The 141,372-nt window shown below is 48.3% G+C and overlaps 2 protein-coding genes across 2 annotated transcripts; both read right to left on the bottom strand.

The window, feature by feature from the left end:
- Nucleotides 1-1,569: 1,569 nt before the first annotated feature.
- Nucleotides 1,570-2,541, bottom strand: LOC148982084 (uncharacterized). Its single transcript, XM_089128046.1, has 2 exons — nucleotides 2,400-2,541; nucleotides 1,570-2,222 (listed from the first exon to the last, which is right to left on the bottom strand). The coding sequence occupies exons 1-2, from the start codon at nucleotides 2,539-2,541 to the stop codon at nucleotides 1,597-1,599; spliced, it is 768 nt and encodes a 255-aa protein (XP_088984172.1). The 3' UTR covers nucleotides 1,570-1,596.
- Nucleotides 2,542-19,702: 17,161 nt separating this feature from the next.
- Nucleotides 19,703-84,411, bottom strand: LOC148982083 (uncharacterized). The gene is made up of 5 exons (XM_089128045.1): nucleotides 84,117-84,411; nucleotides 83,362-83,486; nucleotides 78,799-79,548; nucleotides 75,172-75,597; nucleotides 19,703-19,723 (listed from the first exon to the last, which is right to left on the bottom strand). The coding sequence occupies exons 1-5, from the start codon at nucleotides 84,199-84,201 to the stop codon at nucleotides 19,703-19,705; spliced, it is 1,407 nt and encodes a 468-aa protein (XP_088984171.1). The 5' UTR covers nucleotides 84,202-84,411.
- Between the last annotated feature and the right edge of the window lie 56,961 nt (nucleotides 84,412-141,372).

Raw genomic sequence — 141,372 nt, 5'->3', positions numbered from 1 at the left:
AGGCTTCACCGGAGGCTTCGGGGGTTCGCCTGCAGGGAACTGTTCAGAAGTCTCCAGCTCAGGCATTTCAGCGGAAGGATCCGGCTCTTCAAAGGAAGGCTTTGGCTCATGCACCGGCAGTTCAGCTAAAGGCTCCGGTTCAAGCAGTTCGTTGGAAGGCTCCGGGGTTTGTCTGTTGTGCTCAAACATGCAGACATACACAATAAAACAGCACCAAACGAGCAGTACACTCGAATGGTCATTCTCTCGACCTGCAATCTCACAATCAACTCTGCAGGAAGATGAGCTGAAAAAGTGAGTCAGGAGGGGCGGACAGCAAGGAACACAACACTACAAAGGAAAACCCTGTTGCTGCATCAAAATATCAGTTCCCACAACAAACGCTGTCAAAAGAGGGAGCGCTTTTTGAACCCGTTTTTAAAGTTCCAATTGGAGGTCTGGGTAACTCTAACCCTAAAGAAAATCACCAGCCTGTACAGGTAGCTTTCTAATATAGCCTAATCTTGAAGACCTTGATTAGCATGTTCAGGTGTGTTTGATTAGGGTTGGATGGCGTAATAATTACCGTAATTAGAACACAGACACATACACTAGATGTCACCTTGGGGATCTAAGGATGCGTCAAAACCACCGCTATCTTGGAACAGGGGTCTTGTCATAGGAAGTCGCTAGGTATCTCTGCCTTTACTTCACTTTTGTGCTGTGTATGATGTTAACACGAATTAAATCTGAACTAGGAAGAATGTTTTAAAAATATATGTATATATTTTTTTGCTTTTCTGGAATCAATGATAAATACATGTCTGACCGTTGGAACGAACCAAAAAAAAAAAAAAAAACCCTGAGAAAATCCCATTCATGATGATTTATGGGGATTTTATTTCCATTAGATCTTTGTCTACATTGACGCTGATGCATTAAAGTGGAGGGGCTCCCCTGTTCCAAGATGGTGGCTCTATTGATGCATTCGTTCTAATGAACTGCCGTAGCCAAGGTGACATCTAGTATGTATATCTATGTAATTAGGAGATGACTGAGCGCTTTTTTGGCAAAGCTATCGACATCAAATAAATCTGCAGTGTTCAGGTGGTAAAGCGATCATGTAGTACAAGTCGGAGTTCTACCACAAGTTACAAGTTGTAATTATGACTAAACTCCTACACCTAAACTCTCCAGGAAATGTATCTCTATTGGAGGCTGGCATACATCTGCATTGAACATCAAGAGACACAGCACAGACACAGGTGCATGTCTAGAATTTGGAGGCGTTGCTCTGGAGGGTGGGAGCTCATGCGTTCAAAGCTAAATTGCTATTGCTAGCCTCTCTAAAACCTTTTTGCATGTGTTTGGGTCCTAAGGAGGGGATCTTGTACATTCCTAAAGCACAAATTCCAATGAGCCATTATATGAGAGAACAGCCAAACTAATGCTGGCATACCAAAAACACCAACTTTGTTTTCCCCACTTAAAAAAGAAAAGAGAAAGTGGTCTTACAAGTGTGAGATTTATTTAGTGATAACAGATGGAACACCATTCATCCAATGGTTAAATCAGCACAGTTAACCACGCATAGCCACATTGCTTATGGTCAGGACATTAGCCATAAGGGTTTCGAAATTCAGCTGCAGGCTTCACTGGAGGCTTCACCGGAGGCTTCGAGGGTTCGGATGCAGGCTTCACCGGAGGCTTCGGGGGTTCGGATGCAGGCTTCATGGGTTCGGATGCAGGCTTCACCGGTTCGGATGCAGGCTTCACCGGAGGCTTCGGGGGTTCGGATGCAGGCTTCACCGGAGGCTTGGGGGGTTCGGGTGCAGGCTTCACTAGAGGCTTGGGGGGTTCGGGTGCAGGCTTCACCGGAGGCTTCGGTGGTTCGGATGCGGGCTTCACCGGAGGCTTCGGTGGTTCGGATGCGGGCTTCACAGGAGGCTTCGGGGGTTCGCCTGCAGGGAACTCTTCAGAAGGCTCCAGCAGTCCAGTGGAAGTCTCCAGATCAGGCATTTCAGCGGAAGGATCCGGCTCTTCAAAGGAAGGCTTTGTCTCATGCTCCGGCAGTTCAGCAGAAGGCTCCGGTTCAAGCAGTTCGTTGGAAGGCTCCGGGGTTTCGGCTCCAGGCTTCACCGGAGGCCTCGGGGGTTCGGCTCCAGGCTTCACCGGAGGCCTCGGGGGTTCGGCTCCAGGCTTCACCGGAGGCCTCGCAGGTTCGGCTCCAGGCTTCACCGGAGGTTTCGGGGGTTTGCCTGCGGGGAACTCGTCAGAAGGCTCCAGCAGTTCAGTGGAAGGCTCCAACTCAGACATTTCAGCGGAAGGCTCCGCTTCAGGCAGTTCGGTGGAAGGCTCCGGGGGTTCGGCTCCAGGCTTCACCGGAGGCCTCGCGGGTTCGGCTCCAGGCTTCACCGGAGGCCTCGCGGGTTCGGCTCCAGGCTTCACCGGAGGCCTCGCGGGTTCGGCTCCAGGCTTCACCGGAGGCTTGGGGGGTTCAGATGCAGGCTTCACCGGAGGCCCCGGGGGGTTGGCTCCAGGCTTCACTGGATGGATACACATAGTCAACTTTAGTCAGTCCATTTAACAGCATTCTTCACACTTCATAGTTGCAATTATTTGTGAAACTTGCTAGCAATTTCTGAGTGAACAGTTTCAGTGTTTCTGCAAGACGTATACCATCCATTATTAATTAATACTCACTGAAAACAGGCGGCACACACACAGGACCACAGGGAAATGGACAGCATTTGTGTCCTCCACAACAGTCTCTATCAGAAGTGCATCCTCGATGGGACGGCTCGACCGTCAACGTCGCCGGACACTGACCGGACACTACAGAAGAGGATTCAATTTATTTGCTTCAATTCAAAGTAGTTTTGAAACCAATTGAGATCATTTAGTGAAAATTGGTAGATTTCTAAGACAGAGAGTGCTGTTAAGGCCTACCCAAATGTACTGGTGTATATCTTCAAAAAATGATGCCATCCCCATGTCCACCCCAACTTCCTTTTAAGCATTTTATTAGGTTACTCAACAAAACACAAATACAGAAACGCACTACATATACACAACTCATACTTGTCGGTTAGAATTAGCTCCCCATGTTACGCTGTTAAAACTTTAGGCAAAAGTTTAAACTGCAGATTGATAACTTTCTGGTAACAATTTTTTAGACATAATAACACTAATGTACTTGTGTTGCATAAAAGTGCCTACCTTAGTGATTATATGGGTTTTACTTGTACAACGGAAAAATTCATAAACCTATGACTGTTTGCACATTTATACTTTGCTTATTATTAAAACTAAACCAACATACAAAGAAGAACTAGAGTAGAACTTTCACTTGACATCTGCACTGCATTTTTGTAAGCCTGATGGGTCTGCAGTCAAATTTGGTTAGGAAGTTTATTTATGCACTTCTTTAGGCTGTGTTGTAATGAGGCTAAAAGAACTTCTCACCTACGACTCCAGCGTCTGTTGTGCTCAAACATGCAGACATGCACAATAAAACAGCACCAAACGAGCAGTACACTCGAATGGTCATTCTCTCGACCTGCAATCTCACAATCAACTCTGCAGGAAGATGAGCTGAAAAAGTGAGTCAGGAGGGGCGGACAGCAAGGAACACAACACTACAAAGGAAAACCCTGTTGCTGCATCAAAATATCAGTTCCCACAACAAACGCTGTCAAAAGAGAGAGCGCTTTTTGAACCCGTTTTTAAAGTTCCAATTGGAGGTCTGGGTAACTCTAACCCTAAAGAAAATCACCAGCCTGTACAGGTAGCTTTCTAATATACCCTAATCTTGAAGACCTTGATTAGCATGTTCAGGTGTGTTTGATTAGGGTTGGATGGCGTAATAATTACCGTAATTAGAACACAGACACATACACTAGATGTCACCTTGGGGATCTAAGGATGCGTCAAAACCACCGCTATCTTGGAACAGGGGTCTTGTCATAGGAAGTCGCTAGGTATCTCTGCCATCTCTGCCTTTACTTCACTTTTGTGCTGTGTATGATGTTAACACCAATTAAATTTGAACTAGGAAGAATGTTTTAAAAATATATGTATATATTTTTTTGCTTTTCTGGAATCAATGATAAATACATGTCTGACCGTTGGAACGAACCAAAAAAAAAAAAAACCCTGAGAAAATCCCATTCATGATGATTTATGGGGATTTTATTTCCATTAGATCTTTGTCTACATTGACGCTGATGCATTAAAGTGGAGGGGCTCCCCTGTTCCAAGATGGTGGCTCTATTGATGCATTCGTTCTAATGAACTGCCGTAGCCAAGGTGACATCTAGTATGTATATCTATGTAATTAGGAGATGACTGAGCGCTTTTTTGGCAAAGCTATCGACATCAAATAAATCTGCAGTGTTCAGGTGGTAAAGCGATCATGTAGTACAAGTCAGAGTTCTACCACAAGTTACAAGTTGTAATTATGACTAAACTCCTACACCTAAACTCTCCAGGAAATGTATCTCTATTGGAGGCTGGCATACATCTGCATTGAACATCAAGAGACACAGCAAAGACACAGGTGCATGTCTAGAATTTGGAGGCGTTGCTCTGGAGGGTGGGAGCTCATGCGTTCAAAGCTAAATTGCTATTGCTAGCCTCTCTAAAACCTTTTTGCATGTGTTTGGGTCCTAAGGAGGGGATCTTGTACATTCCTAAAGCACAAATTCCAATGAGCCATTATATGAGAGAACAGCCAAACTAATGCTGGCATACCAAAAACACCAACTTTGTTTTCCCCACTTAAAAAAGAAAAGAGAAAGTGGTCTTACAAGTGTGAGATTTATTTAGTGATAACAGATGGAACACCATTCATCCAATGGTTAAATCAGCACAGTTAACCACGCATAGCCACATTGCTTATGGTCAGGACATTAGCCATAAGGGTTTCGAAATTCAGCTGCAGGCTTCACTGGAGGCTTCACCGGAGGCTTCGAGGGTTCGGATGCAGGCTTCACCGGAGGCTTCGGGGGTTCGGATGCAGGCTTCACGGGTTCGGATGCAGGCTTCACCGGTTCGGATGCAGGCTTCACCGGAGGCTTCGGGGGTTCGGATGCAGGCTTCACCGGAGGCTTGGGGGGTTCGGGTGCAGGCTTCACTAGAGGCTTGGGGGGTTCGGGTGCAGGCTTCACCGGAGGCTTCGGTGGTTCGGATGCGGGCTTCACAGGAGGCTTCAGTGGTTCGGATGCGGGCTTCACCGGAGGCTTCGGGGGTTCGCCTGCAGGGAACTCTTCAGAAGGCTCCAGCAGTCCAGTGGAAGTCTCCAGATCAGGCATTTCAGCGGAAGGATCCGGCTCTTCAAAGGAAGGCTTTGTCTCATGCTCCGGCAGTTCAGCAGAAGGCTCCGGTTCAAGCAGTTCGTTGGAAGGCTCCAGGGTTTCGGCTCCAGGCTTCACCGGAGGCCTCGGGGGTTCAGCTCCAGGCTTCACCGGAGGCCTCGGGGGTTCGGCTCCAGGCTTCACCGGAGGCCTCGGGGGTTCGGCTCCAGGCTTCACCGGAGGCCTCGGGGGTTCGGCTCCAGGCTTCACCGGAGGCCTCGGGGGTTCGGCTCCAGGCTTCACCGGAGGCCTCGGGGGTTCGGCTCCAGGCTTCACCGGAGGCCTCGGGGGTTCGGCTCCAGGCTTCACCGGAGGCCTCGGGGGTTCGGCGCCAGGCTTCACCGGAGGCTTCGGGGGTTCGGCTCCAGGCTTCACCGGAGGTTTCGGGGGTTTGCCTGCGGGGAACTCGTCAGAAGGCTCCAGCAGTTCAGTGGAAGGCTCCAACTCAGACATTTCAGCGGAAGGCTCCGGCTCAGGCAGTTCAGTGGAAGGCTCCGCTTCAGGCAGTTCGGTGGAAGGCTGCGGGGGTTCGGCTCCAGGCTTCACCGGAGGTTCAGCTCCAGGCTTCACCGGAGGCCTCGGAGGTTCGGCTCCAGGCTTCACCGGAGGCCTCGGAGGTTCGGCTCCAGGCTTCACCGGAGGCCTCGGAGGTTCGGCTCCAGGCTTCACCGGAGGCCTCGCGGGTTCGGCTCCAGGCTTCCCCGGAGGCCTCGCGGGTTCGGCTCCAGGCTTCACCGGAGGCCTCGCGGGTTCGGCTCCAGGCTTCACCGGAGGCCTCGCGGGTTCGGCTCCAGGCTTCACCGGAGGCCTCGCGGGTTCGGCTCCAGGCTTCACCGGAGGCCTCGCGGGTTCGGCTCCAGGCTTCACCGGAGGCTTGGGGGGTTCAGATGCAGGCTTCACCGGAGGCCCCGGGGGGTTGGCTCCAGGCTTCACTGGATGGATACACATAGTCAACTTTAGTCAGTCCATTTAACAGCATTCTTCACACTTCATAGTTGCAATTATTTGTGAAACTTGCTAGCAATTTCTGAGTGAACAGTTTCAGTGTTTCTGCAAGACGTATACCATCCATTATTAATTAATACTCACTGAAAACAGGCGGCACACACACAGGACCACAGGGAAATGGACAGCATTTGTGTCCTCCACAACAGTCTCTATCAGAAGTGCATCCTCGATGGGACGGCTCGACCGTCAACGTCGCCGGACACTGACCGGACACTACAGAAGAGGATTCAATTTATTTGCTTCAATTCAAAGTAGTTTTGAAACCAATTGAGATCATTTAGTGAAAATTGGTAGATTTCTAAGACAGAGAGTGCTGTTAAGGCCTACCCAAATGTACTGGTGTATATCTTCAAAAAATGATGCCATCCCCATGTCCACCCCAACTTCCTTTTAAGCATTTTATTAGGTTACTCAACAAAACACAAATACAGAAACGCACTACATATACACAACTCATACTTGTCGGTTAGAATTAGCTCCCCATGTTACGCTGTTAAACTTTAGGCAAAAGTTTAAACTGCAGATTGATAACTTTCTGGTAACAATTTTTTAGACATAATAACACTAATGTACTTGTGTTACATAAAAGTGCCTACCTTAGTGATTATATGGGTTTTACTTGTACAACGGAAAAATTCATAAACCTATGACTGTTTGCACATTTATACTTTGCTTATTATTAAAACTAAACCAACATACAAAGAAGAACTAGAGTAGAACTTTCACTTGACGTCTGCACTGCATTTTTGTAAGCCTGATGGGTCTGCAGTCAAATTTGGTTAGGAAGTTTATTTATGCACTTCTTTAGGCTGTGTTGTAATGAGGCTAAAAGAACTTCTCACCTACGACTCCAGCGTCTGTTGTGCTCAAACATGCAGACATGCACAATAAAACAGCACCAAACGAGCAGTACACTCGAATGGTCATTCTCTCGACCTGCAATCTCACAATCAACTCTGCAGGAAGATGAGCTGAAAAAGTGAGTCAGGAGGGGCGGACAGCAAGGAACACAACACTACAAAGGAAAACCCTGTTGCTGCATCAAAATATCAGTTCCCACAACAAACGCTGTCAAAAGAGGGAGCGCTTTTTGAACCCGTTTTTAAAGTTCCAATTGGAGGTCTGGGTAACTCTAACCCTAAAGAAAATCACCAGCCTGTACAGGTAGCTTTCTAATATACCCTAATCTTGAAGACCTTGATTAGCATGTTCAGGTGTGTTTGATTAGGGTTGGATGGCGTAATAATTACCGTAATTAGAACACAGACACATACACTAGATGTCACCTTGGGGATCTAAGGATGCGTCAAAACCACCGCTATCTTGGAACAGGGGTCTTGTCATAGGAAGTCGCTAGGTATCTCTGCCATCTCCGCCTTTACTTCACTTTTGTGCTGTGTATGATGTTAACACGAATTAAATCTGAACTAGGAAGAATGTTTTAAAAATATATGTATATATTTTTTTGCTTTTCTGGAATCAATGATAAATACATGTCTGACCGTTGGAACGAACCAAAAAAAAAAAAAAACCCTGAGAAAATCCCATTCATGATGATTTATGGGGATTTTATTTCCATTAGATCTTTGTCTACATTGACGCTGATGCATTAAAGTGGAGGGGCTCCCCTGTTCCAAGATGGTGGCTCTATTGATGCATTCGTTCTAATGAACTGCCGTAGCCAAGGTGACATCTAGTATGTATATCTATGTAATTAGGAGATGACTGAGCGCTTTTTTGGCAAAGCTATCGACATCAAATAAATCTGCAGTGTTCAGGTGGTAAAGCGATCATGTAGTACAAGTCGGAGTTCTACCACAAGTTACAAGTTGTAATTATGACTAAACTCCTACACCTAAACTCTCCAGGAAATGTATCTCTATTGGAGGCTGGCATACATCTGCATTGAACATCAAGAGACACAGCAAAGACACAGGTGCATGTCTAGAATTTGGAGGCGTTGCTCTGGAGGGTGGGAGCTCATGCGTTCAAAGCTAAATTGCTATTGCTAGCCTCTCTAAAACCTTTTTGCATGTGTTTGGGTCCTAAGGAGGGGATCTTGTACATTCCTAAAGCACAAATTCCAATGAGCCATTATATGAGAGAACAGCCAGACTAATGCTGGCATACCAAAAACACCAACTTTGTTTTCCCCACTTAAAAAAAAGAAAAGAGAAAGTGGTCTTACAAGTGTGAGATTTATTTAGTGATAACAGATGGAACACCATTCATCCAATGGTTAAATCAGCACAGTTAAGGCCCTTTCACACCGGACGCGTAACGAAAAAACGAAACGAAAAAGCGAATAGTTCGCATGCGATTAGTTCGCTTCAAAACTATTCACATCAGACGCGACGCGAATTTGCGACGTTTAGAGCTTCAACATTCCAAAACATTCGCGCCGACAGCTGAGAAACATGGACACTTCATCCTCATCATCATCCAGTGAAGACGAGCTTTTAATTTTATTTAAAAGACAGAAAAGAAGGTTTTGGGTACATCCAATATTAAAGAACAGAGAGTCGGAAGGGGAGTACGCTAACCTTGTACAGGAGCTTAAACTGTATCATGGCCGGTTCCGAACTTACTTTCGGATGTCTGTGGGACAATTTGAGGAACTTCTTCAGAGAGTGGCACCGCATCTGACGAGACAAACCACAAACTTCAGGGAACCAATCGACCCGGAGCAGCGTCTGGCAGTCTGCTTAAGGTGAGCTGTCCTCTTACAATCATCAGGGGCTGTTTACATGCTATCAAATAACGTAACAATCCATTAGTAATCAGATTGAAACCTCAATTGGACCGAAAAGCCTTCATGTAAACATATCGATCCGGTTGGGCTCGATCTGAACGAAATTTTGATCGGATTGTTTATTCACCAATCGAGAGAACATGTAAACACTTGATCAGATTGAAAACCGAAACTAAAAGGACTGCGCATGTGCAATGAAGTCGAGATAGCGTAATGACGTATGTCACGCAGAACAAGCTGTCAAGAAAATAAGTGTCCCAGGTAACATTTCAATGAGAATAGTTTAGTAATGATTCTTGTTACTCCATTAACAGACCACAAGTCAGTTTTTATAACATATTACAATTTTCTCTTTTTTGTATTTCTTTTTGGAAAATGAACAATTCTCACTTAAGACACAATTCAGTTAAATTAGAACTTATTTATTAAATTATTTCTGTACATTGGGATTTAGCAAAAAAGGAAGAAGCCTTTAGTAGATATTGGGAACTTATAAAATATGAAGTTGGTAAATATTTAAGGTCCTGGTGCTTTGCTTTCTAAAGTTAATAGAATTTCAGAGGAGCAAACTGTGTCTGAAATCACCTCTCTTTATGGTATCTCTGACAAGCTCTCACCTGAGGAGAGATTGTGGTTGACTAGTCTATAATATAAATTAGATGAGATCTATGAAAGAGATCTTACTCCATAGAAAGTGTAAATTCAATAAGTGCTATAGAAAACTATTTTTGTGATCTGATCATGATATTTAATATTAGAAGAGGTAGCTGATTCCATAAAACATCTCATATCACAAATGTACATTATTGTAATAAATTTATTCTGATTTATATTCCTCAGATTCCTTAGCACGGGGGATTCTTTCACCACCATAGCCGCCAGTTTCCGCCTTGGAATTTCCACTGTGTCCAATATTGTTAAGCACACATGTGATGTCCTCTGGGAGACCTTAAAAGACACCTACATGCCAGTCCCCAATGAGGAGCTCTGGAGAACAACTGCCCTTAGATTCTCTGAAAAATGGAACTTCCCCAACTGTATCGGTGCTTTGGATGGGAAGCACATAGTGATTCAGGCACCAGCTAATTCTGGCTCCCAGTTCTATAATTATAAGGGAACCTTTTCTGTGGTTTTGCTTGCCTTGGTTGATGCCGACTACCGCTTCCTAGTGGTGGATGTAGGGGCATCAGGCAGCAACAGCGATGGTGGAATATTCTCCAATTCACTATTGGGACAGGCCCTAAATACTGGGAGTTTAAATGTTCCTGAGCCTTCTCATCTGCCATCTGCACCAGAGCTGGGGGCGTTACCATTTGTAATTGTTGCAGATGAGGCGTTTCCTTTAAAAACGTTCCTTCTCCGTCCCTACCCTGGAAGACGCCTGCCAGATGACAAGCGTGTGTTCAACTACAGGCTCTCCAGGGCTCGACGTATAGTTGAGAATGCTTTTGGCATTCTCAGCCAGTGCTGGAGAGTCTACCAGCGCCGTCTGCAAGTGGCTCCAGAGACAGCCGACAGCATCATAAAGGCAACTTGCATCCTGCACAACTTCCTGCGAAGGGCCAATGGGAACCACGGTGCAGAGTCTGACAGTTCTGATGGCGCAGAGGGGAGTGAACTGGGTGACATTAGAGGTCTTCGAGGGAACAGGGCATCAGCTGAGGCACTGAGGGTGCGGGACACATTCAGACATTATTTTAGCTCCCCTGCGGGCCAAGTTCCATGGCAGCTTCCTCATGTGAACCGAGGTCTCTCTCAATGACCTGAATGATTTATTTCTGAACATGAGAGCAAACACAACATGATTAAATTTTATTGTTCAAAAAGGTAAATAATTTGAGTTTGCCTGTTAAAGGAACACTCCACTGTTTTTTCATATTAAACTATGTTATTTGCTTAACTAAGACGAGTTGATATTACATACCTCTGTCGTCTCAGTGTGTGCGCTCAATCGCTCTGGCGCACGGCAACACTTTGATAGTTCAGTTCATTTATTAGGATCCAAACAGATTTTAACCTCATCTCTGTTTCCTCATCTCTGGATCCTAATGAATGAACTGGACTATCAAAGTGTTGCCGCACGCCAGAGCGATTGAGCGCACACACTGAGACGACAGAGGTATGTATCAACTCGTCTTAGTTAAGGGAATAACAAAATTTAATATGAAAAAACAGTGGAGTGTTCCTTTAAATGTAAATGTATTTCATGAAAGTAAATCTTGTATTTTTTTATGTTTGTTAATAGTTTGTACTTGGATCATTTGAGACCTTTAAAGCCAATGAAAAAAAACAAATGTCTTGATTATTATTTATTTGTTGAGATGTAGCTATACAGTAACTAAACAAGAACGGGCAGAACTTAAAGGACACAAAATAATAATAACTGACAACACGATATTAAAAAATTAACTTATAGGGCAGTGTATGTTGACGTGGATGGAAGGCTAAACTCCACCCCATAAATCATTTCCTGAATTTTAATTTTTAGCCAGGACTGCCGCTCTGAAGGCAGCCTTCTCATGGCTGGTGCCAGGCTCATTAAAAAATGATAGGTCTCATCTTTCTCCTCTCGCTGCCTGACTTTCTGGTCCTCCCTGGCCTCTTTCCTCGCTAAATAATCCTCAAAAAAGTCCCTAGACCTCTTTTTCTGAGGAGGTGGACAGAAAGGCTCTCCCTCGCTCTCAGATGAGCCCTGACCTGGATCATCTAGCGCCTGCTGCTCCTCCTCAAGATTGCTGCAGACCCTGTTCAAAAGCATTCTGTAAACTTTCCTGTGCCACCCCATTATACAAACTCTGTATTATTTTTCATCTTCATCACTGTATTTCAGAGAACTTAAAAAAAATATGTAATCATAATAAAAAGCATATAAATCTGAATAACTGAACAGGCTACAGCTACCTTCTGAAAGAAGTAGAAGCCTCAAGGAAGCTCATGCACTCCATATACTTCCACCTCTTCCTCTGTTTTCCAGCCTGTCCACTTTTAGTTTCCTTTTCCTCTCTCCTTTTTCTCACATAGGTGTCCCTGAGGTTTTTCCACAGTTTTTTTGCGTCTTCAACTAAACAGTACGTTTGTTATGTCAATACACACATGTAAAATGTAAAATCGAATAGAAACTGTAGAAATCACACACTATAGTATACTAAAGGCAGCCCTAAATAGTCTCACTACATTTTATTACATTTTCAAAGTAAACGAGACGGTCTCTGTCTCTATCTTTGACGATAGTGTTAGCTTTCTATCCCAAATGTTAGTTTAGCCTGCTAACGTTAACCTACACAGCACAGGACTATTTACACCGACTAAAAACAATCACGCAACATACTCACAGTCGTGATAACCGAGTTGGTTGGCAATGCTACGCCACACATTGTCTTTCATTTCGTTGTCCTTGTAGTTTTTATCCGTTTTGTCAAACAAAACGGGGTTTGTTGACACACAGGCTATGAGAAGGTCCGTCATTGTTGCTGTGACGTCACCTGTTTCCCTGTATGTGATTGGCTGAAGCCTTTTCTGTCGCCGCAGCAGTAAAAAAAAAAATCGACCTTGAAGCGAAAAAAATAAAATTCGTTTTTTCGCCGCAGCAGATTCGCGTTCGGTGTGGAAGCACTCATTACACAAACAGCTGATCAAAAAATAAAACCATCGCGCGAATTATTCGCGCGTCAAAATCGCGTTCAGTGTGAAAGGGCCTTTAACCACGCATAGCCACATTGCTTATGGTCAGGACATTAGCCATAAGGGTTTCGAAATTCAGCTGCAGGCTTCACTGGAGGCTTCACCGGAGGCTTCGAGGGTTCGGATGCAGGCTTCACCGGAGGCTTCGGGGGTTCGGATGCAGGCTTCACGGGTTCGGATGCAGGCTTCACCGGTTCGGATGCAGGCTTCACCGGAGGCTTCGGGGGTTCGGATGCAGGCTTCACCGGAGGCTTGGGGGGTTCGGGTGCAGGCTTCACTAGAGGCTTGGGGGGTTCGGGTGCAGGCTTCACCGGAGGCTTCGGTGGTTCGGATGCGGGCTTCACAGGAGGCTTCAGTGGTTCGGATGCAGGCTTCACCGGAGGCTTCGGGGGTTCGCCTGCAGGGAACTCTTCAGAAGGCTCCAGCAGTCCAGTGGAAGTCTCCAGATCAGGCATTTCAGCGGAAGGATCCGGCTCTTCAAAGGAAGGCTTTGTCTCATGCTCCGGCAGTTCAGCAGAAGGCTCCGGTTCAAGCAGTTCGTTGGAAGGCTCCGGGGTTTCGGCTCCAGGCTTCACCGGAGGCCTCGGGGGTTCGGCTCCAGGCTTCACCGGAGGCCTCGGGGGTTCGGCTCCAGGCTTCACCGGAGGCCTCGGGGGTTCGGCGCCAGGCTTCACCGGAGGCCTCGGGGGTTCGGCGCCAGGCTTCACCGGAGGCCTCGGGGGTTCGGCGCCAGGCTTCACCGGAGGCCTCGGGGGTTCGGCGCCAGGCTTCACCTGAGGCTTCGGGGGTTCGGCTCCAGGCTTCACCGGAGGTTTCGGGGATTCGGCTCCAGGCTTCACCGGAGGTTTCGGGGGTTTGCCTGCGGGGAACTCGTCAGAAGGCTCCAGCAGTTCAGTGGAAGGCTCCAACTCAGACATTTCAGCGGAAGGCTCCGGCTCAGGCAGTTCAGTGGAAGGCTCCGCTTCAGGCAGTTCGGTGGAAGGCTGCGGGGGTTCGGCTCCAGGCTTCACCGGAGGTTCAGCTCCAGGCTTCACCGGAGGCCTCGGAGGTTCGGCTCCAGGCTTCACCGGAGGCCTCGGAGGTTCGGCTCCAGGCTTCACCGGAGGCCTCGCAGGTTCGGCTCCAGGCTTCCCCGGAGGCCTCGCGGGTTCGGCTCCAGGCTTCACCGGAGGCCTCGCGGGTTCGGCTCCAGGCTTCACCGGAGGCCTCGCGGGTTCGGCTCCAGGCTTCACCGGAGGCTTGGGGGGTTCAGATGCAGGCTTCACCGGAGGCCCCGGGGGGTTGGCTCCAGGCTTCACTGGATGGATACACATAGTCAACTTTAGTCAGTCCATTTAACAGCATTCTTCACACTTCATAGTTGCAATTATTTGTGAAACTTGCTAGCAATTTCTGAGTGAACAGTTTCAGTGTTTCTGCAAGACGTATACCATCCATTATTAATTAATACTCACTGAAAACAGGCGGCACACACACAGGACCACAGGGAAATGGACAGCATTTGTGTCCTCCACAACAGTCTCTATCAGAAGTGCATCCTCGATGGGACGGCTCGACCGTCAACGTCGCCGGACACTGACCGGACACTACAGAAGAGGATTCAATTTATTTGCTTCAATTCAAAGTAGTTTTGAAACCAATTGAGATCATTTAGTGAAAATTGGTAGATTTCTAAGACAGAGAGTGCTGTTAAGGCCTACCCAAATGTACTGGTGTATATCTTCAAAAAATGATGCCATCCCCATGTCCACCCCAACTTCCTTTTAAGCATTTTATTAGGTTACTCAACAAAACACAAATACAGAAACGCACTACATATACACAACTCATACTTGTCGGTTAGAATTAGCTCCCCATGTTACGCTGTTAAAACTTTAGGCAAAAGTTTAAACTGCAGATTGATAACTTTCTGGTAACAATTTTTTAGACATAATAACACTAATGTACTTGTGTTACATAAAAGTGCCTACCTTAGTGATTATATGGGTTTTACTTGTACAACGGAAAAATTCATAAACCTATGACTGTTTGCACATTTATACTTTGCTTATTATTAAAACTAAACCAACATACAAAGAAGAACTAGAGTAGAACTTTCACTTGACGTCTGCACTGCATTTTTGTAAGCCTGATGGGTCTGCAGTCAAATTTGGTTAGGAAGTTTATTTATGCACTTCTTTAGGCTGTGTTGTAATGAGGCTAAAAGAACTTCTCACCTACGACTCCAGCGTCTGTTGTGCTCAAACATGCAGACATGCACAATAAAACAGCACCAAACGAGCAGTACACTCGAATGGTCATTCTCTCGACCTGCAATCTCACAATCAACTCTGCAGGAAGATGAGCTGAAAAAGTGAGTCAGGAGGGGCGGACAGCAAGGAACACAACACTACAAAGGAAAACCCTGTTGCTGCATCAAAATATCAGTTCCCACAACAAACGCTGTCAAAAGAGGGAGCGCTTTTTGAACCCGTTTTTAAAGTTCCAATTGGAGGTCTGGGTAACTCTAACCCTAAAGAAAATCACCAGCCTGTACAGGTAGCTTTCTAATATACCCTAATCTTGAAGACCTTGATTAGCATGTTCAGGTGTGTTTGATTAGGGTTGGATGGCGTAATAATTACCGTAATTAGAACACAGACACATAGACTAGATGTCACCTTGGGGATCTAAGGATGCGTCAAAACCACCGCTATCTTGGAACAGGGGTCTTGTCATAGGAAGTCGCTAGGTATCTCTGCCATCTCCGCCTTTACTTCACTTTTGTGCTGTGTATGATGTTAACACGAATTAAATCTGAACTAGGAAGAATGTTTTAAAAATATATGTATATATTTTTTTGCTTTTCTGGAATCAATGATAAATACATGTCTGACCGTTGGAACGAACCAAAAAAAAAAAAAAACCCTGAGAAAATCCCATTCATGATGATTTATGGGGATTTTATTTCCATTAGATCTTTGTCTACATTGACGCTGATGCATTAAAGTGGAGGGGCTCCCCTGTTCCAAGATGGTGGCTCTATTGATGCATTCGTTCTAATGAACTGCCGTAGCCAAGGTGACATCTAGTATGTATATCTATGTAATTAGGAGATGACTGAGCGCTTTTTTGGCAAAGCTATCGACATCAAATAAATCTGCAGTGTTCAGGTGGTAAAGCGATCATGTAGTACAAGTCGGAGTTCTACCACAAGTTACAAGTTGTAATTATGACTAAACTCCTACACCTAAACTCTCCAGGAAATGTATCTCTATTGGAGGCTGGCATACATCTGCATTGAACATCAAGAGACACAGCAAAGACACAGGTGCATGTCTAGAATTTGGAGGCGTTGCTCTGGAGGGTGGGAGCTCATGCGTTCAAAGCTAAATTGCTATTGCTAGCCTCTCTAAAACCTTTTTGCATGTGTTTGGGTCCTAAGGAGGGGATCTTGTACATTCCTAAAGCACAAATTCCAATGAGCCATTATATGAGAGAACAGCCAGACTAATGCTGGCATACCAAAAACACCAACTTTGTTTTCCCCACTTAAAAAAGAAAAGAGAAAGTGGTCTTACAAGTGTGAGATTTATTTAGTGATAACAGATGGAACACCATTCATCCAATGGTTAAATCAGCACAGTTAACCACGCATAGCCACATTGCTTATGGTCAGGACATTAGCCATAAGGGTTTCGAAATTCAGCTGCAGGCTTCACTGGAGGCTTCACCGGAGGCTTCGAGGGTTCGGATGCAGGCTTCACCGGAGGCTTCGGGGGTTCGGATGCAGGCTTCACGGGTTCGGATGCAGGCTTCACCGGTTCGGATGCAGGCTTCACCGGAGGCTTCGGGGGTTCGGATGCAGGCTTCACCGGAGGCTTGGGGGGTTCGGGTGCAGGCTTCACTAGAGGCTTGGGGGGTTCGGGTGCAGGCTTCACCGGAGGCTTCGGTGGTTCGGATGCGGGCTTCACAGGAGGCTTCAGTGGTTCGGATGCAGGCTTCACCGGAGGCTTCGGGGGTTCGCCTGCAGGGAACTCTTCAGAAGGCTCCAGCAGTCCAGTGGAAGTCTCCAGATCAGGCATTTCAGCGGAAGGATCCGGCTCTTCAAAGGAAGGCTTTGTCTCATGCTCCGGCAGTTCAGCAGAAGGCTCCGGTTCAAGCAGTTCGTTGGAAGGCTCCGGGGTTTCGGCTCCAGGCTTCACCGGAGGCCTCGGGGGTTCGGCTCCAGGCTTCACCGGAGGCCTCGGGGGTTCGGCTCCAGGCTTCACCGGAGGCCTCGGGGGTTCGGCTCCAGGCTTCACCGGAGGCCTCGGGGGTTCGGCTCCAGGCTTCACCGGAGGCCTCGGGGGTTCGGCTCCAGGCTTCACCGGAGGCCTCGGGGGTTCGGCGCCAGGCTTCACCGGAGGCCTCGGGGGTTCGGCGCCAGGCTTCACCGGAGGCTTCGGGGGTTCGGCTCCAGGCTTCACCGGAGGTTTCGGGGGTTTGCCTGCGGGGAACTCGTCAGAAGGCTCCAGCAGTTCAGTGGAAGGCTCCAACTCAGACATTTCAGCGGAAGGCTCCGGCTCAGGCAGTTCAGTGGAAGGCTCCGCTTCAGGCAGTTCGGTGGAAGGCTGCGGGGGTTCGGCTCCAGGCTTCACCGGAGGTTCAGCTCCAGGCTTCACCGGAGGCCTCGGAGGTTCGGCTCCAGGCTTCACCGGAGGCCTCGGAGGTTCGGCTCCAGGCTTCACCGGAGGCCTCGGAGGTTCGGCTCCAGGCTTCCCCGGAGGCCTCGCGGGTTCGGCTCCAGGCTTCCCCGGAGGCCTCGCGGGTTCGGCTCCAGGCTTCACCGGAGGCCTCGCGGGTTCGGCTCCAGGCTTCACCGGAGGCCTCGCGGGTTCGGCTCCAGGCTTCACCGGAGGCCTCGCGGGTTCGGCTCCAGGCTTCACCGGAGGCTTGGGGGGTTCAGATGCAGGCTTCACCGGAGGCCCCGGGGGGTTGGCTCCAGGCTTCACTGGATGGATACACATAGTCAACTTTAGTCAGTCCATTTAACAGCATTCTTCACACTTCATAGTTGCAATTATTTGTGAAACTTGCTAGCAATTTCTGAGTGAACAGTTTCAGTGTTTCTGCAAGACGTATACCATCCATTATTAATTAATACTCACTGAAAACAGGCGGCACACACACAGGACCACAGGGAAATGGACAGCATTTGTGTCCTCCACAACAGTCTCTATCAGAAGTGCATCCTCGATGGGACGGCTCGACCGTCAACGTCGCCGGACACTGACCGGACACTACAGAAGAGGATTCAATTTATTTGCTTCAATTCAAAGTAGTTTTGAAACCAATTGAGATCATTTAGTGAAAATTGGTAGATTTCTAAGACAGAGAGTGCTGTTAAGGCCTACCCAAATGTACTGGTGTATATCTTCAAAAAATGATGCCATCCCCATGTCCACCCCAACTTCCTTTTAAGCATTTTATTAGGTTACTCAACAAAACACAAATACAGAAACGCACTACATATACACAACTCATACTTGTCGGTTAGAATTAGCTCCCCATGTTACGCTGTTAAAACTTTAGGCAAAAGTTTAAACTGCAGATTGATAACTTTCTGGTAACAATTTTTTAGACATAATAACACTAATGTACTTGTGTTACATAAAAGTGCCTACCTTAGTGATTATATGGGTTTTACTTGTACAACGGAAAAATTCATAAACCTATGACTGTTTGCACATTTATACTTTGCTTATTATTAAAACTAAACCAACATACAAAGAAGAACTAGAGTAGAACTTTCACTTGACGTCTGCACTGCATTTTTGTAAGCCTGATGGGTCTGCAGTCAAATTTGGTTAGGAAGTTTATTTATGCACTTCTTTAGGCTGTGTTGTAATGAGGCTAAAAGAACTTCTCACCTACGACTCCAGCGTCTGTTGTGCTCAAACATGCAGACATGCACAATAAAACAGCACCAAACGAGCAGTACACTCGAATGGTCATTCTCTCGACCTGCAATCTCACAATCAACTCTGCAGGAAGATGAGCTGAAAAAGTGAGTCAGGAGGGGCGGACAGCAAGGAACACAACACTACAAAGGAAAACCCTGTTGCTGCATCAAAATATCAGTTCCCACAACAAACGCTGTCAAAAGAGGGAGCGCTTTTTGAACCCGTTTTTAAAGTTCCAATTGGAGGTCTGGGTAACTCTAACCCTAAAGAAAATCACCAGCCTGTACAGGTAGCTTTCTAATATACCCTAATCTTGAAGACCTTGATTAGCATGTTCAGGTGTGTTTGATTAGGGTTGGATGGCGTAATAATTACCGTAATTAGAACACAGACACATACACTAGATGTCACCTTGGGGATCTAAGGATGCGTCAAAACCACCGCTATCTTGGAACAGGGGTCTTGTCATAGGAAGTCGCTAGGTATCTCTGCCATCTCCGCCTTTACTTCACTTTTGTGCTGTGTATGATGTTAACACGAATTAAATCTGAACTAGGAAGAATGTTTTAAAAATATATGTATATATTTTTTTGCTTTTCTGGAATCAATGATAAATACATGTCTGACCGTTGGAACGAACCAAAAAAAAAAAAAAACCCTGAGAAAATCCCATTCGTGATGATTTATGGGGATTTTATTTCCATTAGATCTTTGTCTACATTGACGCTGATGCATTAAAGTGGAGGGGCTCCCCTGTTCCAAGATGGTGGCTCTATTGATGCATTCGTTCTAATGAACTGCCGTAGCCAAGGTGACATCTAGTATGTATATCTATGTAATTAGGAGATGACTGAGCGCTTTTTTGGCAAAGCTATCGACATCAAATAAATCTGCAGTGTTCAGGTGGTAAAGCGATCATGTAGTACAAGTCGGAGTTCTACCACAAGTTACAAGTTGTAATTATGACTAAACTCCTACACCTAAACTCTCCAGGAAATGTATCTCTATTGGAGGCTGGCATACATCTGCATTGAACATCAAGAGACACAGCACAGACACAGGTGCATGTCTAGAATTTGGAGGCGTTGCTCTGGAGGGTGGGAGCTCATGCGTTCAAAGCTAAATTGCTATTGCTAGCCTCTCTAAAACCTTTTTGCATGTGTTTGGGTCCTAAGGAGGGGATCTTGTACATTCCTAAAGCACAAATTCCAATGAGCCATTATATGAGAGAACAGCCAAACTAATGCTGGCATACCAAAAACACCAACTTTGTTTTCCCCACTTAAAAAAGAAAAGAGAAAGTGGTCTTACAAGTGTGAGATTTATTTAGTGATAACAGATGGAACACCATTCATCCAATGGTTAAATCAGCACAGTTAACCACGCATAGCCACATTGCTTATGGTCAGGACATTAGCCATAAGGGTTTCGAAATTCAGCTGCAGGCTTCACTGGAGGCTTCACCGGAGGCTTCGAGGGTTCGGATGCAGGCTTCACCGGAGGCTTCGGGGGTTCGGATGCAGGCTTCACGGGTTCGGATGCAGGCTTCACCGGTTCGGATGCAGGCTTCACCGGTTCGGATGCAGGCTTCACCGGAGGCTTCGGGGGTTCGGATGCAGGCTTCACCGGAGGCTTGGGGGGTTCGGGTGCAGGCTTCACTAGAGGCTTGGGGGGTTCGGGTGCAGGCTTCACCGGAGGCTTCGGTGGTTCGGATGCGGGCTTCACAGGAGGCTTCAGTGGTTCGGATGCAGGCTTCACCGGAGGCTTCGGGGGTTCGCCTGCAGGGAACTCTTCAGAAGGCTCCAGCAGTCCAGTGGAAGTCTCCAGATCAGGCATTTCAGCGGAAGGATCCGGCTCTTCAAAGGAAGGCTTTGTCTCATGCTCCGGCAGTTCAGCAGAAGGCTCCGGTTCAAGCAGTTCGTTGGAAGGCTCCGGGGTTTCGGCTCCAGGCTTCACCGGAGGCCTCGGGGGTTCGGCTCCAGGCTTCACCGGAGGCCTCGGGGGTTCGGCTCCAGGCTTCACCGGAGGCCTCGGGGGTTCGGCTCCAGGCTTCACCGGAGGCCTCGGGGGTTCGGCTCCAGGCTTCACCGGAGGCCTCGGGGGTTCGGCTCCAGGCTTCACCGGAGGCCTCGGGGGTTCGGCTCCAGGCTTCACCGGAGGCCTCGGGGGTTCGGCGCCAGGCTTCACCGGAGGCCTCGGGGGTTCGGCGCCAGGCTTCACCGGAGGCTTCGGGGGTTCGGCTCCAGGCTTCACCGGAGGTTTCGGGGGTTTGCCTGCGGGGAACTCGTCAGAAGGCTCCAGCAGTTCAGTGGAAGGATCCAACTCAGACATTTCAGCGGAAGGCTCCGGCTGTTCAGTGGAAGGCTCCGCTTCAGGCAGTTCGGTGGAAGGCTGCGGGGGTTCGGCTCCAGGCTTCACCGGAGGTTCAGCTCCAGGCTTCACCGGAGGCCTCGGAGGTTCGGCTCCAGGCTTCACCGGAGGCCTCGGAGGTTCGGCTCCAGGCTTCACCGGAGGCCTCGCAGGTTCGGCTCCAGGCTTCCCCGGAGGCCTCGCGGGTTCGGCTCCAGGCTTCACCGGAGGCCTCGCGGGTTCGGCTCCAGGCTTCACCGGAGGCCTCGCGGGTTCGGCTCCAGGCTTCACCGGAGGCCTCGCGGGTTCGGCTCCAGGCTTCACCGGAGGCTTGGGGGGTTCAGATGCAGGCTTCACCGGAGGCCCCGGGGGGTTGGCTCCAGGCTTCACTGGATGGATACACATAGTCAACTTTAGTCAGTCCATTTAACAGCATTCTTCACACTTCATAGTTGCAATTATTTGTGAAACTTGCTAGCAATTTCTGAGTGAACAGTTTCAGTGTTTCTGCAAGACGTATACCATCCATTATTAATTAATACTCACTGAAAACAGGCGGCACACACACAGGACCACAGGGAAATGGACAGCATTTGTGTCCTCCACAACAGTCTCTATCAGAAGTGCATCCTCGATGGGACGGCTCGACCGTCAACGTCGCCGGACACTGACCGGACACTACAGAAGAGGATTCAATTTATTTGCTTCAATTCAAAGTAGTTTTGAAACCAATTGAGATCATTTAGTGAAAATTGGTAGATTTCTAAGACAGAGAGTGCTGTTAAGGCCTACCCAAATGTACTGGTGTATATCTTCAAAAAATGATGCCATCCCCATGTCCACCCCAACTTCCTTTTAAGCATTTTATTAGGTTACTCAACAAAACACAAATACAGAAACGCACTACATATACACAACTCATACTTGTCGGTTAGAATTAGCTCCCCATGTTACGCTGTTAAAACTTTAGGCAAAAGTTTAAACTGCAGATTGATAACTTTCTGGTAACAATTTTTTAGACATAATAACACTAATGTACTTGTGTTACATAAAAGTGCCTACCTTAGTGATTATATGGGTTTTACTTGTACAACGGAAAAATTCATAAACCTATGACTGTTTGCACATTTATACTTTGCTTATTATTAAAACTAAACCAACATACAAAGAAGAACTAGAGTAGAACTTTCACTTGACGTCTGCACTGCATTTTTTGTAAGCCTGATGGGTCTGCAGTCAAATTTGGTTAGGAGGTTTATTTATGCACTTCTTTAGGCTGTGTTGTAATGAGGCTAAAAGAACTTCTCACCTACGACTCCAGCGTCTGTTGTGCTCAAACATGCAGACATGCACAATAAAACAGCACCAAACGAGCAGTACACTCGAATGGTCATTCTCTCGACCTGCAATCTCACAATCAACTCTGCAGGAAGATGAGCTGAAAAAGTGAGTCAGGAGGGGCGGACAGCAAGGAACACAACACTACAAAGGAAAACCCTGTTGCTGCATCAAAATATCAGTTCCCACAACAAACGCTGTCAAAAGAGGGAGCGCTTTTTGAACCCGTTTTTAAAGTTCCAATTGGAGGTCTGGGTAACTCTAACCCTAAAGAAAATCACCAGCCTGTACAGGTAGCTTTCTAATATACCCTAATCTTGAAGACCTTGATTAGCATGTTCAGGTGTGTTTGATTAGGGTTGGATGGCGTAATAATTACCGTAATTAGAACACAGACACATACACTAGATGTCACCTTGGGGATCTAAGGATGCGTCAAAACCACCGCTATCTTGGAACAGGGGTCTTGTCATAGGAAGTCGCTAGGTATCTCTGCCATCTCCGCCTTTACTTCACTTTTGTGCTGTGTATGATGTTAACACGAATTAAATCTGAACTAGGAAGAATGTTTTAAAAATATATGTATATATTTTTTTGCTTTTCTGGAATCAATGATAAATACATGTCTGACCGTTGGAACGAACCAAAAAAAAAAAAAAACCCTGAGAAAATCCCATTCATGATGATTTATGGGGATTTTATTTCCATTAGATCTTTGTCTACATTGACGCTGATGCATTAAAGTGGAGGGGCTCCCCTGTTCCAAGATGGTGGCTCTATTGATGCATTCGTTCTAATGAACTGCCGTAGCCAAGGTGACATCTAGTATGTATATCTATGTAATTAGGAGATGACTGAGCGCTTTTTTGGCAAAGCTATCGACATCAAATAAATCTGCAGTGTTCAGGTGGTAAAGCGATCATGTAGTACAAGTCGGAGTTCTACCACAAGTTACAAGTTGTAATTATGACTAAACTCCTACACCTAAACTCTCCAGGAAATGTATCTCTATTGGAGGCTGGCATACATCTGCATTGAACATCAAGAGACACAGCAAAGACACAGGTGCATGTCTAGAATTTGGAGGCGTTGCTCTGGAGGGTGGGAGCTCATGCGTTCAAAGCTAAATTGCTATTGCTAGCCTCTCTAAAACCTTTTTGCATGTGTTTGGGTCCTAAGGAGGGGATCTTGTACATTCCTAAAGCACAAATTCCAATGAGCCATTATATGAGAGAACAGCCAAACTAATGCTGGCATACCAAAAACACCAACTTTGTTTTCCCCACTTAAAAAAGAAAAGAGAAAGTGGTCTTACAAGTGTGAGATTTATTTAGTGATAACAGATGGAACACCATTCATCCAATGGTTAAATCAGCACAGTTAACCACGCATAGCCACATTGCTTATGGTCAGGACATTAGCCATAAGGGTTTCGAAATTCAGCTGCAGGCTTCACTGGAGGCTTCACCGGAGGCTTCGAGGGTTCGGATGCAGGCTTCACCGGAGGCTTCGGGGGTTCGGATGCAGGCTTCACGGGTTCGGATGCAGGCTTCACCGGTTCGGATGCAGGCTTCACCGGAGGCTTCGGGGGTTCGGATGCAGGCTTCACCGGAGGCTTGGGGGGTTCGGGTGCAGGCTTCACTAGAGGCTTGGGGGGTTCGGGTGCAGGCTTCACCGGAGGCTTCGGTGGTTCGGATGCGGGCTTCACAGGAGGCTTCAGTGGTTCGGATGCAGGCTTCACCGGAGGCTTCGGGGGTTCGCCTGCAGGGAACTCTTCAGAAGGCTCCAGCAGTCCAGTGGAAGTCTCCAGATCAGGCATTTCAGCGGAAGGATCCGGCTCTTCAAAGGAAGGCTTCGTCTCATGCTCCGGCAGTTCAGCAGAAGGCTCCGGTTCAAGCAGTTCGTTGGAAGGCTCCGGGGTTTCGGCTCCAGGCTTCACCGGAGGCCTCGGGGGTTCGGCTCCAGGCTTCACCGGAGGCCTCGGGGGTTCGGCTCCAGGCTTCACCGGAGGCCTCGGGGGTTCGGCTCCAGGCTTCACCGGAGGCCTCGGGGGTTCGGCTCCAGGCTTCACCGGAGGCCTCGGGGGTTCGGCTCCAGGCTTCACCGGAGGCCTCGGGGGTTCGGCTCCAGGCTTCACCGGAGGCCTCGGGGGTTCGGCTCCAGGCTTCACCGGAGGCCTCGGGGGTTCGGCGCCAGGCTTCACCGGAGGCCTCGGGGGTTCGGCGCCAGGCTTCACCGGAGGCTTCGGGGGTTCGGCTCCAGGCTTCACCGGAGGTTTCGGGGGTTTGCCTGCGGGGAACTCGTCAGAAGGCTCCAGCAGTTCAGTGGAAGGCTCCAACTCAGACATTTCAGCGGAAGGCTCCGGCTCAGGCAGTTCAGTGGAAGGCTCCGCTTCAGGCAGTTCGGTGGAAGGCTCCGGGGGTTCGGCTCCAGGCTTCACCGGAGGCCTCGGAGGTTCAGCTCCAGGCTTCACCGGAGGCCTCGGAGGTTCGGCTCCAGGCTTCACCGGAGGCCTCGGAGGTTCGGCTCCAGGCTTCACTGGAGGCCTCGGAGGTTCGGCTCCAGGCTTCCCCGGAGGCCTCGCGGGTTCGGCTCCAGGCTTCACCGGAGGCCTCGCGGGTTCGGCTCCAGGCTTCACCGGAGGCCTCGCGGGTTCGGCTCCAGGCTTCACCGGAGGCTTGGGGGGTTCAGATGCAGGCTTCACCGGAGGCCCCGGGGGGTTGGCTCCAGGCTTCACTGGATGGATACACATAGTCAACTTTAGTCAGTCCATTTAACAGCATTCTTCACACTTCATAGTTGCAATTATTTGTGAAACTTGCTAGCAATTTCTGAGTGAACAGTTTCAGTGTTTCTGCAAGACGTATACCATCCATTATTAATTAATACTCACTGAAAACAGGCGGCACACACACAGGACCACAGGGAAATGGACAGCATTTGTGTCCTCCACAACAGTCTCTATCAGAAGTGCATCCTCGATGGGACGGCTCGACCGTCAACGTCGCCGGACACTGACCGGACACTACAGAAGAGGATTCAATTTATTTGCTTCAATTCAAAGTAGTTTTGAAACCAATTGAGATCATTTAGTGAAAATTGGTAGATTTCTAAGACAGAGAGTGCTGTTAAGGCCTACCCAAATGTACTGGTGTATATCTTCAAAAAATGATGCCATCCCCATGTCCACCCCAACTTCCTTTTAAGCATTTTATTAGGTTACTCAACAAAACACAAATACAGAAACGCACTACATATACACAACTCATACTTGTCGGTTAGAATTAGCTCCCCATGTTACGCTGTTAAAACTTTAGGCAAAAGTTTAAACTGCAGATTGATAACTTTCTGGTAACAATTTTTTAGACATAATAACACTAATGTACTTGTGTTACATAAAAGTGCCTACCTTAGTGATTATATGGGTTTTACTTGTACAACGGAAAAATTCATAAACCTATGACTGTTTGCACATTTATACTTTGCTTATTATTAAAACTAAACCAACATACAAAGAAGAACTAGAGTAGAACTTTCACTTGACGTCTGCACTGCATTTTTGTAAGCCTGATGGGTCTGCAGTCAAATTTGGTTAGGAGGTTTATTTATGCACTTCTTTAGGCTGTGTTGTAATGAGGCTAAAAGAACTTCTCACCTACGACTCCAGCGTCTGTTGTGCTCAAACATGCAGACATGCACAATAAAACAGCACCAAACGAGCAGTACACTCGAATGGTCATTCTCTCGACCTGCAATCTCACAATCAACTCTGCAGGAAGATGAGCTGAAAAAGTGAGTCAGGAGGGGCGGACAGCAAGGAACACAACACTACAAAGGAAAACCCTGTTGCTGCATCAAAATATCAGTTCCCACAACAAACGCTGTCAAAAGAGGGAGCGCTTTTTGAACCCGTTTTTAAAGTTCCAATTGGAGGTCTGGGTAACTCTAACCCTAAAGAAAATCACCAGCCTGTACAGGTAGCTTTCTAATATACCCTAATCTTGAAGACCTTGATTAGCATGTTCAGGTGTGTTTGATTAGGGTTGGATGGCGTAATAATTACCGTAATTAGAACACAGACACATACACTAGATGTCACCTTGGGGATCTAAGGATGCGTCAAAACCACCGCTATCTTGGAACAGGGGTCTTGTCATAGGAAGTCGCTAGGTATCTCTGCCATCTCCGCCTTTACTTCACTTTTGTGCTGTGTATGATGTTAACACGAATTAAATCTGAACTAGGAAGAATGTTTTAAAAATATATGTATATATTTTTTTGCTTTTCTGGAATCAATGATAAATACATGTCTGACCGTTGGAACGAACCAAAAAAAAAAAAAAACCCTGAGAAAATCCCATTCATGATGATTTATGGGGATTTTATTTCCATTAGATCTTTGTCTACATTGACGCTGATGCATTAAAGTGGAGGGGCTCCCCTGTTCCAAGATGGTGGCTCTATTGATGCATTCGTTCTAATGAACTGCCGTAGCCAAGGTGACATCTAGTATGTATATCTATGTAATTAGGAGATGACTGAGCGCTTTTTTGGCAAAGCTATCGACATCAAATAAATCTGCAGTGTTCAGGTGGTAAAGCGATCATGTAGTACAAGTCGGAGTTCTACCACAAGTTACAAGTTGTAATTATGACTAAACTCCTACACCTAAACTCTCCAGGAAATGTATCTCTATTGGAGGCTGGCATACATCTGCATTGAACATCAAGAGACACAGCAAAGACACAGGTGCATGTCTAGAATTTGGAGGCGTTGCTCTGGAGGGTGGGAGCTCATGCGTTCAAAGCTAAATTGCTATTGCTAGCCTCTCTAAAACCTTTTTGCATGTGCTTGGGTCCTAAGGAGGGGATCTTGTACATTCCTAAAGCACAAATTCCAATGAGCCATTATATGAGAGAACAGCCAAACTAATGCTGGCATACCAAAAACACCAACTTTGTTTTCCCCACTTAAAAAAGAAAAGAGAAAGTGGTCTTACAAGTGTGAGATTTATTTAGTGATAACAGATGGAACACCATTCATCCAATGGTTAAATCAGCACAGTTAACCACGCATAGCCACATTGCTTATGGTCAGGACATTAGCCATAAGGGTTTCGAAATTCAGCTGCAGGCTTCACTGGAGGCTTCACCGGAGGCTTCGAGGGTTCGGATGCAGGCTTCACCGGAGGCTTCGGGGGTTCGGATGCAGGCTTCACGGGTTCGGATGCAGGCTTCACCGGTTCGGATGCAGGCTTCACCGGAGGCTTCGGGGGTTCGGATGCAGGCTTCACCGGAGGCTTGGGGGGTTCGGGTGCAGGCTTCACTAGAGGCTTGGGGGGTTCGGGTGCAGGCTTCACCGGAGGCTTCGGTGGTTCGGATGCGGGCTTCACAGGAGGCTTCAGTGGTTCGGATGCAGGCTTCACCGGAGGCTTCGGGGGTTCGCCTGCAGGGAACTCTTCAGAAGGCTCCAGCAGTCCAGTGGAAGTCTCCAGATCAGGCATTTCAGCGGAAGGATCCGGCTCTTCAAAGGAAGGCTTTGTCTCATGCTCCGGCAGTTCGTTGGAAGGCTCCGGGGTTTCGGCTCCAGGCTTCACCGGAGGCCTCGGGGGTTCGGCTCCAGGCTTCACCGGAGGCCTCGGGGGTTCGGCTCCAGGCTTCACCGGAGGCCTCGGGGGTTCGGCTCCAGGCTTCACCGGAGGCCTCGGGGGTTCGGCTCCAGGCTTCACCGGAGGCCTCGGGGGTTCGGCTCCAGGCTTCACCGGAGGCCTCGGGGGTTCGGCTCCAGGCTTCACCGGAGGCCTCGGGGGTTCGGCTCCAGGCTTCACCGGAGGCCTCGGGGGTTCGGCGCCAGGCTTCACCGGAGGCCTCGGGGGTTCGGCGCCAGGCTTCACCGGAGGCTTCGGGGGTTCGGCTCCAGGCTTCACCGGAGGTTTCGGGGGTTTGCCTGCGGGGAACTCGTCAGAAGGCTCCAGCAGTTCAGTGGAAGGCTCCAACTCAGACATTTCAGCGGAAGGCTCCGGCTCAGGCAGTTCAGTGGAAGGCTCCGCTTCAGGCAGTTCGGTGGAAGGCTCCGGGGGTTCGGCTCCAGGCTTCACCGGAGGCCTCGGAGGTTCAGCTCCAGGCTTCACCGGAGGCCTCGGAGGTTCGGCTCCAGGCTTCACCGGAGGCCTCGGAGGTTCGGCTCCAGGCTTCACCGGAGGCCTCGGAGGTTCGGCTCCAGGCTTCCCCGGAGGCCTCGCGGGTTCGGCTCCAGGCTTCACCGGAGGCCTCGCGGGTTCGGCTCCAGGCTTCACCGGAGGCCTCGCGGGTTCGGCTCCAGGCTTCACCGGAGGCTTGGGGGGTTCAGATGCAGGCTTCACCGGAGGCCCCGGGGGGTTGGCTCCAGGCTTCACTGGATGGATACACATAGTCAACTTTAGTCAGTCCATTTAACAGCATTCTTCACACTTCATAGTTGCAATTATTTGTGAAACTTGCTAGCAATTTCTGAGTGAACAGTTTCAGTGTTTCTGCAAGACGTATACCATCCATTATTAATTAATACTCACTGAAAACAGGCGGCACACACACAGGACCACAGGGAAATGGACAGCATTTGTGTCCTCCACAACAGTCTCTATCAGAAGTGCATCCTCGATGGGACGGCTCGACCGTCAACGTCGCCGGACACTGACCGGACACTACAGAAGAGGATTCAATTTATTTGCTTCAATTCAAAGTAGTTTTGAAACCAATTGAGATCATTTAGTGAAAATTGGTAGATTTCTAAGACAGAGAGTGCTGTTAAGGCCTACCCAAATGTACTGGTGTATATCTTCAAAAAATGATGCCATCCCCATGTCCACCCCAACTTCCTTTTAAGCATTTTATTAGGTTACTCAACAAAACACAAATACAGAAACGCACTACATATACACAACTCATACTTGTCGGTTAGAATTAGCTCCCCATGTTACGCTGTTAAAACTTTAGGCAAAAGTTTAAACTGCAGATTGATAACTTTCTGGTAACAATTTTTTAGACATAATAACACTAATGTACTTGTGTTACATAAAAGTGCCTACCTTAGTGATTATATGGGTTTTACTTGTACAACGGAAAAATTCATAAACCTATGACTGTTTGCACATTTATACTTTGCTTATTATTAAAACTAAACCAACATACAAAGAAGAACTAGAGTAGAACTTTCACTTGACGTCTGCACTGCATTTTTGTAAGCCTGATGGGTCTGCAGTCAAATTTGGTTAGGAAGTTTATTTATGCACTTCTTTAGGCTGTGTTGTAATGAGGCTAAAAGAACTTCTCACCTACGACTCCAGCGTCTGTTGTGCTCAAACATGCAGACATGCACAATAAAACAGCACCAAACGAGCAGTACACTCGAATGGTCATTCTCTCGACCTGCAATCTCACAATCAACTCTGCAGGAAGATGAGCTGAAAAAGTGAGTCAGGAGGGGCGGACAGCAAGGAACACAACACTACAAAGGAAAACCCTGTTGCTGCATCAAAATATCAGTTCCCACAACAAACGCTGTCAAAAGAGGGAGCGCTTTTTGAACCCGTTTTTAAAGTTCCAATTGGAGGTCTGGGTAACTCTAACCCTAAAGAAAATCACCAGCCTGTACAGGTAGCTTTCTAATATACCCTAATCTTGAAGACCTTGATTAGCATGTTCAGGTGTGTTTGATTAGGGTTGGATGGCGTAATAATTACCGTAATTAGAACACAGACACATAGACTAGATGTCACCTTGGGGATCTAAGGATGCGTCAAAACCACCGCTATCTTGGAACAGGGGTCTTGTCATAGGAAGTCGCTAGGTATCTCTGCCATCTCCGCCTTTACTTCACTTTTGTGCTGTGTATGATGTTAACACGAATTAAATCTGAACTAGGAAGAATGTTTTAAAAATATATGTATATATTTTTTTGCTTTTCTGGAATCAATGATAAATACATGTCTGACCGTTGGAACGAACCAAAAAAAAAAAAAAACCCTGAGAAAATCCCATTCATGATGATTTATGGGGATTTTATTTCCATTAGATCTTTGTCTACATTGACGCTGATGCATTAAAGTGGAGGGGCTCCCCTGTTCCAAGATGGTGGCTCTATTGATGCATTCGTTCTAATGAACTGCCGTAGCCAAGGTGACATCTAGTATGTATATCTATGTAATTAGGAGATGACTGAGCGCTTTTTTGGCAAAGCTATCGACATCAAATAAATCTGCAGTGTTCAGGTGGTAAAGCGATCATGTAGTACAAGTCGGAGTTCTACCACAAGTTACAAGTTGTAATTATGACTAAACTCCTACACCTAAACTCTCCAGGAAATGTATCTCTATTGGAGGCTGGCATACATCTGCATTGAACATCAAGAGACACAGCAAAGACACAGGTGCATGTCTAGAATTTGGAGGCGTTGCTCTGGAGGGTGGGAGCTCATGCGTTCAAAGCTAAATTGCTATTGCTAGCCTCTCTAAAACCTTTTTGCATGTGTTTGGGTCCTAAGGAGGGGATCTTGTACATTCCTAAAGCACAAATTCCAATGAGCCATTATATGAGAGAACAGCCAAACTAATGCTGGCATACCAAAAACACCAACTTTGTTTTCCCCACTTAAAAAAGAAAAGAGAAAGTGGTCTTACAAGTGTGAGATTTATTTAGTGATAACAGATGGAACACCATTCATCCAATGGTTAAATCAGCACAGTTAACCACGCATAGCCACATTGCTTATGGTCAGGACATTAGCCATAAGGGTTTCGAAATTCAGCTGCAGGCTTCACTGGAGGCTTCACCGGAGGCTTCGAGGGTTCGGATGCAGGCTTCACCGGAGGCTTCGGGGGTTCGGATGCAGGCTTCACGGGTTCGGATGCAGGCTTCACCGGTTCGGATGCAGGCTTCACCGGAGGCTTCGGGGGTTCGGATGCAGGCTTCACCGGAGGCTTGGGGGGTTCGGGTGCAGGCTTCACTAGAGGCTTGGGGGGTTCGGGTGCAGGCTTCACCGGAGGCTTCGGTGGTTCGGATGCGGGCTTCACAGGAGGCTTCAGTGGTTCGGATGCAGGCTTCACCGGAGGCTTCGGGGGTTCGCCTGCAGGGAACTCTTCAGAAGGCTCCAGCAGTCCAGTGGAAGTCTCCAGATCAGGCATTTCAGCGGAAGGATCCGGCTCTTCAAAGGAAGGCTTTGTCTCATGCTCCGGCAGTTCAGCAGAAGGCTCCGGTTCAAGCAGTTCCTTGGAAGGCTCCGGGGTTTCGGCTCCAGGCTTCACCGGAGGCCTCGGGGGTTCGGCTCCAGGCTTCACCGGAGGCCTCGGGGGTTCGGCTCCAGGCTTCACCGGAGGCCTCGGGGGTTCGGCTCCAGGCTTCACCGGAGGCCTCGGGGGTTCGGCTCCAGGCTTCACCGGAGGCCTCGGGGGTTCGGCTCCAGGCTTCACCGGAGGCCTCGGGGGTTCGGCGCCAGGCTTAACCGGAGGCCTCGGGGGTTCGGCGCCAGGCTTCACCGGAGGCTTCGGGGGTTCGGCTCCAGGCTTCACCGGAGGTTTCGGGGGTTTGCCTGCGGGGAACTCGTCAGAAGGCTCCAGCAGTTCAGTGGAAGGCTCCAACTCAGACATTTCAGCGGAAGGCTCCGGCTCAGGCAGTTCAGTGGAAGGCTCCGCTTCAGGCAGTTCGGTGGAAGGCTGCGGGGGTTCGGCTCCAGGCTTCACCGGAGGTTCAGCTCCAGGCTTCACCGGAGGCCTCGGAGGTTCGGCTCCAGGCTTCACCGGAGGCCTCGGAGGTTCGGCTCCAGGCTTCACCGGAGGCCTCGGAGGTTCGGCTCCAGGCTTCCCCGGAGGCCTCGCGGGTTCGGCTCCAGGCTTCCCCGGAGGCCTCGCGGGTTCGGCTCCAGGCTTCACCGGAGGCCTCGCGGGTTCGGCTCCAGGCTTCACCGGAGGCCTCGCGGGTTCGGCTCCAGGCTTCACCGGAGGCTTGGGGGGTTCAGATGCAGGCTTCACCGGAGGCCCCGGGGGGTTGGCTCCAGGCTTCACTGGATGGATACACATAGTCAACTTTAGTCAGTCCATTTAACAGCATTCTTCACACTTCATAGTTGCAATTATTTGTGAAACTTGCTAGCAATTTCTGAGTGAACAGTTTCAGTGTTTCTGCAAGACGTATACCATCCATTATTAATTAATACTCACTGAAAACAGGCGGCACACACACAGGACCACAGGGAAATGGACAGCATTTGTGTCCTCCACAACAGTCTCTATCAGAAGTGCATCCTCGATGGGACGGCTCGACCGTCAACGTCGCCGGACACTGACCGGACACTACAGAAGAGGATTCAATTTATTTGCTTCAATTCAAAGTAGTTTTGAAACCAATTGAGATCATTTAGTGAAAATTGGTAGATTTCTAAGACAGAGAGTGCTGTTAAGGCCTACCCAAATGTACTGGTGTATATCTTCAAAAAATGATGCCATCCCCATGTCCACCCCAACTTCCTTTTAAGCATTTTATTAGGTTACTCAACAAAACACAAATACAGAAACGCACTACATATACACAACTCATACTTGTCGGTTAGAATTAGCTCCCCATGTTACGCTGTTAAAACTTTAGGCAAAAGTTTAAACTGCAGATTGATAACTTTCTGGTAACAATTTTTTAGACATAATAACACTAATGTACTTGTGTTACATAAAAGTGCCTACCTTAGTGATTATATGGGTTTTACTTGTACAACGGAAAAATTCATAAACCTATGACTGTTTGCACATTTATACTTTGCTTATTATTAAAACTAAACCAACATACAAAGAAGAACTAGAGTAGAACTTTCACTTGACGTCTGCACTGCATTTTTGTAAGCCTGATGGGTCTGCAGTCAAATTTGGTTAGGAGGTTTATTTATGCACTTCTTTAGGCTGTGTTGTAATGAGGCTAAAAGAACTTCTCACCTACGACTCCAGCGTCTGTTGTGCTCAAACATGCAGACATGCACAATAAAACAGCACCAAACGAGCAGTACACTCGAATGGTCATTCTCTCGACCTGCAATCTCACAATCAACTCTGCAGGAAGATGAGCTGAAAAAGTGAGTCAGGAGGGGCGGACAGCAAGGAACACAACACTACAAAGGAAAACCCTGTTGCTGCATCAAAATATCAGTTCCCACAACAAACGCTGTCAAAAGAGGGAGCGCTTTTTGAACCCGTTTTTAAAGTTCCAATTGGAGGTCTGGGTAACTCTAACCCTAAAGAAAATCACCAGCCTGTACAGGTAGCTTTCTAATATACCCTAATCTTGAAGACCTTGATTAGCATGTTCAGGTGTGTTTGATTAGGGTTGGATGGCGTAATAATTACCGTAATTAGAACACAGACACATACACTAGATGTCACCTTGGGGATCTAAGGATGCGTCAAAACCACCGCTATCTTGGAACAGGGGTCTTGTCATAGGAAGTCGCTAGGTATCTCTGCCATCTCCGCCTTTACTTCACTTTTGTGCTGTGTATGATGTTAACACGAATTAAATCTGAACTAGGAAGAATGTTTTAAAAATGTATGTATATATTTTTTTGCTTTTCTGGAATCAATGATAAATACATGTCTGACCGTTGGAACGAACCAAAAAAAAAAAAAAAAAACCCTGAGAAAATCCCATTCATGATGATTTATGGGGATTTTATTTCCATTAGATCTTTGTCTACATTGACGCTGATGCATTAAAGTGGAGGGGCTCCCCTGTTCCAAGATGGTGGCTCTATTGATGCATTCGTTCTAATGAACTGCCGTAGCCAAGGTGACATCTAGTATGTATATCTATGTAATTAGGAGATGACTGAGCACTTTTTTGGCAAAGCTATCGACATCAAATAAATCTGCAGTGTTCAGGTGGTAAAGCGATCATGTAGTACAAGTCGGAGTTCTACCACAAGTTACAAGTTGTAATTATGACTAAACTCCTACACCTAAACTCTCCAGGAAATGTATCTCTATTGGAGGCTGGCATACATCTGCATTGAACATCAAGAGACACAGCAAAGACACAGGTGCATGTCTAGAATTTGGAGGCGTTGCTCTGGAGGGTGGGAGCTCATGCGTTCAAAGCTAAATTGCTATTGCTAGCCTCTCTAAAACCTTTTTGCATGTGTTTGGGTCCTAAGGAGGGGATCTTGTACATTCCTAAAGCACAAATTCCAATGAGCCATTATATGAGAGAACAGCCAAACTAATGCTGGCATACCAAAAACACCAACTTTGTTTTCCCCACTTAAAAAAGAAAAGAGAAAGTGGTCTTACAAGTGTGAGATTTATTTAGTGATAACAGATGGAACACCATTCATCCAATGGTTAAATCAGCACAGTTAACCACGCATAGCCACATTGCTTATGGTCAGGACATTAGCCATAAGGGTTTCGAAATTCAGCTGCAGGCTTCACTGGAGGCTTCACCGGAGGCTTCGAGGGTTCGGATGCAGGCTTCACCGGAGGCTTCGGGGGTTCGGATGCAGGCTTCACGGGTTCGGATGCAGGCTTCACCGGTTCGGATGCAGGCTTCACCGGAGGCTTCGGGGGTTCGGATGCAGGCTTCACCGGAGGCTTGGGGGGTTCGGGTGCAGGCTTCAATAGAGGCTTGGGGGGTTCGGGTGCAGGCTTCACCGGAGGCTTCGGTGGTTCGGATGCGGGCTTCACAGGAGGCTTCAGTGGTTCGGATGCAGGCTTCACCGGAGGCTTCGGGGGTTCGCCTGCAGGGAACTCTTCAGAAGGCTCCAGCAGTCCAGTGGAAGTCTCCAGATCAGGCATTTCAGCGGAAGGATCCGGCTCTTCAAAGGAAGGCTTTGTCTCATGCTCCGGCAGTTCAGCAGAAGGCTCCGGTTCAAGCAGTTCGTTGGAAGGCTCCGGGGTTTCGGCTCCAGGCTTCACCGGAGGCCTCGGGGGTTCGGCTCCAGGCTTCACCGGAGGCCTCGGGGGTTCGGCTCCAGGCTTCACCGGAGGCCTCGGGGGTTCGGCTCCAGGCTTCACCGGAGGCCTCGGGGGTTCGGCTCCAGGCTTCACCGGAGGCCTCGGGGGTTCGGCTCCAGGCTTCACCGGAGGCCTCGGGGGTTCGGCTCCAGGCTTCACCGGAGGCCTCGGGGGTTCGGCTCCAGGCTTCACCGGAGGCCTCGGGGGTTCGGCGCCAGGCTTCACCGGAGGCCTCGGGGGTTCGGCGCCAGGCTTCACCGGAGGCTTCGGGGGTTCGGCTCCAGGCTTCACCGGAGGTTTCGGGGGTTTGCCTGCGGGGAACTCGTCAGAAGGCTCCAGCAGTTCAGTGGAAGGCTCCAACTCAGACATTTCAGCGGAAGGCTCCGGCTCAGGCAGTTCAGTGGAAGGCTCCGCTTCAGGCAGTTCGGTGGAAGGCTCCGGGGGTTCGGCTCCAGGCTTCACCGGAGGCCTCGGAGGTTCAGCTCCAGGCTTCACCGGAGGCCTCGGAGGTTCGGCTCCAGGCTTCACCGGAGGCCTCGGAGGTTCGGCTCCAGGCTTCACCGGAGGCCTCGCAGGTTCGGCTCCAGGCTTCCCCGGAGGCCTCGCGGGTTCGGCTCCAGGCTTCACCGGAGGCCTCGCGGGTTCCGCTCCAGGCTTCACCGGAGGCCTCGCGGGTTCGGCTCCAGGCTTCACCGGAGGCTTGGGGGGTTCAGATGCAGGCTTCACCGGAGGCCCCGGGGGGTTGGCTCCAGGCTTCACTGGATGGATACACATAGTCAACTTTAGTCAGTCCATTTAACAGCATTCTTCACACTTCATAGTTGCAATTATTTGTGAAACTTGCTAGCAATTTCTGAGTGAACAGTTTCAGTGTTTCTGCAAGACGTATACCATCCATTATTAATTAATACTCACTGAAAACAGGCGGCACACACACAGGACCACAGGGAAATGGACAGCATTTGTGTCCTCCACAACAGTCTCTATCAGAAGTGCATCCTCGATGGGACGGCTCGACCGTCAACGTCGCCGGACACTGACCGGACACTACAGAAGAGGATTCAATTTATTTGCTTCAATTCAAAGTAGTTTTGAAACCAATTGAGATCATTTAGTGAAAATTGGTAGATTTCTAAGACAGAGAGTGCTGTTAAGGCCTACCCAAATGTACTGGTGTATATCTTCAAAAAATGATGCCATCCCCATGTCCACCCCAACTTCCTTTTAAGCATTTTATTAGGTTACTCAACAAAACACAAATACAGAAACGCACTACATATACACAACTCATACTTGTCGGTTAGAATTAGCTCCCCATGTTACGCTGTTAAAACTTTAGGCAAAAGTTTAAACTGCAGATTGATAACTTTCTGGTAACAATTTTTTAGACATAATAACACTAATGTACTTGTGTTACATAAAAGTGCCTACCTTAGTGATTATATGGGTTTTACTTGTACAACGGAAAAATTCATAAACCTATGACTGTTTGCACATTTATACTTTGCTTATTATTAAAACTAAACCAACATACAAAGAAGAACTAGAGTAGAACTTTCACTTGACGTCTGCACTGCATTTTTGTAAGCCTGATGGGTCTGCAGTCAAATTTGGTTAGGAAGTTTATTTATGCACTTCTTTAGGCTGTGTTGTAATGAGGCTAAAAGAACTTCTCACCTACGACTCCAGCGTCTGTTGTGCTCAAACATGCAGACATGCACAATAAAACAGCACCAAACGAGCAGTACACTCGAATGGTCATTCTCTCGACCTGCAATCTCACAATCAACTCTGCAGGAAGATGAGCTGAAAAAGTGAGTCAGGAGGGGCGGACAGCAAGGAACACAACACTACAAAGGAAAACCCTGTTGCTGCATCAAAATATCAGTTCCCACAACAAACGCTGTCAAAAGAGGGAGCGCTTTTTGAACCCGTTTTTAAAGTTCCAATTGGAGGTCTGGGTAACTCTAACCCTAAAGAAAATCACCAGCCTGTACAGGTAGCTTTCTAATATACCCTAATCTTGAAGACCTTGATTAGCATGTTCAGGTGTGTTTGATTAGGGTTGGATGGCGTAATAATTACCGTAATTAGAACACAGACACATACACTAGATGTCACCTTGGGGATCTAAGGATGCGTCAAAACCACCGCTATCTTGGAACAGGGGTCTTGTCATAGGAAGTCGCTAGGTATCTCTGCCATCTCCGCCTTTACTTCACTTTTGTGCTGTGTATGATGTTAACACGAATTAAATCTGAACTAGGAAGAATGTTTTAAAAATATATGTATATATTTTTTTGCTTTTCTGGAATCAATGATAAATACATGTCTGACCGTTGGAACGAACCAAAAAAAAAAAAAAAACCCTGAGAAAATCCCATTCGTGATGATTTATGGGGATTTTATTTCCATTAGATCTTTGTCTACATTGACGCTGATGCATTAAAGTGGAGGGGGTCCCCTGTTCCAAGATGGTGGCTCTATTGATGCATTCGTTCTAATGAACTGCCGTAGCCAAGGTGACATCTAGTATGTATATCTATGTAATTAGGAGATGACTGAGTGCTTTTTTGGCAAAGCTATCGACATCAAATAAATCTGCAGTGTTCAGGTGGTAAAGCGATCATGTAGTACAAGTCGGAGTTCTACCACAAGTTACAAGTTGTAATTATGACTAAACTCCTACACCTAAACTCTCCAGGAAATGTATCTCTATTGGAGGCTGGCATACATCTGCATTGAACATCAAGAGACACAGCAAAGACACAGGTGCATGTCTAGAATTTGGAGGCGTTGCTCTGGAGGGTGGGAGCTCATGCGTTCAAAGCTAAATTGCTATTGCTAGCCTCTCTAAAACCTTTTTGCATGTGTTTGGGTCCTAAGGAGGGGATCTTGTACATTCCTAAAGCACAAATTCCAATGAGCCATTATATGAGAGAACAGCCAAACTAATGCTGGCATACCAAAAACACCAACTTTGTTTTCCCCACTTAAAAAAGAAAAGAGAAAGTGGTCTTACAAGTGTGAGATTTATTTAGTGATAACAGATGGAACACCATTCATCCAATGGTTAAATCAGCACAGTTAACCACGCATAGCCACATTGCTTATGGTCAGGACATTAGCCATAAGGGTTTCGAAATTCAGCTGCAGGCTTCACTGGAGGCTTCACCGGAGGCTTCGAGGGTTCGGATGCAGGCTTCACCGGAGGCTTCGGGGGTTCGGATGCAGGCTTCACGGGTTCGGATGCAGGCTTCACCGGTTCGGATGCAGGCTTCACCGGAGGCTTCGGGGGTTCGGATGCAGGCTTCACCGGAGGCTTGGGGGGTTCGGGTGCAGGCTTCACTAGAGGCTTGGGGGGTTCGGGTGCAGGCTTCACCGGAGGCTTCGGTGGTTCGGATGCGGGCTTCACAGGAGGCTTCAGTGGTTCGGATGCAGGCTTCACCGGAGGCTTCGGGGGTTCGCCTGCAGGGAACTCTTCAGAAGGCTCCAGCAGTCCAGTGGAAGTCTCCAGATCAGGCATTTCAGCGGAAGGATCCGGCTCTTCAAAGGAAGGCTTTGTCTCATGCTCCGGCAGTTCAGCAGAAGGCTCCGGTTCAAGCAGTTCGTTGGAAGGCTCCGGGGTTTCGGCTCCAGGCTTCACCGGAGGCCTCGGGGGTTCGGCTCCAGGCTTCACCGGAGGCCTCGGGGGTTCGGCTCCAGGCTTCACCGGAGGCCTCGGGGGTTCGGCTCCAGGCTTCACCGGAGGCCTCGGGGGTTCGGCTCCAGGCTTCACCGGAGGCCTCGGGGGTTCGGCTCCAGGCTTCACCGGAGGCCTCGGGGGTTCGGCTCCAGGCTTCACCGGAGGCCTCGGGGGTTCGGCTCCAGGCTTCACCGGAGGCCTCGGGGGTTCGGCGCCAGGCTTCACCGGAGGCCTCGGGGGTTCGGCGCCAGGCTTCACCGGAGGCTTCGGGGGTTCGGCTCCAGGCTTCACCGGAGGTTTCGGGGGTTTGCCTGCGGGGAACTCGTCAGAAGGCTCCAGCAGTTCAGTGGAAGGCTCCAACTCAGACATTTCAGCGGAAGGCTCCGGCTCAGGCAGTTCAGTGGAAGGCTCCGCTTCAGGCAGTTCGGTGGAAGGCTCCGGGGGTTCGGCTCCAGGCTTCACCGGAGGCCTCGGAGGTTCAGCTCCAGGCTTCACCGGAGGCCTCGGAGGTTCGGCTCCAGGCTTCACCGGAGGCCTCGGAGGTTCGGCTCCAGGCTTCACCGGAGGCCTCGGAGGTTCGGCTCCAGGCTTCCCCGGAGGCCTCGCGGGTTCGGCTCCAGGCTTCACCGGAGGCCTCGCGGGTTCGGCTCCAGGCTTCACCGGAGGCCTCGCGGGTTCGGCTCCAGGCTTCACCGGAGGCCTCGCGGGTTCGGCTCCAGGCTTCACCGGAGGCTTGGGGGGTTCAGATGCAGGCTTCACCGGAGGCCCCGGGGGGTTGGCTCCAGGCTTCACTGGATGGATACACATAGTCAACTTTAGTCAGTCCATTTAACAGCATTCTTCACACTTCATAGTTGCAATTATTTGTGAAACTTGCTAACAATTTCTGAGTGAACAGTTTCAGTGTTTCTGCAAGACGTATACCATCCATTATTAATTAATACTCACTGAAAACAGGCGGCACACACACAGGACCACAGGGAAATGGACAGCATTTGTGTCCTCCACAACAGTCTCTATCAGAAGTGCATCCTCGATGGGACGGCTCGACCGTCAACGTCGCCGGACACTGACCGGACACTACAGAAGAGGATTCAATTTATTTGCTTCAATTCAAAGTAGTTTTGAAACCAATTGAGATCATTTAGTGAAAATTGGTAGATTTCGAAGACAGAGAGTGCTGTTAAGGCCTACCCAAATGTACTGGTGTATATCTTCAAAAAATGATGCCATCCCCATGTCCACCCCAACTTCCTTTTAAGCATTTTATTAGGTTACTCAACAAAACACAAATACAGAAACGCACTACATATACACAACTCATACTTGTCGGTTAGAATTAGCTCCCCATGTTACGCTGTTAAAACTTTAGGCAAAAGTTTAAACTGCAGATTGATAACTTTCTGGTAACAATTTTTTAGACATAATAACACTAATGTACTTGTGTTACATAAAAGTGCCTACCTTAGTGATTATATGGGTTTTACTTGTACAACGGAAAAATTCATAAACCTATGACTGTTTGCACATTTATACTTTGCTTATTATTAAAACTAAACCAACATACAAAGAAGAACTAGAGTAGAACTTTCACTTGACGTCTGCACTGCATTTTTGTAAGCCTGATGGGTCTGCAGTCAAATTTGGTTAGGAAGTTTATTTATGCACTTCTTTAGGCTGTGTTGTAATGAGGCTAAAAGAACTTCTCACCTACGACTCCAGCGTCTGTTGTGCTCAAACATGCAGACATGCACAATAAAACAGCACCAAACGAGCAGTACACTCGAATGGTCATTCTCTCGACCTGCAATCTCACAATCAACTCTGCAGGAAGATGAGCTGAAAAAGTGAGTCAGGAGGGGCGGACAGCAAGGAACACAACACTACAAAGGAAAACCCTGTTGCTGCATCAAAATATCAGTTCCCACAACAAACGCTGTCAAAAGAGGGAGCGCTTTTTGAACCTGTTTTTAAAGTTCCAATTGGAGGTCTGGGTAACTCTAACCCTAAAGAAAATCACCAGCCTGTACAGGTAGCTTTCTAATATACCCTAATCTTGAAGACCTTGATTAGCATGTTCAGGTGTGTTTGATTAGGGTTGGATGGCGTAATAATTACCGTAATTAGAACACAGACACATACACTAGATGTCACCTTGGGGATCTAAGGATGCGTCAAAACCACCGCTATCTTGGAACAGGGGTCTTGTCATAGGAAGTCGCTAGGTATCTCTGCCATCTCCGCCTTTACTTCACTTTTGTGCTGTGTATGATGTTAACACGAATTAAATCTGAACTAGGAAGAATGTTTTAAAAATATATGTATATATTTTTTTGCTTTTCTGGAATCAATGATAAATACATGTCTGACCGTTGGAACGAACCAAAAAAAAAAAAAACCCTGAGAAAATCCCATTCGTGATGATTTATGGGGATTATATTTCCATTAGATCTTTGTCTACATTGACGCTGATGCATTAAAGTGGAGGGGCTCCCCTGTTCCAAGATGGTGGCTCTATTGATGCATTCGTTCTAATGAACTGCCGTAGCCAAGGTGACATCTAGTATGTATATCTATGTAATTAGGAGATGACTGAGCGCTTTTTTGGCAAAGCTATCGACATCAAATAAATCTGCAGTGTTCAGGTGGTAAAGCGATCATGTAGTACAAGTCGGAGTTCTACCACAAGTTACAAGTTGTAATTATGACTAAACTCCTACACCTAAACTCTCCAGGAAATGTATCTCTATTGGAGGCTGGCATACATCTGCATTGAACATCAAGAGACACAGCAAAGACACAGGTGCATGTCTAGAATTTGGAGGCGTTGCTCTGGAGGGTGGGAGCTCATGCGTTCAAAGCTAAATTGCTATTGCTAGCCTCTCTAAAACCTTTTTGCATGTGTTTGGGTCCTAAGGAGGGGATCTTGTACATTCCTAAAGCACAAATTCCAATGAGCCATTATATGAGAGAACAGCCAAACTAATGCTGGCATACCAAAAACACCAACTTTGTTTTCCCCACTTAAAAAAGAAAAGAGAAAGTGGTCTTACAAGTGTGAGATTTATTTAGTGATAACAGATGGAACACCATTCATCCAATGGTTAAATCAGCACAGTTAACCACGCATAGCCACATTGCTTATGGTCAGGACATTAGCCATAAGGGTTTCGAAATTCAGCTGCAGGCTTCACTGGAGGCTTCACCGGAGGCTTCGAGGGTTCGGATGCAGGCTTCACCAGAGGCTTCGGGGGTTCGGATGCAGGCTTCACGGGTTCGGATGCAGGCTTCACCGGTTCGGATGCAGGCTTCACCGGAAGCTTCGGGGGTTCGGATGCAGGCTTCACCGGAGGCTTGGGGGGTTCGGGTGCAGGCTTCACTAGAGGCTTGGGGGGTTCGGGTGCAGGCTTCACCGGAGGCTTCGGTGGTTCGGATGCGGGCTTCACAGGAGGCTTCAGTGGTTCGGATGCAGGCTTCACCGGAGGCTTCGGGGGTTCGCCTGCAGGGAACTCTTCAGAAGGCTCCAGCAGTCCAGTGGAAGTCTCCAGATCAGGCATTTCAGCGGAAGGATCCGGCTCTTCAAAGGAAGGCTTTGTCTCATGCTCCGGCAGTTCAGCAGAAGGCTCCGGTTCAAGCAGTTCGTTGGAAGGCTCCGGGGTTTCGGCTCCAGGCTTCACCGGAGGCCTCGGGGGTTCGGCTCCAGGCTTCACCGGAGGCCTCGGGGGTTCGGCTCCAGGCTTCACCGGAGGCCTCGGGGGTTCGGCTCCAGGCTTCACCGGAGGCCTCGGGGGTTCGGCTCCAGGCTTCACCGGAGGCCTCGGGGGTTCGGCTCCAGGCTTCACCGGAGGCCTCGGGGGTTCGGCTCCAGGCTTCACCGGAGGCCTCGGGGGTTCGGCTCCAGGCTTCACCGGAGGCCTCGGGGGTTCGGCTCCAGGCTTCACCGGAGGCCTCGGGGGTTCGGCGCCAGGCTTCACCGGAGGCCTCGGGGGTTCGGCGCCAGGCTTCACCGGAGGCTTCGGGGGTTCGGCTCCAGGCTTCACCGGAGGTTTCGGGGGTTTGCCTGCGGGGAACTCGTCAGAAGGCTCCAGCAGTTCAGTGGAAGGCTCCAACTCAGAAATTTCAGCGGAAGGCTCCGGCTCAGGCAGTTCAGTGGAAGGCTCCGCTTCAGGCAGTTCGGTGGGAGGCTGCAGGGGTTCGGCTCCAGGCTTCACCGGAGGTTCAGCTCCAGGCTTCACCGGAGGCCTCGGAGGTTCGGCTCCAGGCTTCACCGGAGGCCTCGGAGGTTCGGCTCCAGGCTTCACCGGAGGCCTCGCAGGTTCGGCTCCAGGCTTCCCCGGAGGCCTCGCGGGTTCGGCTCCAGGCTTCACCGGAGGCCTCGCGGGTTCCGCTCCAGGCTTCACCGGAGGCCTCGCGGGTTCCGCTCCAGGCTTCACCGGAGGCTTGGGGGGTTCAGATGCAGGCTTCACCGGAGGCCCCGGGGGGTTGGCTCCAGGCTTCACTGGATGGATACACATAGTCAACTTTAGTCAGTCCATTTAACAGCATTCTTCACACTTCATAGTTGCAATTATTTGTGAAACTTGCTAGCAATTTCTGAGTGAACAGTTTCAGTGTTTCTGCAAGACGTATACCATCCATTATTAATTAATACTCACTGAAAACAGGCGGCACACACACAGGACCACAGGGAAATGGACAGCATTTGTGTCCTCCACAACAGTCTCTATCAGAAGTGCATCCTCGATGGGACGGCTCGACCGTCAACGTCGCCGGACACTGACCAGACACTACAGAAGAGGATTCAATTTATTTGCTTCAATTCAAAGTAGTTTTGAAACCAATTGAGATCATTTAGTGAAAATTGGTAGATTTCTAAGACAGAGAGTGCTGTTAAGGCCTACCCAAATGTACTGGTGTATATCTTCAAAAAATGATGCCATCCCCATGTCCACCCCAACTTCCTTTTAAGCATTTTATTAGGTTACTCAACAAAACACAAATACAGAAACGCACTACATATACACAGCTCATACTTGTCGGTTAGAATTAGCTCCCCATGTTACGCTGTTAAAACTTTAGGCAAAAGTTTAAACTGCAGATTGATAACTTTCTGGTAACAATTTTTTAGACATAATAACACTAATGTACTTGTGTTACATAAAAGTGCCTACCTTAGTGATTATATGGGTTTTACTTGTACAACAGAAAAATTCATAAACCTATGACTGTTTGCACATTTATACTTTGCTTATTATTAAAACTAAACCAACATACAAAGAAGAACTAGAGTAGAACTTTCACTTGACGTCTGCACTGCATTTTTGTAAGCCTGATGGGTCTGCAGTCAAATTTGGTTAGGAAGTTTATTTATGCACTTCTTTAGGCTGTGTTGTAATGAGGCTAAAAGAACTTCTCACCTACGACTCCAGCGTCTGTTGTGCTCAAACATGCAGACATGCACAATAAAACAGCACCAAACGAGCAGTACACTCGAATGGTCATTCTCTCGACCTGCAATCTCACAATCAACTCTGCAGGAAGATGAGCTGAAAAAGTGAGTCAGGAGGGGCAGACAGCAAGGAACACAACACTACAAAGGAAAACCCTGTTGCTGCATCAAAATATCAGTTCCCACAACAAACGCTGTCAAAAGAGGGAGCGCTTTTTGAACCTGTTTTTAAAGTTCCAATTGGAGGTCTGGGTAACTCTAACCCTAAAGAAAATCACCAGCCTGTACAGGTAGCTTTCTAATATACCCTAATCTTGAAGACCTTGATTAGCATGTTCAGGTGTGTTTGATTAGGGTTGGATGGCGTAATAATTACCGTAATTAGAACACAGACACATACACTAGATGTCACCTTGGGGATCTAAGGATGCGTCAAAACCACCGCTATCTTGGAACAGGGGTCTTGTCATAGGAAGTCGCTAGGTATCTCTGCCATCTCCGCCTTTACTTCACTTTTGTGCTGTGTATGATGTTAACACGAATTAAATCTGAACTAGGAAGAATGTTTTAAAAATATATGTATATATTTTTTTGCTTTTCTGGAATCAATGATAAATACATGTCTGACCGTTGGAACGAACCAAAAAAAAAAAAAAACCCTGAGAAAATCCCATTCATGATGATTTATGGGGATTTTATTTCCATTAGATCTTTGTCTACATTGACGCTGATGCATTAAAGTGGAGGGGCTCCCCTGTTCCAAGATGGTGGCTCTATTGATGCATTCGTTCTAATGAACTGCCGTAGCCAAGGTGACATCTAGTATGTATATCTATGTAATTAGGAGATGACTGAGTGCTTTTTTGGCAAAGCTATCGACATCAAATAAATCTGCAGTGTTCAGGTGGTAAAGCGATCATGTAGTACAAGTCGGAGTTCTACCACAAGTTACAAGTTGTAATTATGACTAAACTCCTACACCTAAACTCTCCAGGAAATGTATCTCTATTGGAGGCTGGCATACATCTGCATTGAACATCAAGAGACACAGCAAAGACACAGGTGCATGTCTAGAATTTGGAGGCGTTGCTCTGGAGGGTGGGAGCTCATGCGTTCAAAGCTAAATTGCTATTGCTAGCCTCTCTAAAACCTTTTTGCATGTGTTTGGGTCCTAAGGAGGGGATCTTGTACATTCCTAAAGCACAAATTCCAATGAGCCATTATATGAGAGAACAGCCAAACTAATGCTGGCATACCAAAAACACCAACTTTGTTTTCCCCACTTAAAAAAGAAAAGAGAAAGTGGTCTTACAAGTGTGAGATTTATTTAGTGATAACAGATGGAACACCATTCATCCAATGGTTAAATCAGCACAGTTAACCACGCATAGCCACATTGCTTATGGTCAGGACATTAGCCATAAGGGTTTCGAAATTCAGCTGCAGGCTTCACTGGAGGCTTCACCGGAGGCTTCGAGGGTTCGGATGCAGGCTTCACCGGAGGCTTCGGGGGTTCGGATGCAGGCTTCACCGGTTCGGATGCAGGCTTCACCGGAGGCTTCGGGGGTTCGGATGCAGGTTTCACCGGAGGCTTGGGGGGTTCGGGTGCAGGCTTCACTAGAGGCTTGGGGGGTTCGGGTGCAGGCTTCACCGGAGGCTTCGGTGGTTCGGATGCGGGCTTCACAGGAGGCTTCAGTGGTTCGGATGCAGGCTTCACCGGAGGCTTCGGGGGTTCGCCTGCAGGGAACTCTTCAGAAGGCTCCAGCAGTCCAGTGGAAGTCTCCAGATCAGGCATTTCAGCGGAAGGATCCGGCTCTTCAAAGGAAGGCTTTGTCTCATGCTCCGGCAGTTCAGCAGAAGGCTCCGGTTCAAGCAGTTCGTTGGAAGGCTCCGGGGTTTCGGCTCCAGGCTTCACCGGAGGCCTCGGGGGTTCGGCTCCAGGCTTCACCGGAGGCCTCGGGGGTTCGGCTCCAGGCTTCACCGGAGGCCTCGGGGGTTCGGCTCCAGGCTTCACCGGAGGCCTCGGGGGTTCGGCTCCAGGCTTCACCGGAGGCCTCGGGGGTTCGGCTCCAGGCTTCACCGGAGGCCTCGGGGGTTCGGCGCCAGGCTTCACCGGAGGCCTCGGGGGTTCGGCGCCAGGCTTCACCGGAGGCTTCGGGGGTTCGGCTCCAGGCTTCACCGGAGGTTTCGGGGGTTTGCCTGCGGGGAACTCGTCAGAAGGCTCCAGCAGTTCAGTGGAAGGCTCCAACTCAGACATTTCAGCGGAAGGCTCCGGCTCAGGCAGTTCAGTGGAAGGCTCCGCTTCAGGCAGTTCGGTGGAAGGCTCCGGGGGTTCGGCTCCAGGCTTCACCGGAGGCCTCGGAGGTTCAGCTCCAGGCTTCACCGGAGGCCTCGGAGGTTCGGCTCCAGGCTTCACCGGAGGCCTCGGAGGTTCGGCTCCAGGCTTCACCGGAGGCCTCGCAGGTTCGGCTCCAGGCTTCCCCGGAGGCCTCGCGGGTTCGGCTCCAGGCTTCACCGGAGGCCTCGCGGGTTCCGCTCCAGGCTTCACCGGAGGCCTCGCGGGTTCGGCTCCAGGCTTCACCGGAGGCTTGGGGGGTTCAGATGCAGGCTTCACCGGAGGCCCCGGGGGGTTGGCTCCAGGCTTCACTGGATGGATACACATAGTCAACTTTAGTCAGTCCATTTAACAGCATTCTTCACACTTCATAGTTGCAATTATTTGTGAAACTTGCTAGCAATTTCTGAGTGAACAGTTTCAGTGTTTCTGCAAGACGTATACCATCCATTATTAATTAATACTCACTGAAAACAGGCGGCACACACACAGGACCACAGGGAAATGGACAGCATTTGTGTCCTCCACAACAGTCTCTATCAGAAGTGCATCCTCGATGGGACGGCTCGACCGTCAACGTCGCCGGACACTGACCGGACACTACAGAAGAGGATTCAATTTATTTGCTTCAATTCAAAGTAGTTTTGAAACCAATTGAGATCATTTAGTGAAAATTGGTAGATTTCTAAGACAGAGAGTGCTGTTAAGGCCTACCCAAATGTACTGGTGTATATCTTCAAAAAATGATGCCATCCCCATGTCCACCCCAACTTCCTTTTAAGCATTTTATTAGGTTACTCAACAAAACACAAATACAGAAACGCACTACATATACACAACTCATACTTGTCGGTTAGAATTAGCGCCCCATGTTACGCTGTTAAAACTTTAGGCAAAAGTTTAAACTGCAGATTGATAACTTTCTGGTAACAATTTTTTAGACATAATAACACTAATGTACTTGTGTTACATAAAAGTGCCTACCTTAGTGATTATATGGGTTTTACTTGTACAACGGAAAAATTCATAAACCTATGACTGTTTGCACATTTATACTTTGCTTATTATTAAAACTAAACCAACATACAAAGAAGAACTAGAGTAGAACTTTCACTTGACGTCTGCACTGCATTTTTGTAAGCCTGATGGGTCTGCAGTCAAATTTGGTTAGGAAGTTTATTTATGCACTTCTTTAGGCTGTGTTGTAATGAGGCTAAAAGAACTTCTCACCTACGACTCCAGCGTCTGTTGTGCTCAAACATGCAGACATGCACAATAAAACAGCACCAAACGAGCAGTACACTCGAATGGTCATTCTCTCGACCTGCAATCTCACAATCAACTCTGCAGGAAGATGAGCTGAAAAAGTGAGTCAGGAGGGGCGGACAGCAAGGAACACAACACTACAAAGGAAAACCCTGTTGCTGCATCAAAATATCAGTTCCCACAACAAACGCTGTCAAAAGAGGGAGCGCTTTTTGAACCCGTTTTTAAAGTTCCAATTGGAGGTCTGGGTAACTCTAACCCTAAAGAAAATCACCAGCCTGTACAGGTAGCTTTCTAATATACCCTAATCTTGAAGACCTTGATTAGCATGTTCAGGTGTGTTTGATTAGGGTTGGATGGCGTAATAATTACCGTAATTAGAACACAGACACATACACTAGATGTCACCTTGGGGATCTAAGGATGCGTCAAAACCACCGCTATCTTGGAACAGGGGTCTTGTCATAGGAAGTCGCTAGGTATCTCTGCCATCTCCGCCTTTACTTCACTTTTGTGCTGTGTATGATGTTAACACGAATTAAATCTGAACTAGGAAGAATGTTTTAAAAATATATGTATATATTTTTTTGCTTTTCTGGAATCAATGATAAATACATGTCTGACCGTTGGAACGAACCAAAAAAAAAAAAAAAACCCTGAGAAAATCCCATTCGTGATGATTTATGGGGATTTTATTTCCATTAGATCTTTGTCTACATTGACGCTGATGCATTAAAGTGGAGGGGCTCCCCTGTTCCAAGATGGTGGCTCTATTGATGCATTCGTTCTAATGAACTGCCGTAGCCAAGGTGACATCTAGTATGTATATCTATGTAATTAGGAGATGACTGAGTGCTTTTTTGGCAAAGCTATCGACATCAAATAAATCTGCAGTGTTCAGGTGGTAAAGCGATCATGTAGTACAAGTCGGAGTTCTACCACAAGTTACAAGTTGTAATTATGACTAAACTCCTACACCTAAACTCTCCAGGAAATGTATCTCTATTGGAGGCTGGCATACATCTGCATTGAACATCAAGAGACACAGCAAAGACACAGGTGCATGTCTAGAATTTGGAGGCGTTGCTCTGGAGGGTGGGAGCTCATGCGTTCAAAGCTAAATTGCTATTGCTAGCCTCTCTAAAACCTTTTTGCATGTGTTTGGGTCCTAAGGAGGGGATCTTGTACATTCCTAAAGCACAAATTCCAATGAGCCATTATATGAGAGAACAGCCAAACTAATGCTGGCATACCAAAAACACCAACTTTGTTTTCCCCACTTAAAAAAGAAAAGAGAAAGTGGTCTTACAAGTGTGAGATTTATTTAGTGATAACAGATGGAACACCATTCATCCAATGGTTAAATCAGCACAGTTAACCACGCATAGCCACATTGCTTATGGTCAGGACATTAGCCATAAGGGTTTCGAAATTCAGCTGCAGGCTTCACTGGAGGCTTCACCGGAGGCTTCGAGGGTTCGGATGCAGGCTTCACCGGAGGCTTCGGGGGTTCGGATGCAGGCTTCACGGGTTCGGATGCAGGCTTCACCGGTTCGGATGCAGGCTTCACCGGAGGCTTCGGGGGTTCGGATGCAGGCTTCACCGGAGGCTTGGGGGGTTCGGGTGCAGGCTTCACTAGAGGCTTGGGGGGTTCGGGTGCAGGCTTCACCGGAGGCTTCGGTGGTTCGGATGCGGGCTTCACAGGAGGCTTCAGTGGTTCGGATGCAGGCTTCACCGGAGGCTTCGGGGGTTCGCCTGCAGGGAACTCTTCAGAAGGCTCCAGCAGTCCAGTGGAAGTCTCCAGATCAGGCATTTCAGCGGAAGGATCCGGCTCTTCAAAGGAAGGCTTTGTCTCATGCTCCGGCAGTTCAGCAGAAGGCTCCGGTTCAAGCAGTTCGTTGGAAGGCTCCGGGGTTTCGGCTCCAGGCTTCACCGGAGGCCTCGGGGGTTCGGCTCCAGGCTTCACCGGAGGCCTCGGGGGTTCGGCTCCAGGCTTCACCGGAGGCCTCGGGGGTTCGGCTCCAGGCTTCACCGGAGGCCTCGGGGGTTCGGCTCCAGGCTTCACCGGAGGCCTCGGGGGTTCGGCTCCAGGCTTCACCGGAGGCCTCGGGGGTTCGGCGCCAGGCTTCACCGGAGGCCTCGGGGGTTCGGCGCCAGGCTTCACCGGAGGCTTCGGGGGTTCGGCTCCAGGCTTCACCGGAGGTTTCGGGGGTTTGCCTGCGGGGAACTCGTCAGAAGGCTCCAGCAGTTCAGTGGAAGGCTCCAACTCAGACATTTCAGCGGAAGGCTCCGGCTCAGGCAGTTCAGTGGAAGGCTCCGCTTCAGGCAGTTCGGTGGAAGGCTCCGGGGGTTCGGCTCCAGGCTTCACCGGAGGCCTCGGAGGTTCAGCTCCAGGCTTCACCGGAGGCCTCGGAGGTTCGGCTCCAGGCTTCACCGGAGGCCTCGGAGGTTCGGCTCCAGGCTTCACCGGAGGCCTCGGAGGTTCGGCTCCAGGCTTCCCCGGAGGCCTCGCGGGTTCGGCTCCAGGCTTCACCGGAGGCCTCGCGGGTTCGGCTCCAGGCTTCACCGGAGGCCTCGCGGGTTCGGCTCCAGGCTTCACCGGAGGCTTGGGGGGTTCAGATGCAGGCTTCACCGGAGGCCCCGGGGGGTTGGCTCCAGGCTTCACTGGATGGATACACATAGTCAACTTTAGTCAGTCCATTTAACAGCATTCTTCACACTTCATAGTTGCAATTATTTGTGAAACTTGCTAACAATTTCTGAGTGAACAGTTTCAGTGTTTCTGCAAGACGTATACCATCCATTATTAATTAATACTCACTGAAAACAGGCGGCACACACACAGGACCACAGGGAAATGGACAGCATTTGTGTCCTCCACAACAGTCTCTATCAGAAGTGCATCCTCGATGGGACGGCTCGACCGTCAACGTCGCCGGACACTGACCGGACACTACAGAAGAGGATTCAATTTATTTGCTTCAATTCAAAGTAGTTTTGAAACCAATTGAGATCATTTAGTGAAAATTGGTAGATTTCTAAGACAGAGAGTGCTGTTAAGGCCTACCCAAATGTACTGGTGTATATCTTCAAAAAATGATGCCATCCCCATGTCCACCCCAACTTCCTTTTAAGCATTTTATTAGGTTACTCAACAAAACACAAATACAGAAACGCACTACATATACACAACTCATACTTGTCGGTTAGAATTAGCTCCCCATGTTACGCTGTTAAAACTTTAGGCAAAAGTTTAAACTGCAGATTGATAACTTTCTGGTAACAATTTTTTAGACATAATAACACTAATGTACTTGTGTTACATAAAAGTGCCTACCTTAGTGATTATATGGGTTTTACTTGTACAACGGAAAAATTCATAAACCTATGACTGTTTGCACATTTATACTTTGCTTATTATTAAAACTAAACCAACATACAAAGAAGAACTAGAGTAGAACTTTCACTTGACGTCTGCACTGCATTTTTGTAAGCCTGATGGGTCTGCAGTCAAATTTGGTTAGGAAGTTTATTTATGCACTTCTTTAGGCTGTGTTGTAATGAGGCTAAAAGAACTTCTCACCTACGACTCCAGCGTCTGTTGTGCTCAAACATGCAGACATGCACAATAAAACAGCACCAAACGAGCAGTACACTCGAATGGTCATTCTCTCGACCTGCAATCTCACAATCAACTCTGCAGGAAGATGAGCTGAAAAAGTGAGTCAGGAGGGGCGGACAGCAAGGAACACAACACTACAAAGGAAAACCCTGTTGCTGCATCAAAATATCAGTTCCCACAACAAACGCTGTCAAAAGAGGGAGCGCTTTTTGAACCTGTTTTTAAAGTTCCAATTGGAGGTCTGGGTAACTCTAACCCTAAAGAAAATCACCAGCCTGTACAGGTAGCTTTCTAATATACCCTAATCTTGAAGACCTTGATTAGCATGTTCAGGTGTGTTTGATTAGGGTTGGATGGCGTAATAATTACCGTAATTAGAACACAGACACATACACTAGATGTCACCTTGGGGATCTAAGGATGCGTCAAAACCACCGCTATCTTGGAACAGGGGTCTTGTCATAGGAAGTCGCTAGGTATCTCTGCCATCTCCGCCTTTACTTCACTTTTGTGCTGTGTATGATGTTAACACGAATTAAATCTGAACTAGGAAGAATGTTTTAAAAATATATGTATATATTTTTTTGCTTTTCTGGAATCAATGATAAATACATGTCTGACCGTTGGAACGAACCAAAAAAAAAAAAAACCCTGAGAAAATCCCATTCGTGATGATTTATGGGGATTATATTTCCATTAGATCTTTGTCTACATTGACGCTGATGCATTAAAGTGGAGGGGCTCCCCTGTTCCAAGATGGTGGCTCTATTGATGCATTCGTTCTAATGAACTGCCGTAGCCAAGGTGACATCTAGTATGTATATCTATGTAATTAGGAGATGACTGAGCGCTTTTTTGGCAAAGCTATCGACATCAAATAAATCTGCAGTGTTCAGGTGGTAAAGCGATCATGTAGTACAAGTCGGAGTTCTACCACAAGTTACAAGTTGTAATTATGACTAAACTCCTACACCTAAACTCTCCAGGAAATGTATCTCTATTGGAGGCTGGCATACATCTGCATTGAACATCAAGAGACACAGCAAAGACACAGGTGCATGTCTAGAATTTGGAGGCGTTGCTCTGGAGGGTGGGAGCTCATGCGTTCAAAGCTAAATTGCTATTGCTAGCCTCTCTAAAACCTTTTTGCATGTGTTTGGGTCCTAAGGAGGGGATCTTGTACATTCCTAAAGCACAAATTCCAATGAGCCATTATATGAGAGAACAGCCAAACTAATGCTGGCATACCAAAAACACCAACTTTGTTTTCCCCACTTAAAAAAGAAAAGAGAAAGTGGTCTTACAAGTGTGAGATTTATTTAGTGATAACAGATGGAACACCATTCATCCAATGGTTAAATCAGCACAGTTAACCACGCATAGCCACATTGCTTATGGTCAGGACATTAGCCATAAGGGTTTCGAAATTCAGCTGCAGGCTTCACTGGAGGCTTCACCGGAGGCTTCGAGGGTTCGGATGCAGGCTTCACCGGAGGCTTCGGGGGTTCGGATGCAGGCTTCACGGGTTCGGATGCAGGCTTCACCGGTTCGGATGCAGGCTTCACCGGAAGCTTCGGGGGTTCGGATGCAGGCTTCACCGGAGGCTTGGGGGGTTCGGGTGCAGGCTTCACTAGAGGCTTGGGGGGTTCGGGTGCAGGCTTCACCGGAGGCTTCGGTGGTTCGGATGCGGGCTTCACAGGAGGCTTCAGTGGTTCGGATGCAGGCTTCACCGGAGGCTTCGGGGGTTCGCCTGCAGGGAACTCTTCAGAAGGCTCCAGCAGTCCAGTGGAAGTCTCCAGATCAGGCATTTCAGCGGAAGGATCCGGCTCTTCAAAGGAAGGCTTTGTCTCATGCTCCGGCAGTTCAGCAGAAGGCTCCGGTTCAAGCAGTTCGTTGGAAGGCTCCGGGGTTTCGGCTCCAGGCTTCACCGGAGGCCTCGGGGGTTCGGCTCCAGGCTTCACCGGAGGCCTCGGGGGTTCGGCTCCAGGCTTCACCGGAGGCCTCGGGGGTTCGGCTCCAGGCTTCACCGGAGGCCTCGGGGGTTCGGCTCCAGGCTTCACCGGAGGCCTCGGGGGTTCGGCTCCAGGCTTCACCGGAGGCCTCGGGGGTTCGGCTCCAGGCTTCACCGGAGGCCTCGGGGGTTCGGCGCCAGGCTTCACCGGAGGCCTCGGGGGTTCGGCGCCAGGCTTCACCGGAGGCTTCGGGGGTTCGGCTCCAGGCTTCACCGGAGGTTTCGGGGGTTTGCCTGCGGGGAACTCGTCAGAAGGCTCCAGCAGTTCAGTGGAAGGCTCCAACTCAGAAATTTCAGCGGAAGGCTCCGGCTCAGGCAGTTCAGTGGAAGGCTCCGCTTCAGGCAGTTCGGTGGGAGGCTGCAGGGGTTCGGCTCCAGGCTTCACCGGAGGTTCAGCTCCAGGCTTCACCGGAGGCCTCGGAGGTTCGGCTCCAGGCTTCACCGGAGGCCTCGGAGGTTCGGCTCCAGGCTTCACCGGAGGCCTCGCAGGTTCGGCTCCAGGCTTCCCCGGAGGCCTCGCGGGTTCGGCTCCAGGCTTCACCGGAGGCCTCGCGGGTTCCGCTCCAGGCTTCACCGGAGGCCTCGCGGGTTCGGCTCCAGGCTTCACCGGAGGCTTGGGGGGTTCAGATGCAGGCTTCACCGGAGGCCCCGGGGGGTTGGCTCCAGGCTTCACTGGATGGATACACATAGTCAACTTTAGTCAGTCCATTTAACAGCATTCTTCACACTTCATAGTTGCAATTATTTGTGAAACTTGCTAGCAATTTCTGAGTGAACAGTTTCAGTGTTTCTGCAAGACGTATACCATCCATTATTAATTAATACTCACTGAAAACAGGCGGCACACACACAGGACCACAGGGAAATGGACAGCATTTGTGTCCTCCACAACAGTCTCTATCAGAAGTGCATCCTCGATGGGACGGCTCGACCGTCAACGTCGCCGGACACTGACCAGACACTACAGAAGAGGATTCAATTTATTTGCTTCAATTCAAAGTAGTTTTGAAACCAATTGAGATCATTTAGTGAAAATTGGTAGATTTCTAAGACAGAGAGTGCTGTTAAGGCCTACCCAAATGTACTGGTGTATATCTTCAAAAAATGATGCCATCCCCATGTCCACCCCAACTTCCTTTTAAGCATTTTATTAGGTTACTCAACAAAACACAAATACAGAAACGCACTACATATACACAGCTCATACTTGTCGGTTAGAATTAGCTCCCCATGTTACGCTGTTAAAACTTTAGGCAAAAGTTTAAACTGCAGATTGATAACTTTCTGGTAACAATTTTTTAGACATAATAACACTAATGTACTTGTGTTACATAAAAGTGCCTACCTTAGTGATTATATGGGTTTTACTTGTACAACAGAAAAATTCATAAACCTATGACTGTTTGCACATTTATACTTTGCTTATTATTAAAACTAAACCAACATACAAAGAAGAACTAGAGTAGAACTTTCACTTGACGTCTGCACTGCATTTTTGTAAGCCTGATGGGTCTGCAGTCAAATTTGGTTAGGAAGTTTATTTATGCACTTCTTTAGGCTGTGTTGTAATGAGGCTAAAAGAACTTCTCACCTACGACTCCAGCGTCTGTTGTGCTCAAACATGCAGACATGCACAATAAAACAGCACCAAACGAGCAGTACACTCGAATGGTCATTCTCTCGACCTGCAATCTCACAATCAACTCTGCAGGAAGATGAGCTGAAAAAGTGAGTCAGGAGGGGCAGACAGCAAGGAACACAACACTACAAAGGAAAACCCTGTTGCTGCATCAAAATATCAGTTCCCACAACAAACGCTGTCAAAAGAGGGAGCGCTTTTTGAACCTGTTTTTAAAGTTCCAATTGGAGGTCTGGGTAACTCTAACCCTAAAGAAAATCACCAGCCTGTACAGGTAGCTTTCTAATATACCCTAATCTTGAAGACCTTGATTAGCATGTTCAGGTGTGTTTGATTAGGGTTGGATGGCGTAATAATTACCGTAATTAGAACACAGACACATACACTAGATGTCACCTTGGGGATCTAAGGATGCGTCAAAACCACCGCTATCTTGGAACAGGGGTCTTGTCATAGGAAGTCGCTAGGTATCTCTGCCATCTCCGCCTTTACTTCACTTTTGTGCTGTGTATGATGTTAACACGAATTAAATCTGAACTAGGAAGAATGTTTTAAAAATATATGTATATATTTTTTTGCTTTTCTGGAATCAATGATAAATACATGTCTGACCGTTGGAACGAACCAAAAAAAAAAAAAAACCCTGAGAAAATCCCATTCATGATGATTTATGGGGATTTTATTTCCATTAGATCTTTGTCTACATTGACGCTGATGCATTAAAGTGGAGGGGCTCCCCTGTTCCAAGATGGTGGCTCTATTGATGCATTCGTTCTAATGAACTGCCGTAGCCAAGGTGACATCTAGTATGTATATCTATGTAATTAGGAGATGACTGAGTGCTTTTTTGGCAAAGCTATCGACATCAAATAAATCTGCAGTGTTCAGGTGGTAAAGCGATCATGTAGTACAAGTCGGAGTTCTACCACAAGTTACAAGTTGTAATTATGACTAAACTCCTACACCTAAACTCTCCAGGAAATGTATCTCTATTGGAGGCTGGCATACATCTGCATTGAACATCAAGAGACACAGCAAAGACACAGGTGCATGTCTAGAATTTGGAGGCGTTGCTCTGGAGGGTGGGAGCTCATGCGTTCAAAGCTAAATTGCTATTGCTAGCCTCTCTAAAACCTTTTTGCATGTGTTTGGGTCCTAAGGAGGGGATCTTGTACATTCCTAAAGCACAAATTCCAATGAGCCATTATATGAGAGAACAGCCAAACTAATGCTGGCATACCAAAAACACCAACTTTGTTTTCCCCACTTAAAAAAGAAAAGAGAAAGTGGTCTTACAAGTGTGAGATTTATTTAGTGATAACAGATGGAACACCATTCATCCAATGGTTAAATCAGCACAGTTAACCACGCATAGCCACATTGCTTATGGTCAGGACATTAGCCATAAGGGTTTCGAAATTCAGCTGCAGGCTTCACTGGAGGCTTCACCGGAGGCTTCGAGGGTTCGGATGCAGGCTTCACCGGAGGCTTCGGGGGTTCGGATGCAGGCTTCACCGGTTCGGATGCAGGCTTCACCGGAGGCTTCGGGGGTTCGGATGCAGGCTTCACCGGAGGCTTGGGGGGTTCGGGTGCAGGCTTCACTAGAGGCTTGGGGGGTTCGGGTGCAGGCTTCACCGGAGGCTTCGGTGGTTCGGATGCGGGCTTCACAGGAGGCTTCAGTGGTTCGGATGCAGGCTTCACCGGAGGCTTCGGGGGTTCGCCTGCAGGGAACTCTTCAGAAGGCTCCAGCAGTCCAGTGGAAGTCTCCAGATCAGGCATTTCAGCGGAAGGATCCGGCTCTTCAAAGGAAGGCTTTGTCTCATGCTCCGGCAGTTCAGCAGAAGGCTCCGGTTCAAGCAGTTCGTTGGAAGGCTCCGGGGTTTCGGCTCCAGGCTTCACCGGAGGCCTCGGGGGTTCGGCTCCAGGCTTCACCGGAGGCCTCGGGGGTTCGGCTCCAGGCTTCACCGGAGGCCTCGGGGGTTCGGCTCCAGGCTTCACCGGAGGCCTCGGGGGTTCGGCTCCAGGCTTCACCGGAGGCCTCGGGGGTTCGGCGCCAGGCTTCACCGGAGGCCTCGGGGGTTCGGCGCCAGGCTTCACCGGAGGCTTCGGGGGTTCGGCTCCAGGCTTCACCGGAGGTTTCGGGGGTTTGCCTGCGGGGAACTCGTCAGAAGGCTCCAGCAGTTCAGTGGAAGGCTCCAACTCAGACATTTCAGCGGAAGGCTCCGGCTCAGGCAGTTCAGTGGAAGGCTCCGCTTCAGGCAGTTCGGTGGAAGGCTCCGGGGGTTCGGCTCCAGGCTTCACCGGAGGCCTCGGAGGTTCAGCTCCAGGCTTCACCGGAGGCCTCGGAGGTTCGGCTCCAGGCTTCACCGGAGGCCTCGGAGGTTCGGCTCCAGGCTTCACCGGAGGCCTCGCAGGTTCGGCTCCAGGCTTCCCCGGAGGCCTCGCGGGTTCGGCTCCAGGCTTCACCGGAGGCCTCGCGGGTTCCGCTCCAGGCTTCACCGGAGGCCTCGCGGGTTCGGCTCCAGGCTTCACCGGAGGCTTGGGGGGTTCAGATGCAGGCTTCACCGGAGGCCCCGGGGGGTTGGCTCCAGGCTTCACTGGATGGATACACATAGTCAACTTTAGTCAGTCCATTTAACAGCATTCTTCACACTTCATAGTTGCAATTATTTGTGAAACTTGCTAGCAATTTCTGAGTGAACAGTTTCAGTGTTTCTGCAAGACGTATACCATCCATTATTAATTAATACTCACTGAAAACAGGCGGCACACACACAGGACCACAGGGAAATGGACAGCATTTGTGTCCTCCACAACAGTCTCTATCAGAAGTGCATCCTCGATGGGACGGCTCGACCGTCAACGTCGCCGGACACTGACCGGACACTACAGAAGAGGATTCAATTTATTTGCTTCAATTCAAAGTAGTTTTGAAACCAATTGAGATCATTTAGTGAAAATTGGTAGATTTCTAAGACAGAGAGTGCTGTTAAGGCCTACCCAAATGTACTGGTGTATATCTTCAAAAAATGATGCCATCCCCATGTCCACCCCAACTTCCTTTTAAGCATTTTATTAGGTTACTCAACAAAACACAAATACAGAAACGCACTACATATACACAACTCATACTTGTCGGTTAGAATTAGCTCCCCATGTTACGCTGTTAAAACTTTAGGCAAAAGTTTAAACTGCAGATTGATAACTTTCTGGTAACAATTTTTTAGACATAATAACACTAATGTACTTGTGTTACATAAAAGTGCCTACCTTAGTGATTATATGGGTTTTACTTGTACAACGGAAAAATTCATAAACCTATGACTGTTTGCACATTTATACTTTGCTTATTATTAAAACTAAACCAACATACAAAGAAGAACTAGAGTAGAACTTTCACTTGACGTCTGCACTGCATTTTTGTAAGCCTGATGGGTCTGCAGTCAAATTTGGTTAGGAAGTTTATTTATGCACTTCTTTAGGCTGTGTTGTAATGAGGCTAAAAGAACTTCTCACCTACGACTCCAGCGTCTGTTGTGCTCAAACATGCAGACATGCACAATAAAACAGCACCAAACGAGCAGTACACTCGAATGGTCATTCTCTCGACCTGCAATCTCACAATCAACTCTGCAGGAAGATGAGCTGAAAAAGTGAGTCAGGAGGGGCGGACAGCAAGGAACACAACACTACAAAGGAAAACCCTGTTGCTGCATCAAAATATCAGTTCCCACAACAAACGCTGTCAAAAGAGGGAGCGCTTTTTGAACCTGTTTTTAAAGTTCCAATTGGAGGTCTGGGTAACTCTAACCCTAAAGAAAATCACCAGCCTGTACAGGTAGCTTTCTAATATACCCTAATCTTGAAGACCTTGATTAGCATGTTCAGGTGTGTTTGATTAGGGTTGGATGGCGTAATAATTACCGTAATTAGAACACAGACACATACACTAGATGTCACCTTGGGGATCTAAGGATGCGTCAAAACCACCGCTATCTTGGAACAGGGGTCTTGTCATAGGAAGTCGCTAGGTATCTCTGCCATCTCCGCCTTTACTTCACTTTTGTGCTGTGTATGATGTTAACACGAATTAAATCTGAACTAGGAAGAATGTTTTAAAAATATATGTATATATTTTTTTGCTTTTCTGGAATCAATGATAAATACATGTCTGACCGTTGGAACGAACCAAAAAAAAAAAAAAACCCTGAGAAAATCCCATTCATGATGATTTATGGGGATTTTATTTCCATTAGATCTTTGTCTACATTGACGCTGATGCATTAAAGTGGAGGGGCTCCCCTGTTCCAAGATGGTGGCTCTATTGATGCATTCGTTCTAATGAACTGCCGTAGCCAAGGTGACATCTAGTATGTATATCTATGTAATTAGGAGATGACTGAGTGCTTTTTTGGCAAAGCTATCGACATCAAATAAATCTGCAGTGTTCAGGTGGTAAAGCGATCATGTAGTACAAGTCGGAGTTCTACCACAAGTTACAAGTTGTAATTATGACTAAACTCCTACACCTAAACTCTCCAGGAAATGTATCTCTATTGGAGGCTGGCATACATCTGCATTGAACATCAAGAGACACAGCAAAGACACAGGTGCATGTCTAGAATTTGGAGGCGTTGCTCTGGAGGGTGGGAGCTCATGCGTTCAAAGCTAAATTGCTATTGCTAGCCTCTCTAAAACCTTTTTGCATGTGTTTGGGTCCTAAGGAGGGGATCTTGTACATTCCTAAAGCACAAATTCCAATGAGCCATTATATGAGAGAACAGCCAAACTAATGCTGGCATACCAAAAACACCAACTTTGTTTTCCCCACTTAAAAAAGAAAAGAGAAAGTGGTCTTACAAGTGTGAGATTTATTTAGTGATAACAGATGGAACACCATTCATCCAATGGTTAAATCAGCACAGTTAACCACGCATAGCCACATTGCTTATGGTCAGGACATTAGCCATAAGGGTTTCGAAATTCAGCTGCAGGCTTCACTGGAGGCTTCACCGGAGGCTTCGAGGGTTCGGATGCAGGCTTCACCGGAGGCTTCGGGGGTTCGGATGCAGGCTTCACCGGTTCGGATGCAGGCTTCACCGGAGGCTTCGGGGGTTCGGATGCAGGCTTCACCGGAGGCTTGGGGGGTTCGGGTGCAGGCTTCACTAGAGGCTTGGGGGGTTCGGGTGCAGGCTTCACCGGAGGCTTCGGTGGTTCGGATGCGGGCTTCACAGGAGGCTTCAGTGGTTCGGATGCAGGCTTCACCGGAGGCTTCGGGGGTTCGCCTGCAGGGAACTCTTCAGAAGGCTCCAGCAGTCCAGTGGAAGTCTCCAGATCAGGCATTTCAGCGGAAGGATCCGGCTCTTCAAAGGAAGGCTTTGTCTCATGCTCCGGCAGTTCAGCAGAAGGCTCCGGTTCAAGCAGTTCGTTGGAAGGCTCCGGGGTTTCGGCTCCAGGCTTCACCGGAGGCCTCGGGGGTTCGGCTCCAGGCTTCACCGGAGGCCTCGGGGGTTCGGCTCCAGGCTTCACCGGAGGCCTCGGGGGTTCGGCTCCAGGCTTCACCGGAGGCCTCGGGGGTTCGGCTCCAGGCTTCACCGGAGGCCTCGGGGGTTCTGCGCCAGGCTTCACCGGAGGCCTCGGGGGTTCGGCGCCAGGCTTCACCGGAGGCTTCGGGGGTTCGGCTCCAGGCTTCACCGGAGGTTTCGGGGGTTTGCCTGCGGGGAACTCGTCAGAAGGCTCCAGCAGTTCAGTGGAAGGCTCCAACTCAGACATTTCAGCGGAAGGCTCCGGCTCAGGCAGTTCAGTGGAAGGCTCCGCTTCAGGCAGTTCGGTGGAAGGCTCCGGGGGTTCGGCTCCAGGCTTCACCGGAGGCCTCGGAGGTTCAGCTCCAGGCTTCACCGGAGGCCTCGGAGGTTCGGCTCCAGGCTTCACCGGAGGCCTCGGAGGTTCGGCTCCAGGCTTCACCGGAGGCCTCGCAGGTTCGGCTCCAGGCTTCCCCGGAGGCCTCGCGGGTTCGGCTCCAGGCTTCACCGGAGGCCTCGCGGGTTCCGCTCCAGGCTTCACCGGAGGCCTCGCGGGTTCGGCTCCAGGCTTCACCGGAGGCTTGGGGGGTTCAGATGCAGGCTTCACCGGAGGCCCCGGGGGGTTGGCTCCAGGCTTCACTGGATGGATACACATAGTCAACTTTAGTCAGTCCATTTAACAGCATTCTTCACACTTCATAGTTGCAATTATTTGTGAAACTTGCTAGCAATTTCTGAGTGAACAGTTTCAGTGTTTCTGCAAGACGTATACCATCCATTATTAATTAATACTCACTGAAAACAGGCGGCACACACACAGGACCACAGGGAAATGGACAGCATTTGTGTCCTCCACAACAGTCTCTATCAGAAGTGCATCCTCGATGGGACGGCTCGACCGTCAACGTCGCCGGACACTGACCAGACACTACAGAAGAGGATTCAATTTATTTGCTTCAATTCAAAGTAGTTTTGAAACCAATTGAGATCATTTAGTGAAAATTGGTAGATTTCTAAGACAGAGAGTGCTGTTAAGGCCTACCCAAATGTACTGGTGTATATCTTCAAAAAATGATGCCATCCCCATGTCCACCCCAACTTCCTTTTAAGCATTTTATTAGGTTACTCAACAAAACACAAATACAGAAACGCACTACATATACACAGCTCATACTTGTCGGTTAGAATTAGCTCCCCATGTTACGCTGTTAAAACTTTAGGCAAAAGTTTAAACTGCAGATTGATAACTTTCTGGTAACAATTTTTTAGACATAATAACACTAATGTACTTGTGTTACATAAAAGTGCCTACCTTAGTGATTATATGGGTTTTACTTGTACAACAGAAAAATTCATAAACCTATGACTGTTTGCACATTTATACTTTGCTTATTATTAAAACTAAACCAACATACAAAGAAGAACTAGAGTAGAACTTTCACTTGACGTCTGCACTGCATTTTTGTAAGCCTGATGGGTCTGCAGTCAAATTTGGTTAGGAAGTTTATTTATGCACTTCTTTAGGCTGTGTTGTAATGAGGCTAAAAGAACTTCTCACCTACGACTCCAGCGTCTGTTGTGCTCAAACATGCAGACATGCACAATAAAACAGCACCAAACGAGCAGTACACTCGAATGGTCATTCTCTCGACCTGCAATCTCACAATCAACTCTGCAGGAAGATGAGCTGAAAAAGTGAGTCAGGAGGGGCAGACAGCAAGGAACACAACACTACAAAGGAAAACCCTGTTGCTGCATCAAAATATCAGTTCCCACAACAAACGCTGTCAAAAGAGGGAGCGCTTTTTGAACCTGTTTTTAAAGTTCCAATTGGAGGTCTGGGTAACTCTAACCCTAAAGAAAATCACCAGCCTGTACAGGTAGCTTTCTAATATACCCTAATCTTGAAGACCTTGATTAGCATGTTCAGGTGTGTTTGATTAGGGTTGGATGGCGTAATAATTACCGTAATTAGAACACAGACACATACACTAGATGTCACCTTGGGGATCTAAGGATGCGTCAAAACCACCGCTATCTTGGAACAGGGGTCTTGTCATAGGAAGTCGCTAGGTATCTCTGCCATCTCCGCCTTTACTTCACTTTTGTGCTGTGTATGATGTTAACACGAATTAAATCTGAACTAGGAAGAATGTTTTAAAAATATATGTATATATTTTTTTGCTTTTCTGGAATCAATGATAAATACATGTCTGACCGTTGGAACGAACCAAAAAAAAAAAAAAACCCTGAGAAAATCCCATTCATGATGATTTATGGGGATTTTATTTCCATTAGATCTTTGTCTACATTGACGCTGATGCATTAAAGTGGAGGGGCTCCCCTGTTCCAAGATGGTGGCTCTATTGATGCATTCGTTCTAATGAACTGCCGTAGCCAAGGTGACATCTAGTATGTATATCTATGTAATTAGGAGATGACTGAGTGCTTTTTTGGCAAAGCTATCGACATCAAATAAATCTGCAGTGTTCAGGTGGTAAAGCGATCATGTAGTACAAGTCGGAGTTCTACCACAAGTTACAAGTTGTAATTATGACTAAACTCCTACACCTAAACTCTCCAGGAAATGTATCTCTATTGGAGGCTGGCATACATCTGCATTGAACATCAAGAGACACAGCAAAGACACAGGTGCATGTCTAGAATTTGGAGGCGTTGCTCTGGAGGGTGGGAGCTCATGCGTTCAAAGCTAAATTGCTATTGCTAGCCTCTCTAAAACCTTTTTGCATGTGTTTGGGTCCTAAGGAGGGGATCTTGTACATTCCTAAAGCACAAATTCCAATGAGCCATTATATGAGAGAACAGCCAAACTAATGCTGGCATACCAAAAACACCAACTTTGTTTTCCCCACTTAAAAAAGAAAAGAGAAAGTGGTCTTACAAGTGTGAGATTTATTTAGTGATAACAGATGGAACACCATTCATCCAATGGTTAAATCAGCACAGTTAACCACGCATAGCCACATTGCTTATGGTCAGGACATTAGCCATAAGGGTTTCGAAATTCAGCTGCAGGCTTCACTGGAGGCTTCACCGGAGGCTTCGAGGGTTCGGATGCAGGCTTCACCGGAGGCTTCGGGGGTTCGGATGCAGGCTTCACCGGTTCGGATGCAGGCTTCACCGGAGGCTTCGGGGGTTCGGATGCAGGCTTCACCGGAGGCTTGGGGGGTTCGGGTGCAGGCTTCACTAGAGGCTTGGGGGGTTCGGGTGCAGGCTTCACCGGAGGCTTCGGTGGTTCGGATGCGGGCTTCACAGGAGGCTTCAGTGGTTCGGATGCAGGCTTCACCGGAGGCTTCGGGGGTTCGCCTGCAGGGAACTCTTCAGAAGGCTCCAGCAGTCCAGTGGAAGTCTCCAGATCAGGCATTTCAGCGGAAGGATCCGGCTCTTCAAAGGAAGGCTTTGTCTCATGCTCCGGCAGTTCAGCAGAAGGCTCCGGTTCAAGCAGTTCGTTGGAAGGCTCCGGGGTTTCGGCTCCAGGCTTCACCGGAGGCCTCGGGGGTTCGGCTCCAGGCTTCACCGGAGGCCTCGGGGGTTCGGCTCCAGGCTTCACCGGAGGCCTCGGGGGTTCGGCTCCAGGCTTCACCGGAGGCCTCGGGGGTTCGGCTCCAGGCTTCACCGGAGGCCTCGGGGGTTCGGCGCCAGGCTTCACCGGAGGCCTCGGGGGTTCGGCGCCAGGCTTCACCGGAGGCTTCGGGGGTTCGGCTCCAGGCTTCACCGGAGGTTTCGGGGGTTTGCCTGCGGGGAACTCGTCAGAAGGCTCCAGCAGTTCAGTGGAAGGCTCCAACTCAGACATTTCAGCGGAAGGCTCCGGCTCAGGCAGTTCAGTGGAAGGCTCCGCTTCAGGCAGTTCGGTGGAAGGCTCCGGGGGTTCGGCTCCAGGCTTCACCGGAGGCCTCGGAGGTTCAGCTCCAGGCTTCACCGGAGGCCTCGGAGGTTCGGCTCCAGGCTTCACCGGAGGCCTCGGAGGTTCGGCTCCAGGCTTCACCGGAGGCCTCGCAGGTTCGGCTCCAGGCTTCCCCGGAGGCCTCGCGGGTTCGGCTCCAGGCTTCACCGGAGGCCTCGCGGGTTCCGCTCCAGGCTTCACCGGAGGCCTCGCGGGTTCGGCTCCAGGCTTCACCGGAGGCTTGGGGGGTTCAGATGCAGGCTTCACCGGAGGCCCCGGGGGGTTGGCTCCAGGCTTCACTGGATGGATACACATAGTCAACTTTAGTCAGTCCATTTAACAGCATTCTTCACACTTCATAGTTGCAATTATTTGTGAAACTTGCTAGCAATTTCTGAGTGAACAGTTTCAGTGTTTCTGCAAGACGTATACCATCCATTATTAATTAATACTCACTGAAAACAGGCGGCACACACACAGGACCACAGGGAAATGGACAGCATTTGTGTCCTCCACAACAGTCTCTATCAGAAGTGCATCCTCGATGGGACGGCTCGACCGTCAACGTCGCCGGACACTGACCGGACACTACAGAAGAGGATTCAATTTATTTGCTTCAATTCAAAGTAGTTTTGAAACCAATTGAGATCATTTAGTGAAAATTGGTAGATTTCTAAGACAGAGAGTGCTGTTAAGGCCTACCCAAATGTACTGGTGTATATCTTCAAAAAATGATGCCATCCCCATGTCCACCCCAACTTCCTTTTAAGCATTTTATTAGGTTACTCAACAAAACACAAATACAGAAACGCACTACATATACACAACTCATACTTGTCGGTTAGAATTAGCTCCCCATGTTACGCTGTTAAAACTTTAGGCAAAAGTTTAAACTGCAGATTGATAACTTTCTGGTAACAATTTTTTAGACATAATAACACTAATGTACTTGTGTTACATAAAAGTGCCTACCTTAGTGATTATATGGGTTTTACTTGTACAACGGAAAAATTCATAAACCTATGACTGTTTGCACATTTATACTTTGCTTATTATTAAAACTAAACCAACATACAAAGAAGAACTAGAGTAGAACTTTCACTTGACGTCTGCACTGCATTTTTGTAAGCCTGATGGGTCTGCAGTCAAATTTGGTTAGGAAGTTTATTTATGCACTTCTTTAGGCTGTGTTGTAATGAGGCTAAAAGAACTTCTCACCTACGACTCCAGCGTCTGTTGTGCTCAAACATGCAGACATGCACAATAAAACAGCACCAAACGAGCAGTACACTCGAATGGTCATTCTCTCGACCTGCAATCTCACAATCAACTCTGCAGGAAGATGAGCTGAAAAAGTGAGTCAGGAGGGGCGGACAGCAAGGAACACAACACTACAAAGGAAAACCCTGTTGCTGCATCAAAATATCAGTTCCCACAACAAACGCTGTCAAAAGAGGGAGCGCTTTTTGAACCTGTTTTTAAAGTTCCAATTGGAGGTCTGGGTAACTCTAACCCTAAAGAAAATCACCAGCCTGTACAGGTAGCTTTCTAATATACCCTAATCTTGAAGACCTTGATTAGCATGTTCAGGTGTGTTTGATTAGGGTTGGATGGCGTAATAATTACCGTAATTAGAACACAGACACATACACTAGATGTCACCTTGGGGATCTAAGGATGCGTCAAAACCACCGCTATCTTGGAACAGGGGTCTTGTCATAGGAAGTCGCTAGGTATCTCTGCCATCTCCGCCTTTACTTCACTTTTGTGCTGTGTATGATGTTAACACGAATTAAATCTGAACTAGGAAGAATGTTTTAAAAATATATGTATATATTTTTTTGCTTTTCTGGAATCAATGATAAATACATGTCTGACCGTTGGAACGAACCAAAAAAAAAAAAAACCCTGAGAAAATCCCATTCGTGATGATTTATGGGGATTATATTTCCATTAGATCTTTGTCTACATTGACGCTGATGCATTAAAGTGGAGGGGCTCCCCTGTTCCAAGATGGTGGCTCTATTGATGCATTCGTTCTAATGAACTGCCGTAGCCAAGGTGACATCTAGTATGTATATCTATGTAATTAGGAGATGACTGAGCGCTTTTTTGGCAAAGCTATCGACATCAAATAAATCTGCAGTGTTCAGGTGGTAAAGCGATCATGTAGTACAAGTCGGAGTTCTACCACAAGTTACAAGTTGTAATTATGACTAAACTCCTACACCTAAACTCTCCAGGAAATGTATCTCTATTGGAGGCTGGCATACATCTGCATTGAACATCAAGAGACACAGCAAAGACACAGGTGCATGTCTAGAATTTGGAGGCGTTGCTCTGGAGGGTGGGAGCTCATGCGTTCAAAGCTAAATTGCTATTGCTAGCCTCTCTAAAACCTTTTTGCATGTGTTTGGGTCCTAAGGAGGGGATCTTGTACATTCCTAAAGCACAAATTCCAATGAGCCATTATATGAGAGAACAGCCAAACTAATGCTGGCATACCAAAAACACCAACTTTGTTTTCCCCACTTAAAAAAGAAAAGAGAAAGTGGTCTTACAAGTGTGAGATTTATTTAGTGATAACAGATGGAACACCATTCATCCAATGGTTAAATCAGCACAGTTAACCACGCATAGCCACATTGCTTATGGTCAGGACATTAGCCATAAGGGTTTCGAAATTCAGCTGCAGGCTTCACTGGAGGCTTCACCGGAGGCTTCGAGGGTTCGGATGCAGGCTTCACCGGAGGCTTCGGGGGTTCGGATGCAGGCTTCACGGGTTCGGATGCAGGCTTCACCGGTTCGGATGCAGGCTTCACCGGAAGCTTCGGGGGTTCGGATGCAGGCTTCACCGGAGGCTTGGGGGGTTCGGGTGCAGGCTTCACTAGAGGCTTGGGGGGTTCGGGTGCAGGCTTCACCGGAGGCTTCGGTGGTTCGGATGCGGGCTTCACAGGAGGCTTCAGTGGTTCGGATGCAGGCTTCACCGGAGGCTTCGGGGGTTCGCCTGCAGGGAACTCTTCAGAAGGCTCCAGCAGTCCAGTGGAAGTCTCCAGATCAGGCATTTCAGCGGAAGGATCCGGCTCTTCAAAGGAAGGCTTTGTCTCATGCTCCGGCAGTTCAGCAGAAGGCTCCGGTTCAAGCAGTTCGTTGGAAGGCTCCGGGGTTTCGGCTCCAGGCTTCACCGGAGGCCTCGGGGGTTCGGCTCCAGGCTTCACCGGAGGCCTCGGGGGTTCGGCTCCAGGCTTCACCGGAGGCCTCGGGGGTTCGGCTCCAGGCTTCACCGGAGGCCTCGGGGGTTCGGCTCCAGGCTTCACCGGAGGCCTCGGGGGTTCGGCTCCAGGCTTCACCGGAGGCCTCGGGGGTTCGGCTCCAGGCTTCACCGGAGGCCTCGGGGGTTCGGCGCCAGGCTTCACCGGAGGCCTCGGGGGTTCGGCGCCAGGCTTCACCGGAGGCTTCGGGGGTTCGGCTCCAGGCTTCACCGGAGGTTTCGGGGGTTTGCCTGCGGGGAACTCGTCAGAAGGCTCCAGCAGTTCAGTGGAAGGCTCCAACTCAGAAATTTCAGCGGAAGGCTCCGGCTCAGGCAGTTCAGTGGAAGGCTCCGCTTCAGGCAGTTCGGTGGGAGGCTGCAGGGGTTCGGCTCCAGGCTTCACCGGAGGTTCAGCTCCAGGCTTCACCGGAGGCCTCGGAGGTTCGGCTCCAGGCTTCACCGGAGGCCTCGGAGGTTCGGCTCCAGGCTTCACCGGAGGCCTCGCAGGTTCGGCTCCAGGCTTCCCCGGAGGCCTCGCGGGTTCGGCTCCAGGCTTCACCGGAGGCCTCGCGGGTTCCGCTCCAGGCTTCACCGGAGGCCTCGCGGGTTCGGCTCCAGGCTTCACCGGAGGCTTGGGGGGTTCAGATGCAGGCTTCACCGGAGGCCCCGGGGGGTTGGCTCCAGGCTTCACTGGATGGATACACATAGTCAACTTTAGTCAGTCCATTTAACAGCATTCTTCACACTTCATAGTTGCAATTATTTGTGAAACTTGCTAGCAATTTCTGAGTGAACAGTTTCAGTGTTTCTGCAAGACGTATACCATCCATTATTAATTAATACTCACTGAAAACAGGCGGCACACACACAGGACCACAGGGAAATGGACAGCATTTGTGTCCTCCACAACAGTCTCTATCAGAAGTGCATCCTCGATGGGACGGCTCGACCGTCAACGTCGCCGGACACTGACCAGACACTACAGAAGAGGATTCAATTTATTTGCTTCAATTCAAAGTAGTTTTGAAACCAATTGAGATCATTTAGTGAAAATTGGTAGATTTCTAAGACAGAGAGTGCTGTTAAGGCCTACCCAAATGTACTGGTGTATATCTTCAAAAAATGATGCCATCCCCATGTCCACCCCAACTTCCTTTTAAGCATTTTATTAGGTTACTCAACAAAACACAAATACAGAAACGCACTACATATACACAGCTCATACTTGTCGGTTAGAATTAGCTCCCCATGTTACGCTGTTAAAACTTTAGGCAAAAGTTTAAACTGCAGATTGATAACTTTCTGGTAACAATTTTTTAGACATAATAACACTAATGTACTTGTGTTACATAAAAGTGCCTACCTTAGTGATTATATGGGTTTTACTTGTACAACAGAAAAATTCATAAACCTATGACTGTTTGCACATTTATACTTTGCTTATTATTAAAACTAAACCAACATACAAAGAAGAACTAGAGTAGAACTTTCACTTGACGTCTGCACTGCATTTTTGTAAGCCTGATGGGTCTGCAGTCAAATTTGGTTAGGAAGTTTATTTATGCACTTCTTTAGGCTGTGTTGTAATGAGGCTAAAAGAACTTCTCACCTACGACTCCAGCGTCTGTTGTGCTCAAACATGCAGACATGCACAATAAAACAGCACCAAACGAGCAGTACACTCGAATGGTCATTCTCTCGACCTGCAATCTCACAATCAACTCTGCAGGAAGATGAGCTGAAAAAGTGAGTCAGGAGGGGCAGACAGCAAGGAACACAACACTACAAAGGAAAACCCTGTTGCTGCATCAAAATATCAGTTCCCACAACAAACGCTGTCAAAAGAGGGAGCGCTTTTTGAACCTGTTTTTAAAGTTCCAATTGGAGGTCTGGGTAACTCTAACCCTAAAGAAAATCACCAGCCTGTACAGGTAGCTTTCTAATATACCCTAATCTTGAAGACCTTGATTAGCATGTTCAGGTGTGTTTGATTAGGGTTGGATGGCGTAATAATTACCGTAATTAGAACACAGACACATACACTAGATGTCACCTTGGGGATCTAAGGATGCGTCAAAACCACCGCTATCTTGGAACAGGGGTCTTGTCATAGGAAGTCGCTAGGTATCTCTGCCATCTCCGCCTTTACTTCACTTTTGTGCTGTGTATGATGTTAACACGAATTAAATCTGAACTAGGAAGAATGTTTTAAAAATATATGTATATATTTTTTTGCTTTTCTGGAATCAATGATAAATACATGTCTGACCGTTGGAACGAACCAAAAAAAAAAAAAAACCCTGAGAAAATCCCATTCATGATGATTTATGGGGATTTTATTTCCATTAGATCTTTGTCTACATTGACGCTGATGCATTAAAGTGGAGGGGCTCCCCTGTTCCAAGATGGTGGCTCTATTGATGCATTCGTTCTAATGAACTGCCGTAGCCAAGGTGACATCTAGTATGTATATCTATGTAATTAGGAGATGACTGAGTGCTTTTTTGGCAAAGCTATCGACATCAAATAAATCTGCAGTGTTCAGGTGGTAAAGCGATCATGTAGTACAAGTCGGAGTTCTACCACAAGTTACAAGTTGTAATTATGACTAAACTCCTACACCTAAACTCTCCAGGAAATGTATCTCTATTGGAGGCTGGCATACATCTGCATTGAACATCAAGAGACACAGCAAAGACACAAGTGCATGTCTAGAATTTGGAGGCGTTGCTCTGGAGGGTGGGAGCTCATGCGTTCAAAGCTAAATTGCTATTGCTAGCCTCTCTAAAACCTTTTTGCATGTGTTTGGGTCCTAAGGAGGGGATCTTGTACATTCCTAAAGCACAAATTCCAATGAGCCATTATATGAGAGAACAGCCAAACTAATGCTGGCATACCAAAAACACCAACTTTGTTTTCCCCACTTAAAAAAGAAAAGAGAAAGTGGTCTTACAAGTGTGAGATTTATTTAGTGATAACAGATGGAACACCATTCATCCAATGGTTAAATCAGCACAGTTAACCACGCATAGCCACATTGCTTATGGTCAGGACATTAGCCATAAGGGTTTCGAAATTCAGCTGCAGGCTTCACTGGAGGCTTCACCGGAGGCTTCGAGGGTTCGGATGCAGGCTTCACCGGAGGCTTCGGGGGTTCGGATGCAGGCTTCACCGGTTCGGATGCAGGCTTCACCGGAGGCTTCGGGGGTTCGGATGCAGGCTTCACCGGAGGCTTGGGGGGTTCGGGTGCAGGCTTCACTAGAGGCTTGGGGGGTTCGGGTGCAGGCTTCACCGGAGGCTTCGGTGGTTCGGATGCGGGCTTCACAGGAGGCTTCAGTGGTTCGGATGCAGGCTTCACCGGAGGCTTCGGGGGTTCGCCTGCAGGGAACTCTTCAGAAGGCTCCAGCAGTCCAGTGGAAGTCTCCAGATCAGGCATTTCAGCGGAAGGATCCGGCTCTTCAAAGGAAGGCTTTGTCTCATGCTCCGGCAGTTCAGCAGAAGGCTCCGGTTCAAGCAGTTCGTTGGAAGGCTCCGGGGTTTCGGCTCCAGGCTTCACCGGAGGCCTCGGGGGTTCGGCTCCAGGCTTCACCGGAGGCCTCGGGGGTTCGGCTCCAGGCTTCACCGGAGGCCTCGGGGGTTCGGCTCCAGGCTTCACCGGAGGCCTCGGGGGTTCGGCTCCAGGCTTCACCGGAGGCCTCGGGGGTTCGGCGCCAGGCTTCACCGGAGGCCTCGGGGGTTCGGCGCCAGGCTTCACCGGAGGCTTCGGGGGTTCGGCTCCAGGCTTCACCGGAGGTTTCGGGGGTTTGCCTGCGGGGAACTCGTCAGAAGGCTCCAGCAGTTCAGTGGAAGGCTCCAACTCAGACATTTCAGCGGAAGGCTCCGGCTCAGGCAGTTCAGTGGAAGGCTCCGCTTCAGGCAGTTCGGTGGAAGGCTCCGGGGGTTCGGCTCCAGGCTTCACCGGAGGCCTCGGAGGTTCAGCTCCAGGCTTCACCGGAGGCCTCGGAGGTTCGGCTCCAGGCTTCACCGGAGGCCTCGGAGGTTCGGCTCCAGGCTTCACCGGAGGCCTCGCAGGTTCGGCTCCAGGCTTCCCCGGAGGCCTCGCGGGTTCGGCTCCAGGCTTCCCCGGAGGCCTCGCGGGTTCCGCTCCAGGCTTCACCGGAGGCCTCGCGGGTTCGGCTCCAGGCTTCACCGGAGGCTTGGGGGGTTCAGATGCAGGCTTCACCGGAGGCCCCGGGGGGTTGGCTCCAGGCTTCACTGGATGGATACACATAGTCAACTTTAGTCAGTCCATTTAACAGCATTCTTCACACTTCATAGTTGCAATTATTTGTGAAACTTGCTAGCAATTTCTGAGTGAACAGTTTCAGTGTTTCTGCAAGACGTATACCATCCATTATTAATTAATACTCACTGAAAACAGGCGGCACACACACAGGACCACAGGGAAATGGACAGCATTTGTGTCCTCCACAACAGTCTCTATCAGAAGTGCATCCTCGATGGGACGGCTCGACCGTCAACGTCGCCGGACACTGACCGGACACTACAGAAGAGGATTCAATTTATTTGCTTCAATTCAAAGTAGTTTTGAAACCAATTGAGATCATTTAGTGAAAATTGGTAGATTTCTAAGACAGAGAGTGCTGTTAAGGCCTACCCAAATGTACTGGTGTATATCTTCAAAAAATGATGCCATCCCCATGTCCACCCCAACTTCCTTTTAAGCATTTTATTAGGTTACTCAACAAAACACAAATACAGAAACGCACTACATATACACAACTCATACTTGTCGGTTAGAATTAGCGCCCCATGTTACGCTGTTAAAACTTTAGGCAAAAGTTTAAACTGCAGATTGATAACTTTCTGGTAACAATTTTTTAGACATAATAACACTAATGTACTTGTGTTACATAAAAGTGCCTACCTTAGTGATTATATGGGTTTTACTTGTACAACGGAAAAATTCATAAACCTATGACTGTTTGCACATTTATACTTTGCTTATTATTAAAACTAAACCAACATACAAAGAAGAACTAGAGTAGAACTTTCACTTGACGTCTGCACTGCATTTTTGTAAGCCTGATGGGTCTGCAGTCAAATTTGGTTAGGAAGTTTATTTATGCACTTCTTTAGGCTGTGTTGTAATGAGGCTAAAAGAACTTCTCACCTACGACTCCAGCGTCTGTTGTGCTCAAACATGCAGACATGCACAATAAAACAGCACCAAACGAGCAGTACACTCGAATGGTCATTCTCTCGACCTGCAATCTCACAATCAACTCTGCAGGAAGATGAGCTGAAAAAGTGAGTCAGGAGGGGCGGACAGCAAGGAACACAACACTACAAAGGAAAACCCTGTTGCTGCATCAAAATATCAGTTCCCACAACAAACGCTGTCAAAAGAGGGAGCGTTTTTTGAACCTGTTTTTAAAGTTCCAATTGGAGGTCTGGGTAACTCTAACCCTAAAGAAAATCACCAGCCTGTACAGGTAGCTTTCTAATATACCCTAATCTTGAAGACCTTGATTAGCATGTTCAGGTGTGTTTGATTAGGGTTGGATGGCGTAATAATTACCGTAATTAGAACACAGACACATACACTAGATGTCACCTTGGGGATCTAAGGATGCGTCAAAACCACCGCTATCTTGGAACAGGGGTCTTGTCATAGGAAGTCGCTAGGTATCTCTGCCATCTCCGCCTTTACTTCACTTTTGTGCTGTGTATGATGTTAACACGAATTAAATCTGAACTAGGAAGAATGTTTTAAAAATATATGTATATATTTTTTTGCTTTTCTGGAATCAATGATAAATACATGTCTGACCGTTGGAACGAACCAAAAAAAAAAAAACCCTGAGAAAATCCCATTCGTGATGATTTATGGGGATTATATTTCCATTAGATCTTTGTCTACATTGACGCTGATGCATTAAAGTGGAGGGGCTCCCCTGTTCCAAGATGGTGGCTCTATTGATGCATTCGTTCTAATGAACTGCCGTAGCCAAGGTGACATCTAGTATGTATATCTATGTAATTAGGAGATGACTGAGCGCTTTTTTGGCAAAGCTATCGACATCAAATAAATCTGCAGTGTTCAGGTGGTAAAGCGATCATGTAGTACAAGTCGGAGTTCTACCACAAGTTACAAGTTGTAATTATGACTAAACTCCTACACCTAAACTCTCCAGGAAATGTATCTCTATTGGAGGCTGGCATACATCTGCATTGAACATCAAGAGACACAGCAAAGACACAGGTGCATGTCTAGAATTTGGAGGCGTTGCTCTGGAGGGTGGGAGCTCATGCGTTCAAAGCTAAATTGCTATTGCTAGCCTCTCTAAAACCTTTTTGCATGTGTTTGGGTCCTAAGGAGGGGATCTTGTACATTCCTAAAGCACAAATTCCAATGAGCCATTATATGAGAGAACAGCCAAACTAATGCTGGCATACCAAAAACACCAACTTTGTTTTCCCCACTTAAAAAAGAAAAGAGAAAGTGGTCTTACAAGTGTGAGATTTATTTAGTGATAACAGATGGAACACCATTCATCCAATGGTTAAATCAGCACAGTTAACCACGCATAGCCACATTGCTTATGGTCAGGACATTAGCCATAAGGGTTTCGAAATTCAGCTGCAGGCTTCACTGGAGGCTTCACCGGAGGCTTCGAGGGTTCGGATGCAGGCTTCACCGGAGGCTTCGGGGGTTCGGATGCAGGCTTCACGGGTTCGGATGCAGGCTTCACCGGTTCGGATGCAGGCTTCACCGGAAGCTTCGGGGGTTCGGATGCAGGCTTCACCGGAGGCTTGGGGGGTTCGGGTGCAGGCTTCACTAGAGGCTTGGGGGGTTCGGGTGCAGGCTTCACCGGAGGCTTCGGTGGTTCGGATGCGGGCTTCACAGGAGGCTTCAGTGGTTCGGATGCAGGCTTCACCGGAGGCTTCGGGGGTTCGCCTGCAGGGAACTCTTCAGAAGGCTCCAGCAGTCCAGTGGAAGTCTCCAGATCAGGCATTTCAGCGGAAGGATCCGGCTCTTCAAAGGAAGGCTTTGTCTCATGCTCCGGCAGTTCAGCAGAAGGCTCCGGTTCAAGCAGTTCGTTGGAAGGCTCCGGGGTTTCGGCTCCAGGCTTCACCGGAGGCCTCGGGGGTTCGGCTCCAGGCTTCACCGGAGGCCTCGGGGGTTCGGCTCCAGGCTTCACCGGAGGCCTCGGGGGTTCGGCTCCAGGCTTCACCGGAGGCCTCGGGGGTTCGGCTCCAGGCTTCACCGGAGGCCTCGGGGGTTCGGCTCCAGGCTTCACCGGAGGCCTCGGGGGTTCGGCTCCAGGCTTCACCGGAGGCCTCGGGGGTTCGGCTCCAGGCTTCACCGGAGGCCTCGGGGGTTCGGCTCCAGGCTTCACCGGAGGCCTCGGGGGTTCGGCGCCAGGCTTCACCGGAGGCCTCGGGGGTTCGGCGCCAGGCTTCACCGGAGGCTTCGGGGGTTCGGCTCCAGGCTTCACCGGAGGTTTCGGGGGTTTGCCTGCGGGGAACTCGTCAGAAGGCTCCAGCAGTTCAGTGGAAGGCTCCAACTCAGAAATTTCAGCGGAAGGCTCCGGCTCAGGCAGTTCAGTGGAAGGCTCCGCTTCAGGCAGTTCGGTGGGAGGCTGCAGGGGTTCGGCTCCAGGCTTCACCGGAGGTTCAGCTCCAGGCTTCACCGGAGGCCTCGGAGGTTCGGCTCCAGGCTTCACCGGAGGCCTCGGAGGTTCGGCTCCAGGCTTCACCGGAGGCCTCGCAGGTTCGGCTCCAGGCTTCCCCGGAGGCCTCGCGGGTTCGGCTCCAGGCTTCACCGGAGGCCTCGCGGGTTCCGCTCCAGGCTTCACCGGAGGCCTCGCGGGTTCGGCTCCAGGCTTCACCGGAGGCTTGGGGGGTTCAGATGCAGGCTTCACCGGAGGCCCCGGGGGGTTGGCTCCAGGCTTCACTGGATGGATACACATAGTCAACTTTAGTCAGTCCATTTAACAGCATTCTTCACACTTCATAGTTGCAATTATTTGTGAAACTTGCTAGCAATTTCTGAGTGAACAGTTTCAGTGTTTCTGCAAGACGTATACCATCCATTATTAATTAATACTCACTGAAAACAGGCGGCACACACACAGGACCACAGGGAAATGGACAGCATTTGTGTCCTCCACAACAGTCTCTATCAGAAGTGCATCCTCGATGGGACGGCTCGACCGTCAACGTCGCCGGACACTGACCAGACACTACAGAAGAGGATTCAATTTATTTGCTTCAATTCAAAGTAGTTTTGAAACCAATTGAGATCATTTAGTGAAAATTGGTAGATTTCTAAGACAGAGAGTGCTGTTAAGGCCTACCCAAATGTACTGGTGTATATCTTCAAAAAATGATGCCATCCCCATGTCCACCCCAACTTCCTTTTAAGCATTTTATTAGGTTACTCAACAAAACACAAATACAGAAACGCACTACATATACACAGCTCATACTTGTCGGTTAGAATTAGCTCCCCATGTTACGCTGTTAAAACTTTAGGCAAAAGTTTAAACTGCAGATTGATAACTTTCTGGTAACAATTTTTTAGACATAATAACACTAATGTACTTGTGTTACATAAAAGTGCCTACCTTAGTGATTATATGGGTTTTACTTGTACAACGGAAAAATTCATAAACCTATGACTGTTTGCACATTTATACTTTGCTTATTATTAAAACTAAACCAACATACAAAGAAGAACTAGAGTAGAACTTTCACTTGACGTCTGCACTGCATTTTTGTAAGCCTGATGGGTCTGCAGTCAAATTTGGTTAGGAAGTTTATTTATGCACTTCTTTAGGCTGTGTTGTAATGAGGCTAAAAGAACTTCTCACCTACGACTCCAGCGTCTGTTGTGCTCAAACATGCAGACATGCACAATAAAACAGCACCAAACGAGCAGTACACTCGAATGGTCATTCTCTCGACCTGCAATCTCACAATCAACTCTGCAGGAAGATGAGCTGAAAAAGTGAGTCAGGAGGGGCAGACAGCAAGGAACACAACACTACAAAGGAAAACCCTGTTGCTGCATCAAAATATCAGTTCCCACAACAAACGCTGTCAAAAGAGGGAGCGCTTTTTGAACCTGTTTTTAAAGTTCCAATTGGAGGTCTGGGTAACTCTAACCCTAAAGAAAATCACCAGCCTGTACAGGTAGCTTTCTAATATACCCTAATCTTGAAGACCTTGATTAGCATGTTCAGGTGTGTTTGATTAGGGTTGGATGGCGTAATAATTACCGTAATTAGAACACAGACACATACACTAGATGTCACCTTGGGGATCTAAGGATGCGTCAAAACCACCGCTATCTTGGAACAGGGGTCTTGTCATAGGAAGTCGCTAGGTATCTCTGCCATCTCCGCCTTTACTTCACTTTTGTGCTGTGTATGATGTTAACACGAATTAAATCTGAACTAGGAAGAATGTTTTAAAAATATATGTATATATTTTTTTGCTTTTCTGGAATCAATGATAAATACATGTCTGACCGTTGGAACGAACCAAAAAAAAAAAAAAACCCTGAGAAAATCCCATTCATGATGATTTATGGGGATTTTATTTCCATTAGATCTTTGTCTACATTGACGCTGATGCATTAAAGTGGAGGGGCTCCCCTGTTCCAAGATGGTGGCTCTATTGATGCATTCGTTCTAATGAACTGCCGTAGCCAAGGTGACATCTAGTATGTATATCTATGTAATTAGGAGATGACTGAGTGCTTTTTTGGCAAAGCTATCGACATCAAATAAATCTGCAGTGTTCAGGTGGTAAAGCGATCATGTAGTACAAGTCGGAGTTCTACCACAAGTTACAAGTTGTAATTATGACTAAACTCCTACACCTAAACTCTCCAGGAAATGTATCTCTATTGGAGGCTGGCATACATCTGCATTGAACATCAAGAGACACAGCAAAGACACAAGTGCATGTCTAGAATTTGGAGGCGTTGCTCTGGAGGGTGGGAGCTCATGCGTTCAAAGCTAAATTGCTATTGCTAGCCTCTCTAAAACCTTTTTGCATGTGTTTGGGTCCTAAGGAGGGGATCTTGTACATTCCTAAAGCACAAATTCCAATGAGCCATTATATGAGAGAACAGCCAAACTAATGCTGGCATACCAAAAACACCAACTTTGTTTTCCCCACTTAAAAAAGAAAAGAGAAAGTGGTCTTACAAGTGTGAGATTTATTTAGTGATAACAGATGGAACACCATTCATCCAATGGTTAAATCAGCACAGTTAACCACGCATAGCCACATTGCTTATGGTCAGGACATTAGCCATAAGGGTTTCGAAATTCAGCTGCAGGCTTCACTGGAGGCTTCACCGGAGGCTTCGAGGGTTCGGATGCAGGCTTCACCGGAGGCTTCGGGGGTTCGGATGCAGGCTTCACCGGTTCGGATGCAGGCTTCACCGGAGGCTTCGGGGGTTCGGATGCAGGCTTCACCGGAGGCTTGGGGGGTTCGGGTGCAGGCTTCACTAGAGGCTTGGGGGGTTCGGGTGCAGGCTTCACCGGAGGCTTCGGTGGTTCGGATGCGGGCTTCACAGGAGGCTTCAGTGGTTCGGATGCAGGCTTCACCGGAGGCTTCGGGGGTTCGCCTGCAGGGAACTCTTCAGAAGGCTCCAGCAGTCCAGTGGAAGTCTCCAGATCAGGCATTTCAGCGGAAGGATCCGGCTCTTCAAAGGAAGGCTTTGTCTCATGCTCCGGCAGTTCAGCAGAAGGCTCCGGTTCAAGCAGTTCGTTGGAAGGCTCCGGGGTTTCGGCTCCAGGCTTCACCGGAGGCCTCGGGGGTTCGGCTCCAGGCTTCACCGGAGGCCTCGGGGGTTCGGCTCCAGGCTTCACCGGAGGCCTCGGGGGTTCGGCTCCAGGCTTCACCGGAGGCCTCGGGGGTTCGGCTCCAGGCTTCACCGGAGGCCTCGGGGGTTCGGCGCCAGGCTTCACCGGAGGCCTCGGGGGTTCGGCGCCAGGCTTCACCGGAGGCTTCGGGGGTTCGGCTCCAGGCTTCACCGGAGGTTTCGGGGGTTTGCCTGCGGGGAACTCGTCAGAAGGCTCCAGCAGTTCAGTGGAAGGCTCCAACTCAGACATTTCAGCGGAAGGCTCCGGCTCAGGCAGTTCAGTGGAAGGCTCCGCTTCAGGCAGTTCGGTGGAAGGCTCCGGGGGTTCGGCTCCAGGCTTCACCGGAGGCCTCGGAGGTTCAGCTCCAGGCTTCACCGGAGGCCTCGGAGGTTCGGCTCCAGGCTTCACCGGAGGCCTCGGAGGTTCGGCTCCAGGCTTCACCGGAGGCCTCGCAGGTTCGGCTCCAGGCTTCCCCGGAGGCCTCGCGGGTTCGGCTCCAGGCTTCACCGGAGGCCTCGCGGGTTCCGCTCCAGGCTTCACCGGAGGCCTCGCGGGTTCGGCTCCAGGCTTCACCGGAGGCTTGGGGGGTTCAGATGCAGGCTTCACCGGAGGCCCCGGGGGGTTGGCTCCAGGCTTCACTGGATGGATACACATAGTCAACTTTAGTCAGTCCATTTAACAGCATTCTTCACACTTCATAGTTGCAATTATTTGTGAAACTTGCTAGCAATTTCTGAGTGAACAGTTTCAGTGTTTCTGCAAGACGTATACCATCCATTATTAATTAATACTCACTGAAAACAGGCGGCACACACACAGGACCACAGGGAAATGGACAGCATTTGTGTCCTCCACAACAGTCTCTATCAGAAGTGCATCCTCGATGGGACGGCTCGACCGTCAACGTCGCCGGACACTGACCGGACACTACAGAAGAGGATTCAATTTATTTGCTTCAATTCAAAGTAGTTTTGAAACCAATTGAGATCATTTAGTGAAAATTGGTAGATTTCTAAGACAGAGAGTGCTGTTAAGGCCTACCCAAATGTACTGGTGTATATCTTCAAAAAATGATGCCATCCCCATGTCCACCCCAACTTCCTTTTAAGCATTTTATTAGGTTACTCAACAAAACACAAATACAGAAACGCACTACATATACACAACTCATACTTGTCGGTTAGAATTAGCGCCCCATGTTACGCTGTTAAAACTTTAGGCAAAAGTTTAAACTGCAGATTGATAACTTTCTGGTAACAATTTTTTAGACATAATAACACTAATGTACTTGTGTTACATAAAAGTGCCTACCTTAGTGATTATATGGGTTTTACTTGTACAACGGAAAAATTCATAAACCTATGACTGTTTGCACATTTATACTTTGCTTATTATTAAAACTAAACCAACATACAAAGAAGAACTAGAGTAGAACTTTCACTTGACGTCTGCACTGCATTTTTGTAAGCCTGATGGGTCTGCAGTCAAATTTGGTTAGGAAGTTTATTTATGCACTTCTTTAGGCTGTGTTGTAATGAGGCTAAAAGAACTTCTCACCTACGACTCCAGCGTCTGTTGTGCTCAAACATGCAGACATGCACAATAAAACAGCACCAAACGAGCAGTACACTCGAATGGTCATTCTCTCAACCTGCAATCTCACAATCAACTCTGCAGGAAGATGAGCTGAAAAAGTGAGTCAGGAGGGGCGGACAGCAAGGAACACAACACTACAAAGGAAAACCCTGTTGCTGCATCAAAATATCAGTTCCCACAACAAACGCTGTCAAAAGAGGGAGCGCTTTTTGAACCTGTTTTTAAAGTTCCAATTGGAGGTCTGGGTAACTCTAACCCTAAAGAAAATCACCAGCCTGTACAGGTAGCTTTCTAATATACCCTAATCTTGAAGACCTTGATTAGCATGTTCAGGTGTGTTTGATTAGGGTTGGATGGCGTAATAATTACCGTAATTAGAACACAGACACATACACTAGATGTCACCTTGGGGATCTAAGGATGCGTCAAAACCACCGCTATCTTGGAACAGGGGTCTTGTCATAGGAAGTCGCTAGGTATCTCTGCCATCTCCGCCTTTACTTCACTTTTGTGCTGTGTATGATGTTAACACGAATTAAATCTGAACTAGGAAGAATGTTTTAAAAATATATGTATATATTTTTTTGCTTTTCTGGAATCAATGATAAATACATGTCTGACCGTTGGAACGAACCAAAAAAAAAAAAAACCCTGAGAAAATCCCATTCGTGATGATTTATGGGGATTATATTTCCATTAGATCTTTGTCTACATTGACGCTGATGCATTAAAGTGGAGGGGCTCCCCTGTTCCAAGATGGTGGCTCTATTGATGCATTCGTTCTAATGAACTGCCGTAGCCAAGGTGACATCTAGTATGTATATCTATGTAATTAGGAGATGACTGAGCGCTTTTTTGGCAAAGCTATCGACATCAAATAAATCTGCAGTGTTCAGGTGGTAAAGCGATCATGTAGTACAAGTCGGAGTTCTACCACAAGTTACAAGTTGTAATTATGACTAAACTCCTACACCTAAACTCTCCAGGAAATGTATCTCTATTGGAGGCTGGCATACATCTGCATTGAACATCAAGAGACACAGCAAAGACACAGGTGCATGTCTAGAATTTGGAGGCGTTGCTCTGGAGGGTGGGAGCTCATGCGTTCAAAGCTAAATTGCTATTGCTAGCCTCTCTAAAACCTTTTTGCATGTGTTTGGGTCCTAAGGAGGGGATCTTGTACATTCCTAAAGCACAAATTCCAATGAGCCATTATATGAGAGAACAGCCAAACTAATGCTGGCATACCAAAAACACCAACTTTGTTTTCCCCACTTAAAAAAGAAAAGAGAAAGTGGTCTTACAAGTGTGAGATTTATTTAGTGATAACAGATGGAACACCATTCATCCAATGGTTAAATCAGCACAGTTAACCACGCATAGCCACATTGCTTATGGTCAGGACATTAGCCATAAGGGTTTCGAAATTCAGCTGCAGGCTTCACTGGAGGCTTCACCGGAGGCTTCGAGGGTTCGGATGCAGGCTTCACCGGAGGCTTCGGGGGTTCGGATGCAGGCTTCACGGGTTCGGATGCAGGCTTCACCGGTTCGGATGCAGGCTTCACCGGAAGCTTCGGGGGTTCGGATGCAGGCTTCACCGGAGGCTTGGGGGGTTCGGGTGCAGGCTTCACTAGAGGCTTGGGGGGTTCGGGTGCAGGCTTCACCGGAGGCTTCGGTGGTTCGGATGCGGGCTTCACAGGAGGCTTCAGTGGTTCGGATGCAGGCTTCACCGGAGGCTTCGGGGGTTCGCCTGCAGGGAACTCTTCAGAAGGCTCCAGCAGTCCAGTGGAAGTCTCCAGATCAGGCATTTCAGCGGAAGGATCCGGCTCTTCAAAGGAAGGCTTTGTCTCATGCTCCGGCAGTTCAGCAGAAGGCTCCGGTTCAAGCAGTTCGTTGGAAGGCTCCGGGGTTTCGGCTCCAGGCTTCACCGGAGGCCTCGGGGGTTCGGCTCCAGGCTTCACCGGAGGCCTCGGGGGTTCGGCTCCAGGCTTCACCGGAGGCCTCGGGGGTTCGGCTCCAGGCTTCACCGGAGGCCTCGGGGGTTCGGCTCCAGGCTTCACCGGAGGCCTCGGGGGTTCGGCTCCAGGCTTCACCGGAGGCCTCGGGGGTTCGGCTCCAGGCTTCACCGGAGGCCTCGGGGGTTCGGCGCCAGGCTTCACCGGAGGCCTCGGGGGTTCGGCGCCAGGCTTCACCGGAGGCTTCGGGGGTTCGGCTCCAGGCTTCACCGGAGGTTTCGGGGGTTTGCCTGCGGGGAACTCGTCAGAAGGCTCCAGCAGTTCAGTGGAAGGCTCCAACTCAGAAATTTCAGCGGAAGGCTCCGGCTCAGGCAGTTCAGTGGAAGGCTCCGCTTCAGGCAGTTCGGTGGGAGGCTGCAGGGGTTCGGCTCCAGGCTTCACCGGAGGTTCAGCTCCAGGCTTCACCGGAGGCCTCGGAGGTTCGGCTCCAGGCTTCACCGGAGGCCTCGGAGGTTCGGCTCCAGGCTTCACCGGAGGCCTCGCAGGTTCGGCTCCAGGCTTCCCCGGAGGCCTCGCGGGTTCGGCTCCAGGCTTCACCGGAGGCCTCGCGGGTTCCGCTCCAGGCTTCACCGGAGGCCTCGCGGGTTCGGCTCCAGGCTTCACCGGAGGCTTGGGGGGTTCAGATGCAGGCTTCACCGGAGGCCCCGGGGGGTTGGCTCCAGGCTTCACTGGATGGATACACATAGTCAACTTTAGTCAGTCCATTTAACAGCATTCTTCACACTTCATAGTTGCAATTATTTGTGAAACTTGCTAGCAATTTCTGAGTGAACAGTTTCAGTGTTTCTGCAAGACGTATACCATCCATTATTAATTAATACTCACTGAAAACAGGCGGCACACACACAGGACCACAGGGAAATGGACAGCATTTGTGTCCTCCACAACAGTCTCTATCAGAAGTGCATCCTCGATGGGACGGCTCGACCGTCAACGTCGCCGGACACTGACCAGACACTACAGAAGAGGATTCAATTTATTTGCTTCAATTCAAAGTAGTTTTGAAACCAATTGAGATCATTTAGTGAAAATTGGTAGATTTCTAAGACAGAGAGTGCTGTTAAGGCCTACCCAAATGTACTGGTGTATATCTTCAAAAAATGATGCCATCCCCATGTCCACCCCAACTTCCTTTTAAGCATTTTATTAGGTTACTCAACAAAACACAAATACAGAAACGCACTACATATACACAGCTCATACTTGTCGGTTAGAATTAGCTCCCCATGTTACGCTGTTAAAACTTTAGGCAAAAGTTTAAACTGCAGATTGATAACTTTCTGGTAACAATTTTTTAGACATAATAACACTAATGTACTTGTGTTACATAAAAGTGCCTACCTTAGTGATTATATGGGTTTTACTTGTACAACAGAAAAATTCATAAACCTATGACTGTTTGCACATTTATACTTTGCTTATTATTAAAACTAAACCAACATACAAAGAAGAACTAGAGTAGAACTTTCACTTGACGTCTGCACTGCATTTTTGTAAGCCTGATGGGTCTGCAGTCAAATTTGGTTAGGAAGTTTATTTATGCACTTCTTTAGGCTGTGTTGTAATGAGGCTAAAAGAACTTCTCACCTACGACTCCAGCGTCTGTTGTGCTCAAACATGCAGACATGCACAATAAAACAGCACCAAACGAGCAGTACACTCGAATGGTCATTCTCTCGACCTGCAATCTCACAATCAACTCTGCAGGAAGATGAGCTGAAAAAGTGAGTCAGGAGGGGCAGACAGCAAGGAACACAACACTACAAAGGAAAACCCTGTTGCTGCATCAAAATATCAGTTCCCACAACAAACGCTGTCAAAAGAGGGAGCGCTTTTTGAACCTGTTTTTAAAGTTCCAATTGGAGGTCTGGGTAACTCTAACCCTAAAGAAAATCACCAGCCTGTACAGGTAGCTTTCTAATATACCCTAATCTTGAAGACCTTGATTAGCATGTTCAGGTGTGTTTGATTAGGGTTGGATGGCGTAATAATTACCGTAATTAGAACACAGACACATACACTAGATGTCACCTTGGGGATCTAAGGATGCGTCAAAACCACCGCTATCTTGGAACAGGGGTCTTGTCATAGGAAGTCGCTAGGTATCTCTGCCATCTCCGCCTTTACTTCACTTTTGTGCTGTGTATGATGTTAACACGAATTAAATCTGAACTAGGAAGAATGTTTTAAAAATATATGTATATATTTTTTTGCTTTTCTGGAATCAATGATAAATACATGTCTGACCGTTGGAACGAACCAAAAAAAAAAAAAAAACCCTGAGAAAATCCCATTCATGATGATTTATGGGGATTTTATTTCCATTAGATCTTTGTCTACATTGACGCTGATGCATTAAAGTGGAGGGGCTCCCCTGTTCCAAGATGGTGGCTCTATTGATGCATTCGTTCTAATGAACTGCCGTAGCCAAGGTGACATCTAGTATGTATATCTATGTAATTAGGAGATGACTGAGTGCTTTTTTGGCAAAGCTATCGACATCAAATAAATCTGCAGTGTTCAGGTGGTAAAGCGATCATGTAGTACAAGTCGGAGTTCTACCACAAGTTACAAGTTGTAATTATGACTAAACTCCTACACCTAAACTCTCCAGGAAATGTATCTCTATTGGAGGCTGGCATACATCTGCATTGAACATCAAGAGACACAGCAAAGACACAGGTGCATGTCTAGAATTTGGAGGCGTTGCTCTGGAGGGTGGGAGCTCATGCGTTCAAAGCTAAATTGCTATTGCTAGCCTCTCTAAAACCTTTTTGCATGTGTTTGGGTCCTAAGGAGGGGATCTTGTACATTCCTAAAGCACAAATTCCAATGAGCCATTATATGAGAGAACAGCCAAACTAATGCTGGCATACCAAAAACACCAACTTTGTTTTCCCCACTTAAAAAAGAAAAGAGAAAGTGGTCTTACAAGTGTGAGATTTATTTAGTGATAACAGATGGAACACCATTCATCCAATGGTTAAATCAGCACAGTTAACCACGCATAGCCACATTGCTTATGGTCAGGACATTAGCCATAAGGGTTTCGAAATTCAGCTGCAGGCTTCACTGGAGGCTTCACCGGAGGCTTCGAGGGTTCGGATGCAGGCTTCACCGGAGGCTTCGGGGGTTCGGATGCAGGCTTCACCGGTTCGGATGCAGGCTTCACCGGAGGCTTCGGGGGTTCGGATGCAGGCTTCACCGGAGGCTTGGGGGGTTTGGGTGCAGGCTTCACTAGAGGCTTGGGGGGTTCGGGTGCAGGCTTCACCGGAGGCTTCGGTGGTTCGGATGCGGGCTTCACAGGAGGCTTCAGTGGTTCGGATGCAGGCTTCACCGGAGGCTTCGGGGGTTCGCCTGCAGGGAACTCTTCAGAAGGCTCCAGCAGTCCAGTGGAAGTCTCCAGATCAGGCATTTCAGCGGAAGGATCCGGCTCTTCAAAGGAAGGCTTTGTCTCATGCTCCGGCAGTTCAGCAGAAGGCTCCGGTTCAAGCAGTTCGTTGGAAGGCTCCGGGGTTTCGGCTCCAGGCTTCACCGGAGGCCTCGGGGGTTCGGCTCCAGGCTTCACCGGAGGCCTCGGGGGTTCGGCTCCAGGCTTCACCGGAGGCCTCGGGGGTTCGGCTCCAGGCTTCACCGGAGGCCTCGGGGGTTCGGCTCCAGGCTTCACCGGAGGCCTCGGGGGTTCGGCGCCAGGCTTCACCGGAGGCCTCGGGGGTTCGGCGCCAGGCTTCACCGGAGGCTTCGGGGGTTCGGCTCCAGGCTTCACCGGAGGTTTCGGGGGTTTGCCTGCGGGGAACTCGTCAGAAGGCTCCAGCAGTTCAGTGGAAGGCTCCAACTCAGACATTTCAGCGGAAGGCTCCGGCTCAGGCAGTTCAGTGGAAGGCTCCGCTTCAGGCAGTTCGGTGGAAGGCTCCGGGGGTTCGGCTCCAGGCTTCACCGGAGGCCTCGGAGGTTCAGCTCCAGGCTTCACCGGAGGCCTCGGAGGTTCGGCTCCAGGCTTCACCGGAGGCCTCGGAGGTTCGGCTCCAGGCTTCACCGGAGGCCTCGCAGGTTCGGCTCCAGGCTTCCCCGGAGGCCTCGCGGGTTCGGCTCCAGGCTTCACCGGAGGCCTCGCGGGTTCCGCTCCAGGCTTCACCGGAGGCCTCGCGGGTTCCGCTCCAGGCTTCACCGGAGGCCTCGCGGGTTCCGCTCCAGGCTTCACCGGAGGCTTGGGGGGTTCAGATGCAGGCTTCACCGGAGGCCCCGGGGGGTTGGCTCCAGGCTTCACTGGATGGATACACATAGTCAACTTTAGTCAGTCCATTTAACAGCATTCTTCACACTTCATAGTTGCAATTATTTGTGAAACTTGCTAGCAATTTCTGAGTGAACAGTTTCAGTGTTTCTGCAAGACGTATACCATCCATTATTAATTAATACTCACTGAAAACAGGCGGCACACACACAGGACCACAGGGAAATGGACAGCATTTGTGTCCTCCACAACAGTCTCTATCAGAAGTGCATCCTCGATGGGACGGCTCGACCGTCAACGTCGCCGGACACTGACCGGACACTACAGAAGAGGATTCAATTTATTTGCTTCAATTCAAAGTAGTTTTGAAACCAATTGAGATCATTTAGTGAAAATTGGTAGATTTCTAAGACAGAGAGTGCTGTTAAGGCCTACCCAAATGTACTGGTGTATATCTTCAAAAAATGATGCCATCCCCATGTCCACCCCAACTTCCTTTTAAGCATTTTATTAGGTTACTCAACAAAACACAAATACAGAAACGCACTACATATACACAACTCATACTTGTCGGTTAGAATTAGCGCCCCATGTTACGCTGTTAAAACTTTAGGCAAAAGTTTAAACTGCAGATTGATAACTTTCTGGTAACAATTTTTTAGACATAATAACACTAATGTACTTGTGTTACATAAAAGTGCCTACCTTAGTGATTATATGGGTTTTACTTGTACAACGGAAAAATTCATAAACCTATGACTGTTTGCACATTTATACTTTGCTTATTATTAAAACTAAACCAACATACAAAGAAGAACTAGAGTAGAACTTTCACTTGACGTCTGCACTGCATTTTTGTAAGCCTGATGGGTCTGCAGTCAAATTTGGTTAGGAAGTTTATTTATGCACTTCTTTAGGCTGTGTTGTAATGAGGCTAAAAGAACTTCTCACCTACGACTCCAGCGTCTGTTGTGCTCAAACATGCAGACATGCACAATAAAACAGCACCAAACGAGCAGTACACTCGAATGGTCATTCTCTCGACCTGCAATCTCACAATCAACTCTGCAGGAAGATGAGCTGAAAAAGTGAGTCAGGAGGGGCGGACAGCAAGGAACACAACACTACAAAGGAAAACCCTGTTGCTGCATCAAAATATCAGTTCCCACAACAAACGCTGTCAAAAGAGGGAGCGCTTTTTGAACCTGTTTTTAAAGTTCCAATTGGAGGTCTGGGTAACTCTAACCCTAAAGAAAATCACCAGCCTGTACAGGTAGCTTTCTAATATACCCTAATCTTGAAGACCTTGATTAGCATGTTCAGGTGTGTTTGATTAGGGTTGGATGGCGTAATAATTACCGTAATTAGAACACAGACACATACACTAGATGTCACCTTGGGGATCTAAGGATGCGTCAAAACCACCGCTATCTTGGAACAGGGGTCTTGTCATAGGAAGTCGCTAGGTATCTCTGCCATCTCCGCCTTTACTTCACTTTTGTGCTGTGTATGATGTTAACACGAATTAAATCTGAACTAGGAAGAATGTTTTAAAAATATATGTATATATTTTTTTGCTTTTCTGGAATCAATGATAAATACATGTCTGACCGTTGGAACGAACCAAAAAAAAAAAAAACCCTGAGAAAATCCCATTCGTGATGATTTATGGGGATTATATTTCCATTAGATCTTTGTCTACATTGACGCTGATGCATTAAAGTGGAGGGGCTCCCCTGTTCCAAGATGGTGGCTCTATTGATGCATTCGTTCTAATGAACTGCCGTAGCCAAGGTGACATCTAGTATGTATATCTATGTAATTAGGAGATGACTGAGCGCTTTTTTGGCAAAGCTATCGACATCAAATAAATCTGCAGTGTTCAGGTGGTAAAGCGATCATGTAGTACAAGTCGGAGTTCTACCACAAGTTACAAGTTGTAATTATGACTAAACTCCTACACCTAAACTCTCCAGGAAATGTATCTCTATTGGAGGCTGGCATACATCTGCATTGAACATCAAGAGACACAGCAAAGACACAGGTGCATGTCTAGAATTTGGAGGCGTTGCTCTGGAGGGTGGGAGCTCATGCGTTCAAAGCTAAATTGCTATTGCTAGCCTCTCTAAAACCTTTTTGCATGTGTTTGGGTCCTAAGGAGGGGATCTTGTACATTCCTAAAGCACAAATTCCAATGAGCCATTATATGAGAGAACAGCCAAACTAATGCTGGCATACCAAAAACACCAACTTTGTTTTCCCCACTTAAAAAAGAAAAGAGAAAGTGGTCTTACAAGTGTGAGATTTATTTAGTGATAACAGATGGAACACCATTCATCCAATGGTTAAATCAGCACAGTTAACCACGCATAGCCACATTGCTTATGGTCAGGACATTAGCCATAAGGGTTTCGAAATTCAGCTGCAGGCTTCACTGGAGGCTTCACCGGAGGCTTCGAGGGTTCGGATGCAGGCTTCACCGGAGGCTTCGGGGGTTCGGATGCAGGCTTCACGGGTTCGGATGCAGGCTTCACCGGTTCGGATGCAGGCTTCACCGGAAGCTTCGGGGGTTCGGATGCAGGCTTCACCGGAGGCTTGGGGGGTTCGGGTGCAGGCTTCACTAGAGGCTTGGGGGGTTCGGGTGCAGGCTTCACCGGAGGCTTCGGTGGTTCGGATGCGGGCTTCACAGGAGGCTTCAGTGGTTCGGATGCAGGCTTCACCGGAGGCTTCGGGGGTTCGCCTGCAGGGAACTCTTCAGAAGGCTCCAGCAGTCCAGTGGAAGTCTCCAGATCAGGCATTTCAGCGGAAGGATCCGGCTCTTCAAAGGAAGGCTTTGTCTCATGCTCCGGCAGTTCAGCAGAAGGCTCCGGTTCAAGCAGTTCGTTGGAAGGCTCCGGGGTTTCGGCTCCAGGCTTCACCGGAGGCCTCGGGGGTTCGGCTCCAGGCTTCACCGGAGGCCTCGGGGGTTCGGCTCCAGGCTTCACCGGAGGCCTCGGGGGTTCGGCTCCAGGCTTCACCGGAGGCCTCGGGGGTTCGGCTCCAGGCTTCACCGGAGGCCTCGGGGGTTCGGCTCCAGGCTTCACCGGAGGCCTCGGGGGTTCGGCTCCAGGCTTCACCGGAGGCCTCGGGGGTTCGGCGCCAGGCTTCACCGGAGGCCTCGGGGGTTCGGCGCCAGGCTTCACCGGAGGCTTCGGGGGTTCGGCTCCAGGCTTCACCGGAGGTTTCGGGGGTTTGCCTGCGGGGAACTCGTCAGAAGGCTCCAGCAGTTCAGTGGAAGGCTCCAACTCAGAAATTTCAGCGGAAGGCTCCGGCTCAGGCAGTTCAGTGGAAGGCTCCGCTTCAGGCAGTTCGGTGGGAGGCTGCAGGGGTTCGGCTCCAGGCTTCACCGGAGGTTCAGCTCCAGGCTTCACCGGAGGCCTCGGAGGTTCGGCTCCAGGCTTCACCGGAGGCCTCGGAGGTTCGGCTCCAGGCTTCACCGGAGGCCTCGCAGGTTCGGCTCCAGGCTTCCCCGGAGGCCTCGCGGGTTCGGCTCCAGGCTTCACCGGAGGCCTCGCGGGTTCCGCTCCAGGCTTCACCGGAGGCCTCGCGGGTTCGGCTCCAGGCTTCACCGGAGGCTTGGGGGGTTCAGATGCAGGCTTCACCGGAGGCCCCGGGGGGTTGGCTCCAGGCTTCACTGGATGGATACACATAGTCAACTTTAGTCAGTCCATTTAACAGCATTCTTCACACTTCATAGTTGCAATTATTTGTGAAACTTGCTAGCAATTTCTGAGTGAACAGTTTCAGTGTTTCTGCAAGACGTATACCATCCATTATTAATTAATACTCACTGAAAACAGGCGGCACACACACAGGACCACAGGGAAATGGACAGCATTTGTGTCCTCCACAACAGTCTCTATCAGAAGTGCATCCTCGATGGGACGGCTCGACCGTCAACGTCGCCGGACACTGACCAGACACTACAGAAGAGGATTCAATTTATTTGCTTCAATTCAAAGTAGTTTTGAAACCAATTGAGATCATTTAGTGAAAATTGGTAGATTTCTAAGACAGAGAGTGCTGTTAAGGCCTACCCAAATGTACTGGTGTATATCTTCAAAAAATGATGCCATCCCCATGTCCACCCCAACTTCCTTTTAAGCATTTTATTAGGTTACTCAACAAAACACAAATACAGAAACGCACTACATATACACAGCTCATACTTGTCGGTTAGAATTAGCTCCCCATGTTACGCTGTTAAAACTTTAGGCAAAAGTTTAAACTGCAGATTGATAACTTTCTGGTAACAATTTTTTAGACATAATAACACTAATGTACTTGTGTTACATAAAAGTGCCTACCTTAGTGATTATATGGGTTTTACTTGTACAACGGAAAAATTCATAAACCTATGACTGTTTGCACATTTATACTTTGCTTATTATTAAAACTAAACCAACATACAAAGAAGAACTAGAGTAGAACTTTCACTTGACGTCTGCACTGCATTTTTGTAAGCCTGATGGGTCTGCAGTCAAATTTGGTTAGGAAGTTTATTTATGCACTTCTTTAGGCTGTGTTGTAATGAGGCTAAAAGAACTTCTCACCTACGACTCCAGCGTCTGTTGTGCTCAAACATGCAGACATGCACAATAAAACAGCACCAAACGAGCAGTACACTCGAATGGTCATTCTCTCGACCTGCAATCTCACAATCAACTCTGCAGGAAGATGAGCTGAAAAAGTGAGTCAGGAGGGGCAGACAGCAAGGAACACAACACTACAAAGGAAAACCCTGTTGCTGCATCAAAATATCAGTTCCCACAACAAACGCTGTCAAAAGAGGGAGCGCTTTTTGAACCTGTTTTTAAAGTTCCAATTGGAGGTCTGGGTAACTCTAACCCTAAAGAAAATCACCAGCCTGTACAGGTAGCTTTCTAATATACCCTAATCTTGAAGACCTTGATTAGCATGTTCAGGTGTGTTTGATTAGGGTTGGATGGCGTAATAATTACCGTAATTAGAACACAGACACATACACTAGATGTCACCTTGGGGATCTAAGGATGCGTCAAAACCACCGCTATCTTGGAACAGGGGTCTTGTCATAGGAAGTCGCTAGGTATCTCTGCCATCTCCGCCTTTACTTCACTTTTGTGCTGTGTATGATGTTAACACGAATTAAATCTGAACTAGGAAGAATGTTTTAAAAATATATGTATATATTTTTTTGCTTTTCTGGAATCAATGATAAATACATGTCTGACCGTTGGAACGAACCAAAAAAAAAAAAAAACCCTGAGAAAATCCCATTCATGATGATTTATGGGGATTTTATTTCCATTAGATCTTTGTCTACATTGACGCTGATGCATTAAAGTGGAGGGGCTCCCCTGTTCCAAGATGGTGGCTCTATTGATGCATTCGTTCTAATGAACTGCCGTAGCCAAGGTGACATCTAGTATGTATATCTATGTAATTAGGAGATGACTGAGTGCTTTTTTGGCAAAGCTATCGACATCAAATAAATCTGCAGTGTTCAGGTGGTAAAGCGATCATGTAGTACAAGTCGGAGTTCTACCACAAGTTACAAGTTGTAATTATGACTAAACTCCTACACCTAAACTCTCCAGGAAATGTATCTCTATTGGAGGCTGGCATACATCTGCATTGAACATCAAGAGACACAGCAAAGACACAAGTGCATGTCTAGAATTTGGAGGCGTTGCTCTGGAGGGTGGGAGCTCATGCGTTCAAAGCTAAATTGCTATTGCTAGCCTCTCTAAAACCTTTTTGCATGTGTTTGGGTCCTAAGGAGGGGATCTTGTACATTCCTAAAGCACAAATTCCAATGAGCCATTATATGAGAGAACAGCCAAACTAATGCTGGCATACCAAAAACACCAACTTTGTTTTCCCCACTTAAAAAAGAAAAGAGAAAGTGGTCTTACAAGTGTGAGATTTATTTAGTGATAACAGATGGAACACCATTCATCCAATGGTTAAATCAGCACAGTTAACCACGCATAGCCACATTGCTTATGGTCAGGACATTAGCCATAAGGGTTTCGAAATTCAGCTGCAGGCTTCACTGGAGGCTTCACCGGAGGCTTCGAGGGTTCGGATGCAGGCTTCACCGGAGGCTTCGGGGGTTCGGATGCAGGCTTCACGGGTTCGGATGCAGGCTTCACCGGTTCGGATGCAGGCTTCACCGGAGGCTTCGGGGGTTCGGATGCAGGCTTCACCGGAGGCTTGGGGGGTTCGGGTGCAGGCTTCACTAGAGGCTTGGGGGGTTCGGGTGCAGGCTTCACCGGAGGCTTCGGTGGTTCGGATGCGGGCTTCACAGGAGGCTTCAGTGGTTCGGATGCAGGCTTCACCGGAGGCTTCGGGGGTTCGCCTGCAGGGAACTCTTCAGAAGGCTCCAGCAGTCCAGTGGAAGTCTCCAGATCAGGCATTTCAGCGGAAGGATCCGGCTCTTCAAAGGAAGGCTTTGTCTCATGCTCCGGCAGTTCAGCAGAAGGCTCCGGTTCAAGCAGTTCGTTGGAAGGCTCCGGGGTTTCGGCTCCAGGCTTCACCGGAGGCCTCGGGGGTTCGGCTCCAGGCTTCACCGGAGGCCTCGGGGGTTCGGCTCCAGGCTTCACCGGAGGCCTCGGGGGTTCGGCTCCAGGCTTCACCGGAGGCCTCGGGGGTTCGGCGCCAGGCTTCACCGGAGGCCTCGGGGGTTCGGCGCCAGGCTTCACCGGAGGCTTCGGGGGTTCGGCTCCAGGCTTCACCGGAGGTTTCGGGGGTTTGCCTGCGGGGAACTCGTTAGAAGGCTCCAGCAGTTCAGTGGAAGGCTCCAACTCAGACATTTCAGCGGAAGGCTCCGGCTCAGGCAGTTCAGTGGAAGGCTCCGCTTCAGGCAGTTCGGTGGAAGGCTCCGGGGGTTCGGCTCCAGGCTTCACCGGAGGCCTCGGAGGTTCAGCTCCAGGCTTCACCGGAGGCCTCGGAGGTTCGGCTCCAGGCTTCACCGGAGGCCTCGGAGGTTCGGCTCCAGGCTTCACCGGAGGCCTCGCAGGTTCGGCTCCAGGCTTCCCCGGAGGCCTCGCGGGTTCGGCTCCAGGCTTCACCGGAGGCCTCGCGGGTTCCGCTCCAGGCTTCACCGGAGGCCTCGCGGGTTCCGCTCCAGGCTTCACCGGAGGCCTCGCGGGTTCGGCTCCAGGCTTCACCGGAGGCTTGGGGGGTTCAGATGCAGGCTTCACCGGAGGCCCCGGGGGGTTGGCTCCAGGCTTCACTGGATGGATACACATAGTCAACTTTAGTCAGTCCATTTAACAGCATTCTTCACACTTCATAGTTGCAATTATTTGTGAAACTTGCTAGCAATTTCTGAGTGAACAGTTTCAGTGTTTCTGCAAGACGTATACCATCCATTATTAATTAATACTCACTGAAAACAGGCGGCACACACACAGGACCACAGGGAAATGGACAGCATTTGTGTCCTCCACAACAGTCTCTATCAGAAGTGCATCCTCGATGGGACGGCTCGACCGTCAACGTCGCCGGACACTGACCGGACACTACAGAAGAGGATTCAATTTATTTGCTTCAATTCAAAGTAGTTTTGAAACCAATTGAGATCATTTAGTGAAAATTGGTAGATTTCTAAGACAGAGAGTGCTGTTAAGGCCTACCCAAATGTACTGGTGTATATCTTCAAAAAATGATGCCATCCCCATGTCCACCCCAACTTCCTTTTAAGCATTTTATTAGGTTACTCAACAAAACACAAATACAGAAACGCACTACATATACACAACTCATACTTGTCGGTTAGAATTAGCTCCCCATGTTACGCTGTTAAAACTTTAGGCAAAAGTTTAAACTGCAGATTGATAACTTTCTGGTAACAATTTTTTAGACATAATAACACTAATGTACTTGTGTTACATAAAAGTGCCTACCTTAGTGATTATATGGGTTTTACTTGTACAACGGAAAAATTCATAAACCTATGACTGTTTGCACATTTATACTTTGCTTATTATTAAAACTAAACCAACATACAAAGAAGAACTAGAGTAGAACTTTCACTTGACGTCTGCACTGCATTTTTGTAAGCCTGATGGGTCTGCAGTCAAATTTGGTTAGGAAGTTTATTTATGCACTTCTTTAGGCTGTGTTGTAATGAGGCTAAAAGAACTTCTCACCTACGACTCCAGCGTCTGTTGTGCTCAAACATGCAGACATGCACAATAAAACAGCACCAAACGAGCAGTACACTCGAATGGTCATTCTCTCGACCTGCAATCTCACAATCAACTCTGCAGGAAGATGAGCTGAAAAAGTGAGTCAGGAGGGGCGGACAGCAAGGAACACAACACTACAAAGGAAAACCCTGTTGCTGCATCAAAATATCAGTTCCCACAACAAACGCTGTCAAAAGAGGGAGCGCTTTTTGAACCTGTTTTTAAAGTTCCAATTGGAGGTCTGGGTAACTCTAACCCTAAAGAAAATCACCAGCCTGTACAGGTAGCTTTCTAATATACCCTAATCTTGAAGACCTTGATTAGCATGTTCAGGTGTGTTTGATTAGGGTTGGATGGCGTAATAATTACCGTAATTAGAACACAGACACATACACTAGATGTCACCTTGGGGATCTAAGGATGCGTCAAAACCACCGCTATCTTGGAACAGGGGTCTTGTCATAGGAAGTCGCTAGGTATCTCTGCCATCTCCGCCTTTACTTCACTTTTGTGCTGTGTATGATGTTAACACGAATTAAATCTGAACTAGGAAGAATGTTTTAAAAATATATGTATATATTTTTTTGCTTTTCTGGAATCAATGATAAATACATGTCTGACCGTTGGAACGAACCAAAAAAAAAAAAAAAACCCTGAGAAAATCCCATTCATGATGATTTATGGGGATTTTATTTCCATTAGATCTTTGTCTACATTGACGCTGATGCATTAAAGTGGAGGGGCTCCCCTGTTCCAAGATGGTGGCTCTATTGATGCATTCGTTCTAATGAACTGCCGTAGCCAAGGTGACATCTAGTATGTATATCTATGTAATTAGGAGATGACTGAGCGCTTTTTTGGCAAAGCTATCGACATCAAATAAATCTGCAGTGTTCAGGTGGTAAAGCGATCATGTAGTACAAGTCGGAGTTCTACCACAAGTTACAAGTTGTAATTATGACTAAACTCCTACACCTAAACTCTCCAGGAAATGTATCTCTATTGGAGGCTGGCATACATCTGCATTGAACATCAAGAGACACAGCAAAGACACAGGTGCATGTCTAGAATTTGGAGGCGTTGCTCTGGAGGGTGGGAGCTCATGCGTTCAAAGCTAAATTGCTATTGCTAGCCTCTCTAAAACCTTTTTGCATGTGTTTGGGTCCTAAGGAGGGGATCTTGTACATTCCTAAAGCACAAATTCCAATGAGCCATTATATGAGAGAACAGCCAAACTAATGCTGGCATACCAAAAACACCAACTTTGTTTTCCCCACTTAAAAAAGAAAAGAGAAAGTGGTCTTACAAGTGTGAGATTTATTTAGTGATAACAGATGGAACACCATTCATCCAATGGTTAAATCAGCACAGTTAACCACGCATAGCCACATTGCTTATGGTCAGGACATTAGCCATAAGGGTTTCGAAATTCAGCTGCAGGCTTCACTGGAGGCTTCACCGGAGGCTTCGAGGGTTCGGATGCAGGCTTCACCGGAGGCTTCGGGGGTTCGGATGCAGGCTTCACGGGTTCGGATGCAGGCTTCACCGGTTCGGATGCAGGCTTCACCGGAGGCTTCGGGGGTTCGGATGCAGGCTTCACCGGAGGCTTGAGGGGTTCGGGTGCAGGCTTCACTAGAGGCTTGGGGGGTTCGGGTGCAGGCTTCACCGGAGGCTTCGGTGGTTCGGATGCGGGCTTCACAGGAGGCTTCAGTGGTTCGGATGCAGGCTTCACCGGAGGCTTCGGGGGTTCGCCTGCAGGGAACTCTTCAGAAGGCTCCAGCAGTCCAGTGGAAGTCTCCAGATCAGGCATTTCAGCGGAAGGATCCGGCTCTTCAAAGGAAGGCTTTGTCTCATGCTCCGGCAGTTCAGCAGAAGGCTCCGGTTCAAGCAGTTCGTTGGAAGGCTCCGGGGTTTCGGCTCCAGGCTTCACCGGAGGCCTCGGGGGTTCGGCTCCAGGCTTCACCGGAGGCCTCGGGGGTTCGGCTCCAGGCTTCACCGGAGGCCTCGGGGGTTCGGCTCCAGGCTTCACCGGAGGCCTCGGGGGTTCGGCTCCAGGCTTCACCGGAGGCCTCGGGGGTTCGGCTCCAGGCTTCACCGGAGGCCTCGGGGGTTCGGCGCCAGGCTTCACCGGAGGCCTCGGGGGTTCGGCGCCAGGCTTCACCGGAGGCCTCGGGGGTTCGGCTCCAGGCTTCACCGGAGGTTTCGGGGGTTTGCCTGCGGGGAACTCGTCAGAAGGCTCCAGCAGTTCAGTGGAAGGCTCCAACTCAGACATTTCAGCGGAAGGCTCCGGCTCAGGCAGTTCAGTGGAAGGCTCCGCTTCAGGCAGTTCGGTGGAAGGCTGCGGGGGTTTGGCTCCAGGCTTCACCGGAGGTTCAGCTCCAGGCTTCACCGGAGGCCTCGGAGGTTCGGCTCCAGGCTTCACCGGAGGCCTCGGAGGTTCGGCTCCAGGCTTCACCGGAGGCCTCGCGGGTTCGGCTCCAGGCTTCCCCGGAGGCCTCGCGGGTTCGGCTCCAGGCTTCACCGGAGGCCTCGCGGGTTCGGCTCCAGGCTTCACCGGAGGCCTCGCGGGTTCGGCTCCAGGCTTCACCGGAGGCCTCGCGGGTTCGGCTCCAGGCTTCACCGGAGGCCTCGCGGGTTCGGCTCCAGGCTTCACCGGAGGCTTGGGGGGTTCAGATGCAGGCTTCACCGGAGGCCCCGGGGGGTTGGCTCCAGGCTTCACTGGATGGATACACATAGTCAACTTTAGTCAGTCCATTTAACAGCATTCTTCACACTTCATAGTTGCAATTATTTGTGAAACTTGCTAGCAATTTCTGAGTGAACAGTTTCAGTGTTTCTGCAAGACGTATACCATCCATTATTAATTAATACTCACTGAAAACAGGCGGCACACACACAGGACCACAGGGAAATGGACAGCATTTGTGTCCTCCACAACAGTCTCTATCAGAAGTGCATCCTCGATGGGACGGCTCGACCGTCAACGTCGCCGGACACTGACCGGACACTACAGAAGAGGATTCAATTTATTTGCTTCAATTCAAAGTAGTTTTGAAACCAATTGAGATCATTTAGTGAAAATTGGTAGATTTCTAAGACAGAGAGTGCTGTTAAGGCCTACCCAAATGTACTGGTGTATATCTTCAAAAAATGATGCCATCCCCATGTCCACCCCAACTTCCTTTTAAGCATTTTATTAGGTTACTCAACAAAACACAAATACAGAAACGCACTACATATACACAACTCATACTTGTCGGTTAGAATTAGCTCCCCATGTTACGCTGTTAAACTTTAGGCAAAAGTTTAAACTGCAGATTGATAACTTTCTGGTAACAATTTTTTAGACATAATAACACTAATGTACTTGTGTTACATAAAAGTGCCTACCTTAGTGATTATATGGGTTTTACTTGTACAACGGAAAAATTCATAAACCTATGACTGTTTGCACATTTATACTTTGCTTATTATTAAAACTAAACCAACATACAAAGAAGAACTAGAGTAGAACTTTCACTTGACGTCTGCACTGCATTTTTGTAAGCCTGATGGGTCTGCAGTCAAATTTGGTTAGGAAGTTTATTTATGCACTTCTTTAGGCTGTGTTGTAATGAGGCTAAAAGAACTTCTCACCTACGACTCCAGCGTCTGTTGTGCTCAAACATGCAGACATGCACAATAAAACAGCACCAAACGAGCAGTACACTCGAATGGTCATTCTCTCGACCTGCAATCTCACAATCAACTCTGCAGGAAGATGAGCTGAAAAAGTGAGTCAGGAGGGGCGGACAGCAAGGAACACAACACTACAAAGGAAAACCCTGTTGCTGCATCAAAATATCAGTTCCCACAACAAACGCTGTCAAAAGAGGGAGCGCTTTTTGAACCCGTTTTTAAAGTTCCAATTGGAGGTCTGGGTAACTCTAACCCTAAAGAAAATCACCAGCCTGTACAGGTAGCTTTCTAATATACCCTAATCTTGAAGACCTTGATTAGCATGTTCAGGTGTGTTTGATTAGGGTTGGATGGCGTAATAATTACCGTAATTAGAACACAGACACATACACTAGATGTCACCTTGGGGATCTAAGGATGCGTCAAAACCACCGCTATCTTGGAACAGGGGTCTTGTCATAGGAAGTCGCTAGGTATCTCTGCCATCTCCGCCTTTACTTCACTTTTGTGCTGTGTATGATGTTAACACGAATTAAATCTGAACTAGGAAGAATGTTTTAAAAATATATGTATATATTTTTTTGCTTTTCTGGAATCAATGATAAATACATGTCTGACCGTTGGAACGAACCAAAAAAAAAAAAAAACCCTGAGAAAATCCCATTCATGATGATTTATGGGGATTTTATTTCCATTAGATCTTTGTCTACATTGACGCTGATGCATTAAAGTGGAGGGGCTCCCCTGTTCCAAGATGGTGGCTCTATTGATGCATTCGTTCTAATGAACTGCCGTAGCCAAGGTGACATCTAGTATGTATATCTATGTAATTAGGAGATGACTGAGCGCTTTTTTGGCAAAGCTATCGACATCAAATAAATCTGCAGTGTTCAGGTGGTAAAGCGATCATGTAGTACAAGTCGGAGTTCTACCACAAGTTACAAGTTGTAATTATGACTAAACTCCTACACCTAAACTCTCCAGGAAATGTATCTCTATTGGAGGCTGGCATACATCTGCATTGAACATCAAGAGACACAGCAAAGACACAGGTGCATGTCTAGAATTTGGAGGCGTTGCTCTGGAGGGTGGGAGCTCATGCGTTCAAAGCTAAATTGCTATTGCTAGCCTCTCTAAAACCTTTTTGCATGTGTTTGGGTCCTAAGGAGGGGATCTTGTACATTCCTAAAGCACAAATTCCAATGAGCCATTATATGAGAGAACAGCCAGACTAATGCTGGCATACCAAAAACACCAACTTTGTTTTCCCCACTTAAAAAAAAGAAAAGAGAAAGTGGTCTTACAAGTGTGAGATTTATTTAGTGATAACAGATGGAACACCATTCATCCAATGGTTAAATCAGCACAGTTAAGGCCCTTTCACACCGGACGCGTAACGAAAAAACGAAACGAAAAAGCGAATAGTTCGCATGCGATTAGTTCGCTTCAAAACTATTCACATCAGACGCGACGCGAATTTGCGACGTTTAGAGCTTCAACATTCCAAAACATTCGCGCCGACAGCTGAGAAACATGGACACTTCATCCTCATCATCATCCAGTGAAGACGAGCTTTTAATTTTATTTAAAAGACAGAAAAGAAGGTTTTGGGTACATCCAATATTAAAGAACAGAGAGTCGGAAGGGGAGTACGCTAACCTTGTACAGGAGCTTAAACTGTATCATGGCCGGTTCCGAACTTACTTTCGGATGTCTGTGGGACAATTTGAGGAACTTCTTCAGAGAGTGGCACCGCATCTGACGAGACAAACCACAAACTTCAGGGAACCAATCGACCCGGAGCAGCGTCTGGCAGTCTGCTTAAGGTGAGCTGTCCTCTTACAATCATCAGGGGCTGTTTACATGCTATCAAATAACGTAACAATCCATTAGTAATCAGATTGAAACCTCAATTGGACCGAAAAGCCTTCATGTAAACATATCGATCCGGTTGGGCTCGATCTGAACGAAATTTTGATCGGATTGTTTATTCACCAATCGAGAGAACATGTAAACACTTGATCAGATTGAAAACCGAAACTAAAAGGACTGCGCATGTGCAATGAAGTCGAGATAGCGTAATGACGTATGTCACGCAGAACAAGCTGTCAAGAAAATAAGTGTCCCAGGTAACATTTCAATGAGAATAGTTTAGTAATGATTCTTGTTACTCCATTAACAGACCACAAGTCAGTTTTTATAACATATTACAATTTTCTCTTTTTTGTATTTCTTTTTGGAAAATGAACAATTCTCACTTAAGACACAATTCAGTTAAATTAGAACTTATTTATTAAATTATTTCTGTACATTGGGATTTAGCAAAAAAGGAAGAAGCCTTTAGTAGATATTGGGAACTTATAAAATATGAAGTTGGTAAATATTTAAGGTCCTGGTGCTTTGCTTTCTAAAGTTAATAGAATTTCAGAGGAGCAAACTGTGTCTGAAATCACCTCTCTTTATGGTATCTCTGACAAGCTCTCACCTGAGGAGAGATTGTGGTTGACTAGTCTATAATATAAATTAGATGAGATCTATGAAAGAGATCTTACTCCATAGAAAGTGTAAATTCAATAAGTGCTATAGAAAACTATTTTTGTGATCTGATCATGATATTTAATATTAGAAGAGGTAGCTGATTCCATAAAACATCTCATATCACAAATGTACATTATTGTAATAAATTTATTCTGATTTATATTCCTCAGATTCCTTAGCACGGGGGATTCTTTCACCACCATAGCCGCCAGTTTCCGCCTTGGAATTTCCACTGTGTCCAATATTGTTAAGCACACATGTGATGTCCTCTGGGAGACCTTAAAAGACACCTACATGCCAGTCCCCAATGAGGAGCTCTGGAGAACAACTGCCCTTAGATTCTCTGAAAAATGGAACTTCCCCAACTGTATCGGTGCTTTGGATGGGAAGCACATAGTGATTCAGGCACCAGCTAATTCTGGCTCCCAGTTCTATAATTATAAGGGAACCTTTTCTGTGGTTTTGCTTGCCTTGGTTGATGCCGACTACCGCTTCCTAGTGGTGGATGTAGGGGCATCAGGCAGCAACAGCGATGGTGGAATATTCTCCAATTCACTATTGGGACAGGCCCTAAATACTGGGAGTTTAAATGTTCCTGAGCCTTCTCATCTGCCATCTGCACCAGAGCTGGGGGCGTTACCATTTGTAATTGTTGCAGATGAGGCGTTTCCTTTAAAAACGTTCCTTCTCCGTCCCTACCCTGGAAGACGCCTGCCAGATGACAAGCGTGTGTTCAACTACAGGCTCTCCAGGGCTCGACGTATAGTTGAGAATGCTTTTGGCATTCTCAGCCAGTGCTGGAGAGTCTACCAGCGCCGTCTGCAAGTGGCTCCAGAGACAGCCGACAGCATCATAAAGGCAACTTGCATCCTGCACAACTTCCTGCGAAGGGCCAATGGGAACCACGGTGCAGAGTCTGACAGTTCTGATGGCGCAGAGGGGAGTGAACTGGGTGACATTAGAGGTCTTCGAGGGAACAGGGCATCAGCTGAGGCACTGAGGGTGCGGGACACATTCAGACATTATTTTAGCTCCCCTGCGGGCCAAGTTCCATGGCAGCTTCCTCATGTGAACCGAGGTCTCTCTCAATGACCTGAATGATTTATTTCTGAACATGAGAGCAAACACAACATGATTAAATTTTATTGTTCAAAAAGGTAAATAATTTGAGTTTGCCTGTTAAAGGAACACTCCACTGTTTTTTCATATTAAACTATGTTATTTGCTTAACTAAGACGAGTTGATATTACATACCTCTGTCGTCTCAGTGTGTGCGCTCAATCGCTCTGGCGCACGGCAACACTTTGATAGTTCAGTTCATTTATTAGGATCCAAACAGATTTTAACCTCATCTCTGTTTCCTCATCTCTGGATCCTAATGAATGAACTGGACTATCAAAGTGTTGCCGCACGCCAGAGCGATTGAGCGCACACACTGAGACGACAGAGGTATGTATCAACTCGTCTTAGTTAAGGGAATAACAAAATTTAATATGAAAAAACAGTGGAGTGTTCCTTTAAATGTAAATGTATTTCATGAAAGTAAATCTTGTATTTTTTTATGTTTGTTAATAGTTTGTACTTGGATCATTTGAGACCTTTAAAGCCAATGAAAAAAAACAAATGTCTTGATTATTATTTATTTGTTGAGATGTAGCTATACAGTAACTAAACAAGAACGGGCAGAACTTAAAGGACACAAAATAATAATAACTGACAACACGATATTAAAAAATTAACTTATAGGGCAGTGTATGTTGACGTGGATGGAAGGCTAAACTCCACCCCATAAATCATTTCCTGAATTTTAATTTTTAGCCAGGACTGCCGCTCTGAAGGCAGCCTTCTCATGGCTGGTGCCAGGCTCATTAAAAAATGATAGGTCTCATCTTTCTCCTCTCGCTGCCTGACTTTCTGGTCCTCCCTGGCCTCTTTCCTCGCTAAATAATCCTCAAAAAAGTCCCTAGACCTCTTTTTCTGAGGAGGTGGACAGAAAGGCTCTCCCTCGCTCTCAGATGAGCCCTGACCTGGATCATCTAGCGCCTGCTGCTCCTCCTCAAGATTGCTGCAGACCCTGTTCAAAAGCATTCTGTAAACTTTCCTGTGCCACCCCATTATACAAACTCTGTATTATTTTTCATCTTCATCACTGTATTTCAGAGAACTTAAAAAAAATATGTAATCATAATAAAAAGCATATAAATCTGAATAACTGAACAGGCTACAGCTACCTTCTGAAAGAAGTAGAAGCCTCAAGGAAGCTCATGCACTCCATATACTTCCACCTCTTCCTCTGTTTTCCAGCCTGTCCACTTTTAGTTTCCTTTTCCTCTCTCCTTTTTCTCACATAGGTGTCCCTGAGGTTTTTCCACAGTTTTTTTGCGTCTTCAACTAAACAGTACGTTTGTTATGTCAATACACACATGTAAAATGTAAAATCGAATAGAAACTGTAGAAATCACACACTATAGTATACTAAAGGCAGCCCTAAATAGTCTCACTACATTTTATTACATTTTCAAAGTAAACGAGACGGTCTCTGTCTCTATCTTTGACGATAGTGTTAGCTTTCTATCCCAAATGTTAGTTTAGCCTGCTAACGTTAACCTACACAGCACAGGACTATTTACACCGACTAAAAACAATCACGCAACATACTCACAGTCGTGATAACCGAGTTGGTTGGCAATGCTACGCCACACATTGTCTTTCATTTCGTTGTCCTTGTAGTTTTTATCCGTTTTGTCAAACAAAACGGGGTTTGTTGACACACAGGCTATGAGAAGGTCCGTCATTGTTGCTGTGACGTCACCTGTTTCCCTGTATGTGATTGGCTGAAGCCTTTTCTGTCGCCGCAGCAGTAAAAAAAAAAATCGACCTTGAAGCGAAAAAAATAAAATTCGTTTTTTCGCCGCAGCAGATTCGCGTTCGGTGTGGAAGCACTCATTACACAAACAGCTGATCAAAAAATAAAACCATCGCGCGAATTATTCGCGCGTCAAAATCGCGTTCAGTGTGAAAGGGCCTTTAACCACGCATAGCCACATTGCTTATGGTCAGGACATTAGCCATAAGGGTTTCGAAATTCAGCTGCAGGCTTCACTGGAGGCTTCACCGGAGGCTTCGAGGGTTCGGATGCAGGCTTCACCGGAGGCTTCGGGGGTTCGGATGCAGGCTTCACGGGTTCGGATGCAGGCTTCACCGGTTCGGATGCAGGCTTCACCGGAGGCTTCGGGGGTTCGGATGCAGGCTTCACCGGAGGCTTGGGGGGTTCGGGTGCAGGCTTCACTAGAGGCTTGGGGGGTTCGGGTGCAGGCTTCACCGGAGGCTTCGGTGGTTCGGATGCGGGCTTCACAGGAGGCTTCAGTGGTTCGGATGCAGGCTTCACCGGAGGCTTCGGGGGTTCGCCTGCAGGGAACTCTTCAGAAGGCTCCAGCAGTCCAGTGGAAGTCTCCAGATCAGGCATTTCAGCGGAAGGATCCGGCTCTTCAAAGGAAGGCTTTGTCTCATGCTCCGGCAGTTCAGCAGAAGGCTCCGGTTCAAGCAGTTCGTTGGAAGGCTCCGGGGTTTCGGCTCCAGGCTTCACCGGAGGCCTCGGGGGTTCGGCTCCAGGCTTCACCGGAGGCCTCGGGGGTTCGGCTCCAGGCTTCACCGGAGGCCTCGGGGGTTCGGCGCCAGGCTTCACCGGAGGCCTCGGGGGTTCGGCGCCAGGCTTCACCGGAGGCCTCGGGGGTTCGGCGCCAGGCTTCACCGGAGGCCTCGGGGGTTCGGCGCCAGGCTTCACCTGAGGCTTCGGGGGTTCGGCTCCAGGCTTCACCGGAGGTTTCGGGGATTCGGCTCCAGGCTTCACCGGAGGTTTCGGGGGTTTGCCTGCGGGGAACTCGTCAGAAGGCTCCAGCAGTTCAGTGGAAGGCTCCAACTCAGACATTTCAGCGGAAGGCTCCGGCTCAGGCAGTTCAGTGGAAGGCTCCGCTTCAGGCAGTTCGGTGGAAGGCTGCGGGGGTTCGGCTCCAGGCTTCACCGGAGGTTCAGCTCCAGGCTTCACCGGAGGCCTCGGAGGTTCGGCTCCAGGCTTCACCGGAGGCCTCGGAGGTTCGGCTCCAGGCTTCACCGGAGGCCTCGCAGGTTCGGCTCCAGGCTTCCCCGGAGGCCTCGCGGGTTCGGCTCCAGGCTTCACCGGAGGCCTCGCGGGTTCGGCTCCAGGCTTCACCGGAGGCCTCGCGGGTTCGGCTCCAGGCTTCACCGGAGGCTTGGGGGGTTCAGATGCAGGCTTCACCGGAGGCCCCGGGGGGTTGGCTCCAGGCTTCACTGGATGGATACACATAGTCAACTTTAGTCAGTCCATTTAACAGCATTCTTCACACTTCATAGTTGCAATTATTTGTGAAACTTGCTAGCAATTTCTGAGTGAACAGTTTCAGTGTTTCTGCAAGACGTATACCATCCATTATTAATTAATACTCACTGAAAACAGGCGGCACACACACAGGACCACAGGGAAATGGACAGCATTTGTGTCCTCCACAACAGTCTCTATCAGAAGTGCATCCTCGATGGGACGGCTCGACCGTCAACGTCGCCGGACACTGACCGGACACTACAGAAGAGGATTCAATTTATTTGCTTCAATTCAAAGTAGTTTTGAAACCAATTGAGATCATTTAGTGAAAATTGGTAGATTTCTAAGACAGAGAGTGCTGTTAAGGCCTACCCAAATGTACTGGTGTATATCTTCAAAAAATGATGCCATCCCCATGTCCACCCCAACTTCCTTTTAAGCATTTTATTAGGTTACTCAACAAAACACAAATACAGAAACGCACTACATATACACAACTCATACTTGTCGGTTAGAATTAGCTCCCCATGTTACGCTGTTAAAACTTTAGGCAAAAGTTTAAACTGCAGATTGATAACTTTCTGGTAACAATTTTTTAGACATAATAACACTAATGTACTTGTGTTACATAAAAGTGCCTACCTTAGTGATTATATGGGTTTTACTTGTACAACGGAAAAATTCATAAACCTATGACTGTTTGCACATTTATACTTTGCTTATTATTAAAACTAAACCAACATACAAAGAAGAACTAGAGTAGAACTTTCACTTGACGTCTGCACTGCATTTTTGTAAGCCTGATGGGTCTGCAGTCAAATTTGGTTAGGAAGTTTATTTATGCACTTCTTTAGGCTGTGTTGTAATGAGGCTAAAAGAACTTCTCACCTACGACTCCAGCGTCTGTTGTGCTCAAACATGCAGACATGCACAATAAAACAGCACCAAACGAGCAGTACACTCGAATGGTCATTCTCTCGACCTGCAATCTCACAATCAACTCTGCAGGAAGATGAGCTGAAAAAGTGAGTCAGGAGGGGCGGACAGCAAGGAACACAACACTACAAAGGAAAACCCTGTTGCTGCATCAAAATATCAGTTCCCACAACAAACGCTGTCAAAAGAGGGAGCGCTTTTTGAACCCGTTTTTAAAGTTCCAATTGGAGGTCTGGGTAACTCTAACCCTAAAGAAAATCACCAGCCTGTACAGGTAGCTTTCTAATATACCCTAATCTTGAAGACCTTGATTAGCATGTTCAGGTGTGTTTGATTAGGGTTGGATGGCGTAATAATTACCGTAATTAGAACACAGACACATAGACTAGATGTCACCTTGGGGATCTAAGGATGCGTCAAAACCACCGCTATCTTGGAACAGGGGTCTTGTCATAGGAAGTCGCTAGGTATCTCTGCCATCTCCGCCTTTACTTCACTTTTGTGCTGTGTATGATGTTAACACGAATTAAATCTGAACTAGGAAGAATGTTTTAAAAATATATGTATATATTTTTTTGCTTTTCTGGAATCAATGATAAATACATGTCTGACCGTTGGAACGAACCAAAAAAAAAAAAAAACCCTGAGAAAATCCCATTCATGATGATTTATGGGGATTTTATTTCCATTAGATCTTTGTCTACATTGACGCTGATGCATTAAAGTGGAGGGGCTCCCCTGTTCCAAGATGGTGGCTCTATTGATGCATTCGTTCTAATGAACTGCCGTAGCCAAGGTGACATCTAGTATGTATATCTATGTAATTAGGAGATGACTGAGCGCTTTTTTGGCAAAGCTATCGACATCAAATAAATCTGCAGTGTTCAGGTGGTAAAGCGATCATGTAGTACAAGTCGGAGTTCTACCACAAGTTACAAGTTGTAATTATGACTAAACTCCTACACCTAAACTCTCCAGGAAATGTATCTCTATTGGAGGCTGGCATACATCTGCATTGAACATCAAGAGACACAGCAAAGACACAGGTGCATGTCTAGAATTTGGAGGCGTTGCTCTGGAGGGTGGGAGCTCATGCGTTCAAAGCTAAATTGCTATTGCTAGCCTCTCTAAAACCTTTTTGCATGTGTTTGGGTCCTAAGGAGGGGATCTTGTACATTCCTAAAGCACAAATTCCAATGAGCCATTATATGAGAGAACAGCCAGACTAATGCTGGCATACCAAAAACACCAACTTTGTTTTCCCCACTTAAAAAAGAAAAGAGAAAGTGGTCTTACAAGTGTGAGATTTATTTAGTGATAACAGATGGAACACCATTCATCCAATGGTTAAATCAGCACAGTTAACCACGCATAGCCACATTGCTTATGGTCAGGACATTAGCCATAAGGGTTTCGAAATTCAGCTGCAGGCTTCACTGGAGGCTTCACCGGAGGCTTCGAGGGTTCGGATGCAGGCTTCACCGGAGGCTTCGGGGGTTCGGATGCAGGCTTCACGGGTTCGGATGCAGGCTTCACCGGTTCGGATGCAGGCTTCACCGGAGGCTTCGGGGGTTCGGATGCAGGCTTCACCGGAGGCTTGGGGGGTTCGGGTGCAGGCTTCACTAGAGGCTTGGGGGGTTCGGGTGCAGGCTTCACCGGAGGCTTCGGTGGTTCGGATGCGGGCTTCACAGGAGGCTTCAGTGGTTCGGATGCAGGCTTCACCGGAGGCTTCGGGGGTTCGCCTGCAGGGAACTCTTCAGAAGGCTCCAGCAGTCCAGTGGAAGTCTCCAGATCAGGCATTTCAGCGGAAGGATCCGGCTCTTCAAAGGAAGGCTTTGTCTCATGCTCCGGCAGTTCAGCAGAAGGCTCCGGTTCAAGCAGTTCGTTGGAAGGCTCCGGGGTTTCGGCTCCAGGCTTCACCGGAGGCCTCGGGGGTTCGGCTCCAGGCTTCACCGGAGGCCTCGGGGGTTCGGCTCCAGGCTTCACCGGAGGCCTCGGGGGTTCGGCTCCAGGCTTCACCGGAGGCCTCGGGGGTTCGGCTCCAGGCTTCACCGGAGGCCTCGGGGGTTCGGCTCCAGGCTTCACCGGAGGCCTCGGGGGTTCGGCGCCAGGCTTCACCGGAGGCCTCGGGGGTTCGGCGCCAGGCTTCACCGGAGGCTTCGGGGGTTCGGCTCCAGGCTTCACCGGAGGTTTCGGGGGTTTGCCTGCGGGGAACTCGTCAGAAGGCTCCAGCAGTTCAGTGGAAGGCTCCAACTCAGACATTTCAGCGGAAGGCTCCGGCTCAGGCAGTTCAGTGGAAGGCTCCGCTTCAGGCAGTTCGGTGGAAGGCTGCGGGGGTTCGGCTCCAGGCTTCACCGGAGGTTCAGCTCCAGGCTTCACCGGAGGCCTCGGAGGTTCGGCTCCAGGCTTCACCGGAGGCCTCGGAGGTTCGGCTCCAGGCTTCACCGGAGGCCTCGGAGGTTCGGCTCCAGGCTTCCCCGGAGGCCTCGCGGGTTCGGCTCCAGGCTTCCCCGGAGGCCTCGCGGGTTCGGCTCCAGGCTTCACCGGAGGCCTCGCGGGTTCGGCTCCAGGCTTCACCGGAGGCCTCGCGGGTTCGGCTCCAGGCTTCACCGGAGGCCTCGCGGGTTCGGCTCCAGGCTTCACCGGAGGCTTGGGGGGTTCAGATGCAGGCTTCACCGGAGGCCCCGGGGGGTTGGCTCCAGGCTTCACTGGATGGATACACATAGTCAACTTTAGTCAGTCCATTTAACAGCATTCTTCACACTTCATAGTTGCAATTATTTGTGAAACTTGCTAGCAATTTCTGAGTGAACAGTTTCAGTGTTTCTGCAAGACGTATACCATCCATTATTAATTAATACTCACTGAAAACAGGCGGCACACACACAGGACCACAGGGAAATGGACAGCATTTGTGTCCTCCACAACAGTCTCTATCAGAAGTGCATCCTCGATGGGACGGCTCGACCGTCAACGTCGCCGGACACTGACCGGACACTACAGAAGAGGATTCAATTTATTTGCTTCAATTCAAAGTAGTTTTGAAACCAATTGAGATCATTTAGTGAAAATTGGTAGATTTCTAAGACAGAGAGTGCTGTTAAGGCCTACCCAAATGTACTGGTGTATATCTTCAAAAAATGATGCCATCCCCATGTCCACCCCAACTTCCTTTTAAGCATTTTATTAGGTTACTCAACAAAACACAAATACAGAAACGCACTACATATACACAACTCATACTTGTCGGTTAGAATTAGCTCCCCATGTTACGCTGTTAAAACTTTAGGCAAAAGTTTAAACTGCAGATTGATAACTTTCTGGTAACAATTTTTTAGACATAATAACACTAATGTACTTGTGTTACATAAAAGTGCCTACCTTAGTGATTATATGGGTTTTACTTGTACAACGGAAAAATTCATAAACCTATGACTGTTTGCACATTTATACTTTGCTTATTATTAAAACTAAACCAACATACAAAGAAGAACTAGAGTAGAACTTTCACTTGACGTCTGCACTGCATTTTTGTAAGCCTGATGGGTCTGCAGTCAAATTTGGTTAGGAAGTTTATTTATGCACTTCTTTAGGCTGTGTTGTAATGAGGCTAAAAGAACTTCTCACCTACGACTCCAGCGTCTGTTGTGCTCAAACATGCAGACATGCACAATAAAACAGCACCAAACGAGCAGTACACTCGAATGGTCATTCTCTCGACCTGCAATCTCACAATCAACTCTGCAGGAAGATGAGCTGAAAAAGTGAGTCAGGAGGGGCGGACAGCAAGGAACACAACACTACAAAGGAAAACCCTGTTGCTGCATCAAAATATCAGTTCCCACAACAAACGCTGTCAAAAGAGGGAGCGCTTTTTGAACCCGTTTTTAAAGTTCCAATTGGAGGTCTGGGTAACTCTAACCCTAAAGAAAATCACCAGCCTGTACAGGTAGCTTTCTAATATACCCTAATCTTGAAGACCTTGATTAGCATGTTCAGGTGTGTTTGATTAGGGTTGGATGGCGTAATAATTACCGTAATTAGAACACAGACACATACACTAGATGTCACCTTGGGGATCTAAGGATGCGTCAAAACCACCGCTATCTTGGAACAGGGGTCTTGTCATAGGAAGTCGCTAGGTATCTCTGCCATCTCCGCCTTTACTTCACTTTTGTGCTGTGTATGATGTTAACACGAATTAAATCTGAACTAGGAAGAATGTTTTAAAAATATATGTATATATTTTTTTGCTTTTCTGGAATCAATGATAAATACATGTCTGACCGTTGGAACGAACCAAAAAAAAAAAAAAACCCTGAGAAAATCCCATTCGTGATGATTTATGGGGATTTTATTTCCATTAGATCTTTGTCTACATTGACGCTGATGCATTAAAGTGGAGGGGCTCCCCTGTTCCAAGATGGTGGCTCTATTGATGCATTCGTTCTAATGAACTGCCGTAGCCAAGGTGACATCTAGTATGTATATCTATGTAATTAGGAGATGACTGAGCGCTTTTTTGGCAAAGCTATCGACATCAAATAAATCTGCAGTGTTCAGGTGGTAAAGCGATCATGTAGTACAAGTCGGAGTTCTACCACAAGTTACAAGTTGTAATTATGACTAAACTCCTACACCTAAACTCTCCAGGAAATGTATCTCTATTGGAGGCTGGCATACATCTGCATTGAACATCAAGAGACACAGCACAGACACAGGTGCATGTCTAGAATTTGGAGGCGTTGCTCTGGAGGGTGGGAGCTCATGCGTTCAAAGCTAAATTGCTATTGCTAGCCTCTCTAAAACCTTTTTGCATGTGTTTGGGTCCTAAGGAGGGGATCTTGTACATTCCTAAAGCACAAATTCCAATGAGCCATTATATGAGAGAACAGCCAAACTAATGCTGGCATACCAAAAACACCAACTTTGTTTTCCCCACTTAAAAAAGAAAAGAGAAAGTGGTCTTACAAGTGTGAGATTTATTTAGTGATAACAGATGGAACACCATTCATCCAATGGTTAAATCAGCACAGTTAACCACGCATAGCCACATTGCTTATGGTCAGGACATTAGCCATAAGGGTTTCGAAATTCAGCTGCAGGCTTCACTGGAGGCTTCACCGGAGGCTTCGAGGGTTCGGATGCAGGCTTCACCGGAGGCTTCGGGGGTTCGGATGCAGGCTTCACGGGTTCGGATGCAGGCTTCACCGGTTCGGATGCAGGCTTCACCGGTTCGGATGCAGGCTTCACCGGAGGCTTCGGGGGTTCGGATGCAGGCTTCACCGGAGGCTTGGGGGGTTCGGGTGCAGGCTTCACTAGAGGCTTGGGGGGTTCGGGTGCAGGCTTCACCGGAGGCTTCGGTGGTTCGGATGCGGGCTTCACAGGAGGCTTCAGTGGTTCGGATGCAGGCTTCACCGGAGGCTTCGGGGGTTCGCCTGCAGGGAACTCTTCAGAAGGCTCCAGCAGTCCAGTGGAAGTCTCCAGATCAGGCATTTCAGCGGAAGGATCCGGCTCTTCAAAGGAAGGCTTTGTCTCATGCTCCGGCAGTTCAGCAGAAGGCTCCGGTTCAAGCAGTTCGTTGGAAGGCTCCGGGGTTTCGGCTCCAGGCTTCACCGGAGGCCTCGGGGGTTCGGCTCCAGGCTTCACCGGAGGCCTCGGGGGTTCGGCTCCAGGCTTCACCGGAGGCCTCGGGGGTTCGGCTCCAGGCTTCACCGGAGGCCTCGGGGGTTCGGCTCCAGGCTTCACCGGAGGCCTCGGGGGTTCGGCTCCAGGCTTCACCGGAGGCCTCGGGGGTTCGGCTCCAGGCTTCACCGGAGGCCTCGGGGGTTCGGCGCCAGGCTTCACCGGAGGCCTCGGGGGTTCGGCGCCAGGCTTCACCGGAGGCTTCGGGGGTTCGGCTCCAGGCTTCACCGGAGGTTTCGGGGGTTTGCCTGCGGGGAACTCGTCAGAAGGCTCCAGCAGTTCAGTGGAAGGATCCAACTCAGACATTTCAGCGGAAGGCTCCGGCTGTTCAGTGGAAGGCTCCGCTTCAGGCAGTTCGGTGGAAGGCTGCGGGGGTTCGGCTCCAGGCTTCACCGGAGGTTCAGCTCCAGGCTTCACCGGAGGCCTCGGAGGTTCGGCTCCAGGCTTCACCGGAGGCCTCGGAGGTTCGGCTCCAGGCTTCACCGGAGGCCTCGCAGGTTCGGCTCCAGGCTTCCCCGGAGGCCTCGCGGGTTCGGCTCCAGGCTTCACCGGAGGCCTCGCGGGTTCGGCTCCAGGCTTCACCGGAGGCCTCGCGGGTTCGGCTCCAGGCTTCACCGGAGGCCTCGCGGGTTCGGCTCCAGGCTTCACCGGAGGCTTGGGGGGTTCAGATGCAGGCTTCACCGGAGGCCCCGGGGGGTTGGCTCCAGGCTTCACTGGATGGATACACATAGTCAACTTTAGTCAGTCCATTTAACAGCATTCTTCACACTTCATAGTTGCAATTATTTGTGAAACTTGCTAGCAATTTCTGAGTGAACAGTTTCAGTGTTTCTGCAAGACGTATACCATCCATTATTAATTAATACTCACTGAAAACAGGCGGCACACACACAGGACCACAGGGAAATGGACAGCATTTGTGTCCTCCACAACAGTCTCTATCAGAAGTGCATCCTCGATGGGACGGCTCGACCGTCAACGTCGCCGGACACTGACCGGACACTACAGAAGAGGATTCAATTTATTTGCTTCAATTCAAAGTAGTTTTGAAACCAATTGAGATCATTTAGTGAAAATTGGTAGATTTCTAAGACAGAGAGTGCTGTTAAGGCCTACCCAAATGTACTGGTGTATATCTTCAAAAAATGATGCCATCCCCATGTCCACCCCAACTTCCTTTTAAGCATTTTATTAGGTTACTCAACAAAACACAAATACAGAAACGCACTACATATACACAACTCATACTTGTCGGTTAGAATTAGCTCCCCATGTTACGCTGTTAAAACTTTAGGCAAAAGTTTAAACTGCAGATTGATAACTTTCTGGTAACAATTTTTTAGACATAATAACACTAATGTACTTGTGTTACATAAAAGTGCCTACCTTAGTGATTATATGGGTTTTACTTGTACAACGGAAAAATTCATAAACCTATGACTGTTTGCACATTTATACTTTGCTTATTATTAAAACTAAACCAACATACAAAGAAGAACTAGAGTAGAACTTTCACTTGACGTCTGCACTGCATTTTTTGTAAGCCTGATGGGTCTGCAGTCAAATTTGGTTAGGAGGTTTATTTATGCACTTCTTTAGGCTGTGTTGTAATGAGGCTAAAAGAACTTCTCACCTACGACTCCAGCGTCTGTTGTGCTCAAACATGCAGACATGCACAATAAAACAGCACCAAACGAGCAGTACACTCGAATGGTCATTCTCTCGACCTGCAATCTCACAATCAACTCTGCAGGAAGATGAGCTGAAAAAGTGAGTCAGGAGGGGCGGACAGCAAGGAACACAACACTACAAAGGAAAACCCTGTTGCTGCATCAAAATATCAGTTCCCACAACAAACGCTGTCAAAAGAGGGAGCGCTTTTTGAACCCGTTTTTAAAGTTCCAATTGGAGGTCTGGGTAACTCTAACCCTAAAGAAAATCACCAGCCTGTACAGGTAGCTTTCTAATATACCCTAATCTTGAAGACCTTGATTAGCATGTTCAGGTGTGTTTGATTAGGGTTGGATGGCGTAATAATTACCGTAATTAGAACACAGACACATACACTAGATGTCACCTTGGGGATCTAAGGATGCGTCAAAACCACCGCTATCTTGGAACAGGGGTCTTGTCATAGGAAGTCGCTAGGTATCTCTGCCATCTCCGCCTTTACTTCACTTTTGTGCTGTGTATGATGTTAACACGAATTAAATCTGAACTAGGAAGAATGTTTTAAAAATATATGTATATATTTTTTTGCTTTTCTGGAATCAATGATAAATACATGTCTGACCGTTGGAACGAACCAAAAAAAAAAAAAAACCCTGAGAAAATCCCATTCATGATGATTTATGGGGATTTTATTTCCATTAGATCTTTGTCTACATTGACGCTGATGCATTAAAGTGGAGGGGCTCCCCTGTTCCAAGATGGTGGCTCTATTGATGCATTCGTTCTAATGAACTGCCGTAGCCAAGGTGACATCTAGTATGTATATCTATGTAATTAGGAGATGACTGAGCGCTTTTTTGGCAAAGCTATCGACATCAAATAAATCTGCAGTGTTCAGGTGGTAAAGCGATCATGTAGTACAAGTCGGAGTTCTACCACAAGTTACAAGTTGTAATTATGACTAAACTCCTACACCTAAACTCTCCAGGAAATGTATCTCTATTGGAGGCTGGCATACATCTGCATTGAACATCAAGAGACACAGCAAAGACACAGGTGCATGTCTAGAATTTGGAGGCGTTGCTCTGGAGGGTGGGAGCTCATGCGTTCAAAGCTAAATTGCTATTGCTAGCCTCTCTAAAACCTTTTTGCATGTGTTTGGGTCCTAAGGAGGGGATCTTGTACATTCCTAAAGCACAAATTCCAATGAGCCATTATATGAGAGAACAGCCAAACTAATGCTGGCATACCAAAAACACCAACTTTGTTTTCCCCACTTAAAAAAGAAAAGAGAAAGTGGTCTTACAAGTGTGAGATTTATTTAGTGATAACAGATGGAACACCATTCATCCAATGGTTAAATCAGCACAGTTAACCACGCATAGCCACATTGCTTATGGTCAGGACATTAGCCATAAGGGTTTCGAAATTCAGCTGCAGGCTTCACTGGAGGCTTCACCGGAGGCTTCGAGGGTTCGGATGCAGGCTTCACCGGAGGCTTCGGGGGTTCGGATGCAGGCTTCACGGGTTCGGATGCAGGCTTCACCGGTTCGGATGCAGGCTTCACCGGAGGCTTCGGGGGTTCGGATGCAGGCTTCACCGGAGGCTTGGGGGGTTCGGGTGCAGGCTTCACTAGAGGCTTGGGGGGTTCGGGTGCAGGCTTCACCGGAGGCTTCGGTGGTTCGGATGCGGGCTTCACAGGAGGCTTCAGTGGTTCGGATGCAGGCTTCACCGGAGGCTTCGGGGGTTCGCCTGCAGGGAACTCTTCAGAAGGCTCCAGCAGTCCAGTGGAAGTCTCCAGATCAGGCATTTCAGCGGAAGGATCCGGCTCTTCAAAGGAAGGCTTCGTCTCATGCTCCGGCAGTTCAGCAGAAGGCTCCGGTTCAAGCAGTTCGTTGGAAGGCTCCGGGGTTTCGGCTCCAGGCTTCACCGGAGGCCTCGGGGGTTCGGCTCCAGGCTTCACCGGAGGCCTCGGGGGTTCGGCTCCAGGCTTCACCGGAGGCCTCGGGGGTTCGGCTCCAGGCTTCACCGGAGGCCTCGGGGGTTCGGCTCCAGGCTTCACCGGAGGCCTCGGGGGTTCGGCTCCAGGCTTCACCGGAGGCCTCGGGGGTTCGGCTCCAGGCTTCACCGGAGGCCTCGGGGGTTCGGCTCCAGGCTTCACCGGAGGCCTCGGGGGTTCGGCGCCAGGCTTCACCGGAGGCCTCGGGGGTTCGGCGCCAGGCTTCACCGGAGGCTTCGGGGGTTCGGCTCCAGGCTTCACCGGAGGTTTCGGGGGTTTGCCTGCGGGGAACTCGTCAGAAGGCTCCAGCAGTTCAGTGGAAGGCTCCAACTCAGACATTTCAGCGGAAGGCTCCGGCTCAGGCAGTTCAGTGGAAGGCTCCGCTTCAGGCAGTTCGGTGGAAGGCTCCGGGGGTTCGGCTCCAGGCTTCACCGGAGGCCTCGGAGGTTCAGCTCCAGGCTTCACCGGAGGCCTCGGAGGTTCGGCTCCAGGCTTCACCGGAGGCCTCGGAGGTTCGGCTCCAGGCTTCACTGGAGGCCTCGGAGGTTCGGCTCCAGGCTTCCCCGGAGGCCTCGCGGGTTCGGCTCCAGGCTTCACCGGAGGCCTCGCGGGTTCGGCTCCAGGCTTCACCGGAGGCCTCGCGGGTTCGGCTCCAGGCTTCACCGGAGGCTTGGGGGGTTCAGATGCAGGCTTCACCGGAGGCCCCGGGGGGTTGGCTCCAGGCTTCACTGGATGGATACACATAGTCAACTTTAGTCAGTCCATTTAACAGCATTCTTCACACTTCATAGTTGCAATTATTTGTGAAACTTGCTAGCAATTTCTGAGTGAACAGTTTCAGTGTTTCTGCAAGACGTATACCATCCATTATTAATTAATACTCACTGAAAACAGGCGGCACACACACAGGACCACAGGGAAATGGACAGCATTTGTGTCCTCCACAACAGTCTCTATCAGAAGTGCATCCTCGATGGGACGGCTCGACCGTCAACGTCGCCGGACACTGACCGGACACTACAGAAGAGGATTCAATTTATTTGCTTCAATTCAAAGTAGTTTTGAAACCAATTGAGATCATTTAGTGAAAATTGGTAGATTTCTAAGACAGAGAGTGCTGTTAAGGCCTACCCAAATGTACTGGTGTATATCTTCAAAAAATGATGCCATCCCCATGTCCACCCCAACTTCCTTTTAAGCATTTTATTAGGTTACTCAACAAAACACAAATACAGAAACGCACTACATATACACAACTCATACTTGTCGGTTAGAATTAGCTCCCCATGTTACGCTGTTAAAACTTTAGGCAAAAGTTTAAACTGCAGATTGATAACTTTCTGGTAACAATTTTTTAGACATAATAACACTAATGTACTTGTGTTACATAAAAGTGCCTACCTTAGTGATTATATGGGTTTTACTTGTACAACGGAAAAATTCATAAACCTATGACTGTTTGCACATTTATACTTTGCTTATTATTAAAACTAAACCAACATACAAAGAAGAACTAGAGTAGAACTTTCACTTGACGTCTGCACTGCATTTTTGTAAGCCTGATGGGTCTGCAGTCAAATTTGGTTAGGAGGTTTATTTATGCACTTCTTTAGGCTGTGTTGTAATGAGGCTAAAAGAACTTCTCACCTACGACTCCAGCGTCTGTTGTGCTCAAACATGCAGACATGCACAATAAAACAGCACCAAACGAGCAGTACACTCGAATGGTCATTCTCTCGACCTGCAATCTCACAATCAACTCTGCAGGAAGATGAGCTGAAAAAGTGAGTCAGGAGGGGCGGACAGCAAGGAACACAACACTACAAAGGAAAACCCTGTTGCTGCATCAAAATATCAGTTCCCACAACAAACGCTGTCAAAAGAGGGAGCGCTTTTTGAACCCGTTTTTAAAGTTCCAATTGGAGGTCTGGGTAACTCTAACCCTAAAGAAAATCACCAGCCTGTACAGGTAGCTTTCTAATATACCCTAATCTTGAAGACCTTGATTAGCATGTTCAGGTGTGTTTGATTAGGGTTGGATGGCGTAATAATTACCGTAATTAGAACACAGACACATACACTAGATGTCACCTTGGGGATCTAAGGATGCGTCAAAACCACCGCTATCTTGGAACAGGGGTCTTGTCATAGGAAGTCGCTAGGTATCTCTGCCATCTCCGCCTTTACTTCACTTTTGTGCTGTGTATGATGTTAACACGAATTAAATCTGAACTAGGAAGAATGTTTTAAAAATATATGTATATATTTTTTTGCTTTTCTGGAATCAATGATAAATACATGTCTGACCGTTGGAACGAACCAAAAAAAAAAAAAAACCCTGAGAAAATCCCATTCATGATGATTTATGGGGATTTTATTTCCATTAGATCTTTGTCTACATTGACGCTGATGCATTAAAGTGGAGGGGCTCCCCTGTTCCAAGATGGTGGCTCTATTGATGCATTCGTTCTAATGAACTGCCGTAGCCAAGGTGACATCTAGTATGTATATCTATGTAATTAGGAGATGACTGAGCGCTTTTTTGGCAAAGCTATCGACATCAAATAAATCTGCAGTGTTCAGGTGGTAAAGCGATCATGTAGTACAAGTCGGAGTTCTACCACAAGTTACAAGTTGTAATTATGACTAAACTCCTACACCTAAACTCTCCAGGAAATGTATCTCTATTGGAGGCTGGCATACATCTGCATTGAACATCAAGAGACACAGCAAAGACACAGGTGCATGTCTAGAATTTGGAGGCGTTGCTCTGGAGGGTGGGAGCTCATGCGTTCAAAGCTAAATTGCTATTGCTAGCCTCTCTAAAACCTTTTTGCATGTGCTTGGGTCCTAAGGAGGGGATCTTGTACATTCCTAAAGCACAAATTCCAATGAGCCATTATATGAGAGAACAGCCAAACTAATGCTGGCATACCAAAAACACCAACTTTGTTTTCCCCACTTAAAAAAGAAAAGAGAAAGTGGTCTTACAAGTGTGAGATTTATTTAGTGATAACAGATGGAACACCATTCATCCAATGGTTAAATCAGCACAGTTAACCACGCATAGCCACATTGCTTATGGTCAGGACATTAGCCATAAGGGTTTCGAAATTCAGCTGCAGGCTTCACTGGAGGCTTCACCGGAGGCTTCGAGGGTTCGGATGCAGGCTTCACCGGAGGCTTCGGGGGTTCGGATGCAGGCTTCACGGGTTCGGATGCAGGCTTCACCGGTTCGGATGCAGGCTTCACCGGAGGCTTCGGGGGTTCGGATGCAGGCTTCACCGGAGGCTTGGGGGGTTCGGGTGCAGGCTTCACTAGAGGCTTGGGGGGTTCGGGTGCAGGCTTCACCGGAGGCTTCGGTGGTTCGGATGCGGGCTTCACAGGAGGCTTCAGTGGTTCGGATGCAGGCTTCACCGGAGGCTTCGGGGGTTCGCCTGCAGGGAACTCTTCAGAAGGCTCCAGCAGTCCAGTGGAAGTCTCCAGATCAGGCATTTCAGCGGAAGGATCCGGCTCTTCAAAGGAAGGCTTTGTCTCATGCTCCGGCAGTTCGTTGGAAGGCTCCGGGGTTTCGGCTCCAGGCTTCACCGGAGGCCTCGGGGGTTCGGCTCCAGGCTTCACCGGAGGCCTCGGGGGTTCGGCTCCAGGCTTCACCGGAGGCCTCGGGGGTTCGGCTCCAGGCTTCACCGGAGGCCTCGGGGGTTCGGCTCCAGGCTTCACCGGAGGCCTCGGGGGTTCGGCTCCAGGCTTCACCGGAGGCCTCGGGGGTTCGGCTCCAGGCTTCACCGGAGGCCTCGGGGGTTCGGCTCCAGGCTTCACCGGAGGCCTCGGGGGTTCGGCGCCAGGCTTCACCGGAGGCCTCGGGGGTTCGGCGCCAGGCTTCACCGGAGGCTTCGGGGGTTCGGCTCCAGGCTTCACCGGAGGTTTCGGGGGTTTGCCTGCGGGGAACTCGTCAGAAGGCTCCAGCAGTTCAGTGGAAGGCTCCAACTCAGACATTTCAGCGGAAGGCTCCGGCTCAGGCAGTTCAGTGGAAGGCTCCGCTTCAGGCAGTTCGGTGGAAGGCTCCGGGGGTTCGGCTCCAGGCTTCACCGGAGGCCTCGGAGGTTCAGCTCCAGGCTTCACCGGAGGCCTCGGAGGTTCGGCTCCAGGCTTCACCGGAGGCCTCGGAGGTTCGGCTCCAGGCTTCACCGGAGGCCTCGGAGGTTCGGCTCCAGGCTTCCCCGGAGGCCTCGCGGGTTCGGCTCCAGGCTTCACCGGAGGCCTCGCGGGTTCGGCTCCAGGCTTCACCGGAGGCCTCGCGGGTTCGGCTCCAGGCTTCACCGGAGGCTTGGGGGGTTCAGATGCAGGCTTCACCGGAGGCCCCGGGGGGTTGGCTCCAGGCTTCACTGGATGGATACACATAGTCAACTTTAGTCAGTCCATTTAACAGCATTCTTCACACTTCATAGTTGCAATTATTTGTGAAACTTGCTAGCAATTTCTGAGTGAACAGTTTCAGTGTTTCTGCAAGACGTATACCATCCATTATTAATTAATACTCACTGAAAACAGGCGGCACACACACAGGACCACAGGGAAATGGACAGCATTTGTGTCCTCCACAACAGTCTCTATCAGAAGTGCATCCTCGATGGGACGGCTCGACCGTCAACGTCGCCGGACACTGACCGGACACTACAGAAGAGGATTCAATTTATTTGCTTCAATTCAAAGTAGTTTTGAAACCAATTGAGATCATTTAGTGAAAATTGGTAGATTTCTAAGACAGAGAGTGCTGTTAAGGCCTACCCAAATGTACTGGTGTATATCTTCAAAAAATGATGCCATCCCCATGTCCACCCCAACTTCCTTTTAAGCATTTTATTAGGTTACTCAACAAAACACAAATACAGAAACGCACTACATATACACAACTCATACTTGTCGGTTAGAATTAGCTCCCCATGTTACGCTGTTAAAACTTTAGGCAAAAGTTTAAACTGCAGATTGATAACTTTCTGGTAACAATTTTTTAGACATAATAACACTAATGTACTTGTGTTACATAAAAGTGCCTACCTTAGTGATTATATGGGTTTTACTTGTACAACGGAAAAATTCATAAACCTATGACTGTTTGCACATTTATACTTTGCTTATTATTAAAACTAAACCAACATACAAAGAAGAACTAGAGTAGAACTTTCACTTGACGTCTGCACTGCATTTTTGTAAGCCTGATGGGTCTGCAGTCAAATTTGGTTAGGAAGTTTATTTATGCACTTCTTTAGGCTGTGTTGTAATGAGGCTAAAAGAACTTCTCACCTACGACTCCAGCGTCTGTTGTGCTCAAACATGCAGACATGCACAATAAAACAGCACCAAACGAGCAGTACACTCGAATGGTCATTCTCTCGACCTGCAATCTCACAATCAACTCTGCAGGAAGATGAGCTGAAAAAGTGAGTCAGGAGGGGCGGACAGCAAGGAACACAACACTACAAAGGAAAACCCTGTTGCTGCATCAAAATATCAGTTCCCACAACAAACGCTGTCAAAAGAGGGAGCGCTTTTTGAACCCGTTTTTAAAGTTCCAATTGGAGGTCTGGGTAACTCTAACCCTAAAGAAAATCACCAGCCTGTACAGGTAGCTTTCTAATATACCCTAATCTTGAAGACCTTGATTAGCATGTTCAGGTGTGTTTGATTAGGGTTGGATGGCGTAATAATTACCGTAATTAGAACACAGACACATAGACTAGATGTCACCTTGGGGATCTAAGGATGCGTCAAAACCACCGCTATCTTGGAACAGGGGTCTTGTCATAGGAAGTCGCTAGGTATCTCTGCCATCTCCGCCTTTACTTCACTTTTGTGCTGTGTATGATGTTAACACGAATTAAATCTGAACTAGGAAGAATGTTTTAAAAATATATGTATATATTTTTTTGCTTTTCTGGAATCAATGATAAATACATGTCTGACCGTTGGAACGAACCAAAAAAAAAAAAAAACCCTGAGAAAATCCCATTCATGATGATTTATGGGGATTTTATTTCCATTAGATCTTTGTCTACATTGACGCTGATGCATTAAAGTGGAGGGGCTCCCCTGTTCCAAGATGGTGGCTCTATTGATGCATTCGTTCTAATGAACTGCCGTAGCCAAGGTGACATCTAGTATGTATATCTATGTAATTAGGAGATGACTGAGCGCTTTTTTGGCAAAGCTATCGACATCAAATAAATCTGCAGTGTTCAGGTGGTAAAGCGATCATGTAGTACAAGTCGGAGTTCTACCACAAGTTACAAGTTGTAATTATGACTAAACTCCTACACCTAAACTCTCCAGGAAATGTATCTCTATTGGAGGCTGGCATACATCTGCATTGAACATCAAGAGACACAGCAAAGACACAGGTGCATGTCTAGAATTTGGAGGCGTTGCTCTGGAGGGTGGGAGCTCATGCGTTCAAAGCTAAATTGCTATTGCTAGCCTCTCTAAAACCTTTTTGCATGTGTTTGGGTCCTAAGGAGGGGATCTTGTACATTCCTAAAGCACAAATTCCAATGAGCCATTATATGAGAGAACAGCCAAACTAATGCTGGCATACCAAAAACACCAACTTTGTTTTCCCCACTTAAAAAAGAAAAGAGAAAGTGGTCTTACAAGTGTGAGATTTATTTAGTGATAACAGATGGAACACCATTCATCCAATGGTTAAATCAGCACAGTTAACCACGCATAGCCACATTGCTTATGGTCAGGACATTAGCCATAAGGGTTTCGAAATTCAGCTGCAGGCTTCACTGGAGGCTTCACCGGAGGCTTCGAGGGTTCGGATGCAGGCTTCACCGGAGGCTTCGGGGGTTCGGATGCAGGCTTCACGGGTTCGGATGCAGGCTTCACCGGTTCGGATGCAGGCTTCACCGGAGGCTTCGGGGGTTCGGATGCAGGCTTCACCGGAGGCTTGGGGGGTTCGGGTGCAGGCTTCACTAGAGGCTTGGGGGGTTCGGGTGCAGGCTTCACCGGAGGCTTCGGTGGTTCGGATGCGGGCTTCACAGGAGGCTTCAGTGGTTCGGATGCAGGCTTCACCGGAGGCTTCGGGGGTTCGCCTGCAGGGAACTCTTCAGAAGGCTCCAGCAGTCCAGTGGAAGTCTCCAGATCAGGCATTTCAGCGGAAGGATCCGGCTCTTCAAAGGAAGGCTTTGTCTCATGCTCCGGCAGTTCAGCAGAAGGCTCCGGTTCAAGCAGTTCCTTGGAAGGCTCCGGGGTTTCGGCTCCAGGCTTCACCGGAGGCCTCGGGGGTTCGGCTCCAGGCTTCACCGGAGGCCTCGGGGGTTCGGCTCCAGGCTTCACCGGAGGCCTCGGGGGTTCGGCTCCAGGCTTCACCGGAGGCCTCGGGGGTTCGGCTCCAGGCTTCACCGGAGGCCTCGGGGGTTCGGCTCCAGGCTTCACCGGAGGCCTCGGGGGTTCGGCGCCAGGCTTAACCGGAGGCCTCGGGGGTTCGGCGCCAGGCTTCACCGGAGGCTTCGGGGGTTCGGCTCCAGGCTTCACCGGAGGTTTCGGGGGTTTGCCTGCGGGGAACTCGTCAGAAGGCTCCAGCAGTTCAGTGGAAGGCTCCAACTCAGACATTTCAGCGGAAGGCTCCGGCTCAGGCAGTTCAGTGGAAGGCTCCGCTTCAGGCAGTTCGGTGGAAGGCTGCGGGGGTTCGGCTCCAGGCTTCACCGGAGGTTCAGCTCCAGGCTTCACCGGAGGCCTCGGAGGTTCGGCTCCAGGCTTCACCGGAGGCCTCGGAGGTTCGGCTCCAGGCTTCACCGGAGGCCTCGGAGGTTCGGCTCCAGGCTTCCCCGGAGGCCTCGCGGGTTCGGCTCCAGGCTTCCCCGGAGGCCTCGCGGGTTCGGCTCCAGGCTTCACCGGAGGCCTCGCGGGTTCGGCTCCAGGCTTCACCGGAGGCCTCGCGGGTTCGGCTCCAGGCTTCACCGGAGGCTTGGGGGGTTCAGATGCAGGCTTCACCGGAGGCCCCGGGGGGTTGGCTCCAGGCTTCACTGGATGGATACACATAGTCAACTTTAGTCAGTCCATTTAACAGCATTCTTCACACTTCATAGTTGCAATTATTTGTGAAACTTGCTAGCAATTTCTGAGTGAACAGTTTCAGTGTTTCTGCAAGACGTATACCATCCATTATTAATTAATACTCACTGAAAACAGGCGGCACACACACAGGACCACAGGGAAATGGACAGCATTTGTGTCCTCCACAACAGTCTCTATCAGAAGTGCATCCTCGATGGGACGGCTCGACCGTCAACGTCGCCGGACACTGACCGGACACTACAGAAGAGGATTCAATTTATTTGCTTCAATTCAAAGTAGTTTTGAAACCAATTGAGATCATTTAGTGAAAATTGGTAGATTTCTAAGACAGAGAGTGCTGTTAAGGCCTACCCAAATGTACTGGTGTATATCTTCAAAAAATGATGCCATCCCCATGTCCACCCCAACTTCCTTTTAAGCATTTTATTAGGTTACTCAACAAAACACAAATACAGAAACGCACTACATATACACAACTCATACTTGTCGGTTAGAATTAGCTCCCCATGTTACGCTGTTAAAACTTTAGGCAAAAGTTTAAACTGCAGATTGATAACTTTCTGGTAACAATTTTTTAGACATAATAACACTAATGTACTTGTGTTACATAAAAGTGCCTACCTTAGTGATTATATGGGTTTTACTTGTACAACGGAAAAATTCATAAACCTATGACTGTTTGCACATTTATACTTTGCTTATTATTAAAACTAAACCAACATACAAAGAAGAACTAGAGTAGAACTTTCACTTGACGTCTGCACTGCATTTTTGTAAGCCTGATGGGTCTGCAGTCAAATTTGGTTAGGAGGTTTATTTATGCACTTCTTTAGGCTGTGTTGTAATGAGGCTAAAAGAACTTCTCACCTACGACTCCAGCGTCTGTTGTGCTCAAACATGCAGACATGCACAATAAAACAGCACCAAACGAGCAGTACACTCGAATGGTCATTCTCTCGACCTGCAATCTCACAATCAACTCTGCAGGAAGATGAGCTGAAAAAGTGAGTCAGGAGGGGCGGACAGCAAGGAACACAACACTACAAAGGAAAACCCTGTTGCTGCATCAAAATATCAGTTCCCACAACAAACGCTGTCAAAAGAGGGAGCGCTTTTTGAACCCGTTTTTAAAGTTCCAATTGGAGGTCTGGGTAACTCTAACCCTAAAGAAAATCACCAGCCTGTACAGGTAGCTTTCTAATATACCCTAATCTTGAAGACCTTGATTAGCATGTTCAGGTGTGTTTGATTAGGGTTGGATGGCGTAATAATTACCGTAATTAGAACACAGACACATACACTAGATGTCACCTTGGGGATCTAAGGATGCGTCAAAACCACCGCTATCTTGGAACAGGGGTCTTGTCATAGGAAGTCGCTAGGTATCTCTGCCATCTCCGCCTTTACTTCACTTTTGTGCTGTGTATGATGTTAACACGAATTAAATCTGAACTAGGAAGAATGTTTTAAAAATGTATGTATATATTTTTTTGCTTTTCTGGAATCAATGATAAATACATGTCTGACCGTTGGAACGAACCAAAAAAAAAAAAAAAAAACCCTGAGAAAATCCCATTCATGATGATTTATGGGGATTTTATTTCCATTAGATCTTTGTCTACATTGACGCTGATGCATTAAAGTGGAGGGGCTCCCCTGTTCCAAGATGGTGGCTCTATTGATGCATTCGTTCTAATGAACTGCCGTAGCCAAGGTGACATCTAGTATGTATATCTATGTAATTAGGAGATGACTGAGCACTTTTTTGGCAAAGCTATCGACATCAAATAAATCTGCAGTGTTCAGGTGGTAAAGCGATCATGTAGTACAAGTCGGAGTTCTACCACAAGTTACAAGTTGTAATTATGACTAAACTCCTACACCTAAACTCTCCAGGAAATGTATCTCTATTGGAGGCTGGCATACATCTGCATTGAACATCAAGAGACACAGCAAAGACACAGGTGCATGTCTAGAATTTGGAGGCGTTGCTCTGGAGGGTGGGAGCTCATGCGTTCAAAGCTAAATTGCTATTGCTAGCCTCTCTAAAACCTTTTTGCATGTGTTTGGGTCCTAAGGAGGGGATCTTGTACATTCCTAAAGCACAAATTCCAATGAGCCATTATATGAGAGAACAGCCAAACTAATGCTGGCATACCAAAAACACCAACTTTGTTTTCCCCACTTAAAAAAGAAAAGAGAAAGTGGTCTTACAAGTGTGAGATTTATTTAGTGATAACAGATGGAACACCATTCATCCAATGGTTAAATCAGCACAGTTAACCACGCATAGCCACATTGCTTATGGTCAGGACATTAGCCATAAGGGTTTCGAAATTCAGCTGCAGGCTTCACTGGAGGCTTCACCGGAGGCTTCGAGGGTTCGGATGCAGGCTTCACCGGAGGCTTCGGGGGTTCGGATGCAGGCTTCACGGGTTCGGATGCAGGCTTCACCGGTTCGGATGCAGGCTTCACCGGAGGCTTCGGGGGTTCGGATGCAGGCTTCACCGGAGGCTTGGGGGGTTCGGGTGCAGGCTTCAATAGAGGCTTGGGGGGTTCGGGTGCAGGCTTCACCGGAGGCTTCGGTGGTTCGGATGCGGGCTTCACAGGAGGCTTCAGTGGTTCGGATGCAGGCTTCACCGGAGGCTTCGGGGGTTCGCCTGCAGGGAACTCTTCAGAAGGCTCCAGCAGTCCAGTGGAAGTCTCCAGATCAGGCATTTCAGCGGAAGGATCCGGCTCTTCAAAGGAAGGCTTTGTCTCATGCTCCGGCAGTTCAGCAGAAGGCTCCGGTTCAAGCAGTTCGTTGGAAGGCTCCGGGGTTTCGGCTCCAGGCTTCACCGGAGGCCTCGGGGGTTCGGCTCCAGGCTTCACCGGAGGCCTCGGGGGTTCGGCTCCAGGCTTCACCGGAGGCCTCGGGGGTTCGGCTCCAGGCTTCACCGGAGGCCTCGGGGGTTCGGCTCCAGGCTTCACCGGAGGCCTCGGGGGTTCGGCTCCAGGCTTCACCGGAGGCCTCGGGGGTTCGGCTCCAGGCTTCACCGGAGGCCTCGGGGGTTCGGCTCCAGGCTTCACCGGAGGCCTCGGGGGTTCGGCGCCAGGCTTCACCGGAGGCCTCGGGGGTTCGGCGCCAGGCTTCACCGGAGGCTTCGGGGGTTCGGCTCCAGGCTTCACCGGAGGTTTCGGGGGTTTGCCTGCGGGGAACTCGTCAGAAGGCTCCAGCAGTTCAGTGGAAGGCTCCAACTCAGACATTTCAGCGGAAGGCTCCGGCTCAGGCAGTTCAGTGGAAGGCTCCGCTTCAGGCAGTTCGGTGGAAGGCTCCGGGGGTTCGGCTCCAGGCTTCACCGGAGGCCTCGGAGGTTCAGCTCCAGGCTTCACCGGAGGCCTCGGAGGTTCGGCTCCAGGCTTCACCGGAGGCCTCGGAGGTTCGGCTCCAGGCTTCACCGGAGGCCTCGCAGGTTCGGCTCCAGGCTTCCCCGGAGGCCTCGCGGGTTCGGCTCCAGGCTTCACCGGAGGCCTCGCGGGTTCCGCTCCAGGCTTCACCGGAGGCCTCGCGGGTTCGGCTCCAGGCTTCACCGGAGGCTTGGGGGGTTCAGATGCAGGCTTCACCGGAGGCCCCGGGGGGTTGGCTCCAGGCTTCACTGGATGGATACACATAGTCAACTTTAGTCAGTCCATTTAACAGCATTCTTCACACTTCATAGTTGCAATTATTTGTGAAACTTGCTAGCAATTTCTGAGTGAACAGTTTCAGTGTTTCTGCAAGACGTATACCATCCATTATTAATTAATACTCACTGAAAACAGGCGGCACACACACAGGACCACAGGGAAATGGACAGCATTTGTGTCCTCCACAACAGTCTCTATCAGAAGTGCATCCTCGATGGGACGGCTCGACCGTCAACGTCGCCGGACACTGACCGGACACTACAGAAGAGGATTCAATTTATTTGCTTCAATTCAAAGTAGTTTTGAAACCAATTGAGATCATTTAGTGAAAATTGGTAGATTTCTAAGACAGAGAGTGCTGTTAAGGCCTACCCAAATGTACTGGTGTATATCTTCAAAAAATGATGCCATCCCCATGTCCACCCCAACTTCCTTTTAAGCATTTTATTAGGTTACTCAACAAAACACAAATACAGAAACGCACTACATATACACAACTCATACTTGTCGGTTAGAATTAGCTCCCCATGTTACGCTGTTAAAACTTTAGGCAAAAGTTTAAACTGCAGATTGATAACTTTCTGGTAACAATTTTTTAGACATAATAACACTAATGTACTTGTGTTACATAAAAGTGCCTACCTTAGTGATTATATGGGTTTTACTTGTACAACGGAAAAATTCATAAACCTATGACTGTTTGCACATTTATACTTTGCTTATTATTAAAACTAAACCAACATACAAAGAAGAACTAGAGTAGAACTTTCACTTGACGTCTGCACTGCATTTTTGTAAGCCTGATGGGTCTGCAGTCAAATTTGGTTAGGAAGTTTATTTATGCACTTCTTTAGGCTGTGTTGTAATGAGGCTAAAAGAACTTCTCACCTACGACTCCAGCGTCTGTTGTGCTCAAACATGCAGACATGCACAATAAAACAGCACCAAACGAGCAGTACACTCGAATGGTCATTCTCTCGACCTGCAATCTCACAATCAACTCTGCAGGAAGATGAGCTGAAAAAGTGAGTCAGGAGGGGCGGACAGCAAGGAACACAACACTACAAAGGAAAACCCTGTTGCTGCATCAAAATATCAGTTCCCACAACAAACGCTGTCAAAAGAGGGAGCGCTTTTTGAACCCGTTTTTAAAGTTCCAATTGGAGGTCTGGGTAACTCTAACCCTAAAGAAAATCACCAGCCTGTACAGGTAGCTTTCTAATATACCCTAATCTTGAAGACCTTGATTAGCATGTTCAGGTGTGTTTGATTAGGGTTGGATGGCGTAATAATTACCGTAATTAGAACACAGACACATACACTAGATGTCACCTTGGGGATCTAAGGATGCGTCAAAACCACCGCTATCTTGGAACAGGGGTCTTGTCATAGGAAGTCGCTAGGTATCTCTGCCATCTCCGCCTTTACTTCACTTTTGTGCTGTGTATGATGTTAACACGAATTAAATCTGAACTAGGAAGAATGTTTTAAAAATATATGTATATATTTTTTTGCTTTTCTGGAATCAATGATAAATACATGTCTGACCGTTGGAACGAACCAAAAAAAAAAAAAAAACCCTGAGAAAATCCCATTCGTGATGATTTATGGGGATTTTATTTCCATTAGATCTTTGTCTACATTGACGCTGATGCATTAAAGTGGAGGGGGTCCCCTGTTCCAAGATGGTGGCTCTATTGATGCATTCGTTCTAATGAACTGCCGTAGCCAAGGTGACATCTAGTATGTATATCTATGTAATTAGGAGATGACTGAGTGCTTTTTTGGCAAAGCTATCGACATCAAATAAATCTGCAGTGTTCAGGTGGTAAAGCGATCATGTAGTACAAGTCGGAGTTCTACCACAAGTTACAAGTTGTAATTATGACTAAACTCCTACACCTAAACTCTCCAGGAAATGTATCTCTATTGGAGGCTGGCATACATCTGCATTGAACATCAAGAGACACAGCAAAGACACAGGTGCATGTCTAGAATTTGGAGGCGTTGCTCTGGAGGGTGGGAGCTCATGCGTTCAAAGCTAAATTGCTATTGCTAGCCTCTCTAAAACCTTTTTGCATGTGTTTGGGTCCTAAGGAGGGGATCTTGTACATTCCTAAAGCACAAATTCCAATGAGCCATTATATGAGAGAACAGCCAAACTAATGCTGGCATACCAAAAACACCAACTTTGTTTTCCCCACTTAAAAAAGAAAAGAGAAAGTGGTCTTACAAGTGTGAGATTTATTTAGTGATAACAGATGGAACACCATTCATCCAATGGTTAAATCAGCACAGTTAACCACGCATAGCCACATTGCTTATGGTCAGGACATTAGCCATAAGGGTTTCGAAATTCAGCTGCAGGCTTCACTGGAGGCTTCACCGGAGGCTTCGAGGGTTCGGATGCAGGCTTCACCGGAGGCTTCGGGGGTTCGGATGCAGGCTTCACGGGTTCGGATGCAGGCTTCACCGGTTCGGATGCAGGCTTCACCGGAGGCTTCGGGGGTTCGGATGCAGGCTTCACCGGAGGCTTGGGGGGTTCGGGTGCAGGCTTCACTAGAGGCTTGGGGGGTTCGGGTGCAGGCTTCACCGGAGGCTTCGGTGGTTCGGATGCGGGCTTCACAGGAGGCTTCAGTGGTTCGGATGCAGGCTTCACCGGAGGCTTCGGGGGTTCGCCTGCAGGGAACTCTTCAGAAGGCTCCAGCAGTCCAGTGGAAGTCTCCAGATCAGGCATTTCAGCGGAAGGATCCGGCTCTTCAAAGGAAGGCTTTGTCTCATGCTCCGGCAGTTCAGCAGAAGGCTCCGGTTCAAGCAGTTCGTTGGAAGGCTCCGGGGTTTCGGCTCCAGGCTTCACCGGAGGCCTCGGGGGTTCGGCTCCAGGCTTCACCGGAGGCCTCGGGGGTTCGGCTCCAGGCTTCACCGGAGGCCTCGGGGGTTCGGCTCCAGGCTTCACCGGAGGCCTCGGGGGTTCGGCTCCAGGCTTCACCGGAGGCCTCGGGGGTTCGGCTCCAGGCTTCACCGGAGGCCTCGGGGGTTCGGCTCCAGGCTTCACCGGAGGCCTCGGGGGTTCGGCTCCAGGCTTCACCGGAGGCCTCGGGGGTTCGGCGCCAGGCTTCACCGGAGGCCTCGGGGGTTCGGCGCCAGGCTTCACCGGAGGCTTCGGGGGTTCGGCTCCAGGCTTCACCGGAGGTTTCGGGGGTTTGCCTGCGGGGAACTCGTCAGAAGGCTCCAGCAGTTCAGTGGAAGGCTCCAACTCAGACATTTCAGCGGAAGGCTCCGGCTCAGGCAGTTCAGTGGAAGGCTCCGCTTCAGGCAGTTCGGTGGAAGGCTCCGGGGGTTCGGCTCCAGGCTTCACCGGAGGCCTCGGAGGTTCAGCTCCAGGCTTCACCGGAGGCCTCGGAGGTTCGGCTCCAGGCTTCACCGGAGGCCTCGGAGGTTCGGCTCCAGGCTTCACCGGAGGCCTCGGAGGTTCGGCTCCAGGCTTCCCCGGAGGCCTCGCGGGTTCGGCTCCAGGCTTCACCGGAGGCCTCGCGGGTTCGGCTCCAGGCTTCACCGGAGGCCTCGCGGGTTCGGCTCCAGGCTTCACCGGAGGCCTCGCGGGTTCGGCTCCAGGCTTCACCGGAGGCTTGGGGGGTTCAGATGCAGGCTTCACCGGAGGCCCCGGGGGGTTGGCTCCAGGCTTCACTGGATGGATACACATAGTCAACTTTAGTCAGTCCATTTAACAGCATTCTTCACACTTCATAGTTGCAATTATTTGTGAAACTTGCTAACAATTTCTGAGTGAACAGTTTCAGTGTTTCTGCAAGACGTATACCATCCATTATTAATTAATACTCACTGAAAACAGGCGGCACACACACAGGACCACAGGGAAATGGACAGCATTTGTGTCCTCCACAACAGTCTCTATCAGAAGTGCATCCTCGATGGGACGGCTCGACCGTCAACGTCGCCGGACACTGACCGGACACTACAGAAGAGGATTCAATTTATTTGCTTCAATTCAAAGTAGTTTTGAAACCAATTGAGATCATTTAGTGAAAATTGGTAGATTTCGAAGACAGAGAGTGCTGTTAAGGCCTACCCAAATGTACTGGTGTATATCTTCAAAAAATGATGCCATCCCCATGTCCACCCCAACTTCCTTTTAAGCATTTTATTAGGTTACTCAACAAAACACAAATACAGAAACGCACTACATATACACAACTCATACTTGTCGGTTAGAATTAGCTCCCCATGTTACGCTGTTAAAACTTTAGGCAAAAGTTTAAACTGCAGATTGATAACTTTCTGGTAACAATTTTTTAGACATAATAACACTAATGTACTTGTGTTACATAAAAGTGCCTACCTTAGTGATTATATGGGTTTTACTTGTACAACGGAAAAATTCATAAACCTATGACTGTTTGCACATTTATACTTTGCTTATTATTAAAACTAAACCAACATACAAAGAAGAACTAGAGTAGAACTTTCACTTGACGTCTGCACTGCATTTTTGTAAGCCTGATGGGTCTGCAGTCAAATTTGGTTAGGAAGTTTATTTATGCACTTCTTTAGGCTGTGTTGTAATGAGGCTAAAAGAACTTCTCACCTACGACTCCAGCGTCTGTTGTGCTCAAACATGCAGACATGCACAATAAAACAGCACCAAACGAGCAGTACACTCGAATGGTCATTCTCTCGACCTGCAATCTCACAATCAACTCTGCAGGAAGATGAGCTGAAAAAGTGAGTCAGGAGGGGCGGACAGCAAGGAACACAACACTACAAAGGAAAACCCTGTTGCTGCATCAAAATATCAGTTCCCACAACAAACGCTGTCAAAAGAGGGAGCGCTTTTTGAACCTGTTTTTAAAGTTCCAATTGGAGGTCTGGGTAACTCTAACCCTAAAGAAAATCACCAGCCTGTACAGGTAGCTTTCTAATATACCCTAATCTTGAAGACCTTGATTAGCATGTTCAGGTGTGTTTGATTAGGGTTGGATGGCGTAATAATTACCGTAATTAGAACACAGACACATACACTAGATGTCACCTTGGGGATCTAAGGATGCGTCAAAACCACCGCTATCTTGGAACAGGGGTCTTGTCATAGGAAGTCGCTAGGTATCTCTGCCATCTCCGCCTTTACTTCACTTTTGTGCTGTGTATGATGTTAACACGAATTAAATCTGAACTAGGAAGAATGTTTTAAAAATATATGTATATATTTTTTTGCTTTTCTGGAATCAATGATAAATACATGTCTGACCGTTGGAACGAACCAAAAAAAAAAAAAACCCTGAGAAAATCCCATTCGTGATGATTTATGGGGATTATATTTCCATTAGATCTTTGTCTACATTGACGCTGATGCATTAAAGTGGAGGGGCTCCCCTGTTCCAAGATGGTGGCTCTATTGATGCATTCGTTCTAATGAACTGCCGTAGCCAAGGTGACATCTAGTATGTATATCTATGTAATTAGGAGATGACTGAGCGCTTTTTTGGCAAAGCTATCGACATCAAATAAATCTGCAGTGTTCAGGTGGTAAAGCGATCATGTAGTACAAGTCGGAGTTCTACCACAAGTTACAAGTTGTAATTATGACTAAACTCCTACACCTAAACTCTCCAGGAAATGTATCTCTATTGGAGGCTGGCATACATCTGCATTGAACATCAAGAGACACAGCAAAGACACAGGTGCATGTCTAGAATTTGGAGGCGTTGCTCTGGAGGGTGGGAGCTCATGCGTTCAAAGCTAAATTGCTATTGCTAGCCTCTCTAAAACCTTTTTGCATGTGTTTGGGTCCTAAGGAGGGGATCTTGTACATTCCTAAAGCACAAATTCCAATGAGCCATTATATGAGAGAACAGCCAAACTAATGCTGGCATACCAAAAACACCAACTTTGTTTTCCCCACTTAAAAAAGAAAAGAGAAAGTGGTCTTACAAGTGTGAGATTTATTTAGTGATAACAGATGGAACACCATTCATCCAATGGTTAAATCAGCACAGTTAACCACGCATAGCCACATTGCTTATGGTCAGGACATTAGCCATAAGGGTTTCGAAATTCAGCTGCAGGCTTCACTGGAGGCTTCACCGGAGGCTTCGAGGGTTCGGATGCAGGCTTCACCAGAGGCTTCGGGGGTTCGGATGCAGGCTTCACGGGTTCGGATGCAGGCTTCACCGGTTCGGATGCAGGCTTCACCGGAAGCTTCGGGGGTTCGGATGCAGGCTTCACCGGAGGCTTGGGGGGTTCGGGTGCAGGCTTCACTAGAGGCTTGGGGGGTTCGGGTGCAGGCTTCACCGGAGGCTTCGGTGGTTCGGATGCGGGCTTCACAGGAGGCTTCAGTGGTTCGGATGCAGGCTTCACCGGAGGCTTCGGGGGTTCGCCTGCAGGGAACTCTTCAGAAGGCTCCAGCAGTCCAGTGGAAGTCTCCAGATCAGGCATTTCAGCGGAAGGATCCGGCTCTTCAAAGGAAGGCTTTGTCTCATGCTCCGGCAGTTCAGCAGAAGGCTCCGGTTCAAGCAGTTCGTTGGAAGGCTCCGGGGTTTCGGCTCCAGGCTTCACCGGAGGCCTCGGGGGTTCGGCTCCAGGCTTCACCGGAGGCCTCGGGGGTTCGGCTCCAGGCTTCACCGGAGGCCTCGGGGGTTCGGCTCCAGGCTTCACCGGAGGCCTCGGGGGTTCGGCTCCAGGCTTCACCGGAGGCCTCGGGGGTTCGGCTCCAGGCTTCACCGGAGGCCTCGGGGGTTCGGCTCCAGGCTTCACCGGAGGCCTCGGGGGTTCGGCTCCAGGCTTCACCGGAGGCCTCGGGGGTTCGGCTCCAGGCTTCACCGGAGGCCTCGGGGGTTCGGCGCCAGGCTTCACCGGAGGCCTCGGGGGTTCGGCGCCAGGCTTCACCGGAGGCTTCGGGGGTTCGGCTCCAGGCTTCACCGGAGGTTTCGGGGGTTTGCCTGCGGGGAACTCGTCAGAAGGCTCCAGCAGTTCAGTGGAAGGCTCCAACTCAGAAATTTCAGCGGAAGGCTCCGGCTCAGGCAGTTCAGTGGAAGGCTCCGCTTCAGGCAGTTCGGTGGGAGGCTGCAGGGGTTCGGCTCCAGGCTTCACCGGAGGTTCAGCTCCAGGCTTCACCGGAGGCCTCGGAGGTTCGGCTCCAGGCTTCACCGGAGGCCTCGGAGGTTCGGCTCCAGGCTTCACCGGAGGCCTCGCAGGTTCGGCTCCAGGCTTCCCCGGAGGCCTCGCGGGTTCGGCTCCAGGCTTCACCGGAGGCCTCGCGGGTTCCGCTCCAGGCTTCACCGGAGGCCTCGCGGGTTCCGCTCCAGGCTTCACCGGAGGCTTGGGGGGTTCAGATGCAGGCTTCACCGGAGGCCCCGGGGGGTTGGCTCCAGGCTTCACTGGATGGATACACATAGTCAACTTTAGTCAGTCCATTTAACAGCATTCTTCACACTTCATAGTTGCAATTATTTGTGAAACTTGCTAGCAATTTCTGAGTGAACAGTTTCAGTGTTTCTGCAAGACGTATACCATCCATTATTAATTAATACTCACTGAAAACAGGCGGCACACACACAGGACCACAGGGAAATGGACAGCATTTGTGTCCTCCACAACAGTCTCTATCAGAAGTGCATCCTCGATGGGACGGCTCGACCGTCAACGTCGCCGGACACTGACCAGACACTACAGAAGAGGATTCAATTTATTTGCTTCAATTCAAAGTAGTTTTGAAACCAATTGAGATCATTTAGTGAAAATTGGTAGATTTCTAAGACAGAGAGTGCTGTTAAGGCCTACCCAAATGTACTGGTGTATATCTTCAAAAAATGATGCCATCCCCATGTCCACCCCAACTTCCTTTTAAGCATTTTATTAGGTTACTCAACAAAACACAAATACAGAAACGCACTACATATACACAGCTCATACTTGTCGGTTAGAATTAGCTCCCCATGTTACGCTGTTAAAACTTTAGGCAAAAGTTTAAACTGCAGATTGATAACTTTCTGGTAACAATTTTTTAGACATAATAACACTAATGTACTTGTGTTACATAAAAGTGCCTACCTTAGTGATTATATGGGTTTTACTTGTACAACAGAAAAATTCATAAACCTATGACTGTTTGCACATTTATACTTTGCTTATTATTAAAACTAAACCAACATACAAAGAAGAACTAGAGTAGAACTTTCACTTGACGTCTGCACTGCATTTTTGTAAGCCTGATGGGTCTGCAGTCAAATTTGGTTAGGAAGTTTATTTATGCACTTCTTTAGGCTGTGTTGTAATGAGGCTAAAAGAACTTCTCACCTACGACTCCAGCGTCTGTTGTGCTCAAACATGCAGACATGCACAATAAAACAGCACCAAACGAGCAGTACACTCGAATGGTCATTCTCTCGACCTGCAATCTCACAATCAACTCTGCAGGAAGATGAGCTGAAAAAGTGAGTCAGGAGGGGCAGACAGCAAGGAACACAACACTACAAAGGAAAACCCTGTTGCTGCATCAAAATATCAGTTCCCACAACAAACGCTGTCAAAAGAGGGAGCGCTTTTTGAACCTGTTTTTAAAGTTCCAATTGGAGGTCTGGGTAACTCTAACCCTAAAGAAAATCACCAGCCTGTACAGGTAGCTTTCTAATATACCCTAATCTTGAAGACCTTGATTAGCATGTTCAGGTGTGTTTGATTAGGGTTGGATGGCGTAATAATTACCGTAATTAGAACACAGACACATACACTAGATGTCACCTTGGGGATCTAAGGATGCGTCAAAACCACCGCTATCTTGGAACAGGGGTCTTGTCATAGGAAGTCGCTAGGTATCTCTGCCATCTCCGCCTTTACTTCACTTTTGTGCTGTGTATGATGTTAACACGAATTAAATCTGAACTAGGAAGAATGTTTTAAAAATATATGTATATATTTTTTTGCTTTTCTGGAATCAATGATAAATACATGTCTGACCGTTGGAACGAACCAAAAAAAAAAAAAAACCCTGAGAAAATCCCATTCATGATGATTTATGGGGATTTTATTTCCATTAGATCTTTGTCTACATTGACGCTGATGCATTAAAGTGGAGGGGCTCCCCTGTTCCAAGATGGTGGCTCTATTGATGCATTCGTTCTAATGAACTGCCGTAGCCAAGGTGACATCTAGTATGTATATCTATGTAATTAGGAGATGACTGAGTGCTTTTTTGGCAAAGCTATCGACATCAAATAAATCTGCAGTGTTCAGGTGGTAAAGCGATCATGTAGTACAAGTCGGAGTTCTACCACAAGTTACAAGTTGTAATTATGACTAAACTCCTACACCTAAACTCTCCAGGAAATGTATCTCTATTGGAGGCTGGCATACATCTGCATTGAACATCAAGAGACACAGCAAAGACACAGGTGCATGTCTAGAATTTGGAGGCGTTGCTCTGGAGGGTGGGAGCTCATGCGTTCAAAGCTAAATTGCTATTGCTAGCCTCTCTAAAACCTTTTTGCATGTGTTTGGGTCCTAAGGAGGGGATCTTGTACATTCCTAAAGCACAAATTCCAATGAGCCATTATATGAGAGAACAGCCAAACTAATGCTGGCATACCAAAAACACCAACTTTGTTTTCCCCACTTAAAAAAGAAAAGAGAAAGTGGTCTTACAAGTGTGAGATTTATTTAGTGATAACAGATGGAACACCATTCATCCAATGGTTAAATCAGCACAGTTAACCACGCATAGCCACATTGCTTATGGTCAGGACATTAGCCATAAGGGTTTCGAAATTCAGCTGCAGGCTTCACTGGAGGCTTCACCGGAGGCTTCGAGGGTTCGGATGCAGGCTTCACCGGAGGCTTCGGGGGTTCGGATGCAGGCTTCACCGGTTCGGATGCAGGCTTCACCGGAGGCTTCGGGGGTTCGGATGCAGGTTTCACCGGAGGCTTGGGGGGTTCGGGTGCAGGCTTCACTAGAGGCTTGGGGGGTTCGGGTGCAGGCTTCACCGGAGGCTTCGGTGGTTCGGATGCGGGCTTCACAGGAGGCTTCAGTGGTTCGGATGCAGGCTTCACCGGAGGCTTCGGGGGTTCGCCTGCAGGGAACTCTTCAGAAGGCTCCAGCAGTCCAGTGGAAGTCTCCAGATCAGGCATTTCAGCGGAAGGATCCGGCTCTTCAAAGGAAGGCTTTGTCTCATGCTCCGGCAGTTCAGCAGAAGGCTCCGGTTCAAGCAGTTCGTTGGAAGGCTCCGGGGTTTCGGCTCCAGGCTTCACCGGAGGCCTCGGGGGTTCGGCTCCAGGCTTCACCGGAGGCCTCGGGGGTTCGGCTCCAGGCTTCACCGGAGGCCTCGGGGGTTCGGCTCCAGGCTTCACCGGAGGCCTCGGGGGTTCGGCTCCAGGCTTCACCGGAGGCCTCGGGGGTTCGGCTCCAGGCTTCACCGGAGGCCTCGGGGGTTCGGCGCCAGGCTTCACCGGAGGCCTCGGGGGTTCGGCGCCAGGCTTCACCGGAGGCTTCGGGGGTTCGGCTCCAGGCTTCACCGGAGGTTTCGGGGGTTTGCCTGCGGGGAACTCGTCAGAAGGCTCCAGCAGTTCAGTGGAAGGCTCCAACTCAGACATTTCAGCGGAAGGCTCCGGCTCAGGCAGTTCAGTGGAAGGCTCCGCTTCAGGCAGTTCGGTGGAAGGCTCCGGGGGTTCGGCTCCAGGCTTCACCGGAGGCCTCGGAGGTTCAGCTCCAGGCTTCACCGGAGGCCTCGGAGGTTCGGCTCCAGGCTTCACCGGAGGCCTCGGAGGTTCGGCTCCAGGCTTCACCGGAGGCCTCGCAGGTTCGGCTCCAGGCTTCCCCGGAGGCCTCGCGGGTTCGGCTCCAGGCTTCACCGGAGGCCTCGCGGGTTCCGCTCCAGGCTTCACCGGAGGCCTCGCGGGTTCGGCTCCAGGCTTCACCGGAGGCTTGGGGGGTTCAGATGCAGGCTTCACCGGAGGCCCCGGGGGGTTGGCTCCAGGCTTCACTGGATGGATACACATAGTCAACTTTAGTCAGTCCATTTAACAGCATTCTTCACACTTCATAGTTGCAATTATTTGTGAAACTTGCTAGCAATTTCTGAGTGAACAGTTTCAGTGTTTCTGCAAGACGTATACCATCCATTATTAATTAATACTCACTGAAAACAGGCGGCACACACACAGGACCACAGGGAAATGGACAGCATTTGTGTCCTCCACAACAGTCTCTATCAGAAGTGCATCCTCGATGGGACGGCTCGACCGTCAACGTCGCCGGACACTGACCGGACACTACAGAAGAGGATTCAATTTATTTGCTTCAATTCAAAGTAGTTTTGAAACCAATTGAGATCATTTAGTGAAAATTGGTAGATTTCTAAGACAGAGAGTGCTGTTAAGGCCTACCCAAATGTACTGGTGTATATCTTCAAAAAATGATGCCATCCCCATGTCCACCCCAACTTCCTTTTAAGCATTTTATTAGGTTACTCAACAAAACACAAATACAGAAACGCACTACATATACACAACTCATACTTGTCGGTTAGAATTAGCGCCCCATGTTACGCTGTTAAAACTTTAGGCAAAAGTTTAAACTGCAGATTGATAACTTTCTGGTAACAATTTTTTAGACATAATAACACTAATGTACTTGTGTTACATAAAAGTGCCTACCTTAGTGATTATATGGGTTTTACTTGTACAACGGAAAAATTCATAAACCTATGACTGTTTGCACATTTATACTTTGCTTATTATTAAAACTAAACCAACATACAAAGAAGAACTAGAGTAGAACTTTCACTTGACGTCTGCACTGCATTTTTGTAAGCCTGATGGGTCTGCAGTCAAATTTGGTTAGGAAGTTTATTTATGCACTTCTTTAGGCTGTGTTGTAATGAGGCTAAAAGAACTTCTCACCTACGACTCCAGCGTCTGTTGTGCTCAAACATGCAGACATGCACAATAAAACAGCACCAAACGAGCAGTACACTCGAATGGTCATTCTCTCGACCTGCAATCTCACAATCAACTCTGCAGGAAGATGAGCTGAAAAAGTGAGTCAGGAGGGGCGGACAGCAAGGAACACAACACTACAAAGGAAAACCCTGTTGCTGCATCAAAATATCAGTTCCCACAACAAACGCTGTCAAAAGAGGGAGCGCTTTTTGAACCCGTTTTTAAAGTTCCAATTGGAGGTCTGGGTAACTCTAACCCTAAAGAAAATCACCAGCCTGTACAGGTAGCTTTCTAATATACCCTAATCTTGAAGACCTTGATTAGCATGTTCAGGTGTGTTTGATTAGGGTTGGATGGCGTAATAATTACCGTAATTAGAACACAGACACATACACTAGATGTCACCTTGGGGATCTAAGGATGCGTCAAAACCACCGCTATCTTGGAACAGGGGTCTTGTCATAGGAAGTCGCTAGGTATCTCTGCCATCTCCGCCTTTACTTCACTTTTGTGCTGTGTATGATGTTAACACGAATTAAATCTGAACTAGGAAGAATGTTTTAAAAATATATGTATATATTTTTTTGCTTTTCTGGAATCAATGATAAATACATGTCTGACCGTTGGAACGAACCAAAAAAAAAAAAAAAACCCTGAGAAAATCCCATTCGTGATGATTTATGGGGATTTTATTTCCATTAGATCTTTGTCTACATTGACGCTGATGCATTAAAGTGGAGGGGCTCCCCTGTTCCAAGATGGTGGCTCTATTGATGCATTCGTTCTAATGAACTGCCGTAGCCAAGGTGACATCTAGTATGTATATCTATGTAATTAGGAGATGACTGAGTGCTTTTTTGGCAAAGCTATCGACATCAAATAAATCTGCAGTGTTCAGGTGGTAAAGCGATCATGTAGTACAAGTCGGAGTTCTACCACAAGTTACAAGTTGTAATTATGACTAAACTCCTACACCTAAACTCTCCAGGAAATGTATCTCTATTGGAGGCTGGCATACATCTGCATTGAACATCAAGAGACACAGCAAAGACACAGGTGCATGTCTAGAATTTGGAGGCGTTGCTCTGGAGGGTGGGAGCTCATGCGTTCAAAGCTAAATTGCTATTGCTAGCCTCTCTAAAACCTTTTTGCATGTGTTTGGGTCCTAAGGAGGGGATCTTGTACATTCCTAAAGCACAAATTCCAATGAGCCATTATATGAGAGAACAGCCAAACTAATGCTGGCATACCAAAAACACCAACTTTGTTTTCCCCACTTAAAAAAGAAAAGAGAAAGTGGTCTTACAAGTGTGAGATTTATTTAGTGATAACAGATGGAACACCATTCATCCAATGGTTAAATCAGCACAGTTAACCACGCATAGCCACATTGCTTATGGTCAGGACATTAGCCATAAGGGTTTCGAAATTCAGCTGCAGGCTTCACTGGAGGCTTCACCGGAGGCTTCGAGGGTTCGGATGCAGGCTTCACCGGAGGCTTCGGGGGTTCGGATGCAGGCTTCACGGGTTCGGATGCAGGCTTCACCGGTTCGGATGCAGGCTTCACCGGAGGCTTCGGGGGTTCGGATGCAGGCTTCACCGGAGGCTTGGGGGGTTCGGGTGCAGGCTTCACTAGAGGCTTGGGGGGTTCGGGTGCAGGCTTCACCGGAGGCTTCGGTGGTTCGGATGCGGGCTTCACAGGAGGCTTCAGTGGTTCGGATGCAGGCTTCACCGGAGGCTTCGGGGGTTCGCCTGCAGGGAACTCTTCAGAAGGCTCCAGCAGTCCAGTGGAAGTCTCCAGATCAGGCATTTCAGCGGAAGGATCCGGCTCTTCAAAGGAAGGCTTTGTCTCA

Source organism: Pimephales promelas, chromosome 3 (genome assembly GCF_988280905.1).
Source record: "Pimephales promelas chromosome 3, fPimPro1.hap1.1, whole genome shotgun sequence".
Classification (NCBI taxonomy): domain Eukaryota; kingdom Metazoa; phylum Chordata; class Actinopteri; order Cypriniformes; family Leuciscidae; genus Pimephales; species Pimephales promelas.
This window is presented reverse-complemented; position numbering and strand designations above follow the sequence as displayed.

Bases quoted from the DNA above. Each gene is read 5' to 3' on its own strand.
- LOC148982084 (XM_089128046.1), bottom strand. From the start codon at position 2,541: ATGTGTATCCATCCAGTGAAGCCTGGAGCCAACCCCCCGGGGCCTCCG. The intron at 2,223-2,399 runs CTCCGGTGAAGC...AACCCCCGAAAC, and splicing joins TGGAGCCGAACCCGCGAGGC to CTCCGGTGAAGCCTGGAGCC.
- LOC148982083 (XM_089128045.1), bottom strand. From the start codon at position 84,201: ATGACCATTCGAGTGTACTGCTCGTTTGGTGCTGTTTTATTGTGCATG. The intron at 79,549-83,361 runs GTTTTCAGTGAG...CCAGTGAAGCCT, and splicing joins GTCCTGTGTGTGTGCCGCCT to GGAGCCAACCCCCCGGGGCC. The intron at 19,724-75,171 runs GTGAAGCCTGGA...TGTTCAATGCAG, and splicing joins CCGAACCCCCGAGGCCTCCG to ATGTATGCCAGCCTCCAATA.